Source organism: Coffea arabica, chromosome 6c (genome assembly GCF_036785885.1).
Source record: "Coffea arabica cultivar ET-39 chromosome 6c, Coffea Arabica ET-39 HiFi, whole genome shotgun sequence".
Classification (NCBI taxonomy): Eukaryota; Viridiplantae; Streptophyta; class Magnoliopsida; order Gentianales; family Rubiaceae; genus Coffea; species Coffea arabica.
The window spans coordinates 10,320,925-10,442,820 of NC_092320.1; the positions used below are offsets into that span (position 1 = coordinate 10,320,925).

General features: G+C 37.4%; 13 protein-coding genes, 1 long non-coding RNA gene and 1 pseudogene across 33 annotated transcripts; 5 read left to right on the forward strand and 10 right to left on the reverse strand.

Moving 5' to 3' along the window:
- Window positions 1–6,024: 6,024 nt before the first annotated feature.
- Window positions 6,025–8,535, reverse strand: LOC113691289 (probable polyamine oxidase 5). The gene is made up of 2 exons (XM_027209384.2): window positions 8,154–8,535; window positions 6,025–7,987 (listed from the first exon to the last, which is right to left on the reverse strand). The coding sequence occupies exon 2, from the start codon at window positions 7,948–7,950 to the stop codon at window positions 6,280–6,282; it is 1,671 nt and encodes a 556-aa protein (XP_027065185.1). The 5' UTR covers window positions 7,951–7,987; window positions 8,154–8,535; the 3' UTR covers window positions 6,025–6,279.
- Window positions 8,536–13,049: 4,514 nt separating this feature from the next.
- Window positions 13,050–17,180, reverse strand: LOC113692897 (cation/calcium exchanger 1-like; annotated as a pseudogene).
- An 8,123-nt stretch (window positions 17,181–25,303) lies between these two features.
- On the reverse strand, window positions 25,304–25,846 carry LOC113694347 (uncharacterized; the record flags this gene model as incomplete). The annotated part of the gene is made up of 1 exon (XM_072053443.1): window positions 25,304–25,846. A coding segment is annotated over one exon (516 nt), but the record flags the coding sequence as incomplete, so codon positions are not given.
- A 3,672-nt stretch (window positions 25,847–29,518) lies between these two features.
- On the reverse strand, window positions 29,519–29,920 carry LOC140008442 (uncharacterized). Its single transcript, XR_011815820.1, has 2 exons — window positions 29,785–29,920; window positions 29,519–29,690 (listed from the first exon to the last, which is right to left on the reverse strand). It is a non-coding gene; the product is annotated as an uncharacterized lncRNA (long non-coding RNA).
- Window positions 29,921–30,014: 94 nt separating this feature from the next.
- On the reverse strand, window positions 30,015–38,348 carry LOC113692635 (WD-40 repeat-containing protein MSI4). 2 transcript variants are annotated; one of them, XM_027211097.2, is made up of 15 exons: window positions 37,671–38,348; window positions 36,996–37,059; window positions 36,224–36,310; window positions 36,071–36,133; window positions 35,685–35,750; window positions 35,531–35,605; window positions 34,720–34,795; window positions 34,021–34,207; window positions 33,445–33,526; window positions 32,940–33,013; window positions 31,617–31,728; window positions 31,459–31,533; window positions 31,094–31,170; window positions 30,527–30,626; window positions 30,015–30,404 (listed from the first exon to the last, which is right to left on the reverse strand). In XM_027211097.2, the coding sequence occupies exons 1-15, from the start codon at window positions 37,916–37,918 to the stop codon at window positions 30,303–30,305; spliced, it is 1,488 nt and encodes a 495-aa protein (XP_027066898.1). In that variant the 5' UTR covers window positions 37,919–38,348; the 3' UTR covers window positions 30,015–30,302. The 2 variants fall into 2 exon arrangements, with proteins under 2 accessions (XP_027066898.1, XP_071908875.1); XM_072052774.1 differs by lacking the exon at window positions 30,015–30,404 and having other exon boundaries at window positions 30,580–30,948.
- Window positions 38,349–39,203: 855 nt separating this feature from the next.
- LOC113691765 (uncharacterized) lies at window positions 39,204–41,617 on the reverse strand. Its single transcript, XM_027210060.2, has 4 exons — window positions 41,461–41,617; window positions 41,211–41,317; window positions 39,616–39,694; window positions 39,204–39,527 (listed from the first exon to the last, which is right to left on the reverse strand). Exons 1-4 carry the CDS (start codon window positions 41,461–41,463, stop codon window positions 39,480–39,482), a joined length of 237 nt encoding a protein of 78 aa, XP_027065861.1. The 5' UTR covers window positions 41,464–41,617; the 3' UTR covers window positions 39,204–39,479.
- A 972-nt stretch (window positions 41,618–42,589) lies between these two features.
- On the reverse strand, window positions 42,590–51,393 carry LOC113692630 (receptor-like serine/threonine-protein kinase ALE2). 11 transcript variants are annotated; one of them, XM_027211083.2, is made up of 17 exons: window positions 50,436–51,393; window positions 49,292–49,387; window positions 49,025–49,210; window positions 48,818–48,949; window positions 48,650–48,724; window positions 48,478–48,567; window positions 47,609–47,701; window positions 47,314–47,514; window positions 47,142–47,213; window positions 46,883–47,008; window positions 46,711–46,782; window positions 46,526–46,621; window positions 46,302–46,409; window positions 45,832–46,203; window positions 45,448–45,744; window positions 44,133–44,844; window positions 42,590–43,637 (listed from the first exon to the last, which is right to left on the reverse strand). In XM_027211083.2, exons 1-17 carry the CDS (start codon window positions 50,518–50,520, stop codon window positions 42,923–42,925), a joined length of 3,528 nt encoding a protein of 1,175 aa, XP_027066884.1. In that variant the 5' UTR covers window positions 50,521–51,393; the 3' UTR covers window positions 42,590–42,922. The 11 variants fall into 11 exon arrangements, with proteins under 11 accessions (XP_027066884.1, XP_071908878.1, XP_071908877.1 ...); XM_072052777.1 differs by lacking the exon at window positions 47,142–47,213 and adding an exon at window positions 49,860–49,941 and having other exon boundaries at window positions 46,883–47,083; window positions 49,304–49,387; window positions 50,436–51,389; XM_072052776.1 differs by lacking the exon at window positions 47,142–47,213 and adding an exon at window positions 49,860–49,941 and having other exon boundaries at window positions 46,883–47,083; window positions 50,436–51,389.
- A 5,337-nt stretch (window positions 51,394–56,730) lies between these two features.
- On the reverse strand, window positions 56,731–64,663 carry LOC113693728 (zinc finger CCCH domain-containing protein 64). 6 transcript variants are annotated; one of them, XM_027212359.2, is made up of 11 exons: window positions 64,502–64,663; window positions 64,120–64,393; window positions 63,111–63,240; window positions 62,852–62,971; window positions 60,967–61,084; window positions 60,113–60,561; window positions 59,677–59,962; window positions 58,556–58,649; window positions 57,927–58,072; window positions 57,433–57,576; window positions 56,731–57,275 (listed from the first exon to the last, which is right to left on the reverse strand). In XM_027212359.2, exons 1-10 carry the CDS (start codon window positions 64,577–64,579, stop codon window positions 57,448–57,450), a joined length of 1,824 nt encoding a protein of 607 aa, XP_027068160.1. In that variant the 5' UTR covers window positions 64,580–64,663; the 3' UTR covers window positions 56,731–57,275; window positions 57,433–57,447. The 6 variants fall into 6 exon arrangements, with proteins under 6 accessions (XP_027068160.1, XP_027068153.1, XP_027068158.1 ...); XM_027212352.2 differs by having other exon boundaries at window positions 63,111–63,212; window positions 64,172–64,393; window positions 64,502–64,658; XM_027212357.2 differs by lacking the exon at window positions 64,502–64,663 and adding an exon at window positions 63,782–63,944 and having other exon boundaries at window positions 63,111–63,212; window positions 64,120–64,256.
- Window positions 64,664–69,492: 4,829 nt separating this feature from the next.
- On the forward strand, window positions 69,493–70,167 carry LOC113692898 (pathogen-associated molecular patterns-induced protein A70). The gene has a single exon (XM_027211505.1). It carries the CDS (start codon window positions 69,493–69,495, stop codon window positions 70,165–70,167), a length of 675 nt encoding a protein of 224 aa, XP_027067306.1.
- A 1,696-nt stretch (window positions 70,168–71,863) lies between these two features.
- LOC140008443 (uncharacterized) lies at window positions 71,864–73,982 on the forward strand. The gene is made up of 3 exons (XM_072052779.1): window positions 71,864–72,619; window positions 72,810–72,998; window positions 73,224–73,982. Exons 1-3 carry the CDS (start codon window positions 72,362–72,364, stop codon window positions 73,857–73,859), a joined length of 1,083 nt encoding a protein of 360 aa, XP_071908880.1. The 5' UTR covers window positions 71,864–72,361; the 3' UTR covers window positions 73,860–73,982.
- A 5,233-nt stretch (window positions 73,983–79,215) lies between these two features.
- Window positions 79,216–84,118, forward strand: LOC113694123 (translation machinery-associated protein 22-like). The gene is made up of 7 exons (XM_027212976.2): window positions 79,216–79,605; window positions 79,758–79,820; window positions 80,939–81,000; window positions 82,235–82,316; window positions 82,414–82,481; window positions 82,564–82,647; window positions 83,793–84,118. The coding sequence occupies exons 1-7, from the start codon at window positions 79,458–79,460 to the stop codon at window positions 83,847–83,849; spliced, it is 564 nt and encodes a 187-aa protein (XP_027068777.1). The 5' UTR covers window positions 79,216–79,457; the 3' UTR covers window positions 83,850–84,118.
- An 11,457-nt stretch (window positions 84,119–95,575) lies between these two features.
- Window positions 95,576–99,448, forward strand: LOC113692549 (cytokinin dehydrogenase 3). Its single transcript, XM_027210965.2, has 5 exons — window positions 95,576–96,254; window positions 97,232–97,359; window positions 98,038–98,301; window positions 98,453–98,721; window positions 98,926–99,448. The coding sequence occupies exons 1-5, from the start codon at window positions 95,627–95,629 to the stop codon at window positions 99,218–99,220; spliced, it is 1,584 nt and encodes a 527-aa protein (XP_027066766.1). The 5' UTR covers window positions 95,576–95,626; the 3' UTR covers window positions 99,221–99,448.
- Window positions 99,449–102,684: 3,236 nt separating this feature from the next.
- On the forward strand, window positions 102,685–107,772 carry LOC113691324 (CRM-domain containing factor CFM3, chloroplastic/mitochondrial-like). 2 transcript variants are annotated; one of them, XM_072052781.1, is made up of 9 exons: window positions 102,685–103,967; window positions 104,248–104,713; window positions 104,798–104,928; window positions 105,388–105,738; window positions 105,849–106,005; window positions 106,204–106,496; window positions 106,614–106,677; window positions 106,763–106,845; window positions 107,292–107,772. In XM_072052781.1, exons 1-9 carry the CDS (start codon window positions 102,759–102,761, stop codon window positions 107,352–107,354), a joined length of 2,817 nt encoding a protein of 938 aa, XP_071908882.1. In that variant the 5' UTR covers window positions 102,685–102,758; the 3' UTR covers window positions 107,355–107,772. The 2 variants fall into 2 exon arrangements, with proteins under 2 accessions (XP_071908882.1, XP_071908881.1); XM_072052780.1 differs by lacking the exon at window positions 107,292–107,772 and having other exon boundaries at window positions 102,686–103,967; window positions 106,614–106,673.
- A 1,579-nt stretch (window positions 107,773–109,351) lies between these two features.
- Window positions 109,352–114,107, reverse strand: LOC113693891 (putative uncharacterized protein YDL057W). 3 transcript variants are annotated; one of them, XM_027212653.2, is made up of 8 exons: window positions 113,886–114,107; window positions 113,610–113,679; window positions 112,603–112,721; window positions 111,792–111,874; window positions 111,032–111,153; window positions 110,709–110,873; window positions 110,278–110,371; window positions 109,352–109,885 (listed from the first exon to the last, which is right to left on the reverse strand). In XM_027212653.2, exons 2-8 carry the CDS (start codon window positions 113,623–113,625, stop codon window positions 109,696–109,698), a joined length of 789 nt encoding a protein of 262 aa, XP_027068454.1. In that variant the 5' UTR covers window positions 113,626–113,679; window positions 113,886–114,107; the 3' UTR covers window positions 109,352–109,695. The 3 variants fall into 3 exon arrangements, with proteins under 3 accessions (XP_027068454.1, XP_027068455.1, XP_027068453.1); XM_027212654.2 differs by having other exon boundaries at window positions 113,905–114,035; XM_027212652.2 differs by lacking the exon at window positions 113,886–114,107 and having other exon boundaries at window positions 113,610–113,858.
- A 1,691-nt stretch (window positions 114,108–115,798) lies between these two features.
- Window positions 115,799–120,315, reverse strand: LOC113692637 (probable pre-mRNA-splicing factor ATP-dependent RNA helicase DEAH5). Its single transcript, XM_027211098.2, has 2 exons — window positions 116,941–120,315; window positions 115,799–116,492 (listed from the first exon to the last, which is right to left on the reverse strand). The coding sequence occupies exons 1-2, from the start codon at window positions 120,117–120,119 to the stop codon at window positions 116,099–116,101; spliced, it is 3,573 nt and encodes a 1,190-aa protein (XP_027066899.1). The 5' UTR covers window positions 120,120–120,315; the 3' UTR covers window positions 115,799–116,098.
- Between the last annotated feature and the right edge of the window lie 1,581 nt (window positions 120,316–121,896).

Here is a 121,896-nt window from a genome sequence, read left to right on the forward strand (position 1 = left end):
AATAGGAATTGAAGAAGGAGTAGAGAAAGGGAGAATGATATCCTTATATTTCAACAAGATACAAAAGTCCTCTCAAAGGGTTTCAATGTACCTCTATATATAGGCACTACAAAATTAAAGGTACATAAATCCTATTAAACATCCACTACTACAATAATATGAAGAAACCTATGAAACGGTTTCTCCACTACATGAATAGATTTATGAATTGTAACTTCTATACATAATGTAATCATAAATCATGAATTAATTCTCTTGGGAATACAAAGGGACATCCATACTTTTAATTGTTTCATAACAATTACTTCAATTGTTAGATTTTTTAAAAAGTAAGATTAATTAAACAGTGTGTATAAATGTAAATGATGATAATAATTATTAGTACGTGTATACATATGATAAGTTAAATGAAATTTAGATGTATTAACAAACACCTATTGGAAAACCCATAAAGAAATTTAACTTCAAATGACACGTAGCATCTCAGTATTTGTGTCGTATTTGAATGGTTTAATTACTACTAATAAGCGACTTTATGTCTGCACTGTTTTTGAGTGAATAATTTAGATTTCCCCAAAATAGGTATTTTCTTGGTATTTTTCTTGTTTCTTTTTCGTTTCCCTAGATTTTTAAACGGTCCAGGTGATCTTGTGTGATTAGTCAGTATCCTTTTCATCCATCCACATTGGATTCATTTCACGAGGGTTGTTGAAATGAAAGATATGGATTTTAAGGTTCAAATCACCGTGATTAAATGAAGTTTTGCTATTTGAGGTATAAGCACCTGCGACCACCAAGGCGCAGGCATCACATAATTCGCATATATGATATACCAATCATCTCAAAGTTGGAAAAACAAATATAGATTCTTTTTCTTTCACATCCCAGGTAGTTAATTAGTCATCTTGATGCTGCAATGCGGACTGACGAAATGAAATGACATCTGCATGGTACATTGCATTTTTCACAAGATCTCCCTTGTCAATTTGCTTTGTCCTTTACTGTCTATGGTTGCTTTATTGTTTTTTCAAGCACTAACCATCGACCAAACTCTGTGATACTACGTCTTGGGGACTAAATTCAGATGCTGCATAATTCTAAAGCTCTTTGTAACATATGCTTATAATTCCACACGATTTATTCGTGTTAAAACTGATTTCTAGTGTGCATAATCATGAGTTGGGCTAAAATTTAGTGTCAACGTGAATTTGCAAATTGTAATACAGGACTAGATAAAAGCCATTAATTTTGCCTAGAGCTCTAGCACGACTTATAAGACTGCTCTGAACAGATCGAGTTCAACTCAAATTCAAGTAATCCTAAACTTAAATAACGAGCTAAGATAGAACGCGGGGGATGAGATGGTAAAATGCCCAAGCTAACACTAACACAAAAGCCCTGAACTTAACTTAAAGGCCATGGATCTCATCTTTCATTAAATTCAAATCACTTGCCATGGATCAGTGTTAATCATCTCCAGTAGTGTTGCAACTCACCAACTCTAAATTTGAACTTAGCATCTGTTAGCATTAGAAAAAAGATTAATAATAATCATAATAAAAAAGTGAAACAAGGGAAAGTGGCCAAAAAACAAAAAATGAAACAAAAAATAAAAGAAAAAGAAAACAAGAGACAGGGATCCAGTGTCAGCAGAGAATAGTGTAGGAAATGATCCAAGGAAACAACGATAAAACCGATTTGATATGAAATCCCGGATTTTGTTCCTGTGTCAGTTGATAGAGGGGCGTACTAATTACTGGCTTGTTGTGCTGCTGGACCATGGATTCAATAACAGGACATGTCAAGAAGACGACGAATAATTTCCAACTGGAATCAAGGACAGATATTGAAAAAAAAGAAAAGAAAAGGTAGTACTACTAATTAACTACTTACGTTTTACTAAATCGCCATTGAATAATTGTTGGTTAATTGAAGGGCCGTGAGCTTGGAAAAGTAGTCAAGAATTAAGGAAAAGAGAACCCTCCAAAATTAAAGCCTATAGCTATGTAATAAAAATCTTTTGCTCTCCATCACCATCATCATTATCATACCTCTTGAGATTCCTTCTTCGCATATTTCAGTCATATATACTATTAGTTAGTTAATGGGCATGCCCTTTTCGTCCTTGCCCTGCTAAAGCATGGCTTGGCACCAAGATGATAACATTCTTTAGAGTACTAACATATGTTTTCTTTGTTGACAGTAGCAGTTAATCGAATGTTTGAATGCCATTGGCCCTTTTTTCTCAAGAAAAAGTTGTTCACTGGCTTTTTAAGAATAAAGCTGAGGTACCCTTCATTTATGCTCCTAAGCCTAATCTATAAGATTTGCAAATCAGAATCATGGGCCACTAGCTAATATTCTAAAGAAACTCGTACAATTTGCAGGGCCAATACTTTTGATTTTGGAATTTCGAAGAAAAGAAACAAGTAAGATATAATTGTAATCGTAATCGTTCCGAAGGAAAAACAAAAAAAAGGGAAGAAAGATTGGTTTACCATATGATTAGGTTAATCACTTAATTAGTGATCAATACAAAAGGGCCCTCAAGTTAATCAAATGGTCTATATAGCATTACAGGATTATGGATTACATCCTCAAGTAAGTAGGGCCGAAGAATTAATTTACCTAGGGAGCATTATCATTAATAAACATGTTAAAAAATATGATGAAAAGGAAAAGGAAAAGGAGGATGAAGTTATGCTAAAAACATATAGAATTTAAGAAAAAGTAATGTGGTAAACTTGTTGGGGTCTGCCATTTAGCAATTACAATAAGGAAAAAGGCTTTCTCGGGGAAGGGGGGTGGGGTGGGGTGCATTGGAGATTCTCATTTGGTTGGTTGTGGTATGGTATAATTGGTGAATCGAAACAAATGTATGGCCGTATGGGGGTGGCAGATTGGTCTCTGACATGCACAATCATCAAAGAGTGATTGAAAGTCGAAACCAATGTGAGGGCAAAAAGAGACGTCAAGTGGGCCATTCCATTTGTTTGGGGCAAAATCTTTGCTCTACGGACTACAATAATAGAGTCTTCATGAACAGCTCCATCGATTTGACTATTCAATGTGCACTAAGACCCGTACCATGTCTCCAATATATTCGCCACAGTTTTATTTTCCGGACCTTTTGACACGGGAATTTCTATTTTACGTCCACTTCCATTCTAAGCCAAAGAAAAGAGATGGATTCAACCAAAGGAGTCTATAGAAAATTTAGAGGAAATTGAATCATCACTAGACTAGACAAGCATCTTAGCATCTATTGAAATGGTTCTCATGAAATGGTTCTAAGTGGCCACCACCTCTCCTGGTGGGATGGGACGTTAGGAGTTCAATCCTTGCCTCCTACCAAATTGTCTGTCTCTCATGGATAACTCGGTTGGTCTCAGCAAGCCTCCTTAGGAGCTGGTGTCCAGTACCCGCAAGAGTCCGAATTCTGTGGTTATCGTGTTCGGGGGGATGGGGCCTCTCCTCCCGGGCCGGAGTGGAATTAGTCGGACCCCGTAAGTATTGACCCGGACACCCACTCCGTCAGCAAAAAAAAAAAAAGTTGGAATCCTCTATGCTACTATTCGGTGTCAAATTCAGTGCCAATTCCACTTATCATATGATGGTAGAAGAAATTTAAATAAACAGGACACTTGGCATAAATATGGAAGTGACACTGAATTGTCACTAGAAAAGTGGCACTGAGGATCTCATGTGCCAACCAAAAGGGTCAATGGAGAATTTAGAGGGAATTGAATCGCTACCGAACTAGACGAGTGTCTCTGTATTTATTGGTAAATTTTTCTAAAAATTACTGGAGAAAAATGTAATTCAAGAAACTTGAGCCCTTTAACCTACACATAACTACATAAGGAGAGCTTTAACCTTTTTCGCAGTGGCCAACTACCTCTACGATAGTTGGTTTATTTTCCAGACTTGTTGGTTGAAGGGAAAAGAGAGATTTACTGAAGCATACCTACAATTGGGAACAAATGCCTCACTGCTAATTTGCCTAACACTTCAATTGTTTTCTTTTTAACTTTTTATTAAAAAATGTAAGTAAACAAGATTATTGATTTACAATTGAACATTCAAAGGTTGGTTTTAGAGATTGGGTTAGTCAAATACTACTGCCTTTTTTTTTTTTTTTTGTTGTTTGGCCTTTTCATATCCTTGTTAACGAATTAAACACTCGGAGTCGAGGTGTTAATTAATTCTCCTACTCAGTCATACAGTAGTGACAATGCCGCAGTCCACTTTTTAATCACTTGGGATCCTCGGTGACATTTTTTCTATGGCAACCCAATGCCACCTATAATATTGCACCAAGTGTCCTGTTATTATTTACACTTTAATTTTCTAATAATTCAACTTTTTTCTAATAATTCAACTTTGTTTGGTTTAACACAAGTGTAAATAATAACAGGACACTTGGTGCAATATTATAGGTGGCATTGGATTGGCATAGAAAAAATGTCACCGAGGATCCCAAGTGCTTTTTAATGCGACATCTAATTTCTCTCAAGATGACAAATTTACTCTTTTTCAAGTGTATTCAGTATTTGACTATTGAAGGACATAAATAAATTATTATAGTATTTGATAGTAGATATTTGGTGTGGAAATAAAAACAGGTGCTGTGGATATAGTATCATTTGTCCTCAAGGGCATATGATGATATTTGAAGGACATAAATTCTGTCCAGTATTGTTGTTGTATATTCGTAGAACATAAACGTGTCGTGGAGAGAAAAATGGAGAAGTAGGATCCATGGCAGCAAAGCAAGCCAATCCAATCGGGGTTGGGAAACTGTTAATGAGGCTATCTGTCTCAGTGAGTGTCTCTATTTGCAGGGATTGGGACCTATCAGCTGGGGTGGGTCTGAACCTACGAGACCCTTCCCCACCCCTGCTCAGCTCAGAAAGATTACAAAATCATCAGCTCCAATTCAGCATTCCCTTCCATCTCTACTCATTTTTTTTTTAAATATGATAAAATTTATTCTATATCTTTTTTTACTCTACACTAATACTTTATATTAAGAGGAAAGGGAGGATGTAAGGGAAAATTCGAAGGAGATTAAACCGCTATCGAACCAGACAGGTACCTTTGCAGTCACGGATGAAATTTTCAGAAAATTCTAAATAGGAATACAGACTAGAGACTCCATCCCTTGACCAAAATCAGCAAGAGTTTTAAACATCCCCCCTAGAGTAGTTGGTTCCCTTCAATCTCTACTTGCTGTCTCCTTTTTTAAAGGACGTATTGGAAACAGAGAATTTGGTTTGGGCCACAGGAGCTGAGTAGTGCAGGACATGGGACCCTGATAATTTGGTTTTAATTTGTTTAATGCTACTTCATGTGAATAGCTAGTCTCCTTTCTTCCTACTTACTTCCAGCTCAACCAATTGTCAATTGTCCCCGGTGACAACTTGCGAACTGGGGCTGTCCTTCCTGAGAATTTTTTCCTTCCTGGGACTGGGGCTGTCCTTGGCCACTGCTCTAGTAGTTCACCAGTCAAATCCAGGTGTGCTGCAAAGAATGTCTTAAGGGATTCAAACTTCGGCTAATGTCCTTTAGTTTACTAATCAAATCCGTTGTTTTAACATAAAAAAGGTCAAGGGGTTAAAGTTTCAACGCCTCTTTTATCTCCACAAAAAAAAAAAAAAAAGGGGGATGCCTTTTTTTGTTTAGTTGGAATGAGGAAAAAAGATCAGTACCATGCTACTATATTATATAGAACGAGGAGAGCAATGGCGGAAAGGATAATACTATCAAACGAAGTGCATTGCATGCATAACCGGGTCTCTCGGATCCTGTCCTGTGAGGCACTGACCGAACCAAAAGGGGACTATATTAGATGGTCCAAAGATGAGATCTAATGTTTCTTTATCTTTTCCTGCATATATATATATATATATATATATACACGCATATCTATTCAAAGCTAAATATAATCGGGCAAGTTTGCTTTGATTATCAAGATTTCATCATCAATCAGAATTGGGAAATAAACAATGAGAAAGCAATAGAGAATATAAAAGAAGCTTCTTTAATTCATTCACCACATCTGAAAATGTCCCCATCTCTCCCTTTCATTCTCCCCCTATATTTCTAACATAGCAAGCCCTTTTTTTCGCTCTCCAATCCCCCTACAGACCATATGGAGAAAAAGAGAAAAACAAAGACTTTCCAAATGAATATAGAAGAAAATAGTAAGTGGAAATATATATTCCCCCCAAAAAAAAAAAAAAAAAACTGCCTAAATTCTAAAATCGCAACAAACTTTCATATGTCACTGCAGCCATAGTGTTGAAGAAGCCTATTGGCTTCTCTAAGACCGCTGAAGTATGCACCATGTGTAGTTGAATAGTGGGTTCTATGTGTTGCTTCCCCTGCAAACAAAATTTGAAGCGGAGGAGAGGGAGATTTGGGAGCTGATGAATTGCTTATCTTGGGCAATGGCTCAGCCATGGTGTCCATATCATCCCCACTTGATCCAACAGCGACATAACTATATGACCCCAAGAATAGAGGATCATTCCCCCATTTGCTCTTCAAAATTTTGGCAAATTTTATGCATCTTAAGTTGGAGTTTTCTGCAGAATTTGCATCCCCATTGCATGGCTGGTTGGAATCTGACGCAACATGGTAATGGGTGGATTTTGAAAACAAATTGGAGATTGTTGTTGAAACCCCATTAAGGATATCGTCGTCGTTAAGAGATTCAAGCTCCAGGGCCTCTTCACCTGCAAACCAGGATAAGAGAACACTGGACTTGCTGTAGATTGGACTGAGAGATGCTGTCCTTCTCATCCACCAAGGGATGTCTGGATGCCTTGATAATGTGTGGTCTGATTGATGGAAAACCATCTGCAGGTTCGGGAACTTGATGCTGCTCTTGAATTCTTGACCATTTGTTGGACTTAATTGCAAAAACAGCTTGTTAACAACTCCATACCCAAGTTTTGAAATTGCTTCAGTCTTGAAACCAGGAAGTGGAGGATCGAACATACCGGCATCTTCGCGAATTCCATGTTTAAGAACTCCCAGTGAAACTGTGAGAATGACATGGTCTGCTGACATGGTTGAACCATCCAGAAAATGTAGCTTCACTGGCATAGTACCATGACCGTTTGGGACTGCTGCTATCGGTAAATGGCCGTCAGGCTGCCATTCTATTTTGGTGACCTTGCGGCCTAATTGAACCAAACCAGCGGGCAGTACAGAAGCCAGTGACTCAATTATGCTCAAGTAGCCTTTAGCAATGGTTATTTCTTCACCTGGAAACAGAATATACTCACTTTCGGCGTTATAATCCAGAGTATGCAAATCTCCAGCTGAGGTATATGTCCTCTGCGTGTTTTCGTGCATTGCAAAAATGGCCTCTTCGAGTGCTTTTCCGCTCCAATTCCCAAGCATTTTGACCTGATCCCGCTGGTGCTTCATCGAGCTCCAGTAAGCATCCAAGCCTTTTCGAAGAAAAGAACCAATACTGATGTTTCCAGGGCCGCAAGATTTAGCTGCAAGCTTGAGAGAACTGACCGTTTCATCTTCAATCAATTTTCCCTGAGAAAAATCCATCAATTTCTTGAAAAGACTAGAAATTGGCTCAACAAGAGATGGATTCAACTCATATCCGCCTTCAGCTATTGTAACTGGCTCGTCCGAAAAGCTATCCATGCACTCCCATGGCTGCTCAGACTCGAGCGAATTGATTTCTCGAGCAATTTTGTGAACTGGGCTACCTTTAATACCGTGGATCCATGTAGCACCTATCTCAATCCTGTCACCACCAAACTCCGAGGTGTTGATCCTCCCACCAATTCTTGTTCCCCCTTCCACAACACAAAGCTCAAACAAATCTTTGGAGCCAGCTGATTTGTAGAGCTTGTTAGCAGCTGTTAGACCAGCCATTCCGGCTCCAATTATCACAATTCTTGGCTTCCTGGTAAGCATTTTTTGAGTATCTCTTGCACTTCCTCTAGCACACAAACTGAAATACAAAACAAAGACAGCAGAGAGTGAAATTGTGAAGTGAGAAATGTACCCTAAGGAGGGAATATACACACACACACACACACACACACACACACAAGAGAGCAGCATATATTGCCTCAAGAAGAGGGCTCTCTTTTCCCGGCTAGTTTCTTTGTACTTACTTTTACATTGTTTATTTCCATCTAATAAAAACAGGGCTCTACTTTTCTTGAACCCGCTCTAGCCTCTACCTCCAGCTACACGTATCAAATGCCCCAATGAGGCAATGACACTGATAAAACATCTTTTTAGTCTCCCACAATCCCGCTGGATACCTGTAGAACTATCCTCCATCATAATGTACTTGAGAGTGTCATAAATATTAAGGGCTCACGCATCTTGTATGTGTCTGTATGTAGATGAAATATCGAGCAGTGTGTGTTTAGTTACCCCGGGAGGTAGAATATATTGATAAGAACACCAATAATAGGCTGATGATGCCTTTTACCAACCTCACATGTGTATCAGGTACCGACGGCCCACCAATGCCAACACTTTTGATGGTGCTGATTACTCCATCAGCTTCCATCTCATGAACTCCTTTCGATCTTTTCGACCTGCTAATTAGTCAGATTGCTAAACATTGATTAAGTTTCTTTTCTTTTCATATTTTACCCCCACCCTGTGATGGACAATTATCGTGTGGATTATGTTATCCCTCTCATTCAACGCTAACCTGTGTGACATAGATTTGGTTTACGTATGAGGTTTCAGTTCCATGCTAAGACAGCATTGGCCAACACGGATTTTCAACTGCTTAGATTGGTGTCATGTTTTACTTTTAAAGTTATCTTGAAATAGCAATCTCTTTCAAAGCGCAACATCTGAAATTTGTATCGATCCCTCTAGATTCTAATGTGTTGAGAAGCAGACATCTTGGTGTATTCAGCATGCCCCATATGTTTTTTGGACCCATATGGGGCGTTCTGGAAGCAAACATCAATGGGAAATTTATCTCTACTGAATCTTTAGAAGCACAAAAACTAAACAATAATATTGATTCCGATGATAATGAGCTGCTTAAGAATCAGTTCAAGATCACACACAGTGCTTTGCTTCCAAATCCATATATATATATATATATATATCGATTCCACGCTCAAAAACCTTTTTTTTTTTATAGATACTATAATGGTTGAGTAGAACCCTTTACAGCCCTTGGACAAATTTTTTACCAGATGTTCTTAGCGGATTTTGCAACAGCTTAGAAAATCCTCTAACCCTACGCATTTTGCAAAAGAGGGTGCTTATGCAGATTAATATGTGTAGCTCAAAAGTCTAATCTTAAAGATGCGACATTTTTACTGAAGTGAGTCATGGTCAGAGTGCTTTGATGGTTAACGTGCACGTATTATTCAAAAAAAAACTTGGATTAGCAAGTCTTTAAAACGGGGCTAGAGACCTAGACCGGTCATTTTTTAATATTAATCATACTGGTATTGGAGTAGTCACTACTCGATCTAGTCACCATCTCCAGCCTATTTTTCTCCCTCAAGAGTATATGATTAACCAGTTTGCATTAAAGAAATCTATATCCTTTTATCAAATCTTCATAAAAGGCTGTGCAGATATGTAAGCATCGTGGGTTGATGATCAAGGAAGAAATCAATGAAGGGGAAAAAAGCTTGAGCAAGATTAGATGTTTCAAAGGTGATGCTTGAAAAGATTAATTATGTCTATTGCTCTTTTCTGTCGGTCCACGGGTTTTTAGCCGCAGCCCCAAAATTATGATTCATCATCATTTTCACTACTTGCAAACGTTATCATTGCTCCTTTTACAAGAGTTTTGATTCCTACGTCGTACCTGTTACTATTGTAACAAGAAGGGTTTTGATTAAATCCTGTAATGCTGTCAAACAGAATCTCAAGAAGGCAGATTTGCTGCTTAGCAGGACTGGTATTTTGCGGGATAACATTTAATGAAGAAAAGCATTCTACTACTTTTAATTAAGCTTTTTTTTTTTTAAAATTACACACACACACATATATATATATATATATATATATATATTTTTAGCAATAATCTAAATTTAAGCTTAATTTCAAGTTCTGCATTCAGAATTCAACTGAGTTCCTCAATGCATGATTAAATAGCCTGCATGAAGACGATGAGTGTCTTAATTAGCTTCCTCCCGCCAAGAATATATGCTAGAGATGTAAGTATCAAAATCTCGTATGACTGGTATGAGTTCCATATTGCAAAGAAATTATTGCTGTGTGTGTGTGTGTGTTTGAGTTCTTATTAATCCTGCCAATCAAGCCAAGTTGATATCTGATAAATTTTTATTCCAAGGAAAATGATGTATGTATAATTTTATAGAAGAAGCTGTCACTTGAGACAAAACACATTTACATAAAAATCCCAACTCATCAGTACTAATATTGCTGAAGCTGATCATACAGCATTAAAAAGTTGATTGCAAGTGACCAAATCAAGACTAGTCTAATTATAGCAGGTACTTGCATTCATTATTATATAGTTCTTGTTTGAATTCAAGAGCGCATCATTAATTTGGGGTACTAGAGTACGTATAAATAATCACTTAAGGTGATGCATCATTATCAAGGTTTAATATCAATGCCTGACGAAGAAGTCAAAGTAGTCCTTGAGTTCCAAATTGCACTCCACGTCCTCTCTGGTCTGGTGAATGAGACTCCTCAGCATAATCTCCCCCTTGAGCGCCCAAAAGGATTCGAGTCAAATAGGTAGAAATATCACAACATCTATGTATGCTTTGACGGTCGTGCTAGGTATTAGCATACCAACGTCATCGCATCAATTTCTTGATCAAACAAGCGGCCCATCTCTTGCGCATTTATTGATAGCCCTATAAACAAAAAAAAAAAAAAAACTTCTATCTATTTATATTTATATCGAGAAAAATCGTCCAAAATGTCCCTCACATTTTATAAAATGACCTTTTTCGTCCCTCACTTTTAAAAGTGTAATTTTATGTCTCTTTCATATTCACATCGGTCAAATTTAGTCCCTAACTAGGTTTCCAATCATTTTTTGGCCGGAATCCATCACGTGTAAGGCACGTGATCATTTTTGAAGGGTAAATTTGTCAAATTATATTTTACATAATCTGATCTATAGTCCTCCACATTTTTATAAAACAAATTTTTTCGTCCCTCACATTTTATAAAATAATTTTTTCATCCCTCACATTTCACAAAATGAATTTCTTTATCCCTCACATTTCAAAAAATGAATATTTCCATCCCTCATTAATTATGTATGTGAGGGAAATTCTAAAAAAAAAGTATGTGAATACATTTTGTTTAAATACATGTATATGTCTATTTGATTTTGCTTAATAATACGAATAGCATAAATATATGTATGTGTCTATTTGATTTCACTTAACAATACGAATACCATATATTATGCGTGATCATTTGATTTCATCTGGTATTAGCTAGTAAATAATCTTGCATTCATTGTCAAGTTGGCCAATAAAACTATTTTCGATCAAAATACAATAAGAATATGCAAATTAAAGTTCTATTGGTAAATATTAGTCATAATTATACAAGAAGAGAAGATAGCCCACAAGTTGGACCCAATTACATACATGTGTTTATGCTATTATTATTAAGCAAAATCAAATAGACATATACATGTGTTTAAAAAAATGTATTCACACACATAATTAGTGAGAAATGAAAATTTCATTTTTTGAAATGTGAGGGATGGAAAAATTCATTTTGTGAAATGCGAGGGATGAAAAAAATTATTTTATAAAATGTGAGCGAAAAAAAATTTATTTTATAAAATGTGGAGGACTATAGATCAGATTATGTAAAATATAATTTGACAAATTTACCCTTAAAAAATGATCACGTGCCTTGCACATGATGGATTCCCGCAAAAAAATGATCGGAAACTTGGTTAGGGACTAAATTTGTCCGATGTGAATATGTAAGGGATATAAAATTACACTTTTAAAAGTGAGGGACGAAAAAAGTTATTTTACAAAATGTGAGGGACGTTTTGGATGATTTTCCCTATTTATATTTATATATATGCACCGTGGTACTTCTATCTATTATTTGACAAGTGAGTTTTTTTGGTGTTTGTCTAAAACTTTACTGTAACTTACTATAGAAGTTTTTAAAAAAAATTTTTGAATTGTGTAAATTTTTGTATATTTTGAAGTGTATAGTTTAAAAACTTTAAGAAGTTTTTTGATATTACTGTAGTAAAAGTTTTTAAAAAACTTATAGCAGACAAACTTGGCAAAAAACTCAAATTCCAAACAGGGTCAATTGGTGTTTGTTTATGTAGGAAAACGTACTAGTAACTAATGGAGTTACGGATTTTGGATTCAAAATTTTCTACTTCCGTTTCTTAAGTTCCATGTGTTTTCTGCTTTAAAATTTTTTTTTTTTAATAAAGATGGAGTTAATATACATTTGATGAATTAGGAGGGTGGTTCGGTCGGTCCATCAATGCTCTTACTTAAAACATATGAAGAAAAAAAGCAAGAAAATATTATGGGTTGTTGATTGTTGATGATGGTCGGTTTCGATGAGACTAGCAAATTTTGCTTTTTTTCTTTTTTATGTTTGATTTGGAACAATTGAAATGAAAATGAAGTGATGGGTGGTCTTGTCCTTTTCATCTCGTCCTGGTGTCTTTCACTTTCACTTTCACTTTCACTGCTTGGGGGTTGGGGGGCTACGTCACCCACTCCTTTTCTTCGTATATAATTTCAGACAAGAAAAGGAAACGCCATGCTGTGCGGGGCTATGTTTGTCATTGCAGACTCTTCTGTTCATCATTTACGGCGCAATCTATAAGTTATTGTACACTTCCCATTTGGACCATTCGGTTGCCGTCCAATATACTACAACTACAACTTCCAATTGTAATATGTTCTTTTCCGGTAGAAAAAAAGGGGGGGGGGGGGGGGAGGCCTGCTTTCTTTTACAATTTGCTCAACAGCATTATTGCTAAGGGGTCATATGCATGGATTGGCCTTGTAATTGCACCTTCACGAACGAGTGATTATTTAGAACCGAGCATCACATTTGTCCGGTGAAAGAGTAAGTGACAGGCGGCCCAATCCCACGATTACGTTAAAAATTGGCCCTGCATGGCAGCCTGAAATTGACGTCTGGGCACCCCGCGGACCGCCATTTCGGCCATTGTCACGTTTGAAACCGAGTCCCCTGGAGAATTTCCCCATGCAAGAACAGTCAATCACATGATAGAATGGCTTATTCCCAGTATAATTCCCAGTGAAACTAGTAGAGAAATCAATTCTTGTGCCAAAATATAAGTCCAATGCTGCTCAAGAAGAATGCTTCTGCTAGCCAGAGGAATTGAAACTTTCCCGGTGGATTAGACTTGCCACTCGTACAAAATAGCAGCAGGGCAGAGGCAATACCTAGTGATGCAGCAATTACAAAAACCAGAAGCCATGATTTTTTATAAAGAAAGTTCCACGTTACTGCCAATAGGACAGGGGCTTATGCAGTTGACATAACTGCAATGAACTTGGACCATCTCTCCCCACAAATTATTGGAATCGTCAATTTCCTAGGCAAGTCAAGAGGCAATTCTAGTGTGCACAGAATTTTTCCGAAAGAGCACCTTAGTACTATATCTTTCTGTTTAACAACTGCATATTATCTGATACGAAATATGGGCCGCTTATGGGCCATGTTTTGGGCTGCAAGAGATTGAATCTTTTAGTAATAGTTAGTAGTTTATTTTCTAGATTTCTATTTTTTTTGCTAGGAATAAATTCGGTCCAAGACCTCATGTTGAGTTGGATCCGATTTATAGAGTCTAGGCTCACTATAACTTAAGTTGGTTAATTAGCTTTTATTGGGTTATGTTGGGCCAGCTTAAAGCCTTCATTGGATCAATTATAAGCTGACCATTAGATAGTGGATTTGAGTAGTGGAATCGGACCAAAGGCCTAGCCTAGCCGAGTTAGGGTTTTGTCTTGTAAGGCTATATATAGCCTAGGTTTTCATTCATTAAAGGACAGAATTCAGATTTTATAACATAATTGTGAGTTTATTCACTCTCTCTTGCTTCAAGGGAATTTCCTTTGAATACTTGAGAATTAATCTCAAGTTGTTCATCGAACTTATCAATCAAGTAGTCTCCTTGATTGTGGCGTTCTTCTAAATATACTTTGGTTCACTAAACTGGCTAGTCATGGGTTAAGGATTCTCCTTAGTTCGTGGCTCATGATTCTAGCAGGGTCAAAGTTCCGCAAATCCACTCAACTTGGTGTTCGTCTAGATCCGTCTCACATCATCTGGTATCAGAGCTTCGGCTCTTGATTCAGGTTAATATCCTTTTTCTTTTCTTATTTGTCTATTTTTTTTTTCTATCGAAACCCTAGCCGCCTTTCAATTTTAAAAGAAAAAAAAAATTTTTGGTTCTTGTTTTTTTTTAATTATTTTATCACTTGAGTCTAACCTACCCCCTTGATTGAACGAGGTTGGAATTTCTTGGTGTGATTACGTTCTTGAAAACAGGTTTTTCAAGGGTTTAACTCCCATTAAATTTCTTCCAAGTGAAGTCCTAACCTTGCATCGAGTCGTCAAAAGCAAAAAAAAAAAATAAATAAAAATACTGTTCACAGCGGTACTGTTCATCGGAACTGTTCACACTGTAGCAGTACTGTTCATCGCCGCACTGTAGCAGTACTGTTCATCGTACTGTAGCAGTACTATTCATCCGAAAATTATTATTTTTTTTTTTCTCTTTTTTTCCCATACCTTGTGGTTGTTTCTTGTTGTTCTTGCTTCTTGTAGTTGGCTTGATAATTTCTTGAAGTTCTTGGATTACATATAACATTCTCCGAGTTACTCCTTTGTAAACAAGCATTCGATTTGAGGACAAATCGTCTTTCAAGAGGAGGGGAATGATGAGAACATGAAGATTTGCATGGATTCCTTTCATTTTACAAGTCTGCACATTCTAATGATGGTTGATGGTGCAATCGGGCTCGAGAATCATTGAAGATCCAAATTTTCCAAATTTTAATTGGCTTCCAAATCTTGATTGGTATCTTGATTGATATCTTGATTGATTTCCAAATTGAGAGTTAAGTAAGTTGTTTGAATTAGGGATAAAGGCTAAGGTCATGTTGACCATAGTTAAGCCAATTTGAATTAGTTAGTTTCCTATTCTAGTTGAATTAGAGTTTTAGGAAAGCAGTTAATTGCTTCCAAATTTGTTTAGGAAGTTGTGTCAAATTTAGAAGTCAAGTCAAATAAGAAAACTTGTATTGTTTCCAATTTAGATTAGGGTTTTGAGTCTTGCAAGGCTATAAATAGCCAACTTTATTTAACTATTGAAAAACACAATTATGAGATGAATAAAAAATTGAGAGTTTTCTCTTTCTTGTTCCTTTGGGAGCGTTCCTTGATACAAAGTGAGTTGTATCTCCTTTGTTCAAGTTTCGGCTTATCAATTCAAGACCATGTTGAATTGTGGCGCCTTCTACACTTGCCTGAGGTTCACTAATTCGTTTGGTTACGGGTTGAGATAATATCAACAAGTTCGTAGTCACGGGGATTAGAGGGGTCGTAAGGTCTTTCCATCTTTGTATCCATAACCTGGTCAAGATAGATCCTTCCGCTGCCTGATCGATTTGGTTCTTCAAGACAGGTTCTTGTTGGGTCGAGTACGAAATATGGGCCGCTTATGGGCCATGTTTTGGGCTGCAAGAGATTGAATCTTTTAGTAATAGTTAGTAGTTTATTTTCTAGATTTCTATTTTATTTGCTAGGAATAAATTCGGTCCAAGACCTCATGTTGAGTTGGATCCGATTTATAGAGTCTAGGCTCACTATAACTTAAGTTGGTTAATTAGCTTTTATTGGGTTATGTTGGGCCAGTTTAAAGCCTTCATTGGATCAATTATAAGCTGACCATTAGATAGTGGATTTGAGTAGTGGAATCGGACCAAAGGCCTAGCCTAGCCGAGTTAGGGTTTTGTCTTGTAAGGCTATATATAGCCTAGGTTTTCATTCATTAAAGGACAGAATTCAGATTTTATAACATAATTGTGAGTTTATTCACTCTCTCTTGCTTCAAGGGAATTTCCTTTGAATACTTGAGAATTAATCTCAAGTTGTTCATCGAACTTATCAATCAAGTAGTCTCCTTGATTGTGGCGTTCTTCTAAATATACTTTGGTTCACTAAACTGGCTAGTCTTGGGTTAAGGATTCTCCTTAGTTCGTGGCTCGTGATTCTAGCAGGGTCAAAATTCCGCAAATCCACTCAACTTGGTGTTCGTCTAGATCCGTCTCACATCATTATCCTCATCATAATTCTTTAAGGTTGCAGAATCATCATCTGCAACAAAGTTGCCTGCAGTTCTGGGGATTCCTGTCGGTCGTTTTTCACTAACGCCAATTTTCAGTTTTGGTGGCAGATTAGGCTTCTTTTTCCCTCTCTGCAAGAATTTCTGATGCAAAAATGGAACCAACATATATAGAAGCAACAGAGGTAGAAAAGCAAGACAGAAACATTCCCTGTAATACTGGAAGAAATAACTTTTCTGCTTTGGTGCCTGATTGAAATGCTTATGATTCCAACGACCACACAGGACACAAGAAATGCACCACCCAAAATGCTATTCAGGCCAATATCATCAGTATTTCATCTCCCATGAAAGTATGCCGGCAAAAACGTCCGATGCGCCATTTCGAAGAGATAGAAGAGTTACACCAGCAACGGTTGGGGAGAGCTTCAAACATCTTGATAAGCCCATTAGTGAGGAACAAAAGTAACTGTTGGCAGTGTCACCAAGGAGATTGAAAAGCAATGCTAGCCAAAAAGCAAGCAAACTATAACCAAGTCCTGGGCTAAATGTGCAATAAAACAGCTCCAGATAGGAAACGTAGTCCTGTGGTTGACATCCCAAGTGGGATTTTACATATAAGCACAGCTCTACTACTTGTAGGTTTGAATCTCATTACAACCATTATCTTCATTCAACAAGATTTGGTAGTTCTTGATAGAAGGGTTTTTCCCTTGTTGAAGTTGTTTAGGAAATTTGAGTTTGAAGATTTAATATTGATACTGAGGCATAAGGTAAGAAAAAGGAAGATTACGTTGAGAAAAACAGTGAGACACTCGGCTTTGCGAATTAAGAGGAACAATCCCATGGTTTAGCAACCATAGGGAGAGGAAAATAGAAAGAAAGAGTTGTGTGGGAGAGAAAATTAATGAGGTCCGATGTTGAATGAATCAAGAATCCTAACAAATGTCTCGTACAGGGACATGCATGATTGAACAATCATAAGGGACTTTTTGAGGAATAAAGAAACACTTAAAGAATCACACTATATAACCTATTGATGCTAAGGTTTATGATTCGAGGAGATTCTCATTAATAATTTCGTGACCATGCCGAATACACCTTAGTTTCAGGCAGCCAAGGTTACCATTTTTCAGACACTGCTTCCCCCGGTTGGTAGAATAGAAAACTAACATGCGATATTTGCTCTAGCTAGCCAATATACATTTTCTCTGGTTATGCCCAGAGATAAGTCGATGAAAGGAGATGGGCTATTGTATCATACAAATTTTTGGATCATACAAAATGTCAAAAGCAATAATGGGCATGGCTCCAAATTTTTGGATCAAGAAAGCAAATTTCTGTAGTAAAGTGCAAATGGGCTCGAACTAATGGATAAATGGAGGGACTTCCTTCCGCGTCATACTTTTAATGGTTACAAATATTGATGAAAATCTGTCGTCATAAGTAAAAAAGTTTATATTATTGAATGAATTTTTTTTTTCTTAAATACTTGGTAATAAATTGAATAAATTGATAGCGATTTTCTTTGACCACGAGACATGTATTGTAAGAGTTTCTATCGAAAAATTTTGAAATTTTCATTCTACTTAATCACCTAAACTACTTGAATGCATGCCTCTTTGGCAACTTGATTACTTTACTCATCTTCAAATCTTACACGTATAAGCTTGATGGATAAGAATAAGGGCTAATCTTATATGCACTATTACAGTTAGATGTATGACAAATGAGTAAAAATTTAGATTTCAAATTTAAATTTAAATAAATTGTCATGCATCCAATGACGACAGTATATATGTACATTGTCAATGTAGATGATTAATTCTAAAAATAAATTAATAATTCAGCAAAGCAAAAGGCATGTTATTTTACTCCATTTCAGGTGTTGATGCACAAAGTCACCAATTTTGGAATTAGGTTGCCATAACTTGTTGTTGATAATGAACTAGACATTGCCATGTCATTTGAGACACTAACCGTATCAATTACCCTTTTAATCTTAACTCATAAGTCGTAACTGAAAAATATAGAACCTAGATTACATAGATGGATTCTGAATTTATCCTTTCAACATTCGCATACTTCTTATGGCAATAGCCTATGCCTTGTCTTGCCTTTTTCCGAGAGCAGAATCATCAAAAAATTTAAAATTCATCATAAGTAAAATGCAATTTTAAGTAAGCATAATTTATGATTAATTTCTGAACAATGAAATTAAGTAAAACACACTTGCTGCTTTTGAAATCATATATTCTTTTTATGAATGAATGGAGAAACCTGACTCTCCTATTCTTCATAGGACGTTTTACCATGTAAGAGAGTTTTTCAACCATCATTTATCTTTTTCGCCCCTATTTTTCTCATTGACAGATCCCATTTTTCCCACCGATGGAGGCTTCCACTATATTTTTTTGAATCAACAAAATGTTGTGTTCTACCACAGACAGCCACCTACCACAGAAAACCAAAAAATTTTGATTGTTTTTTTTTTTCACAACGGAGAACGTTGGTTTGACTTGAACGGAGAAATTTTTCCAATTTGAAAAAGTCCCATGCTCAATCTTTGAATTGTCAAATAAATATATGTTTGACAAGTTGATAGATCTAGCCATGGGTAAATTCCGTGGGACTAACTGCTTCCTTCAGATCTATGGCATTACTACTATAAAGGAGGAAAACTGTCCAAATCGCTATATTATTATTATTCAACAGTTAGATGGCATTCTAAAGGAGTATTTCTAGAATCAGCCCACCACCAATCATAATCCTTGAGGTTTTTCTTTTGATGGAAATATATGACAAGATTATCGACGACAAAACTATGTATGAAAAAAGTTAAGGTTTCTTAGAAAGAGATATACATGTTTTTATGTGAGGAATTACCCTAATCGCCTCGGGCCGGCAACAGGATGACAGTGGAAAATATATAGGTAAACAGGTTATTATGCGTGCCGCTTAAAGATGTATCCTTAAGGCCTTGCTGTGGAAAGGACGTTTCTCATACTGTCTGCCCCAAGTTCGGCCAGCTATATGCTTCACGATGCACCTTAGTTGTCTTCCTTATCATGTGCTGTATATTAAGATTGTTTTAACTTTTTGCTGTTCTACTAGAATTTTGTAGCTTTGTTTCTACATATATGCCCAAAATGTTGATGTGAAATTGCTTTTTGAGAGGATGGGCCATTTCGTTTTCCCTTTGAAGTACCTATTTAAGGCGTTATTTCATTGTGTTGTTAATGACAATAATACAAGCAGTAGTCGTGGATGAAAAGTTTTGGCTGATAATTCTGTATTAACAAAAAATGGACATGACGTTTTAAATATTGTCTTATCGAGACTGTAAAATCTGACTCAGTCCTGCACCAGTAACATTTTAGATGCTGAAAAACTTTTATCTTCTACTTTCTTTACTGAATAACTGTGCTATTTTTTTTTTTGTTGTTTGTAGGAAAATCTAGCACACAACAAATCGTTTTATCATTATGCATTAAATCATATCATAGTAGATTGCTAGTATTGTTTACAGTCCGTCCATATCAATTTGCTAGTATTGTGCTTATCAAATAGGTAAATTAAGTAGATGAGGTAGCTCAGATTTTTTATAACTATTCCGCCGGGGTGTAATAACTTGCTTCAAAGATCTTGCCGAGGAGAAAATTTATCATAGTGGTGTAATGGCTAAAAAAGTTTTTCTTGCTGGAGAAAAAGTCAAGCTTTTGTTTGCTCTGTTCAATTGCAAAGATAGCAAGGAAAAGGAGTGGAAAGACGACATGCAACTTTGAGATGGGGTGCTTGGGGCATATGTTCAATGATATACTGCCACCACCGCAGCCTCCCGCATCCTTAGTTGCAAAATACAAGTCTTTTTGTAAAGTAAAAGATTATTTCGGGTGAGTTTCTAGATCTTTTTTGGTGTTTATGAACTTTTTATGTTTTATTCCTTGACTGAGTTTTATTTCATTTTTCCTTCAGACCAAAAGTGTATCATCATTCATATCTCTTGTCTCATGAAGAGCGCGAAGCTTTTCAGATTCATGCACGTCCAAGGTTGAAAGGTAGAATGCTACAATGAAAAAATACAGTTTCAGTCAGGTACTGGATTGCTAGGATTGATGAGGCGAGAGTCTGCGGTGCAGTACTTATTTACCCTTACCTTAAGCGCCAAGAAAAAGCTAATGAACTAGCTTGTCTGGTGCCAAACCCACCTGTTGACATAAAATGTTGTTGATAATGAACTATACATCGTCATGTCATTTGAGGCACTAACTACATCAATTACCTTTTTAATCCTAAGTCACAAGCAGCAATTGAAAAATATAATTTATCCTTTCAACATTCGTGTGCTTCCTGTGGCAATAGTCTGTGTTGCCCCGTCTGTTTTCAAGAGCAGAATTATCAAAAATTCAAAATTCATCGTAACTAGAATGCAATTTCAAGTAGCAAAATTTATGATTAATTTCTAAAGGCAAACCTCCCTACTGTTTTTGAGATTATATATGCTTTTGTATGAATGAACGAAGAAACTTGACTTGTTTTTAGCTTTCTAATTAAACGAAGGCAAATATTTGAGTTCCTAAATCATCGGCATATATTTCTCTAACATTTAATTTTCAACATTGTTTTCGATGTTGTACCTACAACTCTTTTTATAGGACCCTTGCACATATAATTGGAAATATGAATAGTTGTCTTGTTCCCATGTTTAAACATAGGAATGTACTTGATTGAATTTGTTGAAAAAGATATAAAAAACTAAAATCTATTGTAATTTATTAGAACTTTCTATAAAAGGTACCTAATGTAAATTTTTTTAAATAATTCTTTAATTCATTAGAAAATAAAAAGGCAAAAATTGAGATGTACGTCAATTTTTAGTTACTTACGATAATTTATGCTATTCAAATTTTTTCACCAAAAAAAAATTTACATATTTCCAATCATTACATCTACATCTATATCACCATTTTTCCTTTAATTAATTTCTCCTGCCTTACTTATTCTTTAATCTTTATAACTTTATTTGACTCCTGCACGTCACATAACAATAAATCATTTTGGATAGAGTATTATTTGAAATAATTATTGTAGCACTTTTTATGGTGTGATATATGTGAGATAAAAAGGTTGTTGGAAATATAAAAAGGTGGGTTGGGAAATGTGTTTATAATGTAAGCGAAATATTATTTGAAATAATTTTACTATCCAAACAAGCCCAATTCTTTTTTGTTTGCCTATGTACAACAATTCAATCTTTATATATATATATATATATATATATATATATATATATATATATATATATATATTTATACATACTTCTTAATCAAAACATTTAATTGAGAGTCAAAATTATAAGTAAATGCGAATGGTCTACGAACTCATGTCACAAAAGAAAATTCCACGGAGTGAGTATTATTTATCGGAACACGGTAGTCATTGTAATACTACCAAACGACCAATAAGAAGCCAGTAGTAATATTTTGTACATAGAGTCGTTACACGATATTTCACTCATGAATTCATTCACCCCTGAAGTTTCAATAATCAATGGTTCACGGCAATCAATCAATCAATCCTAAGGGAGTAGTAGGAATCAAAAGTATGCATTTACTAATAGGAATGAATGAATGAATAATCCTAAGGGAGTAGTGTTATCCTAACCCAATATCCCTAATACTACAATCCAGTGACTAATATAAGATGCTAATATTCAGCTTTCATCCACTCAAAAAATTTTCAATAATCATTTATTCATTCGTTGATGCTGTTATTTAGAACACAATAGTGATAAATAGTGCTAAGCCGTAACTAATGTGATGGAAATTTCTCTACTAGTAGTAATAGGAATGACTATTGGAAAGGTGCTTACCTAACCACATTAATTTAACACATGCAAAGCTAATACATAACTCCTCCAAATAGATTTTGTGATTATTCATTTATGTATTACGTTGATAGGCAGAAGTTAAAAAAAAGTTTTTTTTTTAGGCTCTGAAACGCGTAATGTCTTAAGTAGTTTATATAGTCCTCAGTCATGATATCCTGCACGATTGTGTTTGGATTGTATTTTTTTAGATTTTTTGTAGAAAAATTATTGTAACGATTTGATATATGTGAAGTAAAAAGATAATAAAAAAATATGTTCACGGAAAACGTAGCAATTTTTCTTTAAAAAACTGCTGTCCAAACAGGGCACAATTTCCGACGGCAAGTCTTAGTCCAGAGCCCACTTGACTCAGCCCAGCCGCTACCTCCTCTTGAGTAAGTGCCTGTTTGGTAACATAAAAAAGTGCTGAAATTGAATTCATTCAGACATTCAGATGTTGTGGGTGTTTGATAAATAAAAATTCACCTGCTGAACTTATTAAGTGGTGCTGAATTTGTATGTATTTTTTTCAGCACAAGAATCGTAGCTGAATGTTTAATTTGATAAGAGTCAAGAGATTTACTTCAACTACTTTATCATTCTACCAAATATATCCCTGTTTGTTAATTACATTCAAAATCCTTATTTAATTAAACAACCTAATATTCCCTATTCAAAATCCTTATTTAATTAAACAAAACAACTTGATATTCTCTATTCAAAAATTTTTTTTAACAATAATATTTTTTTGCAGTAATTTTCATCCACAAACATTTATATTTTGATATTTTTTTTGTGCAAATAAATATTATTTATGTGATGCAGCTTATCCACACACACATGACTTTATGACACCATATCGAAATATTAGATATTGGTTGTCTGATTTTCGAAATGGTTCTCGTCCAAGATCAAAAGAAGAACGCTTTAAACCAAGCACATGCAAGATTGAGAAATGTAATTGAACGTGCTTTTGGAGTATTAAAAGCTCGTTTTCCCATTCTCAAAACGATGAAACCATACCCTTTTTCCCACACAAAGAAACATTGTCATTGTATGCATTGCTCTTCACAATTATTGTCATTTTCATACCTAACAATTTTAAGTTAATTAAATCATAGGTTCTATTTCCTTTTTGGATTAAAAGATAGAAGGGCAAAATTGTACAATTTAGCTTATTAAGCATTAAGTTATGAATATTTATCAAACAGTATAAATAGATTCAGCATTAAGATTCAGACATTCATATATCTCTTTTCAGTACTTAAAATTCAGCAAATTAATTATTTCAGTATTCAGAATTCAGAGTTCAGAATTCAGAATTCAGATTCAGTGTTATCAAACGGAGCCTAAGTCTTAACTAGCATTTTTTTTTTTTTGTGAAGGAGTCTTAACTAGCATTTGATGCAGGGCACAACAAAGTGAGGATAACCATTAATTAATTAATATTTAACGTACCAAGGACCGGACGGGTTGGTATTCCGGAAATCACTCATGCTTTCTACCCAAAAAAAAACCACTCATTCTTAGCCCTTAGGAACTGCTTGCTTGCTGGTACTATTTCAAATTCTTCAATTTTCCCCGCGTACATGATACAACTGCTACGCATTGTCAGATTAAAGTCCGAGCATAATAATTAGAAATGAAAAGGATATGAGAAGGGGTGAGAGGTGTAAAAAAAAAGAAAAGAAAAGAAAAGAGTGTGGTGTCCCCATCCATGCTAACTTGCCCAAGAAAACTTTGAAGAATTTCTAATTATCTACCAGAAGTTACATGATAAGAAAATGCTATCATCGTTCCAAGTGAAGGAAACAAAGGCTTAGATGGAGGAGGATTTGATGGTAAAGCAAGAGAAATTATGAGTAAAAAATTTTAGATTCGAAATCTCCTACTTACTTACGGAAAAAGGAAAAAAAAACTTACGTGCAAAATTGCAATCATATTTAAAGCTGGGCGCTTCTTTCGTGAAATAGACTTGCATGATAGGCCAGAACCGATTAAAAGGTCAATCACATTATTGTGAATAAGAACATCCGAAAAAAAAAGGGACAGAAAGAAGGGAAAGAAGAAGATGCTGCATTGAGGAAAACAAGAAGTGTGATTTGTATTTTTGAGCAGGATAACAACTCTGACTTGCTAGTTTTGCAGGTTTAGGATGATTTGCTCTGCTTCTGCTTTGAATATCAGTGTAGGATAGATCATAAAGCAGGAAACTCTGAACAGTGCGCCGACGGATGAAATTGGAAAGTTTTTACCTAGTAACTGCTCCGGGTCTAGTTTTAAGTTTCTTTTGTTGTGTTGTGTGTGAGAATTTTAAAAATTCAAAAGAAGGGAAAAAATGAACTTCAAAAGAGGAAAAATATCGGTTTTTCATCCCTAAATTTTGAGTCATGGGCATATTTCGTCCTCAATCTTTTTGACATAACACATTTAGTATTTGAACTATCAATTTTTATCCTCCAATGAAAAACTAATTAGTAATTTGAACGAAAATTGGACACCTGATGAATTTGAATCCGTTGACTGAAAAGCCTTGCATAACTTAAAATTAGCAAAATAGGACAACTAGTTTTACTCTCCCAACTCCAATTTCCATTTATATTGATTAATTTCTTATTTGAGGATGAAATTGGTAAAAAATTGACAGTTCAGATACTAAATGTGTTATGCAGGAAGTTTAAGAACAAAATATGTGAATATGTGCATGACCGAAAATTTAAGGACGAAAACTGGCATTTTTCCTTCAAAAGAAGACAAAATCCGCTCCACGTTTTCTTTTTCAACTGCTGTTCAATTTTCTAATTTTCTAGAGGAGTATTATTACAGCAGTTGTCGCGGTACCAGTAGCTAGAATTATAGAACTGTGCTCATGCCACCAAACCAAACCACCTGAGTCCCACAATGTCCAAAAACCACCAATACCGCCGCCGCCTCGGCCTACCCCGGTTTTAACTCACTCCCATTAGCTTAGATCAAATGTAACCCTGCAGAGCCTTGAGTCTTGACCACCCCCTACTGTTACTATTTACAGTAGTGAAGCCTCTTTAAATCTTTTTACTGCTTCGTATATTCGTATTATTTTAGCCCCTTTCCCCCGAACGTTTTCCACACAACCAACTCCTTCCAATTTACCGTGCCCCACCTAACAAATCCTCCTCACCCAGAAGAAGTTTCACCCACATATTTTCACCGTCACCGTCAGAAGGAGTCGTCTCGCACAAGTCACTGCTGCCGCTTGGCGATTTTACAAAAATACCCTCCAGATAATCATTTCCCCCCCTCCACCCACCACCCCGGGCTATTACCTCCTCCTCCTCCTCCTCCGCAGCGGCGTCCGAGCCCCACGCTCCACGGCTATCGGTCTCATCCACGTTCAGCTCCCTAGCCAGCTTCCTCAACGCAACCCGAAAGCTTCCCATGTCGACGCTCGCCATGACCGTTGAGTCGGAGTCCGAGTACGACGACCCGCAAGACTCCTCGTTGCCGTTGATGGTGACGTAGGCCGACGACGACTGAAAAATCACCGGCGTCATGTACGGGTCCTCGATGAACCTCACCTTAACGTTAAACTGCTGCGCTGACGACGACGAAGCCTCCAAGGAGGAGGAGTCCAAGAGCTCCGAAAGCTCCGTGACAGGCCAATGAGGCCATCACGTCGTCTTGATCCTGGTCGCCGTCGCCCTCGGTTCTGAGCTTTTTCCGGACGACGTCGTAGTCACATTCAGTCGTTTGTCTCTTTCCAGTTCCTTCTTCTTCTTCCATTTTCTTCGCCAGGAGAGCAAAGGGGTGGTGGTTTTTAACTTTTTTTTGGGGGAGAAAGGGTGGACGCGAAAAAAAGAGAGATTTTACTGGAGGAATAAGGTAAGGATGAAGAGGTGTCGGAATTTCTCACATTGTGAGTGGAGGCTGTGGGGTAATGAAGACCACTGGGATTGGGGAGGTGGGCTTATATATATATAGATTTCGGGTTTTTTTTTATGTTTTTTGTGTTTGGGGGGGGGGGGTTTGGAGCCTGTAGGCTGTGGGAATGAATGTATAGTAGATTGCAGGAGAATGAAAATGGAGGGAGGGGTGAGTGGTTTTGACTGAGTTGACGGTGCCACGCGAAGAATGAGGGGATTTGGGGTAGAGAGATAGTGACGCGGGGAGTAGGTGATGACGTGGAGGAACTCTACTAGACTACAACTGCTTATTAGGCCCTTCGTTGAATTGGAAGTTACATACTTTGGTACTACTACTAATGTGTGTGTGTGTGTGTGTGTGGCAGTGCAGGATTGGGAGTGTGAGACTGGAGGGTGGAGGAGGTTAGGGAGGAATCCATTATCCATCTCTCCATGCTAGGACCTGCTAACTAGTCTGGTACTACTAGTAAATGAGGAACTGAGGAAGTAGTACTCCACTACTTTGCTTTGCTGCTAGTACAGACGAAGATGGAAGTGAAGGGTGGATGGATGGATTGATGGTCAAAGGTGATGATTAAAATCGGTTTGCTGAAATTGGTAAAATCAGTTACCGTACTGAAATGAAACTGTGGATGTGGATGACGGATGGTCAAAGGTGATGATTCAAATTGGTTGGCTGGAGTCCGTTCTGGAATTATTTGTCATCAAAAGATTGGTTATATATATATATGGGTAAAATACATTAAACCCCTTGTGATTTGGGTTATTATCATAAAGCCTCCTCGTTGTTTAAAAACCCCCCATATAAATTCTTTGTGCTTTGGACTTCTTTGGAAAATGGATGAAAATCATCCAAATTGATTGAAAGTGAATTACACACGCTTGACAAGCGAGTGTGATAACAATACATCAAGGGTAATGTGGTAATTTTACATTTTTTTTCTTTTCTTTTTTTCCTTGTTCTTTCTTTGTTTTCTTTCTTCTGAACTATCTGGAGTAGAAAAACATAAGAAACAACTGAAGCAAAATCAACACCAACCTTTGTTAATCTTACTTTTCTTTTTTTCTTCTTTCCTTCCTCCTTCTTTTTCTTCCTTTTTTTTTTTCATTTTTTCTCCTTTCCCTTCTGGTGCAACTACAAGTAGAAACCTAAAGCTCCATTACCTTTGATAAACCCTCTCAAATCAGACTTGAATTTCTCTCACCAACTCAAAATCTCCCTTAAACATACAATTCATTCGATTTTTTAAACCAGAGACACCACCATCTCATAGCCTTCAGGTGATCCCTTTCCCCTTCGTTCTCATCCACCGCCACCATCAATTCGCTTCGCCGCTGTTGCCATCGGCACTACTGCTTAGATTTCCTGGTATAGGTCACATTGCCAAGTCCGTCAATGACTACAAGGCCAGTCTAGATCTCATTTCGATAGATAATCTGCCTAAGCCACTCGCCATTGCAGACGTCTCTCCAACTCCGATGCATGGCTTGAAGCTCCATATTGCCCATCAAGGTGTTCCCGGAGCTTTCAGCGAAGCCACTGTCGGCAAAGTTTATATGAACATGCGAAGTGGGTTATCGGGGGTAATTCTTAATGTGTAGACATTTTTGATCTAGTGATTTTTGTGAAGAAATTTTGTGGGTTTTAGTTGAATTTTGATTTCTCATTGCCTAAATCTAATACAAGTTGACTTTAATTTGAGCGGTTTCTATTTAATTTAGTATTGAGATTCTTGGCGTTGATATTAATTTGATTTGATCCATTTCAGTATGAAGGAAGAAAAGAAAAGGAAAAGGAAGAAAAATGCAAAAAAAAAAAGAGGTATGGTATAAATGATTGATAGTTGAACCTAGAGATGATGACAATGGAAAGGACATCAGTGTTTGCAGCATGAAAGGCAGGTTGAACCTAAATTAACTATTGGTACATTTTGAAAACGGGGTTAGCATTGGAATTTAACGTCTTTCCGTCAATTTGGATGATTTACATCCATTTTCCAAAAAAGTCCAAAGCACAAGGAGTTTATATGAGGGTTTTTAAATAATGAGGAGGTTTTATGACAATAATCCAAACCACAAGGGGGTTTAATGTATTTTACCCTATATATATATATATACACACACACACATATATATAAGCTGAGATGTGAGTCGACCAGGGGCCTTTTCCGGCCGGGGAAGGTAAAGCAAAACGTTCTTTTAGCAGTCTGGCTTTTTATCCGGAGAAACTCCACCTACCAACTGCCAAGCGGTAGTAAATTCTTTTTTTAAAAATGGTAGTAGTACTACCTTCTAGCAGTGTACAATTGAATTCGGGCGTCAGTCTCCCCCTTTTGTCCTTTTTATCCACGCCACCTCTGAGCTCTCTAGCCAGAGTCTGGTACTACGTACTACCACTACTACTACTCCGACCAAAGAATGCTGCTGCCAAGTCGGACTCAAGAGGTGTTTCTTGCAATGCAATAATGTAGGGTGTAGATGATGGGTCTTCTCCTGCAGTTCTCTAGTTTATGTAATCTTATCTTTGTGAGTTTAGTGGGTCTTTCGTATTACCTCTAAAATATAGTTGAGTTCTTATCTCTGCTTAAAATAGGATACCATAAAGCGCAACGTTTACCATTTGTATTTCACCTCAAAAAAAATAAAATAAATTTAAGCGTCCTTAATTTCATCATAGAATATTTTATTGGTTAAATGCACGACGTCGTGCTCGTAAAGAAAAAGAAAATTGGACCGTGTTGCTTGATTTTGAAATGGCATCGTGAAGTTAAACTGTCCAATTTCGGAGTAACACCAAAGCGTATTGAACCGTATACAAATTTGTGACCAGATTTTTCTGTCCCTTTTCAGTTTCCGGCGATGCTTTTCACTCCAAGGTGCTCATTTGGAGCTGACCATATGAGAGGGGGGGGGGGGGGTAAAACGTAGCAATTCAATAAAGAAATTGAAGAGGGAGGAAAAGTAAATATTTTTTATCCTGCTACTGCTCGGACTGTGTAATTATATGCTTCAATATCTTCAGGGAAACCTTAATATATCTTGCACGACGTAAAGGTCAAACTACGTGTGTGTATGCGATCTAAAAACTTCAGAAAGTAGAATCAATGAATATAATTTTGGCCGAAATTGCTAGATGTGCTCTTTTTTTCCGGATACAGAAACAAACACACACACTGAATTAGACTAAGCACGACAGTTAACGGATAAACCGACCGATAAACAAGCCATCTAAAGGGGACTCATAGAGCAACTCGATCCAGCCAATTGATTGCTAGATGTGCTCTCGATACATAGATTTTCTAGTAATTTTTTATCGAAAGGCGATTGTATAAAGTCGGTATAGGCTGTTCCTTTTTGGGCCATATATCCCCACCCAAACGAAACAAAGATTAAAAGTGTGAAAAATTGACCTAATTGTGAAGCACGTAAATATCATCATTTAAGGAAACTCATTATTACGGTATAAATAAAGCACATATTCAACAAGACTAAAGAGACTGGCTACCTTACCTAGCTGGTGGGTTGCTCGCCGTTGTCGAACTTGAGTTGGCACGGTGTGCAACTTTGAACAGCAGTTGAACTCCACCTGCGCAGGAATCTAGTTAATCCAAATTTCCGAAGATCAGCTCCTTGAACTACCACTCCTACACAATGCCACCAAACCAAACCACAGCACCTACCACCACATCTTCCATCCAAATTTTATCTCATCAGCCGGCCGAATTCCATGCTCCAACAATCCTCAGAACCTTCTCTCAGCCTATTGGTTGTTCTTCAGTAAATTATCTTCATTGTTATTGTTGAATCCAATATTCATTATCCGCTTCACCTGAAAATTTCCCAACCACTTCTATGGAAACAATTGAGCATTAAAATATAAATTTCCTTGTCAAACACCGTAGGCCTCAGCTGCTCGCACCCGTAATTCACCAGCATTCAATAATTAGTATCAACGGCAGAGAATGTTGGACCCATGATTGGTAAAATACCGAATCACATATGCAGATCCTACAGAATTGTAAACTGGCAGAATCAAGTCGGAACACAAATTCCACAGTTCTAAATGCTAGAATATACTACCGGCTATTCCAGTTCCTCTACCAAGGAAAACAAAAAGAAAATACCCCCGGAGTACAATGCTAGATACAGAAACAGTTTTTAACAAGAAGTTCAGCAGCTCAATGAACCATTAACTCTCTCAAGCCTTGGAAGTGCACTCGATTACATGATCTTTGAAATGTTGGAGCTCAGCTAAAACCTCATCCTCAGGCCTGTATAATAAGTCAGTCATGCGCCATATCTGCAAATTACAACCACCAGATGCAAAATCAAGGGAAAACCGTCAAGAGGGATCAAAGCCAGTAGAATGCTACATCTGCCAAGAATACCACCACCCCCATAAAAGAAGAAAACATCTCATACCTGTAACGTGCCCCCACCACCGCTACTTTCACCATCATCAGAAACACTGACAACCGTCCATGGATCAGAGGCATTCCAGTGAAAGTCGACAACTTTGTCCCTGGAGAACATATAGAGAACATTTTCACTATCAAAAGATCTTAACATTGTCTATAGGCCAACAAGCATCCAGATAAGAGAAATATGTTTGCCATTAGTACTGAAATTACGACTGAGCCAGTAAGGATGCAAATCAAATGCTTTTTAATCGTTTAGACTAGATAGAAACGAAAACCAATAGTAAGTTTTTAATTGTGTTTTTCTAAGAATAATTCACCATGGTCCATTGTTGATGGCACACAAATATTTTGATTTGACACAGCCAGAGGCAGATGGCAAGAACAGAATATCTCAAGTTAAGCAGCCAGAAGTAAAGATGATTTCTGCAAGTCCAAAATATAACTTAAATATCATTTAGATATCACAATACTTTTAACAAACAAATGAGTCAACCCGTGCAGGTGAACCACACATGGATTGAATAGACTAGGTCAGCCACCAATAATTTACTGCATAGTGCTAACTAACCTGTGCCCAGCATGTTGGAAAAATAACCCAGGAGGACTACTTGGAGACCTTGTCCCGCTTTCTATCTTTTTGCCAACCTACAGGACAAGCAAGGAAAGAAATTAGTCTCATAGAAATCAGATGGTATATATGAGATGTACATATAGTCAGTTCGCAGGCTGATGTGAGAAGCTGATTACAATCTTACACATTCGCATTCAGATATATTGACATATGACAGCAATTGAAAATTTTCCTATCATAGAATATGATTTGTGAGAAATTTCTTAACCATAGCCCTCTGTAGAAGAGTTGACAGCAAGCCCATAAATAACGAGAGCGCAAGAGAGGGGGGGGGGGTCGCAGAGAGAGAGAGGCTTCAACACCTTTTCATAATCCCAGATGTTCAATAAACCATCCTCTGCAGAGCTCCCAAAGACAGTGGACTTGTCAGGAGACCACTGGAATAGAAAATAATTGCTTGGTTATCAGAAGTATTCAATAGATACATATAAATCGAAAGATTCAAGAACAAAATGATCACCTGAACACAAAGAACAGCAGCTGTATGACCTTCAAATTTATGCACTAGTGACTCGACTCCATCAGTTGTTAGTTTCCGGCGATCAAACAAGCGAACAGAGTGATCTGCAGACCTGAAATAACAGCATGACTCAACAAAGCTTCTAAACCTTTTTTGCAAATCAAGTTGCAGAGATCTGAACAAATTATGTTTGGAGTTTCACGCATACAGAATTCCTCACAAATGTTTTTGGCATTTGCATTCCAATATCCATTTGTACCTTTTACCTCAATCAAATGACAACACACCCATATCATCCTGGTAAAGCCCTCCTACCAGACCTCCATATGACACTTAACATTTTTGTCTTTAACAAATTTCCCTTTGGGGTACTCAAGCTTTCATGTACTCTATCCTATTTACTTGCCTCCACTTATCCTTTGATCTCGACTTCTAGCCATGTACATGACATACAACAATCTCAGAGACCATCCGCAGTCAAAATCATTAGATTTAAACGTGAACTGGTTATTCTGCTTGTACAAGAAGCCCTCACAACAGCAGAAGTCATTTGAAGATTGACGTTGTCTAATGAATCAGATAATTCCAAGTATACTCTTCCTTTCCTTCCCATAGTACTCTAACGCTACTATCCTTGCGAATTTAACTGAAGGCTAAAAGAGATTTTTGCATTATAGATCCAAAAAAAGGTGGAAACCTGGGTCACATCACTTGAGTAATTTGGTGACACTAATATGGGAACAATTAATAGATAAAAGACTCTTCTGCAGACAAATCTCAAACATCTATCTAATTCTGCCTATCAACATTAGATTACAGACTATGATTAGGGAAGGAAGTTAATTTCATTCAAGAAAGAAAAGGGGCAAGAAGTTTCAAATCTACAATTTAACAATTGATAATATTCTGTGTGGACCTTTTCAAGTACCATAGGCAATACTTAGTTTGGGAAAACCACGACAAATACAGATAGAGAAACACAATTAAGTTGCATCTTCGAGAACCAACAATCCTGGATCAATCAGGTTGAAAGAGTTGAAAGCAGAAAGGAAGCAGAATCTGCTACACCAACAAGCTGATACAACTGAACTTCTTTTAGATTTAACAATTCATAAAAAACTAGTAATAGCTTGAAGCACTACAGTGTGGAAACGAGGAAACTTGTAGAAACAAACCACATATCCACAAGCAATATGAATATGGACTGTGAGAAGCTACAGTTGGATAGCATCAGCAGCCATATCTTTAACAACATGATGACACTCAAAACAGTTTTAACGTCAATAGAAAGAAATCCCTGACGCTTTACAGTTACAAGCATACCCAGTGAGAATCAGGTTTTGATCATGAGGATTCCAATCCACACAGTGGAGATCAGCATTATGTGCCTTTTCAACCTATTCGAGCAGTGAAAAAGGAACTCCAGATTAATCCAAACAATAAGTTTGTACAACACTAATAAGGAACTTATATTGAAAACTAAGAAACAAGAGTGATAAAATAATCCAACAATAAATTTGTATAGCACTACTGAGATATTTATGCTGAAAATGAGGATAACATGCGCCAAAAATTGCTATAACGAAACATTAGCCAGTCAAGGCCAACACCTAACACATACAACAACACATTCCTCACAGCATGGAACCAATTATGCAGTTTGGAGTAACAACTCGAACACCTTAAATCTGTAAAACCTATGTTCTTTTAACCCAAATAAGCATAAAAAATAATTTAAATGTCAGAATTCTGTACAAATCTAAATAACACATACTTGAAACAGAAAGGAGGCCCCAAGTATAAGGCCATCAAGGAAACACCACCTCACCTTCAAAATTGGGTTATTTCCAACACGTGCATCCCATAATATTAGGCAAGAATCATCCCCAACACTACAGAACTCCTGTGAACTGCATAAAATTTCTAGGATTATTAATTTCAAATGGCCGCACAAAAGGCTCAACGAAAATAACTTAATCAGGGGGGAAAAAAATCAAAGATGGTATCCAAGTTCCCAAGTTCATTTCATGGAACCATTTTCAGCAAAAGGTCCAGGAGATCAGGTCCAAACATCACTACTAAAATCCAGAAGCATATTGTTTCAAGGCAGTAAAAGATGGTCCAGATACATTCAAAAAGGATTACAGCGTAACTCAAGGAAAGTATACCAGAGAACACCAGCTGAGATCAAAAGGACCTTCCTTACTAAAAAAGGATCAGAAATACTGCCTAGATTCAGCCTAATGTTTGTTTCCCTTCACAAAAGTTGGGTCCATGGAAATCTAATCTTCGTAGTAGGTTGGACCAACATCAATCATTAGCAACATGGATAAATCACGAAAACCTTGTCAATTTTCTTTCTGTTTAAATCACCAAATAAATTTACAATAGCCGAAAAAGTAACCTTGATGGGCAAAACTGCACATCTTCAACAGTGTCATCATGCCCCTGAAAAATACCACGTGGTCCAACAGGACTATTATCAGCAGTTTTCACAATTGACCCAGTAGAACCAGTTGCCTTTGATGCATCTGCGGCCGATGCAGATATGTGGTCATGGATACTCCAGAGAACCACAGATTTGTCCTTTCCTGTTGAAAAGGTCCATCAGCTAAATATTCTCAAAAATATGAACTAAAGATCTATCTAATAAAACACATCACAAAAAAAATCAACAGAAGTTCAAAGTTCATTCAAGAGAACAGCATGAAACCAAGACATCATTTGAGCATGACATTAAAAGAACATCACACAATTATATTATCTGATGGCGCACTCATAAGATTTGCTTAACCTCTTTTTTCTGCATTATTCCTTTTCTATCCACCCCTCTGTCAGAGTGTTGATGTTGGGGGTGCTGGAGGAGGGGTTAAACCACCAGCAGGCTTTCCCTTGGGCAGTGATGCAGTAATCACTTTGATGAATGAAAGGAAACATTTACAGAATATGATCACAAGTAGTAGTAGTAATAATAATAATAATAATAATGCAACTTTATAAACAGGAAATATCAAAAACAGAATTACTTTGAAAACTGCAACCACTTGAACAATAACTAATTTCAAAAAATGACAGGAAAAAACCACGGTAGCATCATTCCAACCTCCAGAGAGCACAAAAGGCTCAGTTGGGCACATTGCAAGAGCAAATTCAGCATTATCTTTGTGCCCCATCAGCACCTGCAAAATGAAAGAAGGTTATCTTGGATTTTTATAAAAGAGCATGTTGCTGCAGTTACAAAGTCCACAAAACATATTGTAGAATTTTCATGAGAATCCCAGAGAAACAAACAGTTATTGATTAAGTTCTTAGAAGAAAGGTACTTCCTTCCCAACAGATGAAGCTAAAAACGAAGGAGAAAAAGAAGAAAGAAAGACAGGAGAACTATACTTGGAATACACTGACAGCAAAATTTATTGTTTCATTGTAGTTACCAGCCTGTACCGATTACTGCTTGGTCCTGTTCATTTTCTTTTCCTTTTTTTTTTTTAAAGTCAACTTTAGCCAGAACATGAAAACTTCAATTAAACCACCCAATATTATTGGACACCTTACACATTTGTAAGTGATTTGAAAGCAAGAGAAGAAAAGTACACAACAAGCCAATGAAACAGAATGGTCTTTGAACCAAATCCCAATTCCATGACTACAAGAATCTGACCACCAAGCACATAGTTAACAACAAAGGGAATAATAACTGCAACACAAAGTGGTTAATTGTACAGAACAGTATAGCAACTGATGATATTTTTCAGTTCTACATTTAGAGTTGAGCAGGATGCGACACGTGCAGGACCAAGCAGTCATCAGTCACTTGCACAACAAAAGAAACAAAGAAACAAAGGACAAATGAAACAATGGATCAATATGAATTACCAAAACTAATTTTTAGGGCAATGCAAGAGAATGCTTACCAGATCAGGACGAGACTCAGCAGCTCCTAGAACAGCATGCCTGTTCGGTTGAGCTTCAATGTCCCAAATGAGGACCTAATTTGGAAGCCATTAAACTATGTTAAAAGATTCTCATATTCTCCAGAAACGAGCATAACATCAGTGAGCCACTTACTTCAGGGCAATCAGTATGCGTCGCAACAATGTTTTTATTCTGAGGAAGTTCCCTGATTCTGTTTACCTGCAATATGATTGTATATTACCAGACTATAAGCAAAATTCCCCCGGACCATGAACCAGTGAATATAAGAAATCTTGAAATATGTAATCAAGATTTATAGAGATTATCCGGATAAGCAGCAAGAACACCAAACCAAAATGCAATGGACACAAATTAAGCAATACATCGGATCATCCAGGAATTCCAAACAGTGATGCTAGGATTAAAATTCAAATTTCACTGATGCCAGTTAGTCACTTTTTGTGGCATCATAACATTCAGCAGTATGCTTGCAGGTAATACAAGTAACATGTGGAACTGAAAATGTTACTTGACAATACCTCTCCAGGATGTATGATAGTCTTGTACTTCTTAACAAATGGTGACCTTGCTTCTTCATTAAACTATCAACCAACCAATAACAAAATCAGCATAATTTGTTGCAAGCCACAACTAAAATAAAAGATAAACATGCTAACATAGATTAGGATTACATTTGCTATGTGATTTTCAGCAGCAACCCGAGGCTTGACAACATCGCAGTTCGCTATGATCAGTGTATTTGGTACTGTATGATCAGTCTGTTGGGTGAAAAAAAAGGATCAACATGAGCAAATATCGGTAGAATCACATATTCTAAATCAAGCAACAACCATCCTCTCTGTAAGCCTGAGGTTGAGTGTGTGTTTTTCTGAGACAGCAGCCAAATCAAACTCTAATAATAACAAGCCAATAACTAATAAATAATAACAAAAGCACTGAACATCTCCATTAAACAACAAAATTCTACCTATGGTGTATCTCATCATTTGTGAAAGATATGTAAAACCAAATAAATAAAAATTAATGACAAAGAATATCTAGTTATTAACAAGTAATACATCAACATCACAGCTTCAAATATCCAAATCATTAAAGAGCGGCACACAACAACATTTAACAAAAAAGAAAAAAGGCATAGAACACCATACATAACCAGAAAGCAGAAAATGGAAAACCGTTAAAAATTATCTGAAGAAGCATAAAGGAACAGCACAGATACTAACTTAAATTCAAAAAACCTTGAAATGCAAAGCAAGAAAGAAAAGAAAAGAAGAAGAAGAAGAAGAAGAAGAAGAAAAACGTATAATAGCTCCATGAGAAGTTTGAAGAACTCAAGTGACTTTTGTTTGTGGAACAAATCCTAAGGACTGATTTGCAACATACTAGATATGAAAGTGATTTTTCACTTCATATATTTCAGGTAAGCATTCTGTAGATACATACTTGTTCAGAAAGGTAAAGACGCTGCCGATTCTTGAAGGCTCCCTGCTCAAGCAGTGGGCCCCACCTGCTCACAAAGGAAAATGCAGGGCACGCACGGGCGCATTATCAACAAACAAGTTGGGAGCACTCTAGGAGTCACGAAATATTCAAAATGCCAAGGCCAAATGCATGTTGATCAGACAAAAAAAAAATGCAATATCACATTTAAACGTGCAGAACCAAAGATGCTCCTCACAAGAACAAGAAGCGATGACCAAACAATAATCCTCCTGCTAAAATGTAAGACAAACTATAGCTCCAAACATCACAATAAGCTTCACTCCCTTTCGCAAGTATGAGATGTGAAACACACAACCACGCCAATTAGATCCTTCCTACATCTACAATTCAAGCATCTGCAACTGCTACGGTTGGTGAACAATAATGCTAAAGGCTAGATAATGGATTCATACTCCCCCCCCCCTTTGAAAATATCAGCTGAAGAAAAAAAAAATGCAGGTTTCCCAGCGCGAATCTGGGAGCGTAATATCACATTTCACAGTAAAAGCCAAGAGTGCACTCTGTCATCTTCCACAAACAAATGTAAAACCCTAACCCTCGGAAAAACCCTAGGGCCCCCCACAAAAAAAAAGAAAAAGAAAAGAAGAAAGCAAGGGACGCGGCAAAAGAACGCACCGACAAGAGAGAGAAGGCCAGACGAGGTTATGATTAGCCAACCAGTCGTAGAGAACGGGGACGAGAGATTTCCACTGAGAATACTTCTCGTCAGAAGAGGAGCTGCGCTTGTCGGCGCCTCTCATCCTGGGGACTCCACCAGAAGCAGCAGCGGAGGCTTCTCTGTCGGTGTCGGCTTTGGCTTTAGTAGAGCCCTTAGGTCGACCTCTCTTCTTCGGCTGGCTCGGCGGAGGAGAAACCGTCTCCATTGGCGAAGTGAGGTTTTTCTAAGTTAATACTACCAGTACTACTTAATAATTATTTCCAAAAAAAAAAAAATCTTTGGGAAAAAAAAAACGGTGTCTCTTTTTCTCTCACTCCCCCCTCTCAGTCAATCAGGGTAGTGAAGTGATGGAGTCGGACCTACAGAGTAAAGGTGTAATCTCCCATCCCGTAAGCTGTAAATTAATTCTATATGTCTGGAATCTTTGGGAAAAAATCTTTGGGGAAAAAAAAAACCGCGCTTCTTTTCTGTCACTGATCTGGATGGATGGTGTAGAAGACGGTAGAGAGTAGTCAGTCGAGTAGAGAGTAGAGTAAAAGCTCTGCAGCGTCCTTTTGGGCCGGAACGCCCCACTACCAGTCACTAGTCCGAACGTAGCATCAGCGCGTTAGGCCCGGAGCAAAACCCGCCGCATTAACACTTCATCTGCAGCGCCTACCCATTTGTATGATTTTCTTTTTCCTCTTTTTTTTTGGTTTAAACCTATTGGTAGTATTAGTAGTATTCTTTACCTTTTTGTTCTTCCTCTTTTTCTTTTTCTCATCTTCTGAAAGTTTGTGCTTCTAATTTAATTCATAGGTGTAGACTGAATTCCGATTTAATTCATAGGTGGATTTGGGCCTAGAATAGATTCTATTTTTTTGAGAGTTTACAAAAAATATATATATAGAATAATTGAAGACTCATAATTATGATACGTTTATATTTTTCAATGATTTGGTTAATCCAAACAAAATAATTACCTCAAAGTGGTTTGCATAATATCTTCAATTTATAATTAAAACTGCAACTCTGTACAGAGTTAATTCCACCAAAAAAAAAAAAAACAGAAAAGAAAACAACGAAAACTCAGCACCAAAGATGTTACCCATTGGGTTGAAATTAGAGCATATCCATGCAATGCAATTACCACTTCTACAACGGTCGCTTCGACCATTACTACTTCCAATTAACCAATCCAAACTTCGGGCTATCGACCACCAAGTCCTTAAAATTTGGTTAACATTTGGTGAAATGGGAGGTCAGGTTCAAATCTTGCTTCATATTAATTGTCACAATACGTGACCCCTCTAGAAAAAAAAAATCAAGACGAATGCAATTCAATGATAATTTAATTCCCATCAATTTTCCGTAAGGCTAGTTGGACCACCTTTTTTAAATTAAGACAGAATATGATAATATAAATAAAATGATGATGACAAAAAAAAAAATTTAAGTGATCCAATCTTCAATGCAACCTTTTCTGTCGCGTTGGAGGGGAAGATCCAATATCATACAACAGCTTCAAGTTTTTCCTCAATAGATCGGTGTTCCAGGACATAATCATTCCCACAACTCCAAAACAAAGGAAAAAAAATTAATTTGGAGTTTCTCATCCACATTCTGGAATGTCGAACAAAACTAAAATAGTGAAATTAATCCCTAACCAGGTTATACGAATTCCCTTTTAACTGAGAAAGTACAAGTTTCAACAATGTCACAAAAACATTATCGTCCAACTAGCTCATTTGGTTTAACAAAATTTTAAGCCATCTAACATAAAGAAATCAAACATAAATCCCACAAGCAAGTAGCAAGAACAACGATCCAAAACCCTGCAACATATGAAGGGAATTTTATTAGAGACATAGAAGACATGAAAGTTAAAAGTGAAAATACAAGTTTAATGGATCTCGATCGTACCAAGAAGACAGATGCCACTGCCCCAGTAGTGAGCTCCTTAGCAAGACTACGATTCTTCTTTGAAGAGGTAGCTTCATAACTGCATAGACGTTCACAACTTGTTATAGAAAAAAAAAAAAAAAGAGGAGGAGCAGACATGTGACCCGTGGAGATTTAGAAAGATCTAATCTAAAAGGTGCAGAATTGCAAAAACGAACCCAAATAAAAATATATCAAATGCCTGGTAAAGATGTCTACAAAGATGTCTACAACGTTCATATTGCAGCCATCCACTTAGCTTTAATCATTTGTGACTCATAGTATCAACCCAATCACAAAGGAAGTTAGCCCATACACAACATTAAGGAATTGTTGAATTGTCATGGAAATTTTCCAAGAAAGAAGTTTCAGAAATAAATTACATATTATTAACAACATTGATATAAGTAATGAAGCTAGATTTCATCCTTGGTGGCTCAACAGAAATTTCAGCTGCAAGACATGCATTTACAGCAAGGTGGTGCCAAAAATAGCACATTACTAGTGTAGATGGTTTTCTAGAATTAGGGAGGAGCAAAGCATTAACTAAGTTCTGATTTAAGCTAAGACTGCAAGATCCCAAAAATAGAACAAACTTTACCGGCAACTAATGATGTGTACTTTTGATTATGGCTGTTGTCTACCATGAGATCCAGATTTCAATCTGGGCATATAACAAGCAGCAACTGTGCATTACTTTTCTCAGATAGCAACAAGCAAGGGGATACAAACTTACATTTGGCAATGTAATTGAGAGGAAAACATGAACTGCCAGCCACGGAAGAAATTGTAAAACAAAGACACAAGCCACTTAATGTATCCAAAGAGCAATTCCAGTAGTAAGATAAACTAAGATCCTTTCGATAGCCATAACATCTCATTTAAATGAGAATCACAACGGCAGCAGAGGAATGAAAAGTCTAGTATACTCTGGGGCTTTCTCAATTTGTAACCTCTCAACTTTGTTCCACCCACATTTACTCTACAAAGAAACTGCGAAAATAGTCTGTTTTCACAAAAAACACTTAAAACAACTCATGATACCATACTCCAATTATCAAATGCAAAAACAAAAGAACCAATAAAACATGTAGAAACGAGCACAATCTAATTTGTTTGTTCCACTGGCACGAGGTAATGAGCATACTGAAAATGATTTCTTTTTTCCGGGGGAAAGGAGGCGCTGGCAGCTAGAAACCCAGGTTTCCATCACATAACATCAACACATACAATCTACGGGGTTCATTCACCTATAAGAGATCAAATTAAAACAAAAAAGAAAAATATGCAACCATCAAAAACAAGAAATTAACAGGACATGTCGACCGATTAAGATTATTAGGTTATTCAAATTAGCAGAAAAAAAAAAAGAAATTTAATCTCAGTAACCTACCCCCCCCCCCTAAAAAAAACCAAAAAAAAAAGCCGCGGAAAAGCAAAAAAGAATGACCAATCTACCTGATAGATTATAGATAAATGCAAATCAAACACCAATCAGAGAGCATACCCAAAATTCACTTGAGATAGCACTGTTGAGGTGCAGTAAAGAGTTCTACAAAAGTCAACTAAAAACTTACATGAAAAAGGACGCAGCGACGATCAGGCCAACGGCGAGCATTAGGACGGCCAGGGTTGGGTACCACGGCTCCGGGACTGGGCTCGAGATCGGCTTCACTGATTGAGCCTTTTTTCCCAAAACAAAAATTTATCACAAAATAAAATAAAACGAAATTAGAAATAAATTCCCTAAAAATCTGATAAATGTAGATTTTGATTTGTGCAAGAGAGAGAGAGAGAGAGAGTGCAAGAGGAAGAATTAGATAGTACCATCTTCTTTAACTGGAGGAGTAAGGCGATGGGATCTTCTGCTTCTTCTTGCCTTTGAGCGCCAGACGGATGGAAGACCCTGAGAGTAATGAAGACTTTGCGTCTGGGTTTACGAGCATTAAGACAGATGTATTCTGAGCCGCGTGATATATTTCGGCCGTCCAAAATATGAGCCTCCTAAATATATATCTATATATTTTTTGAGATCATTTAAACATTTTGATCAGAATACTAATTTAGGCAAATACTATTGGTGCTCTTGAAAAGCCTCATGCGGCCAGATTATGATACAATGGAGGAAACAACCTCCTCTTAGTTTCTTTCTTTTTTACTATTGCCTCAAGTTTTTGGAGGTAATTTATGTTTTTATTTTCATTTCTTTTCTAATTTGTGAACAACTAAAAATTTGAATTTATTCTATATATCGCAAGATAAAATTTTTATTAAATTTGTAGGAATAATTGGAATCGGAGATTATCTCTACAATAGTTGGATGCATTTAACGCTAAACTAAGGCTTTGTCTGGATTGCATTTTTCTAAATTTTTTTGTAAAAAAATTAACGGAGGAATAAGACGCACTAGGCAAGCAAGTCACGTGCGATAGACATTTGTGCTGGATCGCAGCCTGCCAACCAGGCAGAAAGATAAGACGCTTAGGGGATAAAACACATTAGGTAAGTCCCGTGCAACTGGCGGATGTCCTGGGAGGTAGGTTCGAGTGCAGTCCTAGAGGTTCGAACCCAGTTGCCCGGACTGATGTAGATTTATGGAGGGTAACTGTTTTAGGTTTGACTTGAATGGGATGGATGATCCACTGACCACAACCGTGGGATGGGTTGAGCTCAGTTTAGCAGATTGTGAGATCAGTTCTTGTGGTATCTATTTTGCCCTTATGAATTCATTGCTTCATCACCGGTTTTCCTGTCATCTAGCAGACAATCATTTGCTTCATCCAAAAAGTAAACCACCAGCATATGCATTTCCCAACATGGGATACAAACTATTCTGTACAATTAACGTGCAGATTAACCTTTCATCGCAGAACAGTCTTCTGATGATCCAAAAATGGCAGAAATTCGGGGGCGTTTCTCTGCAAAATAGTGCACCGTAAAACAATAGGCATCATCATACTGCAATGCTCACTCCACAAGAAAATCTATTTCGCCGTTTCAAGTATTTTGTCGAAATTCAGATACATGTCACCGCTCATTTCAATTACATTTACATTTGATGGTGCGCAGGAGTTCCGACACAACCATCCATTGTCGAAGAAACAAAAAAAATGTATTCTTCCCTCGTCTCCTTTATTTTGGGCCACTGATGAAGTTATCCAAGCAATTCACTAAACGGATCCTTACTGACTGATCATCTTGTACTGCGTCTAATTATCTGATATCCTGTACACAACTTCTCAAATAATTGTTGCAGATGAATTTTGTCCATCGCAACAGAAAATAATTGTCACCGAGATCCACGCCATGACTTGAACATCAAACCATGCTCGCTCACCGTACCCCCAGATAATCGCCTCATCTTTTGCCATAGCTGCCTTGCTTTTCCTAATGTTAAAGGCCCTGAACCTGAGCGCCTCCCTAGTGGCCCAGAATCTTGCATCGCATATCTTGCCGATGAGCTCAATAAATCTGATACAGATATTCCCCTTTCAACATCTACCTCACTATCATAATGAGAGACTGGGGATTGACCATAATGAGAGACTGGGGATTGACCATGTAAAGGAACTCCCAAGGGGTCTAAAGTGTTAGAAATCCCAGTATCCATGTCTAGAGACAGATCCTCCTGACTACAACTTCTGGACCCCATTTCTTTCGTTTCATCACACTCATTGCATATTAATTTGAGTGCCTGAACAACTTCACCCATGAATGGTCTGTTTGATACCTCTGGTTGAACGCACATTGAAGCAATCGCAGCTACCTTTGAGATACCATCAAATGGAAGATCAGGGCCCAAAGTTGGGTCTATGATGGATTCTAAACCTTCTTCACTCGTAAGCACTGGGCGGGCCCAAGAAACCAAATTCTCTTGACCAGGTGGTTGAGACATGTCTACTGGTTTTCTACCTGTCAACAGCTCAAGAAGTACAACCCCATAACTGTAAACATCGCTCTTCACAAGCAGATGACCGGTCATTGCATACTCTGGAGCGACATACCTGGTACATTAATAAAACCAAACTCTGTTTATGTCACTAAATGATGTCAAAACTGAATCTTAAGAACAACAAATAAAAAGGAAACACAGAGTGGGTGAACTGATGACTGCTGCTGCTGCATCTATGTTACATATTAGACAAGTCACAAGTCTGAGTGTTCATTGTAACTGAAAGGAATGAAGTTGGACAGAAGGTGGGTTCAGAACCATGTGGCACCAAGAAACTTCACCAATGGAAATGAAACATATAACACTGGCAGAGGACAACTGATTCAAATTGCCTCAATTTTGTACTAGCATTCCAAGGTTTGAAAACTTGAAACCACACAAAGTTATTAAAAGATAATGTGAGGGATATAACACCATCAATCTAACCATAAAGTTGCCCTAAAAATGTTCAGATAAGGTCATCCAAGGGTTCATACCAAGTCGACTTAAAGAAAAGGTGCCCAGGGGAATGATTTAGCTACAGCAAGTCAAAAGCAGGGAAATTTACCCAAAGGTTCCCATTACACGTGTCGAAATGTGTTTATTTTCCTCATCCAATGCAGTTCGAGCCAAACCAAAATCAGAGACTTTAGGCGTAAAGTCATGTTCCAACAAGATGTTGCTGGACTTGAAGTCCCTGTGTATGACTCGTGGACTCGAATCTTCATGCAGATAGGCCAGACCACGAGCAGCACCAAGAGCTATCTTAAGCCGAGCACCCCAATCAAGAGGAGCATATTCCTGGTGAACTCCTGAGAGCAAGCAAAGAAAGCATATAAATATAGCCAGGAAACAAGGTTGGAACTTGTATAAACAGAAGATAATATTACCGTGCAGATGAGATTCCACACTGCCATTTGGTATGAGTTCATAGATTAAGCAACGAGTTCGCTCCTCTGTACATATACCAATCAACTTGACCAAGTTTCGGTGATGAAGGCGACTAAGCATCTCTATTTCCGACAAGAACTCACGACCTCCCTGCTGGTCAGCTCGCTTTAGAACTTTTACAGCCACATGTGTCCCATCTTCAAGCACGCCACTATAAACACGACCAAAGCCGCCTTCACCAAGTATTCTTGTTTCACTGAAGTTATCTGTTGCTTTCTCTATATCACATGTACTAAAAGATTTTGTAGAACCAGCATATGCTGCAATGCTAGAACCATAAGATAACGAAGCAGAACTTGGCCCACTTCCAATCATAGAGGCAGGAATCCCTACATTAGACACAGCAAACTTTGAGTACTAAGCTATTTTTCTGCTTCAATGGGTCAATTGTTATGTGTTCTTGTTACAATTTTTTGATGACTCTTAGTTTCTCCATATGACCATGCTATGTTGTTATATGCTCTTTTTTTCATTTTTTTTAATTTTTATTATATTTTTTTAGCAGGGGAAGGGTGGGATTTTAGAAGAAGGGAAGGGGAAGGAGGGGAATTGAACCCGGAACTTCTGGGGCCTCAATGATATGCTCATTTAATGATTAACAAGTACAATAATGTATTATCTGCTGCCTAGGATAACTAGTAAAGACTTAAAAACATTTTGTTATGCAATTGGGTATTCAGAATTTCAAGAATGTTTGTGTGGTACCTAAAGGACTTGGTATTTGTGTGGTACCTAAAGGAAAAAACCAATCCTGATACACTCCAGCTGACCACAAAAACAGCCAACAGGTTCCCTAAGTTTTTATTTTTCGTGGGACTAGTTAAGTAGACTTCTAAAATAGCTCATGAGCTTATCCAATGGTTCTAACAGAAGATGCTTTCTTGAGATCATAAGCATTCATATGAGGTCAATCTTAGAGATCAAGATAGTACCTGATGATTTTGCAAGGGAAGGCATAGTAGCCGGTGGAGTAGAGTCTGGAGGGCAGAGCTGCTCTCTGTGTTTTAAAACCAATACCCATGCAATAGCGCAGCAGAAAATTACAACTATAGAGGTAGACAAAACTATAATTGCTATCACACTTCGACTTAGCCCACCTCTGTGATGCTGTCTTCCCACATCAACCCCAAATGGCTTTATGGCCGCTCCATTGTTGTTGCGACTAGAATAAGGGTCAGTTTCTATAGTACCAATATCAGAAGATGCAGAAGGTGGAGAGGGTGGAAGACCTACAGGTTTAGTGCCCTTCATTTTAATATCAAGATCAAACCACAAATGTGAAAGAGAATATGATGCAGGCAGCCTGACATCGTTACCTGGATAATGTACATAAAGCACTTCGTAGTCTCCAAAGAGTGAAGTTTGTATAATAACTTCTTGGAGCCAGAATCTTCGAAATGTCAGATAAGCTGTGGTATTATCAAATGTTTCTCCCAGGGGTACTAAGTCAGTGAGGACAATGGTCTTTTCTGGATCCTGGCTGGCAGCGTTTGCCCCCATAATCCGAACTTGACTTGGCTTCAAAAACACTCCAGCAGCTACTTCTGCTGCGAACTCTGAAACTAAAGGGAAGAAATTGTACAACGCAACACTTAGGCGGAGTCCTACTTGCATAGGTAGGACACAAACGCATGGAGATCCAGGAGCACCATTTGTCAATGGCTCTGAGCACGTCAATGATGTGCAATCTACAAAATAAAATTGGTTTACAAATTTCTAGCACCAACTTTCATAAATAGATTGCTAAACCAGATGAACAACAGAAGGAATAAGGGAAAAGAAGTACCTCCATTAGGTGGTGGAGGTGGTAATGCTTGCAAAGGTGGCTGGAGAGGCATCTTTGGCATCCTTGGCATAGGTCTTGTGGGAGACATTTTCGGGGAATGAATTGGCACTGGCAGTCCACAAGGATGATCATAGATAAGCATTCAAAACTAACAAATCTTAACGTCAAACTTTGCCAGCGTTCCTTATACAACAATGAAAAACATGAGATAGCCTTTAACTTACTTTGTTGAGATGAAGATGAAGGATGTGGTGATGGCGAGGAAGAATCATGGCTTTTTGGTGTAGGAAAGGGAAAATGAGATGAGGGTGTTGAGGATCCTGTAGAGCAAAGGTTGTTGGACATCAGAGGAAAACAAATAAAAGGAAATAAGACCCAGGGTTTCATAGCAAACCAGCAATTTTAATACCTGGGTTTAGGGGTGGAGGAGCATGGAACCTAAAGTCAGTCTTCGGGTCTGAGCTTGAATTATCTGGAGGAGCTAATTTGTGGGCCAACATTTACAACAAATTGAGAAGAAAAAATAGATGATAGGTAGGAGTTAAAAATCAGGACAGGAACATTGTTTGAGACTTTTGTACCTTCTACAGCCGAAGCAGGAGGAGGAGCCATATATACTGATGGAGCAGGAGTTCTCTTATAATTCTTCCCATGATGCCATTGAAATGAAGAAGAAGGTCGATATGCAGGGGAGTTGGACCCTGAAACTACAGGGGCATTGCGGGATGGAAGAGGAGAAGGAGCATTATCGGAATTCCCCATATTATCATGAACAGATGGAGCTAAGACAAAGTAAAAAATCATTTTCAGGGTTTCATAGCAAACCAGCAATTTTAATACCTAGGTTTAGGGGTGGAGGAGCATGGAACCTAAAGTCAGTCTTCGGGTCTGAGCTTGAATTATCAGGAGGAGCTAATTTGTGGGCCAACATTTACAACAAATTGAGAAGGAAAAATAGATGATAGGTAGGAGTTAAAAATCAGGACAGGAACATTGTTTGAGACTTTTATACCTTCTACAGCCGAAGCAGGAGGAGGAGCCATATATACTGATGGAGCAGGAGTTCTCTTATAATTCTTCCCATGATGCCATTGAAATGAAGAAGAAGGTTGAGATGCAGGGGAGTTGGACCCTGAAACTACAGGAGCATTGCGGGATGGAAGAGGAGGAGGAGCATTATCGGAATTCCCCATATTATCATGAACAGATGGAGCTAAGACAAAGTAAAAAATCATTTATAGATATCTCTAGCATTTCTGGCTACTTATCAGAAAATGTCATTGAGAAATCAGAAGTTTTATATTCACCTTTTGCTGGTGAAGTGCTCACAGGCGACTGCTGGGTGCTTGTTCCATTTGGTGGTGTGGCAACAGGAGATGATGCAGGAGCTGTATCAGGCTCTGCACAATATGAGGGATGTATACAAGATATCAATTAGGTAACAGAGCTACTTCATAATTGCAATATAATCGTCAAAATGTAAACCCAGACTATCATTAAACATATCTCTGTAATGGAACTTAAGGAATCCTGTCCTTTAAAAAAAACACAAACACTGAATAGAAGAATAAACCCATGCTAATGTTTATATGTCTCCTCAGTTTTCAGCTACAAGAAATACAGCTCAAAATGAGAACTATTTTGTAATTATCAGCAGATAGAAACTTTCAACCCAATATCAATCCCTGTTACATGCAGCAGCTGCACATCTAAGTCATAAAGACCTACAAGCGGTGTCATCGTGTAAAATATAACTGGAAGCAACTTGTTAGTAGGCTTTAGTTCCTCATACGCACTTCCTTTTCACTCAGAGATGGTTGTCTTATTCCTTTTTTCTTGTTAGGAATTTGATACTTTTGTAGGTTAGAACATAAATTTTAATACAAGAAAATTGTGCACACTCCTTCACAAAACTAGAACAGAATGAAGGCATTCCCTCAAATTTGAAACACAAAACTCACTTTTGAGGATTTCCTTTTTTCCATCTTTGATTTTCTTTTTCAAGTTGAACAAGCTGGTGCACTTTTCTCTTTAAAGGTCCAAAAGTATTTGTGTGAATTGCATAAATAACATCTCTGTCAAGTAATTAATAAGAGAGTATATCCGCCAGCACAACAGGAAGTAAAAAATATTTGAATATTTTAATAATTTTAGTATGTATCAACTCAAGTATCACCTGACGAAGTGGAAGGAGGTTCTTTGGGTAATGCTGGTGGAATAGATAATGGGTTCCCTGGTGACTTGCCCGGAGACAGTCCAACTGGCACTGCAGCATTCAGACAAATAGTGATCACCAAATGTTCATTTCAAAAAGAATATTGCAGAAAAAGATAAGTAGCTAGGAGTACCAGGAAGAATGGATGATGATATCCCAGGGGGCAGTGAATTTTGTGGTGCTCTCTTTGATGCATGTGTGTTGGATGCTACGTTTGACACAGAAATAGGTGCAGGATTTAGTATGAAATGTTCAACAATAAATTATTTGTGGGAGGGGAAATAAATTATCTACCAGCTACCTGGGGCAGTTGCCATAAAAGGAGCTTCAGGAGCCCTACTTTGAGCAGGTTTTGGAGGAACGGATTCCGGTACAAGTGGTAGGCTAGTTGGTGGACTTTGTGGAGATATTCTTGATGGAGATGCTCGTGGTGCTGCATGTGTAAAAGAAAAACCAATAACAACCAGGGATCCAGTGATGTTACAGGATAGGTCTAGCTAACAAGTACCTGAGGCTTCAGGACCTGTTGGCAATGGAGGGACGGTGTCATTAGCAATTACTGGGATCGGCATTGAATCACTTGGCGACAAAACTAGAGTACTTGGTGGAAGAGATGGTATATGATCTTTCACCTTTTGGGGTGCGGACGCAGAATTAAGAGGCGGCAATAAGAGTGGAGGGTCCACAAATGTCCCTGAATGGACATAAAACATTAAGTAAATTGAAGTTCAGTATCAGAGCTCTTTCAATATTACTGTAAGTCATGATATTCTACCATTAGGGCGACCTGCTGGGGTCGGTGGAGCAGCTATTGCATCACCACCTGGAGAAAATACAGGAAATGTTGATGGAGATGGAGGCAAGCTATACCCTGAAATATGAGGTAACGCAACCAGTCAGTCAGTTCAGAAGAATTTTTTTTAGAAGTACACATGTGATGATAACATTTACAGCTGCAAAGCTGGAAAAGCTGCACTAATACTGGTTGACATTACCAACCAAATAGCACTCATTTTAGATTATGACAGAGATATGCATGGCAAAATTTTGGGCTTCTGCTGAAAAAATAGGGTGCCAGGAGAATAGGATGCGTGCAGCCACAGGAATACTGTAAGATGTTAGAATTTGCAATCTAAGGATGTTGAGTAAGTTTGATTGGGAAATTGTTATGCAAAGGCAAGGAAACAAGTTACAGACAGCCCGTAGGATATAGACAGCTTAAAGTTGAGTCCTCGGTATCTCAAGGAGGAGAGGAAAGTAGAAGAAGTCAATGTTTGTTATCTTTGAAGGGCAACTGAACATCTGTCAACCTATACTCAGTATCAAAGAGAGAATATCCTTACCAAATCACAAAAGAAGAGAGAAGATGAATCGTATTATAGCCTACATTAATGGCTTGCCAGCGATTCCTGAGATTTGGTGGAACTACATATATAGGCAACACAAAGAAGTAGGAAACAAAATCAACCTTAACTGTGATGCATTAGGGAAAAAAAATTCTAAATTGAGAAGGGATGACTACAAGAGTCCCATTTAGAAAATAATATCGCATTAACCACAGTTTTAGATAATGAAAGTAGCGAAACTGAGGCAAGTCCATTTGTGCCTTTACAATTTAGGAACCCACAAGCTCCTAACTTTCTGTCTGTCACCGTTACATCTATAATCTATAAAATTTTAGATGCAGAGAATAGATTTGTCCTAATTGACAACTTTTGATAGCAGTTTCTTAATCAATTGCTGCAGGAATGGATGATACGTCCAAATTCCAAACTTCAAACAACACATTGCCAAGAATCATCACTTCTATAGCATCATATTCGAAATTTTAATCAACCGAATAATGTAACTTGACAAATTAAATTCTCTCTTCGCATGAGTAAAGGTGTTTGAGATTAATAAAGTTCAGAAAGAGTTACCAGAAGATCCTTGAAACGCCAAGAAAGCAGCCAAGACAGTGACCTTCAGCACCGAGAACACAACTTGCAGCACCACCACTCCCATCCCATATGAAATCAACCGCAGAACCAATTCTCCAATCCCACCAAAATGTTAATAAAATATCCAAACAGTAAACATCATCTTAATGAAATGATTTGTGTAAAGGCTTCTGATGACTTAAAGGGATAACAAAAGAGAGGAAGTTAGATGAAAGCAATAACTGGCGAAAGACCCACCAAGGCCAAATAGTGAGAAGGAAGCAAGCAGAGAGGAGACAGAAGGGGTTTCTTGAAAAGCCCAAAAATGGGATTTTAGATAGGACGAAAAGCAATCAGTTCGTGAGAGTGCGAGCCAAATAATCATAATGATGACAAAAAACTCAGGCTCTGAGTTCTTGCAGAGTTTGGAGGCTGCTGGCATGTTACCTACAACCGTTTCTACAGACATGTGGAGCAATTAAAGAGTAATTAAAGAAAACCGACCAGCTAATTAAGGTAACTATAAACTGTACCAAATAACAGCAGCACTGCTTTTCAAACACCCCAAGTAACAGTCAATCTTAGACCCCCGGAAATTACCCACTAGGCCATTGCCGTCTAGTTTCTTTTCTTTTGGCAAATTTCTTTCTTCGTCTTAATTTTGGCTGTTAAATTAAAAGCACAGGTAGATATCTGTAAGGGGATAGTTTGGTTCCTATATCCTTAGACGCTAGCTATTAATTAAAACAGCAGATGAGTGAGGCCGGGGGGGATTTGAGACGGGTGGCAGAAAATTAATTACTGTTTCTTTTTTTCATCATAAATTGGATGTCGCATTTTTCCTTCGCGACTGTTCCGTAGCACGAGGTAACAAGTTGAGAAGTTGGAAGGATAATTATGCACCAACTCGGGAAAGAGAGTTAGGCTTAGGAGGACTCTCTTCTCATCGTGATTTGGGTTTAGTGACAAACCAAGTTGGGAAGTCTGCGGACTGCTGGTCCTAGTGGTATTATTATGGTGGCAGCGGGCGTTGAAATTCTTGGAATTGTTTAGTTTGGTCGCTCACTGGTCACTAGTGGGGTTTTGCTCGGACTGCGTTTACTTGCAGATTTTCAGTTGGTGATGTTTTTTTAACTTTTAATTCCATCTCTCTCCCTCTCACTCTCACACACACGAGGCTCTGACAGTGATAGTAGAAAGAGAAAAGAGGAGAGAGATTTTTGTGCAAAATTGTGATATAGCAACTGATCTGTGGGGGCATGTGTCAAATGGCTTTTTGACACCTCACCTTCACGTACCTTGTAATCCTGATCACCGACTAATCAAAATGCCACTTTTGTGGCTCTGCTCCAAATCCAGACGGTGCGTAGTGCATCCGTTTGGTTCGGTGGTGGTTCTATCTCCATCGATTTTTCGTAGGTTCAGTTGAATCTTCCCGTAATTAGAGTAAGAGTAGGAGTAGAGATGATAATTGATAAAAAAAAAATACTAATAAAAAATAAATGAATAATAACTAATCTTTAAACACACATTTGGTTTTGGGATCATATTATCCATTTATCCTAAGGACACGCACTTGGGTTGGCACCATATTTTTTAAATTTAAAAAAAAAAAAAAAAAACATGATCTGCCAGGAGCTATCATCAATTGCATAGACTTGAATCTGTTGTTTGCAGTAGTGTCCTTAAAGCATCACCTTTACGTTAGAAAAAATCCTTCTTCTAATTCTCAATTACTTTACCAAAAGAAATACAAAAAACTGAATACATTAGAAGCATTTGTATTTTTATTTTTTTTTGGTAAAACATGAAGATGGGAAGTCAACCATTGGATTCGCTCGTCCAGAGAAATTCCTCACCTGCGAAAGCTATTCTTCACCGAATTTCGGCCTAATCATCTTGGCAAGTTTTGACCCTTTTCTGTAAGTTTGAAGGTAGGTCATAGGTGACCCCCTGATTGGGCAGATTTAAAAAGAAAAAAAAAAAAGTTGGGTAGATCTGACCTTGTAAATTAATCCAAATTTTGCCGCACCATCAATTTTTATGTTAGCGGGATATTAACTTAACATGGATTACAGCAGCCTAATTGGCATTTTTCCTTTTTTTGTCTTTTAACTCTTTCCCTCAACAGGCGTCTTGGCATCGATGGATAAATGATAGTAGTATTTCCCAGTCATTCATGGCATGCACAACATGCGTCAAAATAAACACAGTTTTGTTATTTGGATTGAAGATTATTTGGATGATTTTTTGGGAATAATGATGTACCACTTTTTAAATATTTGATGTGTATGAAATAAAAAATTGATAATAAAAATAAGAAAGTAATTGAAAAACATGCTCTCTCCGTCCCACTTTGATACCACTTTGATAGTCTTGTATTCCTTTTTCATCTATCCCAAATTGTAGTTCACTTTCCAATTGAAGAATGTAGTTGTATTTTAATTTTTCTAAAATACCCTTATTCAATGTAAGTAGTTGTTACTATAAACCTACCTCATTTAATGAGAGTTGATTCTTTTTTTACCATCAATTCAAGTTCCCATAAAGTTGTACCATATTTAATGTGAGTGTATTTTAGGAAAATAGCAATCTAAATTTACTTTTAAAGTTAACTAATTTTTCTTAAACTGTGTGAAAAAAGAAACAGGACTATCAAGTAAGATGGAGGGACTATTTATAATACAAGAAATGAATTTTTTGAAAGAGTTGTTAATCAATTATTAATAATTGAGTTTTTCTAAGAAGTGCTCCGTGAGCACTTATTAAAATAAAATTTAGTATTATATTTAACTTATTATGTGAATGCACTAAAAAATTAACAATCGAACCTAATTAACAATCTCGATGAGTGCTCGCCGTCTGAACACTCATTAAATGGAGCCCGGATAGTGATTAACTAACAATCTCGATCGAGTGGACAAGAAAGATTAACTAAACCGAGGGTTAGTTAAAGTGCCTGTAATTAATATTGGCGGAGGGCTGAGTGGTCCGTAACTCCTCATTGACTTTTGAACCACACCCGTAACTGCACTTTTGTCCAGATGAATAATTTGGGAATTGTGAGATTCACATAAATAAAATAAAAATAAAATCCGTCCTGTTGAAAAAGACACTCGTAGTATTAGGACACACACGTGGCTTATGTTAAATTACTCCGAAAAGGCAACCTGGTGGATAGTAGTAGTGTCAATAATGAATTTAATCAAATAGAATACTCTAGTATTCAAACTTGTTTAATTATTTTAATAAACTTAAAATATTGTTCAAATTTGAATTATTTATTTACTGAATCGATTTTGAACGAGTTTTTTTTTATTGAATTTGAAAGTTAGCATGACTAATTTGTGAATCAAGATCGAACGAATTCTTATCAAAGTGAATTCGATTCAAGTATCATGTAATTTTATTCATCTTTCGATCCTATTCGTGAATAAAAAATCATTTCACTATAATCAATTGAGTGATTTTGCAGTACCATCAAATTAACATGTCCTTAGTTGAGTATAAGTCGATTATTAAAAGGGTCTTTCTAATGCGTGCTTGTTAGACATTTGTTAGTACATTTAAAATTTATCTAACATATCATGTATATACACGTACTATAATTATCATCCTATCTTACATTTATATAATTTTTTTATTTAATTTTGTCTAACCTTCCTTATATTTATTTACTTTTTCCAATGAATCTTATATTTTTTAAAAAAATATGACATTTAAAATATATTTTAACCACCGGTGATATTGCTAGAGCAAAAATTAGGATGCTGAGCAAATTTCGATTCAATTGACAACTTTACCCTTCATCAGATTAGTGACAACCAATCTTAGTGTAGGCCCAGAACCTTTGTTCCTTTCCCGTTCCAACTCCAAAAATTTCCGGCTCTCGATCATATGTATTGCTGCCCCAACAAAGCCACCAACCGCCAGCGCCATCTCAAGAATTCAACAATAACTAATCTTCCAAGCCCGCAATCCAAGACTCCATTGTCAAACTTCCTGTTGACCTGTTATCCAACGAATTTGGGGCATGACGGTTATCAGGCGGACCGTTCCTGAGCAGTTCATGGTCAAGATGTGACAAAAAAAAAAAATTGTACGGTTCAGATTTCATCTTATAACTCGTTTTTAACAACATATGTGAGACCTTTAAAATTTTGTTCAAAATTACACATTGTTGAAAGTAAGTTACACATCATGCACAAACAGAGTTATATCGTGTACAAAATGCACATAACCTTCAGGCCCCGGTCCTTATCGAACCTAATCTCATCACTTGGCATATATTTATTTTCCTCCTCCAATTGTCCCCTTCCCAGTGCCCGCCTTATAAATCTGTTTTTACTAATTCAATCAACAATTCACAAGTTTAGAGGTCACATATGGGACACACATCAATCTAAACCAGATGCAAAATTGGACCAAGAAAGGCTGACCATCAAATACTTAGAAAAGAAAAAATAAATTTCTTCTGAAATCCATTTATTTGTTCTTTCTCTAAGATCATTTGATTTCAATCCCGACAAAATTGAAGATCTTTTTTTACTGTGCCGACAAAGGTGTGACAGGAGGAAGGAATTGACTGATGATTAATAAAATTACGATTTCTCAAGGAATTGACTGATAATTTTGTTTCTACTTTACGGAATTCCTTATCGCAATTTTACTTTTTATTTATCCACCTGAGTTCTGCGGGTTTTCCTCAGTGATACAGCAATGAAGAAAAGAAAATGACAAAAAAGAAATTGGTGGTAAGAGTAAACGCGAATTAGTAGTCCTATAAATTTAGCCGCGACGGAGCTCCAACGTTTTCCATCTCTCGTTGTCTCCAACTCTCCAGATCTGGAAACCGTGACAATCGCTGCCCGCTGCTGACTGCCCACGTGTGGAAATCTACTTATGAAACCTTTGGAATCTGGCACCCACAGAGATGGGATCTCATCTCATGCATGCCCATGTAAGTTGTGGTGACACGGGACGAGGGAAGGGGATGTTGACGCCCCAAATTGTCTCCACATTTTTGCCCATTAAAGAGTAATAATGAACAGTGACCCCTATTTTTGTTGGTACTACAAATGACTATCCCTTTTCATTTGGTATAGGAAAAAATTTCTTGCTTTTGAAAAGGTTTGGCAAAGTTTTGTGCCTAAATGAATACCAAGATCAATTATCATGTGCATTTTTTATATGTACCTGTATATTGTATATAAAGAAAAGGTATAGGTAACATGAACAGGAAAGGTATATTCTTCGAAGGAACGAGAAAATGAAGAAAAAGTATAGGGAAGGTGTGTGTGTGTGACCACTAGAGCCTTACTGCTCACGATTGTCCCCTTTAAAAGGAGATGCTGCCCTCATTCTTGTCTCTGCCTTTCAATCCAAAGTATTCAATCAATATATCAACCAACTCACTCTGAGTCTCTGACTGACAATCATTACCCCATCCATCATCCACCAACGTGCAATTGTTCTTTGCGCAGCTTTACCAAATAGATCACTGCAGCAATTTGACAACTCAATCCAGTTCTTGAGAAGAAAATTTGTGTGTATTTTCCTGTTTTGCTAACAGGGATAACAACAACATTACAAGTAAACTTGTAAAGAATTTGGGATGCCGCCTAAGGCCCTAACCACCATCACCATCTGGTGGTGCTTCCGTTCTTTTATTTATTTAGTTTAATAATTAATACTACCATGACCTTTACTCTCATCCTAATTCTTGTGTCCTCTACGGCCTTTTCTTAAGGCTGAAAAGAGTTAGCCTCCTTTTTTTCTTTTTTCTTTTTTCTTTTTTTTGGGATCATTCCCTGGGCCATTGCAGACTCCGACCCCCACCTCTCAAGTAAACTTTTTTATCTTGCGTGCGCCGGTTTTAAGATGAAACATCATCTGGCTAGGAAAGATTGTTAAAACTCTTTCCGCTATCAGGTTTAGGGTTAAAATTCGAACAAAAGAAGTGTGGAACGAGATGGGAGGAAGGAAAAAAAAAAAAAGATAGAACATTATTATTTTCATAACTTGTCAGCTAATATGTACTTCTATTAGGAACCCCCGTTCCCCAATAAAAGGGGGGAAAAAGACTACCGAACCTACATTTTTTTTTTCGAAGTAAGTAAAAATACTTGAATCCAGAACATCTTTCTCTTACTCATTCATGGTCTAGCTAACTTCATATTGAATACAACTAGTAGCCTCATTTTTCGCGTGTTTGTCTTCTGCGATGCCTAATGCTCTACGCGTGCGCCGGCGCACTTCAACTTAGAGAAGCACTACTATTACTTTATGCCTTCACTTCGGAACAACTAAACATTACTCCCTCCATTTCCGGAAGGAAAAAATAGTTACTTCACCTATCAGCCGCCATCGATTACAACTAAAACAAATTTGCTTATCTAGAGGTTAGGCATATATTGCAGTAGCCTCGAATGATTCTGAAGGGAAAGATGCATGGATTAGGCAAACAAGTAGACGAACAAAATCTGGAGTAGCCTGAGTTTGTCCTAGTAAATAAGTTCGACAACTGATGTAGTTGTCTACAAGAAGAGCACGTAGCTTAACCAGCACGTCGTATTGCGATCATAAGGTCAGCCATCCCACCTTCTCTGGACACAGCATACATTTCACCCTAAAGGTGGTTCACTGTCTCACTTCTTTGCCACCGTGATTTGGACAATCTGAAGGAGGCACTTGGCAGGTGTTTACGGATCATGACGACTTGAGACCAGCCAATATAGTTCGCCCCCATCCCTCTCAAGGATCACTGCACTCAGGCTTTGTCATCTGAGATTGAAACTAGAACGTTGAATATGTTGCTGCCATTGCAGACATGCAGAGGACCTGCATGGTGAGGTCAAGCTTCAGCATTAACTTCAAAAGTAAACAAAACCATGAAGCAACTAATACCATGCCGTGTAGCAAAGGACAAGCACATTTGCATGGCACCAGGAATGCATGAAATGATAGGTTGAAGATTCATGATCCAAAGATTCAATACCATTGGTTGTAGGAGTCACCGATTTGGATCATATGCTTCAAATTGCTTCTTGAAGCGTTCTGCCATTTTTGTTTCTTCTTCCTTGCTGAGCTTGCAATTTTTCCAATCAGCTCTGTCAGCCGTGTTCAACAAGCCCGCCAAAACCTACAAGTAGTTAGCACAATATCGTCCCATGGTTATAGTTGTCACCACATTACAACTCAGCTAAATGCTTGCATATCAGATTAATGTTGAATTCCCACGTCACCAAAACAAACCGTTAGAGAGGAAGGTAACTTGCAATGTAGTTGCATTCAAACAAGACCACAAATAAAAATAAAATACAAAATAAAGAGACTCAAAAAAGTACTCAAGATCAGTTGAAAAATAAAGGATGCTACTAACACAATTAAATATCAAGGAATACTGTGCAACTTGCCAACAATATATTTGCTTAATCTATTTCGTACACAACAGAAACAGTAACATCATGCAGGCTACAATTAGCATCTTACCTCACGGCCAAATTGGCTTGGAAATCTCTCATTTTCTTCAACAACATGAGTCAAAATAGTTCCACCAGGAAGTTCAACATAGAATAAACTGCAACTTCTATCATACTGTGTCCGCAACAATCTCCTCCCTTCCGAATTATTAGTACCTGCAACAAACAGGAAATGCAGAAAGTTGGGGCATTCAAAGTTGAAACTTTTGAAAACAAAACTAAAGAGCACCTCCATCCGGTCTAAACAGAGATATAGCAACCACGGAAGAAAGAAGGATGAATGGAGGAAACTAACATACTTTAGGTCAACAACATGGTGGGAATGAACCTCACTTTTAAAGCTTAGTCTATTTTCATAATGTTCTACACCATGTTATTTGCACAACATCCTTAATCATTAAGAATCTCAGATGTATCAATAGTAGCCCTTTGGTACTTAGATAGTTCTTTTAGATTAGTACATTTGGGGGGTAGAGAAAGTAGCTTTTGAAACTTAATGCTATTAAGCTAAGTCATTTGAAGTTCTGTCTTAATATCTACTTAAAAGCCAAGCAAGCATCTAAAGAAACCTAAAAGTTAGATATTGAGCACAGATTTTATAAGGTAATTATTGGGGATTGTTCACTTCCAATTCCTTACTTTCAATTGTCTTAAACTTGAACCCCAACTTTTTGGCGGCTAAATTGAAAATATCTTTAATGCCAGATGCCCTTGAAGATGGAACAGGAACAACCTGAAAAATACAAAGAGCAGAAATATTCATGAGAACATCAAAATAGTGACAGTTTTAAGATCCAATAAAGACATTAAGATGTACTTCACACTCAAGCGAAGTGAAAAGCAATGAAGACAACCAAATGCCAAATGTAAGCTGGCCACCAGTAGGGATTCAAAATCCCTTCTGGGCTGTAGGTCGAGGGTTCAAACCTCGCACCCTGCAGTTAAAAAAAATCCATAGGATGTGTCTGTGCGCACCTCGTCTAGGACCCAGTTGGGTTTCAGTGTAGGATATTGTAGGTGTTGCCAATTGTTAAAAAGATTAAAATAAAATAAAGAGAAAGGAATTCCAGCTCCAAATTTGTGATATCAAAGCTTTTTGCCACTAAAAACACTGGATCCCAGAGTTGGTAATTTTGTGCCTTTTTTTTTTGTTACTATAAGATTTTAATTGAAAAAGTAAGGGTGAAAGGAGTAAAACCTCGTCATTAGGATAATACCTCATATTTAAAGACAAAATTAGCAACACTCAAGAAGCTTACGTCAAATCTCACAGTTGTAGACAGAATAAGCTTTAAATCTTTCCCACACAAGGATACCAAACAAACAACTGCTGCAGGTTTGTATTAATTTGTTTTACCATCTGATTTGATGTTGACTAACATATTGTTTTCATCACATCCTAATTGTAGGCATGAAAAATTGTTCACTACACAACTGGTACTAGGATATGAGTTGGCTCTATGTAACAAATAACAAGGACTTTAGAGGTGAGATGGGGGACTAGGACTTCAAATTCCTGTCCCTCCATTTCTTTCACCAGCAATTGGACCATTTCTGGGAAGTTGATTTGGTGTTTCTCAAGTTGTTGGAGACAAATAATTAGTGGGGCAGTTGATTGAGAAACAAGGTAGACAGGAAAACAAAATGGACAAGAATTAAACTAAAGCAAAGAACAATTTTATCAGTTCCCATCTACAAAAAAATGCAAAATACAAGAGCAATCTTCTATACTCATTAAACAGAAGAAGAAGACAACATACCTGAAGATTGGCATGAGTTGCTCGCTTAAAGACCCATTCAAAGAAAACCACTTGCTTTCCTTGGTTTTCAAAGTAAGCTTTTAGACTGTTTTGAACTCTATTCAACTCTATTTCACAATCTTCTGGCATGGAAAGGGTGTTAGGCAAGTGCTCAACAGGAACAATTAGCACGTGATCTTCTACTAATGGTCCTTTAGCAAGTGCAGAGTAGTAATGTTCTCCTATGCCAGTGATAAGATGCGACTCCACACTGGGGCTTGACAAACAAAACCAGCACTCTTTGGACCTAAAATAGATAATGTGCCATGAATTTTTGTCAATTTCTATCTACATAAAGTTTTGCAGAATTTCTCAGATTCAAGTTGCCAGTAATTAAAATAGTTTGAGCCATCATAACAACATCCAAAAAGAAAGGGAATTAATTAACAACAAAAACCTGTTAGAGCTGGGGGTCCCAAAAGATCTCCTGCTAGAGGCACTGCCATTTTCATCCTGTAAACTATGCTTAAAGTTGCAATCTGGACCTCTTTCACATTTTCCTTTGTTGAGAAGGTCAAAACAGACACCCCTGATTGACTGTTGCCTTGCATCTTCATCATGCCGAAAGTGGCACTTCTCCCCACGAGGACAGCACCCAGAAGAGGTAAACTTAAAGCACAGCCTTTCACTGTCACCATCTCCATGTTTCTGCCTTTTCTGGGAGACATCATAACGCCAATATTGGGAATCAGACCCACTTTCACCAGGTCTCTCTGCTTTAGCCTCAGTAGGGGTTGCTTTCTCCACCATTGTGTAGGGAGATAGAGTTGTATTTGGTGGTTTTGCACAAATTTCAACACTGGACATTGTAGATGCTGGAGTTGGAGAAATTGCATGAATAAATTTCTGAAACAGGAAGAGAGTGAAGTAAATGCTAAAAGTGCAAGGTAATCTAACAATTAACAAATTGCATTTCCTAAAATAAGTAACCAAGAGCATCCCATATAGCTAAGCAAATCAGTATAAATTTGGCAGAATCCAATACTCAGCTTGCATATGCAAGCACAGGGGTAGGAACAGCAAAAATGCAGCAGATAACTCCAGAAGTATGTATCAGAACTAATATCAAAGTTGTCTTCCATTTTTATAGCAACAGATGCAACAAGATCACCATGTTGCACTTGCAAAAAAAAGAGTCTTCATCTAGCCCAAGACATGTTTTACTCGGTCATCTGAGGAAAATAATTCACAGGCAAGATTGTTGAACTGACAAAAACCAAAATGTAAGTCAAATTAGAGAAGGAACAAAACCTGTTTGTTTTTGTTTCCAACTGGAGCTAAACCCATAAAACGAGTTACATGCACAGCATCCACGTTTGTATATGGTTCGCGAGCATAGAACACACCCATAGTTCCTGCAACATGGTAGCTACAAGAAAAAGAACTCTCAACACACATTAACTTGTGCCTAAGGTTGTTCACATAGACAACCACACATGAAAATGGTAACTTTTGCAATCACAAAAATGAATGCAATAGGGATATACCCTCCCCTACTTAGACCTGTCAACAGTCCGGGTCTGGACACGGACCCGGACCGGACCCGCCAAATAATTTCGGGTACGGGTAGGAATATAATTCCGTTACCCGGACCCGGAACCGGATCTGTTTTATCAAACATAAAAACGGGGTCGGATACGGAATATAGTATTCTGACCCGTATTCCGACCCGGACCCGGATATAAATAAATTAATTATTTAAAAAAAATATATTTACCACTATAATACTCCAAATTTACTTCAATCTAATTGTTATCCAAACAGACCAAACCCTAATACCCCAATTTTAGACAAGCGCCGCATGTCTCTCTCACTCTCTTCTCTTTTGCTGTCCCCAATTTTAGCCGTCCCCTTTCCAAGCTTCAAAGAGGAGCAAAGACAAAATCTAAGTTTTCAGTCCACCACCTCTCTCTCTTCGGCCCCGAGCAATTACTTAAAAGGAAGGAAAGAAGCGGTTGCAGACTTGCAGTGCCCAAACCAATTTTTAACAAAAAAATCTGAAAGGATCTATTTGCAGTGGATCTATTTGCAGTCTGCAGTGGACTGGATTGGTGGGGACCGTGGGGTAAATCATCATCCATTCTTCATTCTTCATTCCTGTGGCTGCTTCCTTCATCATTTCTACTTCCTGCTCTCCTCTTATTGCATTCTATCGCCAAAACAACAATTAAGCAACAGGAGGCACTTTTATCACCTCGATTTCCCAGCTCTATTTTTCTGCTTCCAACTTTCTTTCCGGGATTGCTCTGCTCACTTCAATTGATGCATATTTTCCTTTTTTAAAAAAAAATTAAACCAATTTCTTTTATTAAGATGGTTCAGCTTTGCGCCGTCTCTCTCTCTTTTTTCTGGATAGACCCAACCCGGATTCGAGACCCGTCGAATCCAGTTCCGGAACATAGAGTAGAGATCCGTCGAGTAAACGGGTCTAATCCGAATCCGATAAAGTATGACGGGTCCAGGTCCAGACTAATGAATTCCAGCCCGAACCCGACCCGTTGACAGGCTTACCCCTACTGATGTCAAAGGCTCTTCTACAACAGTAATAGTAGGAAATTTGCCTACTGTGATTCATTTTTATGTAAGTTACAGCATAAAAAACTGGGCAACGACCTAGTGATGTCACTACCAACTTCTGCATGGGGACCCAAATGACACCTAGAAAAAGTAAGGACAATCGAAGTCTAGCAACAATATTGTAGTTATCTACAATGAGAAGTTAATCAAGCTGGGAGCTTTTTCATCTCTTTGCCGGATTACCTCTATTATATAACCTGCAACGAACAAAATTCTTGCAAAATATTCCCCAGTTGAAGAAACAAATTTCAAAACTCCAGTGGGACTAAGATGGTTGAATAGGAGGGCATAGCAAGAAATGGCAAAAATGGAGCTAGGTATAATGCAGTAGTGACCAATGACCAACAATTTTCTGAAATATCCAGAAGAAGAAATAAAGTGACAATGATATTGGCTTTCTACCCATGCATGTAGTAGCGAAACTAAAACCGAAGAACATGAGCATAATTTGCTCGGCACTGCTCAGGTTTTCTGCCAATGAGTACAGTTCTCTAAAGAGACTGAATGAATGTTCTGAAAGAAGGACCCTGTTAGAGAACATAAGTCATAATTCACTTACCGGGGCTTAATATCTGCTACTAACTCTGATATGGTGGAATCAGCATCAGCTGAATCAGAGACTCCTGAAGGTACGTCAGATGTAGCAGCCTTATTGGTGACTCCGCTAGGCCATTCATTAGTGAAATCCAATTAAGGAGTTTTTGAAGAAAAGAAAAGACCCTTTTAAACTTGTATAAATTCAAAAGAAAGGATAATTAAACTTCTTCAAGAAAAATGGGGGCAAAAGTAGAGTTCATATTCAACAATGCAAAGGATATGTCAGAAATATGTCCACAATCCCTGGCTCCTCAGCCAACGCCCTCAGCGCATCAACATCATCTTCACTATACGTGCCAAATTGCATTCCACTTGCAGACTTCCTACCACATAGGTAAACAACAGATAAACCTGGAAATAAGTAACACGCATCAGCTATCATAAACAAAAGTTCATGATTTACAAACATCCCAACATTGAAACATTAGTTCTAATTGAAAACAACATAATAGTTGTAAACTTTGATTGGCCAATACTAGTATGCTCATTCAAATTATGAAATTCAAAGTTGCAGGACTTCTAGAGAGCAAATAGGTACACACGCAGCAATAATTCCAGATAATGTTAGGGATAATTAACAAAAGGAATAACATACATTTTCCTAAACTCGCTTAATTCTTCACCACTCAGGATGCCAACCTAGCATGTTGAAGAAATCTAAAGAAGTACGTCTACATGCATCTAGAATGATTGATTTGCAGGCGACTTTGTACATTCTTAGGCTTCCTGAAGTTATTCAATGTCCAGCAGCAATCCCACAGTTTGAATCCCAACTAAATAAGCATCCTTGATCCCCCAAGTCAGAACAAGAAAGTGAGAAACAAGACCAAGTTGCTACTTGAATTGTATTGCTTGATCAAGATTATTACCATCTGAATACTAGATTAAGTACCTAATTTTGCAGGTGATAACTTAGCTCACCAACAACATGGTAGCGAATTAAAAGTTATTTCATCTCCAAATCCATCACGAAATGAACGCTGGGATCAGTTTTGGTAGTCGAAGTACCCAACCACATATAAGACCACCATGCAAAAGGGATCCACATTGGCTACCTGCAGATTACTTGGAGTTGGGTACCACTTGAAACAAACAAGCCACCAAAAGTTCACAGAATAAACAAACAAGATGACATCATCAACAAAATTAGCTCCAGTCAAACAATTACCAAAATGTGTACAAGCACATTGTAACAGGGAGCGAATAAAGGGATTTTGCCAAATCATGTACCGTGGAGAGTGAACTTTCCACTGCCTTTCAACCAGTAGAGATTTCCACAAACCTTGAGGCCATCCATCTTGAACCCTTGGTTGCCAGCTTCTTTGGAAGTGGCCGATAGAATCTTCGGCGCGCCAACACCGTAGTCGCCGATGAAGTAAGTCGGAATGGGGAAGTTGGACCGGCCTGCAATATAGTCATTGAACTCCTCGAGACCGTCCGGTGAGTCCGGAAAGAATTGGCCAACGCAAAGAAGCGCGTCAAATGGACCGGCCGACTTATTTACCTGGAATTGACAATCTAAGGTGAATAATTGACTATTAGGGAACCCTAGGGTAGCAGAGAGTGTGAGTGTGTGTTCGTGTGTGTCAGAGAGAGGAGGAGGGCCAGATACCGAAGAGACGCGTTTGCAGAGCTGGTTGAGGCGGCCGAGGACGTCGCCGCAGAGGAGGATTCGAGGGGCCGGAGTCATCAGTGTTCTTGTGCGTGAGAGAGAAGATGAGGTGGCAACCGGAAGATAGAGGCGGGGAGCAGACGGAGAAGTTGAAATTGGGCTGTGACTGTTTTTGGCGGGCCGCACAAAAGCCCACTAAATTGTACTGGTATTCGTTGGACTAAACTTCCACAATGCGCAATCAGCACTTTTGGGTCTTGAAGTTTAGCACAGCCTCGGACCCACGCATTCCTTGGACCTGATTATGAGGCTGAGCCCGAATTTCCATCGAGCAACTATGAGATCCGATTTAACTCTTTTTTTTCAAATCGTCACCTTATCTATATAATCCTACTCTATTATAACTTAAGAGGAGATCCAATTTGATTTACGAGAAATCGATGGACACTGAACTACCATCGGATCAAAGAAGTGCACTGAGCACTCGCACCCATCTAAATTTTTTAGAGAAGCCATATATTATGGCAATTAACTCTTGTCTCCCACCCCCATCAAATATTAAGGTCTAGGCGGTGGCTACTGGCCCAAAAGCTGGTGGTCATGGAGTCTACAAATTAATGGTCAGCAAGAGTAAGTTATGGAGTCAGTCAGCATACTTCTTATCAAGAAAAGAATCAGTAGTGTATTGCGTGGTATGGCCCTTCAGTTATCATCATAGAGTAGAACGCATGATTTGAAAACATCCGTCAAGTATTTGGAAAGGTTGGAATAGTGAAATAGTAATCATTATCAGCGGGAAGTTTGAAAAAGGTTAGTCATACGTAATTACGTGTTAATTGATCGTAAGTAATAGTAGCGCAGTGGAGTCTAATCGATCATGATTGTGGTTAGCCACCACTGTTCAATTGTCAAAGGATTCATGCTTGAACTTGAAGCCGACTTACAAAATTTATAAATTTTGTGATAGTAGTCTCTATTAGTTCTCTGTATCGCAAGCTACAGGGCATTTTTGGCAAGATAGTTGCCATTCCAACCTTGTTGATAAGATCCGGACTTATCAACTTTGGGGCACCGGTTTTGTGAGACTTCGGGACCTAATAGCATCACTAGATTCCAATTTCCAAAGTCTCCCAACCACGTAAGTTACAGGAGGAGCATGCTCACTACCGTTACTGAAATTTTATTCTATAGTTATATATTATTAAAAATAAATTATACCATATACATATATATATATATATAAAGCTACGTCTTGTGCATTTTTGCATAATAAAATCAATTGAATGATTTTCCAGACAATTGTTTGGACCCGTGTCCCACTCAGTAAGTCTAGACAGAAACACCTATGAAGCTTTTTACACCTTTTTTTTTTCTGACATTTTCTTACGGAATGTAAGAATGCGACAAACAAACCCTAAACCCCAGGATTACATTCAAAAGCCGGCAACTTTTGAAAGGTTCCAGGGGACTTATCTACCAAACCCCAACCCCCCAAGACCGACGTGGGACTGAAACACCCCCACAAGGGCTTTTTACACCTTATATGGCTCGTTTTATGAAGATTAGTCAATTCCAGAGGTGGAATAGTGAAGTAATCATTATCATGGAAATTGAAAGTGAAGTCATGCACAATTACGTGGTATTGATCTGAAAATAATTATAGCGTGATGGAGTCTAATGGATCATGATTGTGATTATTAGTCACAAACGTACAATTTCAAAGGATTCATGCTTGAAGCCGACATGCAAAATTGTGACGCCACTTAATACTACTATACTTTGCTTCGGCCTTAGCCGCCCTTAGGAACGAGAGCTGTTCTTAACTTCTTATAGCATCGCTAAATTCCATTTTCCAAGTCTGCACAGACGCCACAACAGGAGGAGAAGACTCAGGAGGTCTAGACAGACAGACAGAAACTATTAAAAAGCTTTTTACACCCCAGAAAACATAGAAAAGAAACATGTGTACGTGAATAACCTCTCATCAGTGATCTTCTTCAAAATTCAACCAGCTCCCGTCTGTTGGAAGTTTTTGTCTTCCTTTGTTTGTAAACAGTTTAATATGGTCCGATATTTATATGGATTGGAAAAAGGCAGAGATATGTGTAGTTAATTAATAAACCAGTGGTCCGCTTATATGGATTGCTCAGTTCTGTTTCCCGCATAAACTGTTCTTTTTCCTCTTTGTTGATCATGCCTCGATCCAATAACTACGAAAATCCCTTCAGCAAGAGGAAAAGATAACCGCAGGGCATTTTTGACTCAAAACCATGCATCTATGATCTACCCAGAAAGAGGGGGCACACACATTTCGACTCAGTCAGTTTCCATTCCAAGAAAAATGTTAAGACTGGAAAAATACTGTACAGCTGAATGAGAAAACTGGATCGTAGATGAGTGGTATTTCTTTCGCTTTGGAATGAGAAACAAATTGCTATGAGGATATACCTGCAGGAAGATTGTATAGTAAGGTTTTGTTCAGACTTTGGAGCAATGAAAGTTCAATTTTTTATTTTTTACAAACATCTTTACAAATCTCAGGTTAAACTATGAAACAGACCATTATTCTAAGATGATGCCATCTTTTTTATCGAAGCAAGTCAACTTCATCACACCATTATCTGTCTGTCCATGTTAAACCATGCATGCATGACTCCTAATAGCGCAAGTTTCTTGCGATTTTGTCATTCTCAATTTACACAATTGATGCTGCTACTATAGCTCAACTGTATGTAACAGTCACCAATATCTTATAAACACCGGGAGAGAATCTTAGGGTACAAAGCAATGCACCGGAAGTAGATATAACTAATTTTTTTAATTCCCAAGAAATTAACGTATCTTGAAAAATGTTAAGTCACTAATACTAATAATAACAACAACAGATAGACGATCCTTAATCACATTAGATGAAGTAATCTGGATATGTTTTTGTAATCAGCTTCGTCAGTCTCCTAAAGGGTGAACGAAAGCAGCCTAGCCTATTCAGTTTCCAAAACAGCATTCATTCCGGAAGTGGAATTAATTTATAAAATTAAAACAGCATTTTCTTCTAAAAATGCATGAAAAGTCAAAAGCACACAGAGACTAAAATATACCGAGATGCACCGCTGAAATAATTTGTGCAATTTAAAATAATCTGAAAGTAACAAGCAGTTAAGCAAATGTGGTCGATATGGACTAAAAATAATACCTCTTCCGCCCTACTTTAATAGGTTTATTTTTCTTTTTTCATCCGTCAGGCTATTTTCCAATTGAAGCGTGTACTTAACTTTGAATTTTTCTAAAATGTCTTTATCTAACATAGATTATTATTTTTTATTATAACTTAACTTTTCATCAATACTTACTATTAGTGTAATTAATATAAGATTAATTAGTAATACTCCGTTTAATATAAAAATATTTTAAAAAGATAGTAGGCTAAATTCATCCTTCCATTAATAAAGTTAATTTTTACTTTTCTTAAACCGAATGAAAAATCAACCAGCACTATCAAGTTTACCCTCCTCCTTACAAATTTGAAAGTCATCGAGTTTTCTATCTGCTAGCTAGAAGTCGTCGTCGGGTTCATACTACAGTTTTCCATTTTCTGTCAGTCAAGTTCACACCAACCAAATTAATACTCCTAGGTCCCCCAAGCGACCACACTCGTACATGAGTTTAAAAAAAAAAAAAAAGAAAAAAAAAGACTACTGTAATTAGATCCAAAGATAGTTGTATTTTGCTCCTATTTCTTTTATTCAATTCAAATACATACTTCAAAGTTTTTCAGTCTCATCCTTCGTTCAACTACCAGAGCATGGCAGTTGTCACCATCACCATCATCAAAATTCAAAAATTTTAAGCGCAATACGTTTAATAACCTTATACGGTTATACCTGTTTGGATTGTGAGTTTTTTGTGAAAAATTTTTGACGCATTTTTATTACTTTATTGCCTTACTTATACTACATTCGCTATAGAATTATTTTTTTTAAACAAAAACTCCAAAAATTACAATCCAAACCTTAAAATTTATTCACATGGTTCTCAAAACATAAATCATGTTAAGCCTAAAATATGGATTCTTTTACTCAAGTACCTTCTTATTATTCAACTGTGCAGGTACCAAGACGAAGTGGAGGATAAAGCATTAGGTTAGTAAGGCCTTGTTTGGATTGCTTGTTTCCGTCGAAAAATATTGTCGTTTTCCGTGATCACATTTCCCTATCACCTTTTTCCCTCACATATATCAAATCGCTACAGTAATTTTTCCATGAAAAATGACGGAAAATGCAATTCAAACACAACCTAATTTTCCCCCTTTTTTTTTTCTTTGGATAGGTACATTAGGCTTGGTTAGTAAATAACAAATTCTAATTCTAAATTCCAAAATAAAGTACAAAGAGCCCTAATGCTGTCATGGCTGGCCTATTTGTAAGTTTTTTCTTCTTTTTTTATTAATTGAACGAAGTTCAACGCTCAAGAAAGTTACAACATCTTTGAATTTTAGTCAGGTGGTATTTCATAATATTAGATTTATCATTATAGTCCCTGTATTTAGCAGAATATTTGTGATTCTATTGATACGAGACAGAGAGTTTAAGATAACTTATAACTTATTGGGGAAAATGTGCAATATGCTTGTAACTAAATGATTCACCTGCAATAAGATAATAAAGGTAATTGTCCCAAATAAGAAATCACGTTCCCATTATTACCACGTGGTACCTTGGACAATCACACCCCCAGGTCCCCCACTGCTCACCGGCGACCCCCTCAGTCCCCACTTCTTCCCCTGGCCCCATACACACACACACACACACACACACAACAGTCGCCTACTCCAACCACAGTCCAATCCGCAGTTCCCACCTTCACTCCTCTCCCTATTATAACTCCCAAGTCTCGACTCTAGTCTTCATCTCCCGTAGTATCTACACTAGGTCCGACTTCCGAAAGCACTTCCATTCTTGGTCTTCCTGGTCAAACGACGTCGCACCGCCGCCATGAACGCAGCTTTACCTATCGTAGATTCCATGACTAGCTTGTTTACGCCTGCTATTCTTTTCTGCATTGTGAACCTGGTGATAGGAACCATCTTCATCACCTCACGCCTAAAATCCCACAACAAACCAGACCCCGCCGCCAACTCACCTCCCAGCCAGAATCAGCTCGTCCGAGCCCCCTCATTTCTCGACCGGGTCAAGTCCTTTAACTTCTCTTCCTACGTCTCCGAGCAGCCCGACCCATTTCACGCCGTGACCCAGAAATCCGACCCACGTGAAGAGCAAGAGCAAAAAAACGTTGCGCAGGAAGAAGCTCTGCTGGAGAGTCATCATCATGATGATCAGATGATGAAGAGCAAGTTGCAGACGCGGGTGGAGGCTCCGGCGGGGAATGGTGGCCCTGCTCGAAGGATGAAGAAGTCGGCAAGCGAGAAGGCGGTGGCAGTGCCGGAGGACCGGGAGGAGGTGGATCGGTGGCGGCCGGCGACGATGAGGGAGAGAGAGGGGAGGTCTTCGAGTGAAACTGAAACGTTGACGTTCGGGGAGGAGGAACATGTGGACAAGAAAGCGGATGCCTTCATAAATCGTTTCAGACAGCATTTGAAACTGCAAAGGTTGGATTCGATTTTAAGGTACAAGGAAATGCTAAATAGGGGGGCTGGGTTGGAGAGCTAATGACCCTAATCTTCTTGAGACTTGAAAAAAAATAAATAAACCCTTTTCCTCGAGCCAGCTTTTATTTTACTACTACTCAAAATAAGAAGATGTTATGAACCATAACGAGTTTCCTCGTTAAATTTTACTAGTAGTGCAGGTAGCATTAGATCTTTGGGGTTGATAATATTCTATTACTAGCCACTGTGACTTTTATCTAAATCTGTATATGCTGGCTCAGATTTATCTGGGGCATTAGCTCCATAGATTTCTTCTGCCAATATCTTGTGATCGATTGAACGAGATGGAATGCTGGTTTGTGAAAATAAATTGGGAATTTGGCGAGGATACAATACGTTGCCAGTTCCAAACTCAAATTATGATGAAGATTATAACTACATTCGTTAGTTTTCACCCTCTCATTTGAATTAGCAAATGAACAACCAGTAGTTTGTTGCATTATGTTCAGAAAGGGGAGGGATCGAATTTTGAGCCCAGATGAACTCCTAAACTGCTGAATAAGGTTATCATTTCATTTCATTTCTCTATATGCCTGGTTTTTTTCCCTCCCAATAATAAGACGAGAGAATTGAAAGCGCCGGCGTTTTCCTTCTCCTAACCATGGTTCGAAGACTCCGCCTAGCCCGGGACGAGTTCGCGACGAAACGTTTCCGAGATACGTGACAGATCGAGACGTCATCGTGAAGGGTTGAAACGGCCGAGTCATCCCGAATCAACTTGAATTTTTATTATTTTTACTGATTTTTAATTATTTTTAATTATCATATTTTTTACAATTTTTAGAATATTAAATATTTCAAAAATTCGCGTATCGCCGAGAACGCGATCGATATGTCGAAATCGATGTGGAATGATCCAAGCAGCGACCGCGACTTTGAAACATGCTCCTAACCCAAGTACTTTTGTCCGAGAAGATAGACCAACACTCGCCGTCTTGCGTGTCTGAAAATGATGCCACCTTCAGATTTTCTATGTCAAGTCCAATTTGATGATGTTAAAGGACTTGTAAATTTGATCGAGATTGATATGAACCGAAGAGTCTCTTGATATCCAGTAAAAATGGTTATTAATCTCTTGTTAACAAGTAACAACAACAGTTATTACCAGCAAAGAATGTGATGGTTAGGGAATGTGAAACTGCAGTTCATCATGGCATGGCTAAACCTTAATGCAATCAAACTCGATCATTCTCAGTTGCAAGGAGGAGGAGGAGGAGACGACTTGGTTTTGTTTCTTTGATTTAGCTACATACTAAAACGGCAGCTCATGAACGAGTTATGCCTCAACAGCTGAAGACGTATATGTTAAGATTGAGTCTACATGCACATGGTTTTCACGTGGAAAATAAATATAGATTGTACTAACCATCCCAATATGTCTTTCTCTCTCTCTCTCTGTAGCCTTATGAATAGTGCAGGATGAGCCGGTTATCGCGTGATTCTCGTGGCTTTGAGGGGTGTTTTGGTCGTATTTTTGTGGCTTTGGTGTTTTGCTTTTGTCCGCTGGGTCTTTTGCATTGTAACTTTGCTTTGTCCGCGTGGCTCTCTCTTGGCCCTTTTTGCTCTGTCCGTGTGGCCCTCTTGTTTGTAGTTGCTTTGGTTCCACTAGCGAGTGGGCGGTGGCTGCTGTCCGCGTGCCTTTCTTTACCAGGGGTGAGTGGCTTTCTTTACCAGGTGTCCAAAAAAAGGGTGAGTTGGTTTAGCTACAGTACACGCGTTGTTGGTCGTTGCTGTCCGAAGCGGTTTATGGGTCTGCATGGCTCTTATTCTCTTTTGCTCGTTCTCGGTCACCAATTTGGTCTCATTGTTTTCTTGCTTGTGTTTTCAGCTATTCAGCAAATATAACTTCAGAAAGTTTCTTTTGGTTTTGAACTGTTTTACTGTTCAGCAAACTTAGGCCGTGAGCTCAATCTCTTTTTGGCTCTAATTTTTCTTCTTAGTTTTCTTTCGCAACTTCGGAAATAACTTGAACAGCTTATGCGGTCAGCGGGATTTTTTTTTTAGCTTTCGCTCTTCTTTTTGGTTTTTTTTGGTAGCTTCGGAAATAACTTGAGAAAGTTTCTTTTGGTTTTAAAGTACTTCACTGTTTGATTGGCTTCGCTGGAAATTCTTTTTTGTTGCTGTGGTTCTTTTGTATGGTTCATTTTAGACGTTTGTTTGGTTTCCGCTTGAGCTGTGTATAATATGCTTTGAGAATGGGTCGAAATAGAGTATATGGAAGTTTGGAAGAGGCTCGTGCTGAGAAAAATCGAAGGAGCCGCGAGCAACGTGCTGCTGCTCGGCGTGGGACAAAGAATGATGCGCCATTAGGAGTGTGTACATTAGCTGTTACGGCTTTTAATATACATGACCCAAATGCTGTGAATCAGCCAAATATGGGTGTCGTTGAATCTTCATTAGGTTCGGGCTCAGTATTGCCATTTGCAGAGAATAATGCAGAGCACCTTCGAGCTGTATGTCTGTGCTTATTTTGAGCATGTCTCATGCAATATAAATTGTTGTTTAAATCTTTTGGAATAAATGTTAAATTATTTATGTTAACAGTGGTTTCGCCTAAGCATGTACTTTGGTGAGACAAACGAGTCTGACTTAGTTAAGCATACTAAACTCACAATCTTTAACTATGTTTTGGGTGTTTTAAAGGAAAATCAAGGAGATGTATCTAGGTCTGCTGGTAATGGTGCTAGCGAGGTTCCAACAACTAATTCAGATGCGGGTGAATCATCTTTGCATAGGCGACGTCGGTGTACAAGACGCTCTGTGACTAATCCATTGACCACAATAATTACAGAGCCTGCAGTATTGCCCAGTAATGTAGAGCAATTTCCAACCGTATGTTTGTGCTTATTTTGAGCATCTTTCATGCAATAAGATTGTTGTTTAGACCCCTTGCAATAAATGTTAGACTACTTATATTACCGGTGGTTTTATCTAGACATGTACTATGGCTAGACTAACCAGTGGGTGACATATTAGTTTTTGTCTATTACAAGTCAGATTGATTGACTTAGGCACACTGAATTCATGGTCCTTAAGTACGCTTTGGCTGGTTTGCAGGAAAATGAACAAAATGTCTGTGCGTCTATTGCTGATGGTGCTAACGAGATTCCATCAACTAATTCAGATGCTGCTGAACCGTCATTGCGCAGGCAACGTCGATCTAGAAAACGAGCTGTGACTGATCCATTAACTACAATAGCTACAGAACCTGCTGTATTGCCTGATGTTCCAAGTTGTCCATATTGTCATGCAAAACGATTTCATCAGGAACCTCCTGGTTTTTGCTGTGCCTCCGGTGAGGTACAGTTATTACCTACTGAGATGCCGAGAGAACTTATGCTATTATATATAGAAGACTCTGATGAGGCTGCTGAGTTTCGCAGATGTGTTAGAAGCTATAATAACATGTTTGCATTCACTTCGATTGGTATCTATTCTGATAAATCTTTGGCTGCAAACTACAATAGAGTTTATACATTTCGAATCCAGGGACAAATGTATAATAACTTTCCTTGCTTTTCTTACCGACTAAACAATTCTTTCGAACCTACCCAACGTAATACTTTTGCTGAAAATTCACTGCTGACCGCGCGACACTCTTCATTGGGAACACTTAGGCACTCACCAATTTCCTCTCATTTTGACCGTTCTTGTTTAGAAATGTTCTACTACATCTATCATTTTATCAGATGACAGTTTATCTATTTCTTTTATAAATATATGTTTTTATCCTGTGCTCCTACGCCTTACAACAAAAATTGTAAAACTGGAAAATAATTAACACTTGTATTCAAATTCTCGCAATGGCACTTCTCAGGTGACTCCATCATTTTACCATTCTTTTTGTTTGTATTAAAACCTTTAAATCATAATTAAAATTCTCATTAAATCTATTCATCGATATGTTCATTCCCCATGCACATACAAAAACACTATATCAAACAAATCCTATTGTAATAAATTAACTACTCCTCTCACACTCCAATTTTCCAGACTAATACCCATTATAGTAAATTAAGAAATCCCAGCTACCTGACGCACAGCGTCAGGGCAAAAAACTAGTATATATATAATGCATAACACATGGATTTGATGTTAAAAAAATCTATCATTATTTGTTATTTCAATTTTATCCTTATATGATAGAAAGAATAATACACGACCATCTATTTTATGCTCTAAACTCCGACATCTACGTACCTAACTGTTACTACTATACTTTTTCATTATTTATTTTTTCCTAAAATATGCACAGACTTAAAGTGTGCTTCACGCACTAGTTGCTACATTGTATGTGTAATAGCTATCATATTGAGAATCAGATTTAGACCGCTCTTCGAGTTGAAGTCTTAATAATTGAAATGTTAATGCAGAAAAAAAAAAAAAAAAAAAAAGAACCTCCCAACCCCCACAAGAGAAAATGAAGAAGAGAACCAGATTTAGACCGCTCTTCGGGTTGAAGTCTTAATAATGGAAATGTTAACGTAGGAAAAGAAAAAAGAAGAACCCCCAACCCCCACAAAAGAAAATGAAGAAGAAAATGGTGATCCAAGTAAAGGAATATTTGCCCCTGGAGCAAATATAAAGCCTACACAGTTCTAGGACATATTAAAAAAACCCTTCTGGGATTGCGGAACCTACTAGTCTTCGTTAGAGCCTTTGGGCCACTTTTTGTGCTACATACTTTGAAATATTTCTAATCTCTTTCTCACTAAAAAAAAAAAAAAAACTTTTTTTTTTCCTAATTTTTTGGGAAGGGAGGATTAAGAGACGATCTCTCATGGCTCCCGATAACATACACCACAAGCTTTTAGTGTCAAGTTGGCAAATAAATTCAGGTAGTCGAGAATTGTCAGGCAGATAGAGCAGCTAATGTTACCCAAGGAGCTCACTTTATATGAAGATCGTAGTTTCATATGAGCTTGTAAATTTGTCACTTTTCAGGCTAGAAAGCGACGTTTGTACTTTCGGCTATGATCTATATACATACATATTGTAATAATTTGATGCATGTGACGTAAATAAATGATTGAAAAATTTATTCACGAAAAAAATGTACATTTTTTGGCAAAAAATCACAATCCAAACAGTTATAATTTCTAGGTACATGCTGTTTAACTTTGACTTTAAAGGATCATATCCTCATAGTTTGATGCCGTCATCTTCAGACCTCAACAAGGATGATACGTCTCTCTTCGTTGGCTCTTTTTTTTTTCTTTTCTTTTTTGGACGTAGACCTGCAATAATGAATGAAATTAGACAGTAGTCTTCTGTTACCGATTAATGACACAAATTAATTGATCATTCAATCTATTAAATGGATGTAAGAAAATAATAAGAAAGAGCTTCAAAATCTAATTCTCAAGGAATCTGAAATCACTGAGGCCATGCTTGACAACTGCATTTAGAAATGTAAAATATATTCTTTACATTTTAATAATCTATCAAAAGCTGCATTTTGGATGCACAAATTTTGAAATCCATTTTTAACAAAATCATAATTACTAGTCCTAGCTCTAATCTAAAGCCCGACGATCTTTGTTCCTCAAGACTATTAGTGATCCAGACCCAAAACTTAATTAGAATTATACCTTTAAACTTTCACCTCGGAAAACTCTTGTGTATCTTGAACTGGAAATCATATGCCCGAAACTAGACGACATAAATTTTCTAAACTGAAAAGCACAAACTAAGACAAACTAATATCGAAAGTAGCTTTGCCAAATTAATAGTCGAAAATTTTGGCAAATTAGAATTGCTCCAAGAACTTGGATTCCAGAGATTTTTTAACTTTCTGGTTAGAAAACCTTTTTTTTTTTCCCTTTTTTGGGCACAGGACTTGTTACATTGTTGTATTAAACTTATTAGGCACAGGACTTGGACGATGATCCTTCTTCACCAGCATTTTCCTCACATTGAATTACCAATGGACGCTTATCCAATTCCGCCTCAAGCTGCTCTTTTTCCTTGTTGATTTCTGTTGCTTTCTTCAAAAAGGTGAGCTGTTTTTGCACAAAGTCCAGCTCTTTTCGGCAGGCATCAATTTCAGCCTTGAGTTGAGCTTTCACAGCCAGGCTCCCATGAACTGGATTGTCCCTCCTGATCTTGGCCTCCATTATAATTGTCTCAGCCATTTTTGGCCTTTCATGATCACCAGCTCTCTCCAACATTTTAACCACATTGTTCAGTCCAAAGAGTCGATGAACCCGCACAAAATCGTCCTTCTTACGAAAATATGGAGCTAAGGGACAATCTGGGGGACATCTCTTCCTCTGGTGCTTACATGCTGCACAGGCTCCGGTAAACATATCTAATACCCTGCCTTCTACTCTCTTCTTTTTAACACAACTTGTATGGTGATTCAATTGCAGAAAACGGAGAAGAAGAACAGGAAGAAGAATAAGGGAAATACAAGTTGCAAAGAAAGTAGTAAATGAAAGAAGAATGTCTAGACAGAACTAGCCAGACGCGAACGACTTGTTTGTATCCAGAACTATATCTTTAAATTTAATGAGATTACTTACATTCCATTAAAGTATCAAGTTACCTTTGTAGATATATTCAGGAAATCCCAACGTCATAAAAGTTAAAACACATCGGCCAATGGCCTGTTTGGAACCTGAGTTTTTTGGAAGTTTGTCTAAAACTTTACTGTAGTGCACTGTATAAATTTTTGTAGGGTGAAAAACTTTTTTTTTCCTTTTCTTTTTTTTTCTTTCTTTTTTTTCTTTCTCTTTTTCTTTTCCGTTCTTTCCTCTCTTCTTCTTCTTCTTCCTTCCCCCTCCCCTTTCCCCGTTACATCCGCCACCCCCAACAGCAACTCTACCTCCCGCCACCTCTCTCCTCACTTTCCCCTTCTCCTCCCCTCTGCCCTGCCACCCCCTCCCTCTCCCTCTGCCCACAACCCTCTTCCCTCACCCCTGCAAAAGCTCCCCCGCCACCCCTCCCTCTCCCTCTCCCGCCACCCTCTTTGCCTGCCACCCCTGCAAAAGCTTCCCCGCTACCCCTCCCTCTCTCTCTCCCTCTGCCGCCACCTAAGTTTTGCATATGAGTTTTGCAGCAACAGAAATGATTTTTTTTTCCAATGTTCTATCTTCCTCTCCTCTCCTTATCTTACCAACAGAATAAGCAGCAACAGCTGAGTGTAATTTTTTTTTTTTTTTTTTTGCAATTTTCCTTCACCCCAAGCTGCAGGAGGGGAAAGGTGGCAGGGAAAGGCAGAGGGAAAGAGGGGAGGGGGAGGGAGAAAGAAAAAAAAAAGAAAAAAGAGATTTTGAAAACCAACATATCGATTAAAGGGGGATGGGAGGGAGAGGAAAAAAAAAAAAAAGAGGAAGGCCGGCAAAAGTTGGCCGGAATAGTTACCGGCACCGGAAGCGATGGTGGAGGTGGTGGCCGGTTGGGTGGGGGAGGAAAAAGAAGAAAAGTTGAAGGGAAAGTTTTTTGTGTATTATTTTGAAGTGTGTAAGTAAAAAATTTTGATAAGTTTTTTGGGATTCCTGTGACAAAAATTGTTTAAAAACTAGTAGCTAAAAACTTGACCAAAAACTTTACTTCCAAACAATGGTTTGTTACTAGATATATACTACCATAGAAAGTTTTATGTATGCAACAGTTCAGTAAATATCAAACTACAACTCAACCAATTAACAAGGAAGTTGCGAGTTGACGTCGTACATCACTTCCAGATGGTAACCATGCCAATAGATTTCTTTGCCTTCGTTTTGATGCAGATTGTTAAGTCTAACATAAATAATCATAATTGTGACACTTATTAGCATCCTTCTCAAGTAGCAAGGCTTTAAATAGGGGGAAGGATCAATTTTCGACGCGATCTGAAAATATGACACAAATCAAAAGCAAAATTAATGGGTTTAAGTTTTCACAGGTTCGGGTCAAAATCGAGTTGAATCCTATGAACCAGAAAAGAAAATAGGTCGAATTCAAATCACCCACGGGGTAACTTGATAACCCGTTTATGAATTAATAAGAATTTAATAAATATAAGAATATTTTATCCAATTAAACTAAGTTATTCTTTTTTCCCCGAAGGAAATTAATTACTTAATCTTAAATGAATTTGTTTAACTTGTGTGAAATTGAAATTATTATGTTCGGATAAATAATGTATTAGATTATTTTATATTTTTTAGTGTCTTAATTTATTTTAGATCTGGTTTGGAATAAAACACATTTATAGTATTTTAATTTATTTTAGATCTAATTTTGGATTGTTTTATTGAGATTTTTATTACTTTATTATATAATTAGCCTTGTGCGGAATTGGTTTTGTTAGAAATTACAGTGGTAAATTACTAAGTTGAAATTATATTTCAGGTTATATCAGGTCAACTCGAAAATTTTAGGTTCGATCAACTCGAAATTGATATGCTTTCTATAGTGCAAAACTAAAACTCGAAATTGACCCGCCAACCCTCCAACCTGGAAATTTCATTTCCAAGTCAGGTATCTTGATATGTTGTGAGTTGGTGGGTCGTATCCGGATCAACAGGTTTCCTGTTATACTTGGATTTCAACTTGATCCACTTACCTATTTATGATTCGCTTGCCACCTCTAACTTTAAATGCTATAGAAATATATGCCAAAAATTTTCTAAAATATGCCTCAAGAAAGAAATAAACATAGAAAACTATATTGAAACTAAAATATTGCCAAAAACATTTCTCTGTATATATATAAACATAGAAAACTATATCGAAAACTAAAATATTAGACAAACGGAAAATGGCCTGCATTTTTTGCTTTAACGGAAAATGTGAAGGACCGTCTAACTTAATAAGCTTTATACCAAGAGTAGCACTCTAACATTACCATGTGAAAGAAATGAATGGAGTTAAATTAATACCCCTTCATCCCATAATTTGGGTCAATTTCTAAGAACATATTTCTTTGAGTGATGCCTTCACGCAATTTTTTTTCTTTTTTTGTTTTATTAAGAACCACCTTAAAATATTTAGTGACTTTTTTTAAAAAAAAAATTTCCCCTCCTATTAAAACCCGCTTTCAAAATATTTAGGGGTTATAAGACAGACTTTGTTTTTTTTTTTGGGGGCTAAGGCAAACATCGAACGAAAAGATCACAAGACAGCTTGAGAAAACACTCTGAAACACGTGAAAACGACCCCGTTTCGACAAATTTCTCTGGTACATAGAGAAGTTGGGAAGCTTCTCACAGACGAAGCGGCGAGTGGGTTAAGAGTTTAAAACTCGAACAACCGAAAGTGGAAAAAGCTCTTACCAACTTCGAGTATTCTCTCGTGCAATAGAAAATGGCGGAAAAGCCACAACCGCTTCACGTAGTTTACTGTGGAGTATGCGGGTTACCCCCAGAGTACTGCGAATTCGGGCCGGATTTTGAGAAATGCAAACCCTGGTTGATCCAAAACGCTCCCGATCTCTATCCTGATCTCCTCAAAGGTTCCGACTTCTTCAATTTAAACCAAAAAATAATACCCTAATTCATGATTTTTTTTTTTTGCTTATGCTTTTTTGTTTTGTTATTGATTCGAAGCTCACTTTATTAACTGTTTTCCGTTATTTTTTTTCATTTAAATGATTTGTGTTTCCAGAGGCGGAGGCGAAGGAAGCTGATAAAATCTCGGGTCAACTTCAGTCCACCTCAATTTCTGATGGTATAATTACTGTTTGCAGTTTTAAAATCTTTGGAATGTGTTTTCTGCTTAGGGTTATTAGAATTATGGTGAGACACAAGAACATCATCATCATGCATGCATATGTTTTGTTAAATTATATGTGTTCTTGCCGTTTGTTTCTGATTTGGATGTTTCATGCGCTTTGTATTTGCTGCTTTAATTGAGTGGAGGCTAGGAAATTAATCAATGCACTTGATTGTGCTTTTGAAAAGTCGATTCTGGAATTGCTACTGTTATCTGGCACCGAGTTTAGGTACCTTACTGCAGCTAGTCACTGCATCTCCTGATGCCAATGGACGTTTTATGCATGCCTAATTTTCAACACCCTTCCACTTTAGGTAAATCGAATTAGACGAGTGTTGCTCACTCTGCAATTCCCTATTTCAGCATGCGACTTTAGGGTTTGACATATAAATGGTGGATTATTTGATGTTCTCCATTAATGTCTTGCCTTGGTCTATTTCCGCACATGGCGCATGGATACTTCGTTGCATGGTTGTCTGTATTACGCTACACATAGTTAGATGGAATGACATTGCTAAATTTCTTGTGCTTTGAAATAGTCAGCAGTGTGGTCTTAAGCTGCATCTTCTTGCTAAGTCTCATCTTCTGGTATTGCATTGGGTTCGTAGACTCATTTTAGGGTTGTTTTAAGGCATATTGGAGTTTGAAATTCTTTCTTTCTCCAAAAGTATTTATAGGTGTGCTGATCGCGCTTATATGATGGTTTTGGTGCATTTGTCTTCACTTTGAACAAATCCCTGGAAAAATGATTTCATGTATTAAAAAGAGAAAAAGGGTGGAGCAGAGCATATTGTAGGCTAACTTTGAGTTGCGATGAATCTCTTTTGATGATGGAATTTTTTTTTTGTCTGGTGTTTTAAAAACTTTCCTGATATAGCTCACATTATTTTTTTCCCGTTCAATGCTTTATACTGTGGCTGCAGGGTTCGAACAAAATTTAGTTTTTATAAAAGCGGTATATGCACGTTCTATTGTATATGAATTGTTTTTTGTTGCCTCCAAAAGTCTTTTTCTTCTTTTTTATATGATCTAATTATTCTGTCGTTTTCCTTTTCTTAATTTGGTTGCTGCAGGTTCTTCTGCCTCCAAGCCTGAGGAAGTTAAACGTCTTCCGGGTGGAAAAGTCAAAAAGAAAGTAAGAATATCTAAAGACTCTTTTGCAATAAATATGATATTAACCTGCTTGGCAATAATCAAGGACATTGGTTTAGGTGTTTGTGCTGTTACATTAAGATTGCATAAGCATTTTAAAATTCTATTTCTGTATTTAATACTCCAGGCATCTCATTAAGGGAATGAGGGTGAAAAGAAGATTAGGTTTATTAATGTTGTGTGAAAATCTTTATTGCTAGGTAGTCGCATACAGAATGGTTGTTACTCATGCAGTAGGCATTAAGCAACTGTTACTCTTCCTTGTACAAGAGTTTAAGCATCATCTCTGCTTGTTTTTTCTCTATTCTTTTCTTGCTGTTTCTGCTTAATTTTTTTTTTAATATATGGTTGTAATAACTTTGGTAAGACATTCTTAGAGGCATGAAAAGCTGGTTTCTGGAATTAGCTGATCTTGGTCCTTCCTCATTGTGGTTGATGAGAATATGAACATATTGCGTGCTCTCTCTCTCTCTCTCTCTCTCTCGGTAGTGTGTTGGTATTGCATCTTGTTGGACATGGAGAGGATTTGGTTTTCCACTGTTGATGCAGGAGGAGATGAGGAGAGTGAGATGCTAAGTTGGTAGATGTCAGCAAACAAAGAAACTGTTCCAGCAGTATGGAAATTTCCTTTTAGACCTGTTTGGTGTGTCTAAGACTGATAATCTCATAACTGGACAGATGCCATTTTATAGAATAGTCATTTCTTAGCCTCCAAACTAGTTGGGGCAGAGTCTATGTTTGCACCCCGCTCAACAGAAGCTCACTCAATGTCATTAGTGAGCTATATATATGCATAATGATTGAATTTTGTATCCATATACAACTTTTACATGGCTTGAGTGATGAGAGCATTCATATACAGGGGTTACAGGGGGGCTAGTAGTTGTGCCCCTTCTTACAAACTACACAAAATTCTAAGACAGAAATATCCATGTCTGCAATTTCGAGTATTTGTTGACCCTTTTGACTTGTAAGTTAAAAGTTGGGATTGAAGAAGCACCTGTTTGAAAGGAGGTGTCTAGATGTTCCATTTATTTCTTTAATGCATTATCACAAGTCTTCTGAAATCAAGAGATTGCTATAGGTTTCTATTTTTCTTGAGACACTGAGAAGTGACTGTTTAACTAAGCAAGCTCTAGTTTCTATGTTGTATTTTTGTGCATGGTATTTAATTTGAACTCTTAATTTGAGGAAATTTCCTTTTTTATTGTTTTCAGGAGAAGCAGGAAATTATAATTGAAAAGGTGACACGTAACAAAAGAAAGTGCATCACGACAGTGAAGGGCCTGGAGCTTTTTGGTTAGTGATGGTTGCATGTAATTCTGATTTCTATTTTGGTGAACTATTTTGTTTGTTTTTAATGGCAACTGGCTTTCCTTACTGCATAACATTGCAGGTGTTAAACTAAGTGATGCTTCAAAGAAGCTTGGTAAAAAGTTTGCTACTGGTGCTTCTGTAGTTAAGGTATGTCAAAGTGACTTTACAAAATCATCTGGATTCATATTTCTATGATTCTTATTAAAGGTTTCTAATGGAATTTGGTCAGGGCCCAACTGAGAAAGAGCAGATTGATGTTCAAGGAGACATAGCCTATGATATCGTGGACTTTATTACAGAGACCTGGCCTGATGTAATCTCTTTTTTAAATTAGGAATTGCTTTACATAGAGATAGTGACTAACCTAATCTTCAATCTATTCTATTTAATTAGTTTACAGTAAAATTTCAGAATCTATCTCTCCGTCTTCATCTTGTTGGTTATAGAATCATCCTTCTGTAAGTGACATATTTGAGGTTACCTTTTGTTTCATGTTTTTTTTTTTTACTTTAAATGCCTTCTCACGATATTGGACATGAGAGTGGCTTCATGATTAATTTTCTAAATGTACTTGACAATTTTGTTTTATATGTTTACCTGTCATCTGGGAGAATTGGATATGTTTGTAATTATATTCTTCTATAAACTAGTGTTACTAGATATAAATCTATTAGTTACAGATATTGGATGCTATTTATTGGATTGTAACTATTAGTTAGCTACTTTATTGTGGGTGGTTAAAGTGGTCGAAAGGAGGGAGACTACAAACAAATTCGTATTTGACTTTTTAGGTGGAAATGCTTATTATTTCTCCCGTTATGATTATATTATTTGAATGTGGATGGCTGCAGTGTAGGACCTTCTATCATATCCACGTCCAACTTTCTTGTCTCACAATTTCTTGTGGCATCATGTTGGTTAAAAGAGTAGATGTGCTCTGCTCATGAGGATGTGGATTTGCTGAAAAGATTGGCACAGATGTTGTGATCTAAAAACCTGGAGCATGAGCTTAAGAATGGTTCCTTGCGATGCTTCAAATGTGTTGCCATTGCCATTGCGCGACACTTATTCAGTCCAGTTAGATTTATATCAGTAAAGTTAGATTTGTGTGAATCTTTCAATTGATATAGAAATATTCTACTATTGGAAATATGTCCTAGTCACGTTGTTTCTTACATTTTACGTTGACAATGAATACTTAAATTGATCCCTTCTGTTTGTTTTGATCTTGGAGTGACCTAACAACTTTCAGGTCCCTGAAATTGTCCTTGTGCAATTGTTTTTCAGTTGTACTTAGATTTCTGTTATGGGCTGAATTGATTTAGTTAGACTCTAATCATGGGAATGTCTTAGTGACTTTGTTTCTTGCATTCCATTTGGACAATCATAGTTTATTATAATTTATTTTTGTTATTCCTTTTTTTTTGGTTGCGCATTCAATGACTTGATGACTTTCAGGTTCCAGAAGCTGCAATTTACTTCATCGAGGACGGGAAGAAGGTTCCAGCTGTTTGAACTTTGATCTGTGCAGTTCCTCTGTAGGATATCTCGTGGCAAGGAAATGAATACTCTAAGTCAAAAGGCTTCTCAAGTTAAGAGTTGGTCGTGACGGTGGAGAATATGCTCCCATATTTTCGTGGTATTTTGGTTGAAAAGTGTAACGTTTTGCATTTGGATTAAGAGCATGGCTGTAAGAAGTTCCGTAATTGTAAAGTCGCCAGTTGCTGCAGTGCTTTCTTGCTTCTTTATCTAAATATGATGCCTGAAATGGAAAATTTTGCCTATGCTAGTTGGTTTGCGTATTATTCTTGTGGCCGTAATTTCATGTTGCAGATCCAGTTTTAGAGTTAATGTAAGTAGTCGCCAGCATAGCTAACTTACTGGCTTTTGACCCTGTGGACTTGCTGCTGGAGTCATTTTGGTTACAGAATTAGTGAAGGAAGGGTACTTGTGATGATATATTTTAGTGGCTGGGACTAGAATGAAGAGGAATCGTGAGTTGGAGGCTGGAATAAGACCCTTACATACGAGGAAGTTTGTTAAATTGGCAACAAAGAATCGCGGAGCATTAACAATTTTAGGAACACAGTTGAGGTAAAGATTTTGGAAAAATATAATACTCCCAAGTTTTTTTTTGGGTAATAATAGTTTGCATAAATAAAATTACGTCAGTACATCACATGAAACTTTAATTTACTGTATTCAACTTGGAGTAATATTGGCATCAGTAAGTAATGTCCTTGGAGTAATATTGGCCTATTGCACTAGTTTTATGTTATTGGAGTACTGCATAAAACAATAAATCAGTGTTGCATACGAGTCCTTGTCCTGCGCAACATTTACTCGACAGTTATTCCCACTCAAGACGTTCAGGATCTGATCACAACATTTTCCTACATTTTTCTACTTACCCCAGAAAAGAAAATATTTTCCTAGATTTTTTAGATGATTGAATCTTGGCAATGTGGATGACTGTAATGCAAATGCCATCGAAACAATGATAAAACCTTAGCCTGGAGATCCACGAGAAGATTATGAAATCAAGTGATAGAATCATATTTTTGGACTGTGAGGTTATCCACTGTGGTAAATGGTTTCGTGGGACTATATGAGGTCATCTGCTGTGGTTGGGACAAATTACGAATTGCAATAATTAAGGACAGCAGCCTCAAATAACTAATAGTATTTCAGCTAAAAACAGTTTGACAATCCAAACAAAGTATACAATTAGAAAAGGGAAAATTGTTCAAAACATACTTTATATTTTATAAAATGATTTTTTTCATTCCTCACTTTTAAAAGTGTAATTTTACGTCCCTTACAAATTCATATTACAAATTCACTTTTTAATTAGTTTTTGGTCGGAATTCACCAGGTGCTTAGCATGTGATCATTTTTTAAGGGCAAAATTGTCAAATCAAATTTTACATAATCCAATCCATAGTTCCTCACATTTCACAAAATAAATTATTTCGTCCCTCACATTTCACAAATTAAATTTTATCATCTCTCACATTTCACAAAATGAATTTTTTCATATTTCATTGACCATGTGTATGAATAGTTTTTTTTTTAAACCCATGTATATATGTGTTTGATTTCACTTGAATAGTACGAATAACATGTAGTATGTTTCTATTTGATTTCACATAAACAGGGTAATTGTAGTTATACACATGCTATTTAATACATGGGTTTAAAACTAGCAATTTTATTTTAAACCCATGTATATATCTATTTGATTTCACCATATGAACCTATTCAATATTTGTGGCCTTTTCTTGTTTGGTAATAATTCATTTATTGAATTGTATGATAAGACCATCTAATTTATGAATCCTAATTCGAATTCTATGGTCATGCTAACAAATTACAATTTAAATTTAAAATTTCTACTCATCACCTTTAAGACCAACAGTTGAACTACTTGCCTTGTGATTGTTTTAAAATTTGAAAGTGCCAATCGCTTACTTTTTTTTGTCATACTTTTCCTTTGTTTATTTTTTTTTGTCCAAATTTAATTCAATATAAACACCAGACAAAATTAAATAAAGATATATTACATGTTATTTATACTGTTAATGTGAAATTAAATAAATAAATATATATATATCTACATGGATTTAAAAAATATTCGTACACATGATCAATTAGGGATGAAAAAATTTATTTTGAAAAAATTTAATTTGTGAAATGTGAGGGACAATAGATTATGTTATGTAAATTTTGATTTGACAATTTTGCCCTTAAAAAATGATCACATGTAAGACACATGGTGGATTTTGGCAAAAAACTAGTCGAAAATCTAGGTAGAGACCAAATTTGACCAATATAAATTTGTAAGGGACGTAAAATTACACTTTTAAAAGTAACTAACGAAAAAAAATATTTTATAAAATGTGGATGATGTTTTAAACGATTTTCCCATTAGAAAACTGGTAGTTCAACAATATCACACTAGTGAATTTTAAAGTAACTGTGCCTTCAATTATTCAATGATCAATTCTCATATTTGAGAGGGATGAAAAGAATATTAGAAAAAAAGAAAAGCAAAAGTCCAACAAAGAAAATTAGTGATATATAGTGTTACTGGCGAGATTTCACCACTTGGATAGACCAGTTTATGTAGATCATGTGTGTTAAACTTTGCTACACCAATTTGCCAACTCAAGAGCTGAAGGTGCGACAAAATTTAGATCACATAATCTACAAGACTAGGTCTGCTTGAGTCTTTGCACGATTCCACCAAGAAGACACGAGTCTGATTGTCCAGCTATTAATTGGTACATGGCCAAACTCGAAGCTTTGGATTTAAGCAAGTTTTTTGTATGCAATGACTGACTATCCAATATATGGCCCCCCTCCTCCTGCTCACTATGTGGCCATGATCGCTCCCTATGAGCAGCTAGCCTGGTCCAAACTCCAGAAGGATGCCGCCCCACCATCTTTCATTTCACGTGTTTAGAATATTCCTCCACTATAGTGTGAACTGATTTCGCCATTCTAGAGCTCAGCACCATTAATGGGGGACAAATTGTTACGTTTCGTATAAGTTGTAAGCCTCTTTTTGGTCTCAAAAAAGAGCTGATCCTCAGCAGAAAAGAAGGCCAAAAGGGGCCAGAAAGAGCAACACTTTTGTGCTTTGCTTATCCTTTTTTGCATAAATCTCATAGTAAAAAGATTTACCTTCGAGGAAACAAAGAGCATTTTGCAATGATGATGGTTTCTAAACCGCGCATGCGTGCATAGCAAAAGGCGGATAGGAACACCATAATTCTGGCTATGGTCGCGAAATTTCTCAACCTATAACTTGGCAATTGATTAGCTGCATGATTGCTGTAATCTAAACTTTTTTAAGAATCTTCAACATGGGTTGCTTAAGGCTAATGCAAATGTTATACTTTTTTGGCAAAATACAGCTAAGGCTACGGCAAAGAGCTTAAGGAAATGGTAAGGACATTTCATTGGCTGTGGAAAGTGTGCTCCAAATGTGTAGGTTATTATACTTGCGCATACAATTACCTAATTATCCTAATTGAGTAATAAAGGTTGTCTTATGGACTAAATTAAGCATAAAATCTAATTTCATTTCCATTATATTTACTAACTCGATTTGACTTCAGAGCCGTATGTAAAGAAGTGGTTTCATGCATGTACAGCAGCATCACTCGTAAGACATTCTAATCACGGTTTGTCTAACAGTCCCCATTAACGTGTTTTAGCTATATAGAAAAATAAAATTAATCCTGAGAAAGTATTTAAATGGGAAGAGGGTAATAAATATATATAAGTGAATGTATGTAAATGATATAATGCAATAAAGTTGAGTTACTAAACACCCGTCATTTAATATCCTTGATCTTTTTTTTTTTTTCTTTTTGTTTTGGGGTAGATACAATTAAGTGACAAAATGAGAAAATTACCTAGTTGAATTGTGCAATTCGGGGTTTAATGCAAGCGAGACTTGCAGAAAGAGGGAAACAGTGGAAACTGATTATAAGCTGCAATGGAGTTGAAAGAAAGCAAGTGTGAATTGAGAAATCCATACTGCCATGCTCTTCCAGCCGAATTATGCTCTGTTACAGGATCCGAGTTGATCAATGGTAAACTGTCCTCAAGTTCACTTCACCAATGAGCTTTTCTCCAGAGTCCCGCACTCTTAATTCATGCCATGCCCTTGCCTTCGACTGACCAAGTTAATTAGGGATTGAGTTAATTAGGAGACATCATGGCAAGGGCGAGTCCTCACTTGCCTATCTCTTCTTCCAAATTTAACTAAAAATTTAGTGCGAACTCGAGAAAAGACTTTGAACAATAATTAATATTGCGACTTCTCTTTTGTACCTAGAATAAGAAATGTATGCAATCATAAGCTATAGCTCAATGTGCAACTAGATTGGGAAGGAATTTTTTCAGTGTGGTTTAATTAAATGATACTGCATAAAAAGAATGGAGAGCAGTCGTTTCTTTTTTGCAATTAGCTCTTGTATTAATATTAGGAGCGTTTGGATAGCAAACTATCTCAAATAATATATTTTACTTGCATTATAAACACATTTTCCAACCCACCCTTTTATATTTTCAACTATTTTTTTATCTCGCATACATCACATCACAAAAAATATCACAGTAATTATTCCAAATAATATTTCAAATAATACTCCATCCAAACAAACCCCTCGAGATCTCGTTTGGCATCAAGTGTTAATATGGGTAAAATATTACGTGCGAATTTGGCATGGTACCATAATATATTTACACGCGCGAATTTTCAATAGTCATGCAAGGGAGAAATTTCCCGTTTCAATTGAGAGAGTTGGTGCCGTAATATTCCTCAGAGAACACGTGATCCTGCAACCTAAGATTCAGCGATTAATTAAAGACTCTGCACGTTGTGATCTGCGGATAGAATTTGTCTAAGATTGAGTTTGTCATATGTAGAAGTGAAGGATCCGAAGAGATTGACAAGACCTGTTGTAGCCTCTGCTGATGAAGGTAAAGAACAAAAAATTTCCCAGTGCAGCAGTAACGCGTGAGACCGGGTAAGAAATCACGACGAAGAAGAGATGAGATCCAATGTGAAAATGAAGGAAGCCGCTTGATATTTAATTTACGATAAGTAGGAGCCAACATCTGTCTTTCAAAAGGTGGCCATAATCATAATACGTCCTTATGAACCGACCGATATGATTGACATATTGATTTTGCCAGATCTTTGCCCTTTTTGCCACACCCCTTCTCCTCCTCGGGCGCGTCGGGTCCCGGGCTCCAATTTTCACAGCGCTAATTCATTCCTTGAAACCGTAACCACAGGGGTTCCCAAACAAAAAAAAAAGAAGATTCATTCTGAGAATTTTGAAGTTTAGAGTTTTTCGATTAATTAATAAGGCTCGAACGGGTAAATCATAATAATTCTACTCTCCTTACTTATTGTTGCGTAGTGCCCCTAATTAATGGACTGGAAAATCATGCCATGTTACTGGCTTTAAAGACTTTTTATGGTGACTCAAACTCGTGTAATTAGTACTAATTAAGACAATAGAGATATCACATATATATTAAGAATCTCCCCAACATTTGGTTAATGCAGAAGAAATATAAACATGGAGATGCAAATTCAAGAGTCTCAATCGTTGTTGTAGATAGTAATTTGTGTTGGATACTTGATCACCGTAGCAAGTGTTCATATTATGAGCCAAAACTGGGGATCAAATTAAGCAGAGTGACAGTGGCAGCCGTTCAAGTAACACGAAGTGTATCATCTCTAAATTTGTTTAGAGTCATATTTGAGATTAATTTATCTTGGGTAAAAAACAAAAAAACCCTTGTGGTAAGTCTAATACACAGAAAAGCCCCCTATGATTTCAAAATATACAACACGACATCTCATGCTTTGAACTAAATTGTAAAGGTGACGGAATCCGTTAAATTTAACTGAAATGACTTATTGGAACCTAAAAAAAAAATGTATACCTAATTTTTATCAAATATACCTATTCTACCCCTTAACCCTCAATCCTCTCTATTTAGAGAATAAAATAAATGATTTTTTTGAACTGTCTTTTGTTTAATTATATCAGGGCATTTTGGTCTTTTTGTCCATTTCCGTTAAGTTTAACGGATTCCGTCACCTTAACAATTTAATTCAAAGCATGAGGGGTTGTGTTGTATATTTTGAAACCATGGGGGACTTTTCTGTGTATTAGATTTATCACAGGGGTTTTTTTGTTTTTTACCCTATTTATCTTCTTAAAAGGTGGCTCCTAAAAAATTTTCAAAAATAAAAAGTTATCTTTGATGGGTCAGTTAAAAACACGCATGGATATTAATTCTCATTTTGACCATTTTGCGTGACAAAAAAAAAAAAAAAAGGTTCTGCAAGATATTAATATTGTGAAGGAAGATTAGAATACAATCAAAGGCACGCTGAATTGTATTACTCCGCCAGCCGGGGCAGTTAATCAGCGGGCTAATGATTGGTAAATAACGGAGCGTAGATTACAGGCAATAAAGGGTGGAATGTGGAGGATGGAGGCTGTGAAACTGTAAACTGAATCCAGGATATGCTGACTAATGTATCTTTGTCGCCTGTAAAGCACTTTCTAATCGTACCGACCGTATCTACTGCTCCTTACTTCCCCAGCTAGCTTTGTGATCTGAAACCTGCAAGGTGCTCACTACCTCCCAAGTTTCTGCTTCTGGCTGGCATAAACTCCCAAGAACAGATGCGAAGAGGGCTCCTTTTGATGACATTTGTTGCACAACGGAATTAATAGTCCGTAGTATTTATTCAGATAACTGTATTTTGTACACTTTCATCCAATCATTGTAAAATATACGTTAAATTTTTGGTGTATAACACGCCACGTAATGTAACATTCTACTCCAAACGAAGTTTTTTTTTTTTTTTTTTTTTTCCCAATGACATCAACGCTATGGGGCTTCACCACCTGTGTTACGCTATATAATAAGATGACATATGTCCTCTCATATGACCTTTAATACGTTGTCTTTGCAAATTTTAAGAGGGACCACTTCAACACATTATATACGTTAAACCATTTTCTGGAGAGTATTCATTCTAATAGCATCGTAGATATTTTTAATTTTCAAAACTACATATACATATAAATTTTATATACACTGACAGTGCATCATGCACTATCACCGTTGGATCCATATTCAAATTTTACATTGTTGTTATTCATTGAATGCTGACACTGTCAGTATAGGAAATATTATAAATCCTAAAAAAAAATAGAATAACACAAATTTGAATTACAGTAGTAGTTAGTATCTATAACTTTCAAAAAATTTGTCCTTAATCGCGGTGTCCTCTTTAGTCTTAGCAAATTGTAAAATTTCACAGCCATGATTGCAGTAGATTTCCATTTACCAGGAAGGAGCGTTAATGATATTGGAGGTGAGGTGGTGGGGGCTGTTTAGATGGACCACTGTATCGTGTGGGCTATGTCTGATCCCCATGAAGATCTCCAGTATCTTATAATAGTGCCCCACGAGGGCTCGACCCATATTCTCTTTGCACGGGCGGTTGTCCCCTGTTCCTTCCTTCTGCAAAGGCCCAGCGCAAGTATTTATGCAAAAATCCCTCCAAATTTAAAACTCTCCTCCATCTTTCGCAAAATTAAACTTATTATATTCGGTAAATTTTAATTGTGCACCTGGATTAGGGCTGCAAATGAGTCGAGTCAAGTCGAACTTTGAGCTAATCGAGTCGAGTCTCGACTAAATTTCACCAAACTCGAGCTCGAGCTCGACGAGCCGGCAAATTTCGAGCTCGAGCTCGACTCGAATCAAGTCGAGCCGAGCTCGAGCTCAAAAAAAAATAAAAAATAATTATTTTATTTTTTAAAAAATAAATAAAATAATATTTTTTTCTTAATAAATAATAAAAATATTAAGGATATATACGTAATTTTACTATAAAAAAAATAAAAAAAAATATATATATATATAATATACGTAATTTTATTATTAAATAAAAATAAATAAATAAATAAATATATATACCCAAGCTCGCGAGCCGAGCTTAATATTCTGAGCTCGAGCTCGAGTTTGACTCAAGCCGGCTCGAGCTCGATTAATATCGAACTCGATTAATATCGAGCTCGAGTTTGACTCGAGCCGCTCGCGAGCGGCTCGATTCATTTGCAGCCCTAGTCTGGATGTGCGTGGTGGAGCATCAGCTCATCAAGTCTAAATCGTTTAAAATTCAAACTTCCACAAATTGTACAAAAGGGAGTCAATGTGACAAAGACTAAAGAAACACCCGAAATCTTTTGAGAAATTTCTTTGCAAGATACTACTAGCATTTTTCAATAGTTTTAGGTTGGTTGAGATTCACAATCTCCTTGTCTACCAAACAAGAAAAGTCGAGTCAACATGATTCCGTAGAGTCGTGATTCACAATATCTATTTTTGTTTAAAAAATTATTTTATTTCACATATATCAAATTTCTACTGTATATATAAATATATATTTTTTTACAGAAATGATAGAAAATAACAATTCAGACGGGCTCTACCCGAAAACACTACAGACTATGGCGTGAAAACAAAAGGGGGCAAAAAAAATGAAAGATTGTATACACATCCAATTGAGCTTTGGAAATTGAAGATCCCGATTACATAACGAAAGAAAGAAATTTTGCGATGCATTCCAAGCGAAATGCACAATCAAGACCAATATTTGGCAGCATCATCGCATCCTATCTCTTTCGTCTGGTTAAAAAAACCAAACTACCACTGTTCCCACCCAGGAAAGGGTTGTTTAGTTGTTTTCAAAGAAATTTCCTGCATTGAAAGGTCAAAAAAACAAAAAAAACAGAGAGAGAGAGAGAGAGGAACGTATATTCAGGTTAAGATTTTAATACATTTAGCTTCGAAAGAATTGAGTAGCTAAATGATGTAGAATGTGGGCAATACTTTACACACTTTAAATGCCTTATGAGGCAGGTAAGTGCATGGACTGCATGCAGGAGGAACATCTTTATGTACAAATAGCAACAGGGTGTTGGATCCCACCATATATTTCCTACCTGATCTTCGAGTCAAATCATCAAAGATCTTGAGTTGAATGTCGTTTTGCTTGGAAGAACTTTCGAATCCAAATCTTTGGCTTGGGACCTGGGAAGACTAGACTGACTGACTGAACAACAAAGTGGACTTGGCTTGGCTCCTATAATAAACATTTTTAACCATGCACCATCAGAATTTGTCAAGAAATTGCGCAGCCCCCTCTAACATTAATTCACGTATGCCCGACATGCTCAACGTGGTTAGTTCAGTGCTTGTATGTTCATGCAACTCATCAGCTGGACCATTTTGATTTCTTTTGGTCCATCACAGTCATATTGATTTAGTTGTCTTGTTCTTCTTTCTCTTATCCTTTAGAGATACTACTGAGTTCATCTATATTGTGAGAAGCCCCACTACTAGGCTAAACTACTCCCCACCGTTCGGATTGTTTTTTTTTTTTTTTTTTTTTTTAAAGATTTTATAGAAAAATACACCGCAACGATTTGATATATTTAAGATAATAAAATGATTGAAAAATACGTGCTGCAAATTTTTTTTTTTTTTTTTGGGTTAAAAAACTTCAATTCAAACAACACCGAAATAGAGGATTTGGAGTTTGATTAGGACGCGAGACCAACAGAGCTAATCTTGGATGCTTCCTCCTGAATTCTAATTTTGGAGATTAATTTAATTAGTAGGGCGGAACTGACATTAACAAGGAGACGTGTGACTACTTACTTTTATTTTATTATTTTTATAAGGTACAAAAGCATGCATACTGCATTAGATAGATCAAAGTAAAAGGAGGCTCAACCAAAAAAGATCAATTTCATTTTTTCTTCTTTCTGAATCTTCAATGACAGCTCGATTGCATGCTGGAAAAATTCGAGGTCTCAAAGCAATTAAAAATGGACAACATGGGCTCAGTAATTATGTTTAAATTTTGACTTTTCAAGTTCTTATGTAGCCTTAAACACCCGCAAGATCTTGCAATTGAAGAGAGAAATCTTCTTGATGTTTCCATTTCTCTACCTTTCGATTAGAGTACGATTCTTGAATGTTAACGTAGCAAAATGACTTTATATATACATGGATACTCAATCGAATCTGAATGATCATCTCCAAAGATTCTGTTGAAACATACCTAATAGTGGCTGTCAGTTCATACCATATTTAGAAAAAAAAAAAAAGAAAGAGGCAAACCTTTTCCCTATAACTTTAGCCTGAACTCGTACTATACAAGAAGGTTATTTATGGTTGAAATCACTCAATATATCTACTATTAGCAAAACTTGAATTAGGTAGTCTAATAGTTGTGTATACAATACAGCTACTGTAGGTAGTCTAATAGACTAATACCGGACATGGGGCACGGACGGTAGGTGCAACCGTCCCTAGCGGTTTTGGCCATTTTCAACTTTAGTTACACACGGAGTAACTTTGTTTGCACAACGTGTAACTTTAGTACAAAATTTTGCCGGTCTCACATACGGTATTAAAATCGATGCACAACTTGTGATCTAGACCGCACAAATTTTTTTGACCAAATCATAGCCATTAACTGTTCAGGAACGGCCATCCTGCCCTTGTCCACTAATACCGTGTTTGGGACTCCTTTTCCTTTCTAAATGCTTACTTGGAAAGTTCATAATTAATAAAAAATTAGTTCGCTTTCAAGATAAATATTAATAGTGGGAACTGGCTTGATGGTGACTTAGTGAAAAGCATCACTCCACTATACATGCCTCATTAAACTCTCTCACCCACATTTTCTGAATCTTGGGATGCATAAAAAGGAAAAGGGTTTTTTTTGTCTTCTATCCGTTAATACACTTAAATTATACGTAACTTACCATGTAGATGTATATTCATATTTATTTCACTTTCCGTATTTAGACTAGACACTTTATGAAATTAGTTTCACTTTTCTTAGAAAATTTAACACCCCCGCGTTAGCCAAACCAAAAGAACAAGTGCACTATATATAATAGTATAATACAGTGCCATTTGTCGTTTTATATACCCATCATGCCTAAGCATGATGACCATTTTTCCATCACAATCTATTAGCCGCTTTAAATGATTTTTTTATTTTTGGAGCTCAGAGAAAACTCTAAATCTTACACAAGAAAGGGAAACCCAAAAAAATTAAATCCAAAAGCTAGAATCAAAATTTGGCGATTACCTGATTAATATTATTGTCTCCCTAGAAGATCAGGACAGCTAGCCATGTTGTTACATTCTAATGATACTAGTCTATTCTCTTGTTTCGTTTGGTGACAGGCAGCCCTTCACTGAGGAGAAAGAAAAGGCCCACTGAGTTGGAAGAAACCGTGGGTACTGCCTCCACTCCAGAATCTGTAGTAGCAGTAAAATTACGCCAAAGATACAAACATAAATTTACACGTTAAAAGCTAAACGTGGAATGATGAAACAAAGTTCAAAAGTTTTCATTGTATGGCATGAGCAAGTCGTGACGATAGAAACAAAAGGCGAAGCATCACTGTATCCTGTCCTATCGAATCTTTGAAAAAATTAACGCCTCCATTTTGTCAAGATTTCTTTCTGGTACAGCAAAGATTTATTCATTACTGCACAGATCCTCGTATTCATGCAGAATATACAAAGTTTCTTCTCCCTCCCATCTATAAATAGCCCTCCTTCTTTGCCTGACCACGCTCGTACCAAAACCTTCTGTTTTTTTTCCAAAATCTCTTTCTTCTCAGTCCTCTCCCCTCCCTCTACGAAGAATCATGGCCAAGCCCTCTTCAATTCCTGCGTATTTCTTCATGCTTTTGTTCATCATAGGCCGCTTCATTTCCATCATTGGAAAGTTTAGGCCATGGCCAAATTCTCTCCCCCGCCAAGTTCTTTTTCTTGATATAGCCACTAAGCTTCGTTTTGATCCTGACGCCATTAACACCGCCTCTTCTGACTTTGGGAAACTGGTTCAAGAAATCCCATCCGCAGTTTTTCATCCTTCTTCCGTCGCCGATATCATTCGTGTAATCAATGTCTCGTATAATTCGTCGGTCCCGTTTGGGATCGCGGCCCGAGGCCACGGCCATTCCATCAGAGGACAAGCCATGGCCCCCAATGGAGTTGTGATCGAGATGAGTTCTTTGAGTGATTATACAAGTAATGGAACTAAGATTAAGGTTTCGTGGAGCCCGTCATTAGGGTACTATGCGGATGTCGGGGGTGAGCAGCTATGGATCGATGTGTTGCGAACCACACTTGATTATGGACTTGCCCCCGTTTCATGGACTGATTATTTGTACCTAACCGTGGGTGGAACGCTCTCCAATGCTGGAATTAGCGGCCAGACCTTCCGGCACGGCCCCCAGATCAGCAATGTTCATGAACTCGATGTCATTACTGGTACAAGACTTACTACTTTCTTGATCATGACTTCGTCGTCTCCTACTACTAGTATATTTTGTTCTATATATCTCCCAAGCATTGGACTCGAGGAGCCAAGGTTCTCAATTAGCGGCAAAACTTGGGTTCCCCGCATTGGACTCGAGCCAAGCTTTCTTAAATTGGAGTGAAATCTGCCTACTACTATACTATACATACTAAAGAGTTCTTAATTTGGAGTGAAAGTCTACTATATATGCATACTAAGTAAGGAGTTAATTATGTCACTACTAATAAATAATAATACAACATAGCCAACCATGCAGTTGACTCCATTGTACTCATAAAATATATAATTTTTGAAGCTCATTAAGCCAATTTTCCCCTTTCCATATCTTGTCACGAAAAGAAGACTCAATGGATAAAACACCAGGCCTAAAAGGACAAATTAACTATTGACTTTACTCATAACTTGTTTGTTGATATACCAAGGGCCTAAAGTTGATGAAATATTGTCGCTAGTCACCACTTAGTCACTTTCAAGGTTTAGACTCAGGAGGATTTTGTCCGCCTCCACCTTACTAAGGTTTTGGTTGAGGAGGAATTATAATAAGGTTAGCCAGGCGGTACGAGAAGGAATATATATGATTTGCCGGATCCTTCTTGATATATTCGAGAATGTAACATGTTTTACATCAGTAGCGATTTTATTCAGGGTTTGTTTTCCTCCTCGGACCTGGCAAGATCTTCTAGGTGGGATTCCTCTAAGATTAATATACACGGAAAAGGAAGAAAAAAAAAATGAAGAAGAAGAATGGTTGCATGCGTTTGGTTGAATCCGAATCATAGGTCCTCACTAACTAACAAACATAATTGGTTTTTCTTGTGAACAAGAGAATCTTTAAACATTATTCCCGAAGGGTACAGTACTTTTGCATGGCATTGAGTTGGCTGGCTGTTTTTCTTCACCTGATGACATCAAAATTTGTTTGATTCAGGAAAAGGAGAATTCATCACTTGCTCCAAGCACATGAACTCGGAGCTGTATTATGCAGTTCTGGGAGGCCTCGGTCAATTTGGGATTATAACCAGGGCAAGGATCGTCTTGGACAAAGCACCAACACGAGTAAGTGTGGTAGTTGCATCGAAATCTTTGCTATTAAAGAAAAACAAAAACTGACTTTTAGTTTCAAAATCTTGTACGTAGAATAACGTCTACAAAAGTTCATGAATAACTAGAGGGAAGTAATAACGCATATAATAAATAATCTAGCATAGAAATTTTCGCGTTGGAACTGCAATACGACAGGGCTTGGATTGAAAGTTCCCCGGCTAACGTCCAAGCAGCTGGTTCCCCACACATTTCAGCATCAATCATAGTTAACCGCAGATGAACGAAATAGGAAAAATAGATCAACCAACCAAATTAAGTACTTTTTCAATTTTTTTTTTTGAGTGTAACCAAATTAAGGAGTCCTTAAAAATATTAGCCATGCTTAATTGTCAGTATCTTAAAGCACTGTTGGATCTAATCTACTGCCCTGAAAAGCTAAGACTTCTTGCTTGGATTGATAATGTAATTTGATTATGACCTTTTAAGTTTAATAATCATGCTACAAGAAACCATTATCTCTATTCCACATCAATTGTGACTTTTCTTAAGGCGAATATGGACAAAATTAAGGAATCCAGGATTTATTCTTTTGATGGATTCGGGGGTGCTTTTGCTTATGAATTGGCAGACAAGTAGTGTTGTACATATGTCTTACTAGTACACATTTTTTTTCTCTTTTTACATGTACAGGTGAAATGGCTGAGAATAATGTACGATGATTTTTCCAGCTTTACAAGAGACCAGGAATATCTAATCTCAATTAATGATAATGGCCTAGACTATGTAGAAGGTTCCCTTATACTGCAACAAAGTTCTCCCAATAACTGGAGATCTTCATTTTTCTCCGCTTCCCATCAGTCCAAAATTTCTTCCTTGTTAACTGAACGAGGCATCCTCTACTGCATGGAAGTTGTCAAGTACTACGACGATAACACTGCTGCTACTGTTGATCAGGTATGCAATCCTACTAATCATTCTTGTCAATTTGCTGTACATTTAGCTTATAGTATTAATTGAACACATATTTGATGCTACTATCTAGGTAGACGTCTATGTATATATATATATACCATGTTTAGCATCATTTGTTTGTTCTAATGTGTAGGAACTTGAATTATTGCTAGAGGGTTTGCACTACATTCCTGGATTCTTATTCAAGAAGGATGATTCCTTCGTGGGTTTTCTGAATAGAGTAAGAAGTGGGGAGCTCGAGCTTCAGTCCAAGGGATTGTGGGATGTCCCTCATCCGTGGCTCAATCTCTTTGTACCCAAGTCTCGTATCATGGACTTCAATGCTGGTGTTTTTGTCGACATCTTACTTAAACAGAATAAGGCTACAGGACCCATTCTTGTCTACCCAACAAGCAAGAAAATGTAATCATCAGCCTCTAAAATACTACGCACTAATATTTTATTTCTTACTTGGAAATATATTATTCTACCCCAGCTGTGTTGGTAATTATAGTATTAGAACAACATTACTGTTCCCAAATATATTTGTGTTCGGATCGAGTTAAACATTAATTAGTACTCCATGTTATTTAATTAACATAAATTTTTATTTTTAATTGGTTACAGGTGGGATGAGAGAATGTCTGCTGTCGTACCTGACGAAGATACATTTTACTGTGTGGGACTATTGCATTCTGGTACATTGGATGACTGGAAGAACTTGGATGACCAAAATAATGAACTACTGGAGTTTTGTGACAAAAATGGCATCGAGATCAAGCAGTATCTTCCGCACTACAAAACCAGACAAGACTGGATGAACCATTTTGGGTCGAAATGGAGCACATTTCAAGAAAGAAAAGCTCGGTTTGATCCGAAAGTGATATTGTCTCCCGGACAAAAAATTTTCAATTTTGTTTAGAATTAGGCACATAGTTTCATCAATTTAGTTGGATAGAAAGTAGATTCAAGTCCTCTTGATCACTAATTTTGTTCAGGCAGTAGTTGCAACTATTACTTCCTGTACAAGATTACCAAGTTTTATGTAAATAAACGCACTATGTTGCCAGGTAGGAGCCATATTAATGGTTTTTTCCAATTAAAAAAAAATAGGGATAATTTCAGAAACGTCCCCTGAGGTTTCTGACAATTTCATTGAACTCTCTTAAAATTTTCAATATTACACTTACCTCCCTTAATGATAAACACTGACCATAATAACCTTCATAGTTTTCAAAAGACAAGCCATTGATAAAAAGGGGAAAAAATAATAGAAAAAAGGAAAATGAGAAAAGGAAAACAATTTTTCTTTACTAAGCCATATATTGTGGCCAAATTACTTTAGTCATGGCCATTAAATTGTAACCTTCTATCATTCAAATTGCTGATGTCTCATTCCTTCTATCACTCAAATATGCTACTGCTGTTGATGATGATGGAAGCAATCATCACTGCAAATCACCCAATTGTTCATATCATTGAGGACAAAAAAGCTACTGGATTATGGAAAATATAATTTGATAGATTGTACTAAAACTACTATCCCAAACTTGCACTTTGTTGATATTTTGCCTGGTTCCTCTTAATAGATATCAAATTTGTTTTCAATAAAATTATGTCAATTCAGAGGAAAAAAATGTGGGCTGATTTAATATGACCAACCCAAATGTTGAGAGCAGAGATTAGAAGAATTTTGGTAACTGAGGGCTTGGGTGTTTGAGTAGGGAAAAGGTAAGGATTGTGAGTTTTATGACTAAAGATTTGTTAGGCAATATATGGGAGAAACTTATAACGAGGTAAAGATTGTGAAGGTAAGAATTATGATGGTGGATTTTGGCATCTAAGACAAAGAGTTTGTTTGGGAGAAGAAAAAGTGATAAGAGTTTGAAAGTTTGAGTGGATGTAGAAAACCATGGGGATGGAAAATATCAAGACATTGGCTAAGCAATAAAACTCATAATTTTGATAATATACAAGTGTATTTTTGACTTTTAAAAAATCTTAATGATTATTCATATTAAGGAAATTTAGGTGAGGGTAATTTTGGACATTCATATACTTTTTTGGTCTTACATCATCAAGGTGAAATCCAAACCTATGTTCTAGGAGAGGCATGTGTAATTTTTAAAACGTGAGGGGAGCTGTCTGAAATTACTAGAAACCTTTCTGAAATTATCCCAAAAAAATATAGTAGTAAAATTCTCCTTTCTGTTTCACACCCATGAATTGCACCTTTTCGGCTGAAAAGAGGGAGTCAGTTTCCTGATGGAAATTTTAATTGAAAATTATTTTTCTGGTGTGCTTGATTATGGATTGTAAAGTCGAGTAATAATTTCACAGCCGTTCACACGGGGAAGTGGAGACAAGCCGTAAATGTGATTCTATAGCCTTTAGCTTTGGAGGTTCCTTTGGATTTCAACAAGAGGCTGCTGCCTAGTAAGTTCGGCATTGTCATTATGCTTGCTAATCCACGAAGATTGAACACCGTGAAATCTAGCAAAGAATAAACAATGGTATCATTAACGTTAATGATTATGTCTCCCTTATGCTTAGCATCAAGGTGTGTCTGTGGCTGCCGAAGAAGCTGCTCATCATCTACTAGGCAAAGAAATTAGGGATTAAATAATTGGATCATGGGCTCTACCAATCTGTGATTTCCAGTTAGACAACATTCTCCCTTTTTAAAAATCAACACTATAAAAAAAAAAAGAAGTATAATTTGACACGAATTACAGGTTTTATTTAATCTTTTAGTGTCTTCTAAAACATATGCTATAGTCCCTTAAAAAAAAATAGTTTCTTTTGAAAAAAAAACTCTTCTGCATTTTTTTTTTCTTTTGGTGTGTGGTGGGGGGGGGGGGGGTGGGATGGTTGTGTGTGTGTGTGTGTTTTGGTGTGGAGGTCGTCTGAGGTATTGAAAGGGCACAATCTAGTTGGCCGGTTACCTGCGGACACATAAACCACCCAAAAGACTCCTGCACCAAGCTATGCTAATCTGATTATCTTCTTGTTTACCCATAAAACTAGTTTTAAGTGGTCGAGATTTTACTGCTTAGTGCTAGCAGATGAGATTAGACACCACGAAGTCGACAACTCGACGTTCATTTGTTTGGCACTTGTACAACTTCCACCGAGCTAATTTGCTGCATAAATTTGCGAGGTGATTTGTTCTATCATGATCCCGCATTGTTCACAAGTCGTGCCTTTCATTTTTCAGTCGAAAAAGCTTCTTGACTTTTGTCGCTGGCTCGCATATTTTGAACCATACATATGAGGATATACACTACACCACCATAAATCGTGTTCTGTAAATTCTTCTGTAGCACCGCCGGAATGCATTTTGTTATTGTGGAACTGCCGATGGAAGAATATGTTGGGAGTTGTTTCTTCCCCTTATTTGCTAAAAGATATCAACTTGAAGTTTGGCTGCACCACTTGGCTTGGGCCACCAGGTTTTGCTAATGACAAATTAAGCCTTGATGCAGGATAAAACTTTAGACATCATATAGTAAGATAGCCAAGAATTTTGAACACAACCAGAGAGAGAGAGAGCATTCAAGAATAGCTGAACTCCTTTGTTACACACTTACTCGACCAACTACAGCTTACATAAAACTTTTCCGGTTCTCGGTTGAACGCGGCTTGCTCCCACATTGGCCTCGTTAGTTTTTACGCTGCATTTTGAACTTTGACTTTAGACAATTGTGCCCTATTCTATTTCTAACCAACCCATACCAATTATCATTAATTGCTCATCGCAATAATGGTTAAATGAACCAAAGAAAAATAAAAAACTAATGGGCACACCACACTCGTATGCAAAATGATTTTGCATCACCTGTTTATGAGGAAAGATTATGTACTTTCGATAGTATAATTTAGCACTTGTAAATTTCATTTTGATTGAAATATTATCCGACAAGTAGTAATCATTTTCAGTAAATTCGAGAGGGAAGGTTGGATTAGATAGTAAAAGGAGAGGGAGTATAAGTGGAAGGTCCTATATCCTGAATCCACGACCTTCCACTTACCCAAAAAAAAAAAAAGTTGAGAAAATTCGAAAAACTCAAGTGAAATTTTTTTTTGGTTTCAATGGGGGACCTGCAGCCTGAAAGCGAAAAAAAAAAAAGAATTGGAAGAACTCAAGAAAAAAAAACTTTTTTTTTTTTTTTTTTTTTTTTTGTTCAATGGAAGACCTTAAACCTGAAAGAAAAAAAAGTAGGACCGTTTTTGATCGTCTTTACCAACTAAACCAGATACTCAAGGGCATAAGAGGGGCTTTACGCTAAACTTCTTTGGTTTTGTGGAAAGTGAGCCCATCATATGTCCGTCCACCAGTTGCTTGAGAGTAAAACGACAACTCGCTCTGTTAAAATTTGGGCCGGCCAAATAATTGGCAACGATGAAGCCCAAGATGTTCTCCTGCTAGACAACATTCGGCAATCGAGTCATCTTCAGTAATGGCAACTTCGCAATCGCCATTGAATTTTCTCTCCCCGACTCCATTTCCATGCCCTTCTTCATCTTCTTCAGAATCTCACTTTCTCATTCCACTATTAGAAACCCGTTGCTTAAACAGAGCTCTCAAGTTTAAAATTTGTTGTTCGACTCATTCTATTGAAATTGGCACGCAGCAAAGTAGCCTCACCAGGAAGAAGAGAAAGCCCAGGCCTAGCTTTGTTGAGCAAATTCAAGATAAATGGTCTCGGAAACCCACTATCTTGATAGAAAAACTCCCATGGGAAGAAGAAGAAAAAGAAGAAGCAAAGTTCGAAAATTTTGAAGAAGATGAAGAGCGAAATGTGAGATTTTCCAATGGGGTTGTTTCTCAGACAGCAAGTGAAAAGAGCTCTGCAGTTAGTCAGCCAATGAGTTCTGGTTTACCAGAAAAGGTAATATTGCCTCCTTGGGAGCATGGAAAAAAGCCCAGAAAAAAGTCCCAGTTTGATAATCCAGTTAGAAACTCGAGGCGGGCCAGTAATAGTACTGAAAGCCTCAATGGCCTTAATGATCATGCTCAAAATTATGCTACTAACAGTCGTGTAATTCAAAATTGTAATAATTTTGAGGGAAAATTTGATCTTGGTGAGCAAAGTGGAGAAAAGGGTGTCAAGGATGATGAAACCCGAAATGGCTTTAATGAGCATTCTGAAAATTATGTTACCAGCTTTAGTGTATTTCAAGATGTAAAGAAAATGGAGGAAAAGCTTAAACTTGATGAGGAAATTGGAGAAAATGGTGCCAAGAAGGATGATACTTCGAATGAGCCGTCACAGACAGGTGAGTTTTTGTTTAATGAGATAGACAAGGGTGCTGAACATAGCAATAATGGGTTGGGGGCTTTTCAGAATTATGTGAAGGATTCAGGGGATACTAGTGAATCAGTGAGGTTGCCGTGGGAGAGTGAGAGTGATCAACAATATCATGAAGGGAAAAGATTAAGAAAAAGTAACACTGAGGTGGCTGAGAAAGTAATACCCGAGCCTGAATTGAAGAGGCTTAGGAATTTGGCTTTGAGGATGGTAGAGAGAATAAAGGTTGGGGCAGCCGGTGTAACGCAGGCATTGGTGGACTCTATTCATGAGAAGTGGAAGCTGGATGAGGTGGTGAAGCTGAAATTCGAAGGTCCTACTGCCATGAATATGAGGTGGACACACCAGATTCTAGAGGTTAGTTTTTCTTCAGAGTCAGTTATGAATGTTATCTTTTACTGCAAATACATGATGTCAGTCTTCCTTGTATCAGTTAACTGCTAGCGTTGATGTCTTTCTTTTATGCTGGTTGAAGTTAGCTTTACGTTATCCTATTCTATGGTTATAACATCGTCATTTGCAATAGTTTCATAAATTTGCTTTACCATTACAACTGGTTTGAATGAATATTACTTCAGATTTGTATGCAATCAAGCCTACTGGATGCTTATATATAGTGTACTATGCCATCTGTCAGAGTAGAACTGGAGGTTTGGTTATTTGGAGATCAGGCAGTACAGTGGTGTTGTACAGAGGAATGGGATACAAATTAGATTGTGTACAGTCGTATGCTAGACAAACTCAAGACAAGACAAAGGAATTTGAATCTTCAGGAGTTCAGGTGAATAATTTTGCTCGAAGCATCGGTACCTCATGCTCTGCTGAACCATCGACTGCTAAATCTTATTCGAACAACCTATCTGTCAAAGAGCTCAAGGATCGAAGTGAGCTCAACCTACTGCTGGATGAACTTGGTCCACGGTTCAAAGATTGGTCAGGGCGTGAACCAGTGCCTGTTGATGCTGACTTGCTTCCTGATGTTGTTCCTGGATATAGACCCCCATTTAGGCTTCTACCTCATGGGATAAGACATGGTTTACGTGACAAAGAAATGACATTTTTCCGTAGGAGTGCCAGAGTATTGCCTCCACATTTTGCCCTAGGTGTGTGCCAACTCATATTTGTGCTTTCTCTTTGTTTCAGATATTGAGTACTCATATATGGAGTATGTTTTTACAAATATCTAGGAAGAAACAGACAACTGCAAGGTCTGGCATTGGCAATGGTAAAGTTGTGGGAAAAGTGTGCTATTGCAAAGATAGCCATCAAACGTGGTGTACAGAATACTTGCAATGAAAGAATGGCAGAAGAACTCAAGGTTGGATATCTGAATGCCTACATTCATACATACATACATACATACATACATACATACATATATATATATATATATATATGAGTTAACGAATATTTTCACCTATGAGTATGTTGAAGAGTGTGAACATTTGCTTGCTCACATTTTTAATCTCTAATCTGATTCATTGAATCTCCAGTCACATTAAACGCATGGACAAATTGTTGAACCTGAAAATGAGTGAAAGCATCATGAACTGTCTGGTAGTTTTTCTTTTATTGGTATTTGCATTTCAGTGTTTAAATAATCAGCTTCTGAGCAAGTCTTCTTTTTTGCTTGGTGCTCTTAAAAGAATTTGTTCCAGTCATGCTAATCATTTGAGAAACACTAGTTTACTTTCTTTTTCTTTTCCTGTGAGGAATGTGATGTTGTTGGTTGATGCACGTCTTTCTTGCTAACAACATTCTGATATGATTCACTTAGGTATTAACTGGAGGTACACTATTGTCAAGAAACAAGGAATATATCGTATTTTACAGGGGAAATGATTTTTTGCCATCTGGTGTTACGCAAGCATTGGTGGAAAAAGAGAGAGAAACTGTTCTCCAACAGGATGAGGAAGAAATAGCGCGTCAGAGAGCATTGGCCCTGATTGCGTCAAATGTCAAAGTTGCTGAACGGCCTTTAGTTGCCGGAACCCTTTCTGAGACAAAGGCAGCAACCTTGCGCTGGAACAACCAGGCAACTGGTGAAGATTTAGAGAAGATGATGAGAGATTCAGCTGTAGTAAAGCATGCTGCTTTGGTTAAATCTCTTGAGAACAAGCTAGCTATTGTAAGTGGCAGTATATTAAGATGAGTCTTTTTTTTTTCTTTGGAAAATGCAGGCACTACTTTTAGCCCTTGTGAATATTTGGCTCTATATAAACTTTCCGCTATTTGCAGGCAAAAGGGAAGATAACAAAGGCCGAGAAGGCTTTATTGAAAGTGCAAGAAAATTTTGAACCTGCTGAACAACCCACTGACTTGGAAACTATAAATGATGAGGAAAGGTTTTTACTTCGGAAAATGGGTCTGAGTATGAAACCATATCTGTTTCTAGGTAACAATTGCTGTTCCTTGAGCTTTACTTATTCGGAAATCTATCTGCTGTAGCCATGTAGTGGGACCATGCGATCTAAAGTCACCAACGTTTTCTTTTCATATCAGTTCTGTATTGCTATTTTGTCCAGTTCTTTTGTTTGTGTATTATTAGTCAGTAACAGATGAAAGCTAGGAATTAACATGTTCTGGTTTTTAGGAAGGAGAGGCATTTTTGATGGTACCATTGAAAATATGCACCTGCATTGGAAGTACAGAGAGCTGGTGAAGATTTTTGTGGAACGAAAAAGTTTCCCACAAGTCAAACATATTGCAATTTCTCTTGAGGCAGAGAGTGGTGGTATTTTAGTATCAGTTGACAAAACTGCCAAAGGATATGTCATTATTGTTTATCGTGGAAAAAATTATCTCCCTCCTAGTGCATTTAGGCCTAAAAATCTTCTGACAAGAAGGCAAGCATTGGCTCGTTCTATTGAGCTTCAGAGACGTGAGGTAATCCTGACTAGTGATTTTTACAAACCCCTTTTTTTCCTTCCTTCAATGTCCAGATTTACAATATTGTTTGTTGAGATGATCATTAATCATGTATCCTCATTGAAACATATCCAGGCTCTAAAGCATCATGTGGCAGAGTTGCAAGAAAAAATTGAGAAGCTGAAATCTGAGCTTGTATGTTTTCTGGCTAAATGACATTCTGTATGATATGCATAAGAATCAGGAGAAGCTAAAGGTTAACTTGTTTCTTGCTGCACAAGAAGATATGAAGAATGTCAAGGAGATCGATGAGGAGACCTTGTACTCAAGGGTGGATGATGCATCCGATGATGATGAATTGCAAGAAGTAAGCAATAATTTAAGCTTTGAATGCATTTGACTGATTTTTTCTGGTTGTTGTAGAATTTATGGCAGTGGAGGATGTAGACATGAAGATCTTTTAGATTATGTTTACCTTTCAAATCATTGGTACCACTTTGCCTAGTTTTCTTATATCTGAAGCAATATTCAGTCACAGAAAGGATTGCATAATTGTAATCTTGTAATTTTGACACTATTGATGGTCCATTCTCTTGGTTTCTAACATCTTTTCTCCAATAGACTTGACTGGAAATCTTGGATATTTCCTTTAGTAGGCTTTGGATAAACATGTTCTCTATCTGCTTAATGTTTATACTTCGTAACAATAACAAATATATGCTAGTTCGGATATTTTATTTTTTGTGAATGACTGTGACAACCATTTTCCAAGTGGCATAATCATGATTGACGGCATCTGTCTCGTTTATGTAGGATGAAGATGAAGATGCATATCTTGAGACGTATAACTGCAGCGGTGATGTTGGAACTTCTTGACGAGGGTTTGAGAAGGAAAACTAGAACACAGAACTGCTCCGTGGTGAAAAAAAGCTCGATTTTTCAAATTAACACTTGGAAGGTGGTCCGAACTGAAAAGCTCCAAAGGTTTGGTTAACGGGATTTGAGATTTGGATGGACAGTGATCTCCGGGGTTGCTGCATGTGGGTGTGTGACCATTACAAACGTACTTGATTCAAGTCCCACACCATTCTTAGGATGAAAAATCTTGTGACAATGAATGGTTGTGCATGTGAGCCTGTAGAATTTTAAGCTCAAGAATCTCATGAATCTATTATCTTTCGATCAATAAAGCTGTTGAAGTGAATACTAATGTAGCTAGTTTACATGTATGTAATATCCAACACAGTTCCTAAAAGAAACATATCAGCTGCAATCACTTTAGCTTTCTGCAAAATAGTGCACCTCATCAGAGTGTATTAAGAGTCAGTGGTTAAGAATGTGCAAATTAATGGAAGATAGCTTTTTGTGTTATTGGGGAGGGGAATGGAGGTGAAAGCAAATTGGAGATCGATTTGCTTAATTTCAATCAGTGTGCTTGAAGGGGCATTCATGTGAGCTAAGAAATCCTTGAGACAATATGCTGAAGCTTATGTACCACTGAGAGTGTGGTTTGGAAAGTTCAGACAGGAATGGCTTCAAATTCTTTGTCCCCAAAATAGTTTCTGTCTCTTATTTGTACAGCTGTCACGTGTCCCTAACCTTTTGTTGATCGAAACTCAAATAAATCGATAATAATCGGTTTACAAGTTTTGTTAACTCAAACTCAAATAAATCGATAACTCAAAACTTTTTTTTTATTTTCTTTTTAACAAAAAAGAGTCTTGTTGATCATAAACATAAAAATCAACTAAAACTCTTCTTTATTTTTTACCCCAAATCATCTTTTTCTTAAACCCTACCACATGTGTGTGTTTATATCAACTTATTTAGCTCTTTTTAATTTTTTTTACTTCTCATAATTATGTAAATGCGATGATTTAAAATTAATTACTTAATATTTTTGAGTTATCTGTAAAATCAGCCTTTGAGAAAACCTGTCAATCGACTATTATCGGTTTGTTTGAGTTTAGGTTAACAAAACTTGTAAACCAATTATTATCGATTTATTTGAGTTTGGGTTAACAAAAGGCTAGGGACACGTGGCAGCTGTACAAATAAGGGACAGAGGGGATAGAAACTATTTTGGGGACAGGGGATTTGAAGCCGACAGGAATGCGTAACTCGAGTTGGTTTGGCCAAGTTCCCAAATAAAAGAGGAGGAAGAAGAAGAAGATTAGGTTCAAAACATCACCATCTTATGGCCATGCTGCAGGAGGCTTTTTCAGGGCGTATAGCATGATTTATGTTCACGTACTTGCCAATGGAAGGAAAAAGGAAACCAAGCAGCCGGGAAGAAGATTCACAAAATCACACGACCAAGCTCCACAAGTCGAGCAATTTAAGACATCAAAAGCTGTTTCTTTCCCGAGCCAAAAGGCAAAAAAATATAAACTCATCGAGCCAATCTTGCTCTCCCATGAACGAATTGATCGGACTGGGAACGAGCATGAAGAAATTAAGCGAGCTCGTTCGCTAAGTTGATTTATCATATTGGTCTCCACTTTGATCCCAAGTCACTTTGTTAAAAAAGTCATTGAAGAATTCACTTCCAAGTCAGATTTTCATAAACAATTCGGTGATAGACTAATGGAGAAACATTCAGCCCGGCATTAATTATATGACTAATTCACCTCCGGTTTAACAGCAAAACAAGGGTCCAATTTATGCAATTCTTCACTATCAAAGATATCAACCGATTACACCAAAAAAATGGGAAAAAAAAAAAAAGGAAAAAATTTTGCTACTACTCATAAGGGTAGACAATACTGGACAGGCGATAGCTTACGGCTACTAAAAATAATAGCCTAGTGTGTGAGCACAGGAATGAACCGCTTCCAACGCTCAGACGGTGCAGCAGCACAATTAATCTGTAATTTGAACTGAAAAGGTGCTAATGATGCTTATGAACCACAAAATACTAGTAGCATGAAGAGCTCGTGTTACGTACTTGGAATCAGATATCTTCCGAAGTACATGTATGAAGTCTACAAGAATTTAATGGCAGCCTTCACAGCTTCACACTCTTTCTCGAGCACTATTGAAGAATTGCTCCACAAGAGGTCAAGAATGCTTGAAAACTGTAAGCTTTGTAACGTAAAGCTAATACACAAGCAATTTTCATGGCTGATTAGGCCAAGTAAGTCTAAAATACCGACTATTCAGCTTCTTGGAACCGTTGGTGTAAATTTGAAAGGCCATCTGACTCGGTTAAGGCTACTTACTGGCCTCCTGCAAGGCCTTCTTTAATGAAAGGCAGAACACCAGAAGTTAGTTCAGCTTGATGTGAAGTATAACTGTGGTCGGCACCTTCAATAATGTGCAACTTGTGATTTGGTATGATCTTTGCAAAATCCAAGGCATCTTCCACAGGGATAATTTCATCGGCAGACCCATGCACCGTTAATACCCTGTACAAACGCATATATTGAGCGGGTGAGCAGATAAGAGTTACTCATTAATAGGAGATTAAAATCTATGCGTCTGCCTCAACTACATTATCAATACATGTTAACAAAAGTCCTATGTTATATATATGTAATTACATATTTAACCACCGATGTATCTCAGTTTCGGGTATTTCATGCTGTTCCCAAATTACGCAGAATTCTTTCTCGCACTAGAAAACAAAGTCACTTTACGCGGCGCAGAAGCTTCATGAAAATCTTCAATTTTGTCGAACACCATTTCTGTGTTTTTGGTTCATGTGATTGAGGCGGTAATGGGATAACTTATGAAGGCTCAAAACAGCCAGGTCTAAAGCAGGCTAGTAAACAACGGGGTCTAAATAAGCTACTCTAACCTGCATTCTTTGTCAATTACAAGGCACGCCTCATGCATGTTTGTGTTCAGTCGATCCATCATGCTTTCCACCGTGACACGGTATTGAACATCACCTGCATAATGAAGAACTTCATTAGCTCCACTATGAGCAGGAGTAGAAAACCATACAACATGCATTACTAAAGAGAATAATGCTTTCAAAGCACTTGTAAAGCATCAGAAAGGAAAGATGAATTTGCAAACGGGGAATTCGTTTGATAAACCGGAACTTTTTACTCCATGTAAAAATTGAATACCCGTGTAAAACAAGTAAAGCACAGAAAAATGCAACATGGGGTCCTAAGCAGTAGGTCCTGCTCATATTCTTTTTCCCTGAATTTAGAGCCATAAATAATCAGGTGGTGAACAGTCAGATGCTAGATAATCATTACAATGCGTTATTAAAATTACCAGCTCCACTTTTAACATCAATATGGCCATCTTTCTTGATTCTTTCCAAAAAGTCTTTTCCCAGTCGCTCCTCAATGCCCCTATCCAGTTTGTAACGGCCAGACACATTGATCACATTGCAAATATCATGATATTTAGATGCATATAGCAGCACAATATTGCCACCTGCAATTTAAAGCACCAAAAGTTGTATCATCTAGTCAAAACCAATTTAAAAAATTAAGTATAAATATACATGCACAGAGTTCTCATGATTTACAACTTATGTGCGTGCATTAATTTCTATCAAATATGTTTCACACTATTTCAAAAAGTTTGCACACCTTTACTGTGCCCAAGAATTGCAGTAATCCTACGGTTGGCTGCAATGAAGTACTCAACCACAGATCGCAAGTCCTCAACCTCTCTCCAATAGTTGCCATACTGAAATAAGCCTTCACTTTCTCTGGAAATGAATAATTGTGATGAGAGGTTAGTAGAATCTATCCATACAATTGCCAGAAATAATAACCTCAACTAAATCTCAGGGTCCCTGACGAAGAGGAGATCTAGCCAAAATAAAGCAAGTGCTAAACAGTACCCTTTTCATTGCATCAAACTCTCAGAAGCATAAAGAATTTCAGGCAAAATTAACATCTTGGAGCAGTATAAATTCCTAAATTAGATTGCACTGACCAATTAAGTATAGAGCTAATTAGACAAACTCTTTACAATGGCCCAATTGAATAAGCTCTTTACAAATAATTATGTAATTAAACCAATTAATCACTAATGTACAAGGGTTGGTTACAGCCCATAAGAACCCTAAAGCCATACTTTTTCAATTTAAGGTAAGAAATCAATGCTGGAGTGAAGGGAGCACATTACAAGCAGCTCATTAACCTGGGAAATCATGGCATTGAAAAGCACAGTATTAACCAATTAAAAGGTAGTATCCATTTGTTAGCTAGTGATGAAATTCCAGTATAACAAATGTGGCTGTTATTTGGACACAAATTCATCACGCAATATATTACATGCTAAAGGATAATATTCGAAAACCTGTAGAACAGTGATTAAATGAACCACAGTGATAAAGCTTACCCATTTCCAGCAAAGTCAAATCGAAATGCGCTAATGCCTTCTTGCTCTAGAGCAGCAGAAAAATTCATCATAGTCTCGTTCATCTGACAACACAAATGAAGATTAAAAGTTAGCAATCTACAACTCAGTATATTACACACACACCATATGTTGGTTGTTGTGCCATATCACAAAAAAGATATTTTAGTCAAGTACTTGGTCTAAATTGCAAAAAGAAACAACAACAACAACAACAACAATAACAATCTTAATAATAATACTAATAAAGGAAGAAGAAGAAAAGATGAAGGTATTACACAATCTTAATTATATCCATTAAGACTCCCAAATAAACCAAGATGAGCTTATTATCACTGTTTTCAGACACTCAGGATCTCTAATAAACAATTTACTGCTTGAGTCTTACATCATCACTTATCTTTTTTTGAAGAAGCGTCCTTGCACTTTCTTCTAAACTATAGACGAACTTCATTCACTTGCCTAAACTATACTACAAAACCACGTGAGCTTTATTAAGCCTTTTCAACCAAAGGAAGTCAAGTAAATCAGTATTAACAGCAAAAGATTGGGGTTACAAATGCCAGATTAGTTCTGTGTGCCACAAATAAACAAGTGCCCACCTAGCTTTCCATCAATACAGAAATAAAGAAGGGGATGCAATTCAGTAATATTCCAGCTACCATTAGATCTAAAGAAAAAGAAAAAATAAAGACATTTGGTTTTGGAAAATTCAAAGATTGAACAAAGTTGTAACTGGAAGACGGAAGACAGTAAAAGTAGGTATCATGAGCAGAATAAAAGAGCTTCCAACCTTTGAGGATCGAAATCCATGACATAAGACTACAACATCTGCAGATCCAGCATCATGGAAGACGCCCACAAGCTTTTCACCATGTTTGTTCTGTAAAGTGACTTTCTGCTGCCTAGTTACTGCAACATTATAAGTATGGATCAATTCTTATACATGTATTACCATGCCAATGTAGATATATCTTCATATTAATAGCCTAGATCTCCCACAGGATATGTTGCCGTGCAATTTGACAACACCTGCTTTCATGGCTAAATCCAGTCAAAACTCAAAACAGAACAAGAGTTGAATTTCCAGAGTCTGCCCATATAAACTGCTTAAACAGACTCAATGAAGTGCCACACAGCATTCCTCCAACTAAAGCAGTTAACAGCACGAATAAAACTCTCTAAACATAGAGCGGCGTGAAAGGAACAGTTTAACACAGCAAATTATTTAAGCTGATTTTAACTGTCTATTATTCCTAGCTTATTGGTTCAATATCTTGCATAACCACTCTGCGTACTAGTAGTTTCCATGATAAAGCTTCAGCCAGAAGTTATATTGATCCTAACACCCATAAACCATATTGCCTAGTATAATAGAAAAGCAGACTCGTATACTTTATTACTAAATATGAACAAGTATCTCTATGCTGAATTATACTTCCTTAAACAGCGAACCAAATCTTGGCGGTTTAAAAATTTGTCTTTTCATTCCTTCCCAAAAGCCATAGTACCACTCGTTTCTTTCCCCTCATCCTCTCTCCCGGGAAATGCAGAATTAGCTTAACCCTGTTTAATTTTTAAATCCATCAGTCAGTGTAATGCCCATAGTTTCAATTTGGTGTACAAAGTCATGCATTACATGCAAATGAATCATCAGAAAGTCAGCACACAAAAATAAAGCAGAAACCGGCAGACCGCATAGCCCACTGGCAGAAAAAGAAGGAGCAGCTTCAAGATGGAGACTTTTTGTGAATGTATAAAGAAAACCCCGGAACAAGAGATTTTCAAGGATTCTCTTACCTGGGTTTTCTGACATGCTGATTGATGTTTTAGCTCTGAAGCTCTGATCGGGTGAAGGAATGAATCGGACCTGATTATTGGAAAGTTTAGATAGATGAGATTTTCTGGAAAAGAAAGAACATGGGAGGACCAGATTGAAATCACAGACCCTGGCCATTCCCATGTGTCTCTGACCAATTGGTAAGAATAATGAATCCCCGTTTAAATGAAATTAAGAAGAATTTTACTATCCAAGAAAAAATGAAATTAAAAAAGAAACGAGAAAAAGAGAAGTACTAGTAGGGACTCATCTAGCCTGCTCTGTGATTTTAGCCGTCAATTCCTGCTTTGCTTGATCGGATTCTCACGACTGCAGTGGCTACCTTTCTTGTTTCTTGTTTATCAGCTCCTCGAGGATTGATTTGAGAGCTATTTTGACTGGTGGACGGATTTTATTCAGTGGCCCATTCTTTAACAGTCATTAGCAATAGAGAATCCTATTCTTCTCAATCTGGAGTCATGTTGACGCAGGCCCAAAAAATATATATATATATATATATAGTGCAAATCATCATCACATGCCGATGCCCTTAACAATCATTGTGCATAATTAATTATTTGCCGCTATACAAGGATAGTATTAATTATTTCCTAACGGATGACTAATGAACTGATGATTAGTAGTGTTACTGACTTAGCCAGCCACTATGATACACTCCAATTCGAATGTTGAAGTCCTCTAACAAAATCTTGGCGATCAACCTACGGACATTATTTTGGGCCCCCAGTCTGCATGTTAGCGACGTTGCCCCTGGCGACTAATTTCAGGAGTGCTGGAACAAAGACTCGTCCATGTTTCCGGTTGCACCCTGTAATTTCTGGAGTGATCCATGCTGCATATATCCTATCCTATAGTTTGGTTGATTTTCATCCAAGGGGAAAGTATCCATTGCTATAACAAGTCTTTGGGGGAATTGTAATTAAGCCATCTTACAAATTACAGCAAGAAATTACGTTCGCATGTCAAATCTGGTAGACCCACCATGTCCATGCTTGGGCCAGAACTCAACAGCTTATACAAGAGCAACTAATGCCATATTGCAAGGACCAAAACCTAGAAGTTTGCCCACGAGTAACTATAGCCATTCGTGAGAATATATGTATGCTTGAAGTGACTGGTCATTATCAGGGGTCTGGACTCTCAACTTGGAAAGGGTGCTTGAAGCTTCTTACCACCCTGCTGATGGTTGTGGAATAGCGGAAAATACTTTGAAGTTAGGTACTACGCTATCCTAAAATGTAGAAGGGTGCGAATCAGAACTAGTGTGGGAACTTATCCTACTCTTAATAGTGCCACACAATTTACAGGGTATAAGCAGCAATACATCTTTGGAGTCTTTAGCGTAGAAACCTGAATGCAAATGCACGATATTTTGCGCCAAGAACTACGGAGTAGGGCTGCAAATGAATCGAGCCGCTCGCGAACTCAGAATATTAAGCTTGTTAGCTCGCGAGTTTGAATATATATATATATTTTTTAATTTTTATTTAATAATAAAATTATGTATATTATATTTATTTTTTTATTTTTTATTTTCATAGTAAAATTACGTATATATCCTTAATATTTTATTATTTATTAAGAAAAAAATATTATTTTATTTATTTTTTTAAAAATAAAATAATTGTTTTTTTATTTTTTGCGAGTTCAAGGTTGGTAAAATTTAATCGAGGCTCGGCTCGATTAGTTCAAATCTCAACTCGACTTTACTCGTTTGCAGCCCTACTACGAAGTAAGCTGACAATTCTACTCCTCGTATACACCAAAACGAAAATAGGGATAAATGCTGCACAAAAAGGACGCTTTGTTGATTTTTCTGGTAGAAGAACCGGGAAGGGAGAAGCTGGAAGCAAAGATAAGGGACGTGAAGGTAATGAAAACCCAATCCCAGTTAAAAAGAGGAGATAAAAAATCCTTGCAAATCCTTGCTCCTGCATAGTTAAGGGACACCTAAGAGACTAGAAGACCATAATGTGACGTCGTATCTCATCCTATGCACGTTGTCAACTTGAGACTGAAGGTGCTTTTTCCCCAGTAACAGCATCAAAAAATCAAGTTTAACAGCAGCATACGCTGAGACAACTTTTCATTGTGCCACAGGTATACAAAGACATCAAATGCATGACGCCATAACCAATATAGAAGAATATGTCGTTCAAAAAGTGACATTTCCAGCTTTATATGAGATAAACCACAGCACATATGCAACAAGGCACCAGCACGGGTGAATAACCCCTCTGTTGGGGTCATTAAAGGGCTTTCAAAGGTAAAATGTGGACTCTTCAAAAGGAAAAAAGAATTTCCCAAATTTACAACAATTAGGCCTACAAGACAGGAACAAGAGTGACAGTCTATGATACAATTCAAGCACAAGGAAAAAACCCAATTCCAATCACTTCGCCAGAAGTGGCTTGTAATATCTGAAACGTGGTTATACAGCAAAGACAAATCAAGCCCTCCTTTTACTGAGGCGCCAAGAGTTAGGCTCATGATATCTGTCATAAAGTGGTTCAATCCGTTCTTGTCTCTTGCGCTTGCTCATCTTTGTGGGATCTGACACCTTGAAAAATCTCGGTGCCAGTTCAACAAGCCACTTTGGATCTATGACTGTTACCTCACGCATATACTCTTTTGTGGTCATCACCAGCTCATGGTAGATAACCCAATCAGGTTGTCTTTGAAAAAGGGCACTGCTTGGATGAATATAAACTGGTTGGTTCTCCACCAGGGTCCTATAACCCTCTTGTGGATCCTTCCTGGCAGCATGGAAGAAGAAGCCTGCTGTAATAGCCTTCCTAATCTTGGTGAAATTCTTTCCAGCACTCACGACATCCAATTTATACCTGTACAAGAACAAAATTAATTTAGTAACAGCATCCAAGCTTCTAAGTTACAGAGGAAAGACGTAAAGAAACCGAGAATGACTGCATTACAGAAACATGTACACTAGGAATGGTTAAGCATACAAGCATGTCACAGAAATGTAACTACCAAAGTAACTGCTTGTTCACAAAAGATATGCAGTAGTATTTCTTCATCCGCACAAAAGGCAGATTGTTAACCAAGTTACTAAACCACAAGATACATAAATTTAACAAGGTTCCTTTACTATCAGGTTAAACTTGCCAAGGCGCAAAGAGAACACAGATCAAACAAATTAAAAAACAAAACAGTACCATATCTATAGCCTCAGTTAAGAAAACTTTCAAAGATTATAATGTGAACAGTCATAAACTTGAGCAGATTCCTAATCACCAACAGTGCACCAGTTTAAAGGATGAAAATACATACTTGTCCATGATGGAGAGAAGTTGCTTCCTAACATCCTGAGCCCTCCTCAAAGATCGGGACTGAACAAAGTTTTCAAAGCACCACGGACCAGAAAAGTTTTTTGCTTTCCAAGCCTCATAAACCGCAAGTAACGTCAAATGATCTCCCTCCGGCTGGAAAAATTTAGCCCTTTTCTGATCCGCTTGAGCCTGTTTTTCCCTTGGACGATAGAAGATATTTCCGGTTTGAATCATTGCAATTATTGTTAAAATCTCATCACTGCAACCAAGATCGACACTAGCTAGAAGCATCTTACATAAAGGGGGATCAAGAGGAAATTCGGCCATTTTCCTGCCCAATTTAGTAAGAAGTCCCTCTTCATCCAAAGCTCCAAGACTGTAAAGTTGTTCCATGGCAGATATGAGGGCTTGAGGAGAAGGAGGGTCCATAAAATCGAAAGACAGAAGATCATTAATGCCCATAGCTTTCATATTAAGAGTAGTTGTCCCAAGATTAATCCTCTGAATTTCTGGAATTGTGGTGGGTGGCATTTCATTGTGGAATGCACTCTCTGTGTAAAGACGATAACACTTTCCGGGTCCTGTACGTCCAGCACGTCCTGCTCTCTGTTTTGCTGAGGCTTGGGAAATTGGAGTTATCACCAACGAATCCAATCCTTGTTTAGGATTGTAAACATTCTGCTTGGCAAATCCAGGATCGATAACATAGAATATACCATCAATTGTCAACGAAGCTTCAGCAATGTTGGTTGCGACAACAACTTTTCTCTTTCCTAGAGGGGCTGGTTCAAAAATTCTTGATTGCATTTCACTTGGAAGGGCACTGTATACTGGTAAGATGATTAACTCGGGAACATTTTTACCCAGCCCTTTCATTCTCTCATAGAGACATTGACATGCATAATCGATTTCTTCCTGACCAGTTAGGAAGAGTAAAATATCACCTTCAGGCTCGGTCAAATGGATTTGCAAGACTGTAATTAGAGAAGCATCAAGGTAGTCACTTTCTGGCTGCTTAGTGTATAGTATTTCAACTGGAAAAGTTCTTCCAGGAATGGTGAAGATGTTACAGTTGAAGAAATAACCCGAGAATTTCTCAGCATCCAGTGTGGCAGACGTGACAATCAAACGAAGGTCAGGTCTCCGTTTCACAAGTTGCTTAAGCAGCCCAAAAAGCACATCAGTATGAATTGTCCTCTCATGAGCTTCATCCAGCATGACCACAGAATATTGAGACAAATTCTCATCAACCAGAATCTCCCTCAGCAACATGCCATCAGTCATATACTTGATGACAGTGTCAGGTCCAGTGCAATCCTCAAAACGGATAGCATACCCCACCTCTTCACCCAAACGGCAACCGAACTCCTCAGCGACCCTCTTAGCCACAGACATGGCAGCCACCCTCCGAGGCTGAGTGCATCCAATTTTACCCTTGGTAGTATATCCAGCCTCAGCTAAATACTGCGTAACCTGAGTCGTTTTGCCTGAGCCTGTCTCACCAATCACAACCAAAACCTGATTATCATGGACAGCCTGTATTAACTCTTTCTTTAGCTTATAAATGGGCAGGCTCTGCCTTTGCTCCTGAATAGAAAGCTTGGATCTTTGCCCAAAAGTAAGAGCTTTTCCATAGGCATCCTTTTTCCATTCTGGCATGTCATATGCTGACAATCCAACACCCCTCAACTCTTGTGCCAAATGCCTCTCGCCTGTCTCAGGCATTGGGTCTTCCCATGGTCGATTCAAATCTTTTGGAATTGAATCCAGCATTGTCCTCTGCTGCTGCTCCCTTACTTCTCTTCTCTCTTTTATTAAAGCAGACTGAAGTGCAGCAGCACGACTCAATGAGCCCTCAGGATTCTTAAAGATCTTAACAGGAGACATGTCTATGGAGTAGCGACTCTGGCCTTGTAAGAAAGCTGGCTCATCTTCGTTCAGCTCAATTTCTAGCTCCTCCTCGGCACCTTCCTCCTGATACATCAAACCATCTCCTTCATCATCATACATGGGATATTCTTTAACACCCAAAACCCCGGAAGCGATGAGTTGTTTCGCCTCCCATCTCTCAGGTGAACTCATTCTCTTCAACGGCCTCCTTGAAGGCATAGAATCATCTTCTTCATTGATTTTAATCCCTGAAAGCCCTGTTTTAGTCACAGGACCCCCATTACTATTTGGATTTGCTCTCAAACCATCATCTTCACCACTCTTCTTCAATGGCAACAAATCCTTGCCAGAATTTTGATCAACATCCCTCATTGACAAACTCAACTTCTGCCCATTCATGGAAATCACCTTCACATAAACTTCCTGATCCCTCTTTACAACATCCTTGGCATTAGTTATCCTCCTAGTTGCCATCTGGGAAACGTGGACCAATCCCTCCTTCCCTCTAAACTCATTCAGCTGAACGAAACAACCTGATTCCATCACCCTCGACACCCTCCCCTTATACACCTGATATAATTCTGGCTCATCTCCCATATGCCTACCATTGTTCCTCTCCCTTCTTTCATTGTTATCAATATCTTCACGGTCATAGCCATCTCTCCCGCTCCTCTCATGTCGACTCTGCATGTGCCTTTTCCTAGTTTCATCATTATCGTAGCCATCATCCCTTTCTCTCTTCCTATCCCTATCCCTGTCCCTACCTCTATCTCGATCTCTATCTCTATCCCTGCCCCTATCTCTATCTCTATCTCTGTCTCCATCCCTTTCTCTTTCCCTCCTCCTGCCCCTATCTCTGTCCCGGTCCCTTTCTCGTCTATCCCTGTATCTATCTTCTTCTTTCTCTTCTTCCTCTCGCTGCTTACTCCTAGCTTCCAACTGAATCTCCCGCTCCAATTCCTTCACTTTCTCTCTACTATCTGCAATCTTCAAAGCTGAATACCCTGATTTCTTTTCCTCAACCTTAGGTTCCTTCTCGGACTTAGGTTTGGGAGGCAAAATAGCATGAATAATGGTCAGCAGAGTCCGGACAAAATAATCGGGCATCTCAGCACCATTCTCTTTAAGCTTAGCATCAAACTCATCCACATTCTCACAATTTCTACCAATTTCGGTAATAAATTCAGCTAAAACCTTCTCCCCAACACCTAAATGAGTCTCGAGTTCTGAACATACCTTAGAGACGAGCGAGAGATACTCTAATTCCTTCAGCCCAGGGCCGTCCCCCATCTCCACGACGTATGAACAGCCTCAATCAATCAAGTCTTCCAGAAAACCAGCAACCGGCAAGCCGATGAGAAACAAAACCCTAGCCAATCAACTGGAGTTCGCAACCTATCTTAATCAGGAGTCCCAATAAGGAACAAAACTTAATTTAATCTCTGCAAAGAGTAGTATTTATAGACCGCCGGAGGGACGGTTCCCCCAAAAACAAAAAAAAAAAAAAAACAAATAAAAAAAAGAGAGAAAAAGGTTGGGATGGCGCGGTTTAATAAGATTTGTGATTTGTGCTCGTCGGAATTTGGGGGCTCGACTAATGCGCGGTTTCCGTTGTTTGTCGGTGGTGGTGTTTATTTATGAATCCAATACGGCAACGTTTTGGGCGCGTAAATTATCAATTCTTGTATTTAGTTATCTGTAGCAAATTGCTCAAATCGATTACAAACCAATGCATTTTTATATGCCCTAAAAAATAAAAGGCCTTTAGTACCCCTAAATGAAAAAATAATTCTTGATGCGAATTTGTTGTACTAAAATCTTTTCCTAAGACAACACAATTAAATGTTAGTAAAGTCACTCAAAAAATACAACATCAAATAATGAAAATTAGAGGTTTAAAATACTTATCATATTCTATTTTTTTTTTTTTTTGAAGATGTAATATTTTCTTCCAATAATGAGGCCCATATTCTTTTTAACACAGAAATGAGCCTGTAGGCTGTAGCCTTCCCCAATATTTGTTGCATTTGGATCAGTCGTAGTTACCATGGTTCTGAACTGAAAAAATTCATACCCTTTCTCAATTGGCTTCGGGTACCCAACCCACTTTCATATTCCATTTTTACTCCTTTTCTTTTCCTGTTTGCATCAATTTCGTTTTGTCAGTTTTTCAATTTTGTTTTTTTTTTTATGGGATCAAATGTTGTACTGTTCTTTTCCAAAAAAGGAAAATTGAAATGCTAACAACTAACAAATGATTTACCTTATAAATTTCTTACATTTATCATGTACACACATTTCATGCCAATTTTCAAGAGCTTCTATCCTAATCTTTACATAAGTTCCCATCCTATGTTATAAATAACTTAGATGATTATGTCAATGGCATCTTGATTTAGTGTGTAAAATTAAGGTTTCAAAACTTAGATAGAGATCCTGAATTTAAATTCTATTAGATAGAGATCCTGAAATTCTATTTCTTCCTTCCACCTTATTTAATCCTATGCCTGCGTTAAAAAAAAAAAAAAAAGGAAGATATCTAACATGTAAGGAAAAGATTTAAAAAAATGAAATGACATCTTTTTACTCAAGCATATTACGAGTTTGGATTTAAGTTCGCAAATTCAAACCCTGCTGTACATAGCGTTATAGGTCTTGTAGGATAAGATCTATATCAAGGCCCAAAACCAAAACCAGGTCCATTTTCTGTGTATGATCGTATGTTTCGATTTGAAATAAAACTTGCATATATATATATATATATATATATATTTAACTTGAATCCTGAATTTGATAGCGGAAACTTCTTACAAGATTAGTAATCTAATAAATCAAGAGTAAGCACATCCTATCATTTTCTAATATTACTTTTCTTGAAAATTGCTTCTCAAGTACTCAATAGTTATTAATTTTTCATTATATAAGTTTTACACGTGGTTCTTGTCTTGTAAACTCAATAAGTACCAAATTTGACTTTGGATTTAGATGAGTCAATAAATTATAGTAATCTAAAGGTAGGAAAACTCGATGGTTCCTTTAATGCATTATTCCCTCAATTTGTATTCCT

Excerpts from the sequence above, each read along its gene's own strand:
- LOC113691289 (XM_027209384.2), bottom strand. The coding sequence starts at position 7,950 with ATGCTTACCAGGAAGCCAAGAATTGTGATAATTGGAGCCGGAATGGCT.
- LOC113692635 (XM_027211097.2), bottom strand. The coding sequence starts at position 37,918 with ATGGAGACGGTTTCTCCTCCGCCGAGCCAGCCGAAGAAGAGAGGTCGA. Across the intron at positions 35,751-36,070 it reads CTATCATACATCCTGGAGAG|GTAAACAGAATCAGGGAACT; the intron begins GTATTGTCAAGT and ends ATCATATTGCAG. Across the intron at positions 33,527-34,020 it reads GTGCAGTTTTGCCCATCAAG|TTCACAGGAGTTCTGTAGTG; the intron begins GTTACTTTTTCG and ends AATTTTATGCAG.
- LOC113691765 (XM_027210060.2), bottom strand. Across the intron at positions 39,695-41,210 it reads GTCGCTGCGTCCTTTTTCAT|TTATGAAGCTACCTCTTCAA; the intron begins GTAAGTTTTTAG and ends ACGTCTATGCAG. Across the intron at positions 39,528-39,615 it reads CAGTGGCATCTGTCTTCTTG|GGTTTTGGATCGTTGTTCTT; the intron begins GTACGATCGAGA and ends CATATGTTGCAG.
- LOC113692630 (XM_027211082.2), bottom strand. The coding sequence starts at position 50,520 with ATGGGAGTGGTGGTGCTGCAAGTTGTGTTCTCGGTGCTGAAGGTCACT. Across the intron at positions 48,950-49,024 it reads AACAGGTCCTGAAGCCTCAG|CACCACGAGCATCTCCATCA; the intron begins GTACTTGTTAGC and ends TTACACATGCAG. Across the intron at positions 43,638-44,132 it reads CGTGTAATGGGAACCTTTGG|GTATGTCGCTCCAGAGTATG; the intron begins GTAAATTTCCCT and ends TTAATGTACCAG.
- LOC113693728 (XM_027212359.2), bottom strand. The coding sequence starts at position 64,579 with ATGACTCCGGCCCCTCGAATCCTCCTCTGCGGCGACGTCCTCGGCCGC. Across the intron at positions 61,085-62,851 it reads GTAGCAGATATTAAGCCCCG|CTACCATGTTGCAGGAACTA; the intron begins GTAAGTGAATTA and ends TTTTTCTTGTAG. Across the intron at positions 60,562-60,966 it reads TTGGAAACAAAAACAAACAG|AAATTTATTCATGCAATTTC; the intron begins GTTTTGTTCCTT and ends TTCCTGTTTCAG.
- LOC113692898 (XM_027211505.1), top strand. The coding sequence starts at position 69,493 with ATGAACGCAGCTTTACCTATCGTAGATTCCATGACTAGCTTGTTTACG.
- LOC140008443 (XM_072052779.1), top strand. The coding sequence starts at position 72,362 with ATGGGTCGAAATAGAGTATATGGAAGTTTGGAAGAGGCTCGTGCTGAG. Across the intron at positions 72,620-72,809 it reads ATGCAGAGCACCTTCGAGCT|GAAAATCAAGGAGATGTATC; the intron begins GTATGTCTGTGC and ends GGTGTTTTAAAG. Across the intron at positions 72,999-73,223 it reads ATGTAGAGCAATTTCCAACC|GAAAATGAACAAAATGTCTG; the intron begins GTATGTTTGTGC and ends GCTGGTTTGCAG.
- LOC113694123 (XM_027212976.2), top strand. The coding sequence starts at position 79,458 with ATGGCGGAAAAGCCACAACCGCTTCACGTAGTTTACTGTGGAGTATGC. Across the intron at positions 79,821-80,938 it reads GTCCACCTCAATTTCTGATG|GTTCTTCTGCCTCCAAGCCT; the intron begins GTATAATTACTG and ends TGGTTGCTGCAG. Across the intron at positions 82,648-83,792 it reads TTACAGAGACCTGGCCTGAT|GTTCCAGAAGCTGCAATTTA; the intron begins GTAATCTCTTTT and ends GATGACTTTCAG.
- LOC113692549 (XM_027210965.2), top strand. The coding sequence starts at position 95,627 with ATGGCCAAGCCCTCTTCAATTCCTGCGTATTTCTTCATGCTTTTGTTC. Across the intron at positions 96,255-97,231 it reads TGAACTCGATGTCATTACTG|GAAAAGGAGAATTCATCACT; the intron begins GTACAAGACTTA and ends TGTTTGATTCAG. Across the intron at positions 98,722-98,925 it reads TACCCAACAAGCAAGAAAAT|GTGGGATGAGAGAATGTCTG; the intron begins GTAATCATCAGC and ends AATTGGTTACAG.
- LOC113691324 (XM_072052781.1), top strand. The coding sequence starts at position 102,759 with ATGGCAACTTCGCAATCGCCATTGAATTTTCTCTCCCCGACTCCATTT. Across the intron at positions 103,968-104,247 it reads GGACACACCAGATTCTAGAG|AGTAGAACTGGAGGTTTGGT; the intron begins GTTAGTTTTTCT and ends GCCATCTGTCAG. Across the intron at positions 106,497-106,613 it reads TTGAGCTTCAGAGACGTGAG|GCTCTAAAGCATCATGTGGC; the intron begins GTAATCCTGACT and ends AAACATATCCAG.
- LOC113693891 (XM_027212652.2), bottom strand. The coding sequence starts at position 113,772 with ATGGGAATGGCCAGGGTCTGTGATTTCAATCTGGTCCTCCCATGTTCT. Across the intron at positions 111,875-112,602 it reads ATGGATTTCGATCCTCAAAG|ATGAACGAGACTATGATGAA; the intron begins GTTGGAAGCTCT and ends TTGTGTTGTCAG. Across the intron at positions 111,154-111,791 it reads TTTGACTTTGCTGGAAATGG|AGAAAGTGAAGGCTTATTTC; the intron begins GTAAGCTTTATC and ends ATTCATTTCCAG.
- LOC113692637 (XM_027211098.2), bottom strand. The coding sequence starts at position 120,119 with ATGGGGGACGGCCCTGGGCTGAAGGAATTAGAGTATCTCTCGCTCGTC. Across the intron at positions 116,493-116,940 it reads CTTCTCTCCATCATGGACAA|GTATAAATTGGATGTCGTGA; the intron begins GTATGTATTTTC and ends GTTCTTGTACAG.